Here is a 123,639-nt window from a genome sequence, read left to right on the forward strand (position 1 = left end):
CTCATTCCGTTAGCTCGAAAAATGATAAATGGTTAAAACAAGTAAGACCTGGATTTGTAGAGACACATACCAGCTCAACTGGTAGTACTGCTGCTTTATTTAACTAGGCAAGTCAGTTAAGAACAAATTCACAATGACAGCCTACACCGGCCAAACTCGGATGACACTGGACCAATTGTGCACCGCCCTATGGGATTCCCAATTGGTTATGATAAAGCCTGGATTCGAACCAGTGTGTCTGTAGTGACGCTTGTAGCACTGAGATACAGTGCCTTAGACTGCTGCACCACGTGGGAGCTACTACTAGCAATACTACACCTGCACCTGAAGACGATATAAGTTGTCTGCTTCCATGATAGCATCAGTAATTCTACATTTGTTGATAGCCCAGCTAGCATGGACACTGACAGTTCTGAATCTGATGCAGCCGAAAACCTACTTCCCCCTTACCCGGGAAAGCACCAAACAACAGACAGGGACGTGGGACCATCGAAGAGGCGCGAATACGATGAGAACTACATTAATTTGGGGTTCACTTATATTGGGAGTAGTGCCTTTCCTCAGCCACAGTTTGTTGTATGTGCAAAAGTACTCTCACAATGAAACTCCCAATGAAACCTTCACTCTTGTGCAGACAGATTGAAACAAAACATGCCAATTTGAAAAATAAGCCACAGTAGTTTTGAGTGAGAATTAAGACGACTTTCGAGTAGTAAGACGTATAAAACCAACAGATACTATTAATAAGACAGGGGTAGAAGCGTCTTACATGGTGAGCTACCGAGTGGCTAGGACAGGCAAGCCCCATACTATTGTGGGGGACTTAATTCTTCCTGCTGCCGCGGATATGGCTGGGGGAAAAGGCCAAAAAATGTATACAGACAAAGCCTTCATCAAACAACACTGTTTCACAACGCATCAGTGACATGGCAGGAGATGTTTTGAAACAGTTACTGCTTCGCATACAAGCCAGTGAATTCTATGCGTTACAGCTGGCTGAGTCAACAGATGTGGCGGACCTGGCACAGCTCCTGGTGTATGTCCGTTATGTTTAAGAAGGGTCAATTAAGGAAGACATCCTTTTCTGCAAACCACTGTAAACCAGGACAACAGGAGAGGATATTTTGGTGGTCAAGATGTGTTGGTATCTGTACTGATGCCGCAAAAGCCATGACAGGGAGACACAGTGGAGTGGAAACACGAGTGCAAGCATTTGCTCCCAACGCCACTTGGGTACACTGTAGCATCCACCGAGAGGCTCTTGCTGCCAAGGAAATGGCTGACAGCTTGAAAGACGTTTTGGACACTGCAGTGAAAATGGTTAACTTTGTTAAAGCAAGGCCCCTGAACTCTTGTGTATTTTCTGCATTATGCAATGATATGGGCAGCGACATAAAGAAAGGCGCTGGTTATCATGGGTTAAAGTATTGACATGTTTTTTGAATTGCGAGATGAGCTTAAAGTTTTCTTTACTGACCATAATCTTCACTTGTCTGACTGCTTGCATGATGATGAGTTTCTCCCACGACTAGCCTATCTGGTTGATGTTTTTTCCTGCCTGAACGTCTTGTCGTGTCCCATGTATATATCTTTTTTTTATTCGCATATATATTTTTTCAACTACAACATACTCTCCTGCAAACCACCTCACCCAAGGGTCTGCTATTTCTTTACCTCTGAACCGGAACCCTCAACATAAGCTAGCCAGCAAACTAGCTAGTAGCCAGCTAGAAACTGCTAGCGGTCATCAGCTACCATTAACCTAGACAACTCTCGCCAGTCTGCACAGCGCGACTCAAACCAGAGCAAATCTGACTTATTTTTCTTCTCCATATCTCCGGATTCCTACCACAAGCTCTGAACCTTTTCATCTGGATCATCGCAGCTAGCCAGCTGCTATCCGAGTTGCCACTCCTGGCTAACGTCTCTGTCCCGGAGCAAGAACCAATTAGCCTGGAGCATGCCTTACTAGGCCCACCTCTGGGCTAGTCGAAGAGGTCCATCAGCCACTCCTTGGGCTACAATACCTCTTTTGCCAATTGGCCTAGACCCCCGCCGACCCTTCACGACTGGACTACCGACGTATTTCGCCCGAGGGGGTTTATCAACTTGCTCCTAAGTCGCAACGTCCCCTCAATGCCCATCTGCTAGCCTGCTAGCCGTGGCCCGCTAGCTGTCTAGAGCATATCGGACTGTTAGCTTAAGAGACCCATCGGACAAATTCTTTGGCCACTATACCTATTCTGGCAATTGGCCTAGACCCCTTTTACCACACGAAGCCCTGCTGATCTACGACAACTGGTCTGCAGACATAACAAGCATGAAGGGGCTACAACAGACTTTCTTCCATCGCGACGTCCCTCTAAGGCCCTTCTGCTACCTTGCTAGCTCCGGCCCGCTAGCTGCGTGAATCGCCATGTCTCCGGCCCGAGCCACTCACTGTACCCCTATGATTACTCGGCTATGCATGCCTCTCCCTAATGTCAATATGCCTTGTTCATTGCTGTTTTGGTTAGTAATTATTGCCTTATTTCACTGTAGGGCCTCTAGCCTTGCTCAATACACCTTAGTTAACCCTTAAATTCCACCTCCCACACATGCGGTGACATCACCTGGTTTAAATTATGTTTCGAGAGACAATATCTCTCTAATCGCCACTCAGTGCATAGGTTTACCTCCACTGCATTAAAATCCTACCATACCTTTGTCTGTACATTATGCCTTGAATCTGTACATTATGCCTTGAACCTGCTCCTTTTACTCTCTGTTCCGAAAGTACTAGATGACCAGTTCTTATAGCCTTTAGCCGTACCCTTATCCTACTCCTCCTCTGTTCATCTGGTGATGTAGAGGTTAATCCAGGCCCTGTAGTGCCTAGCTCCACCCCATTTCCCAGGCGCTCTCATTTGTTGACTCCTGTAACCGTAAAAGCCTTGGTTTCATGCATGTTAACATTAGAAGCCTCCTTCCTAAGTTTGTTTTATTCACTGCCTTAGCACACTCTGCCAACCCGGATGTCCTAGCTGTCTGAATCCTGACTTAGGAAGACCACCAAAAACCCTGAAATTTCAATCCCTAACTATAATATTTTCCAACAAAATAAAACTGCCAAAGGGGGCGGAGTTGCAATCTACTGCAGATAAAGCCTGCAGAGTTCTGTCTTACTATCCAGGTCTGTGCCCAAACAATTTGAGCTCATACTTTTAAAAATCCACCTTTCCAGAAACAAGTCTCTACCCTCTGCCACTTGCTATAGACCACCTTCTGCCCCCAGCTGTGCCCTGGACACCATATGTGAACTGATTGCCCCCCATCTTTCTTCAGAGCTTGTGCTGTTAGGTGACCTAAACTGGGACACGCTTAACACCCCAGCCATCCTACAATCTAAGCTTGATGCCCTCAATCTCACACAAATTATCAATGAACCTTCCAGGTAAAACCCAAATCTGTAAACATGGGAACCCTCATAGATATCATCCTAACCAACCTGATCTCCGAATATACCTCTGCTGTCTTCAACCAGGATCTCAGCGATCACTACCTCATTGCCTGCATCCGTAACGGGTCTGCGGTCAAACGACCACCCCCGATCACTGTCATACGCTCCAAAAAAAACACTTCAGCGAGCAGGCCTTTCTAATCAACCTGGCCCGGGTATCCTATAAGGACATTGACCTCATCGCGTCAGTAGAGGATGCCTGGTTATTCTTTAAAAGTGCTTTCCTCACCATCTTAAATAAGCATGCCCCATTCAAAACATTTAGAACAAGGAACAGATATAGCCCTTGGTTCACTCCAGACCGGACTGCCCTTGACCACCACAAAAGCATTATGTGGCGTTCTGCATTAGCATCGAATAGCCCCCGCGATATGCAACTTTTCATGGAAGTTAGGAACCAATATACACAGGCAGTTAGGAAAGCAAAGGCTAGCTTTTTCAAAAAGAAATTTGCATCCTGTAGCACAAACTCAAAAAAGTTCAGGGACACTGTAAAGTCTATGGAGAATAAGAGCACCTCCTCCCAGCTGCCCACTGCACTGAGGCAAGGAAACACTGTCACCACCGATAATTCCGCAATATTTGAGAATTTCAACAAGCATTTTTCTATGGCTGGCCATGCTTTCCACCTGGCTACCCCTACCCCGGTCAACAGCCCTGCACACCACACAACAATTTGCCCAATCCTCCTTCACCCAAATCCAGATAGCTGATGTTCTGAAAGAGCTGCAAAATCTGGACCCCTTCAAATCAGCTGGGCAGGACAATCTGAACCCTCTCTAAAATTATCAGCCGAAATTGTTGCAATCCCTATTACTAGCCTGTTCAACCTCGTATAGTCTTAGATCCCCAAAGATTGGAAAGCTACCGCGGTCATCCCCCTCTTCAAAGTGGGAGACACTCTTGACCCAAACTGCTACAGACCTATATCTATCCTACCCTGCCTTTCTAAGGTCTTCGAAATCCAAGTTAAAAAACAGATCAGACCATTTCGAATCCCACCATACCTTTTCCGCTATGCAATCTGGTTTCCGAGCTGATCATGGGTGCACCTCAGCCACGCTCAAGGTCCTAAACGATATCTTAACCGCCATCTATAAGAGACAATACTGTGCAGCTGTATTCATCGACCTGGCCAAGGCTTTTGACTCTGTCAATCAACACATTCTTATCGGCAGACTCAAGAGCCTTGGTTTCTCAAATGACTGCCTCGCCTGGTTCACCAACTACTTCTCAGACAGAGTTCAGTGTGTCAAATCGGAGGGCCTGTTGTCCGGACCTCTGGCAGTCTCTATGGGGGTGCCACAGTGTTCAATCGTCGGGCCGAATCGTTTCTCTGTATACATAAATGATGTCGCTCTCGCTGCTGGTGACTCTGATCCACCTCTACGCGGACACCATTGAGTACTTCTGGCCCTTCTTTGGACACTGTGTTATCTAACCTCCAGACGAGCTTCAATGCCTCAACTCTCCTTCCGTGGCCTTCAACTGCTCTGAAATGCAAGTAAAACGAAATGCATGCTCTTCAACCGATCACTGCCCACACCTGCCCGCCCGCCCAGCATCACTACTCTGGACGGTTCTGACTTAGAATATGTGGACAATTACAAATACCTAGGTGTCTGGTTAGACTGTAAACTCTCCTTCCAGACTCACATTAAGCATCTCCAATTCTAAATGAAATCTAGTACCAGCTTTCTATTTCGCAACGAAGCATCCGTCACTCATGCTACCAAACATACCCTTGTAAAACTGACCATCCTACCGATCCTTGACTTCGGCGATGTCATTTATAAAATAGCCTCCAACACTCTACTCAGCAAATTGGATGCAGTCTATCACAGTGCCATCTGTTTTGTCACCAAAGCCCCATATACTACCCACCATTGCAACCTGTATGTTCTCGTTGGCTGGCCCTCGCTTCATATTCATCGCCAAACCCACTGGCTCCAGGTCATCTATAAGTCTTTGCTAGGTAAAGCCCCGTCTTATCTCAGCTCACTGGTTATCATAGCAGCACCCACCCGTAGCAAACGCTCCAGCAGGTATATTTCACTGGTCACCCCCAAAGCCATTTCCTCCTTCTGCCGCCTTTCCTTCCAGTTCTCTGCTGCCAATGACTGGAACGAACTGCAAAAATCACTGAAGCTGGAGACTCATATCTCCCTCACTAGCTTTAAGCACCAGCTGTCAGAGGAACTCATAGATCATTGCACCTGTAAATAGCCCACCTGTAAATAGCCCATTCAACTACCTCATCCCCATACTGTTATCTGTTTTATTTATTTTGCTCCTTTGCACCCCAGTATCTCTACTTGTACACTCATCTTCTGCACATCTATCATTCCAGTGTTTAATTGCTATTTGTACTCATTTTGCCACTATGGCCTATTTATTGCCTTACCTCCATTATCCTAACTCATTTGCACACACTGTATATAGACTTTTTCTATTGTATTATTGACTGTATGTTTGTTTATTCCATGTGTAACTCTGTTGTTGTTTGTGTCGAACTGCTTTGCTTTATCTTGGCCAGGTCGCAGTTGTAAATGCGAACTTGTTCTCAACTAGCCTACCTGGTTAAATAAAGGTGAAATAAAAAATAAAATGATCTGAATCTAGGGTTACATGGACTCTCCGCAACTATATTCAATGTGTGAACAACATTGAGGTTGGAGCTCTTGTGTCTGCATTAACAAGGAGAACGCACAGGTCTTTCCATCCCTGTATGATTTTTTTGTCTGCAAATGAACTCAAGCTTACAGACAATGTCAAATGTGATATAGCGAAGCACCTGGTTGACATGGGTACGCAATTAGGTACTTTCCTGAAATGGACGGCACAAACAACTGGATTCATTATTCCTTTCATACCCTGCCTCCAGTCTACTTACCGATATCTGAACAAGAGAGCCTCATCAAAATTGCAACAAGCGGTTCTGTGAAATTGTAATTTCATCAGAAGCCACTGACAGATTTCTGGATAGGGCTGCACTCAGAGTATCCTGCCTTGGAAAATTTTACTGTTAAGACACTGATGCCCTTTGCAACCATGTACAGTACCTATGTGAGAGTGGATTCTCGACCCTCGCTAGCATAAATACAGGCACATACTGTTTGGAAAATGATTTAAGACTCTCCAATACAACCCTACATTACAAAGTTATGTGCATCCTTTCAAGCACACTCTTCTCATTAACCTGTTGTGAGTTATAGACCATTTTTGATGAACAAATAAGGATTTATTTGTAAGATGGCTAAGTAAAGAGCAAAATCATTTATTATTATTATATGTGGCCTGGTCCTATAAGAGCTCTTTGTCACCTCCCACGAGCCAGGTTATGACAAAAACATACTCCTTCTTATGTTTAATAAATGTATCGTATAGTGTGTGTGGCAGGCTTACAATGGTGGCAAAAACAACATTTGAGAGTTCGCTGACCCTAGTGCTAGAGGGGGAACGCAGCTGGAGGTTGAATGTTTGAAGGGGTAGGGGACTATAAAAAGTTTGGGAACCACTGCTCTAGAGAAAGCATTTTCACAGCTCCGAGGTCCAATGGCAGTGAGCTTGACACCACTCCAGCCGACACTTGGCATTGCGTGAGGTGATATTAGGCTTGTGTGCCGCTGCTCGGCCATGGAAAGCCTTTTCATGAAGCTTCCAACGAACAGTTCTTGTGCTGACGTTGCTTAAGTTTGGAACTCGATTATGAGTGTTGCAACTATGACAGACAATTTTTACGCGCTACCCGCTTCAGCACTCAGCAGTCCCGTTCTGTGAGCTTGTGTGGCCTACCACTTCGCAGCTGAGCCGTTGTTGCACCTATATGTTTCCACTTCACAATAACAGCACTTACAGTTGACTGGTACAGATGTAGCAGGGCAGAAATTTGACGGACTGACTTGTTGGAAAAGTGGCATCCTACGATGGGGCCACATTGAAAGTCACTGAGCTCTTCAGTAAGGCCAATCTACTGCCAATGTTTGGCGGTGTGCTCGATTTTATACACATGTCACCAATGGGTGTGGCTGAAATAGCTGAATCCACTAATTTCAATCGGTGTCCACATACTTTTGCATATAAAGTGTATCATCAGAGAGAGGGGTCCCAAGTCAGACAGATGCTGGCCTGTTGTTGTATTTAACTTTGTTTTTCTAAAATAAAATAAATAATTTTGTCCCATCATTCTTGTTTGTTTGTAATGAGGCCTATGGGTATGTTTAATAACCAGTAGATGGTGGTACGGGCTTTCAAGGATGTAGTACACAGCCTATGAGAAGCCAGGAGTCTGCGAGTGGGGTGGAGACTAAACTGTCTCAACCAATGTCCACCCATTGTGCTATAGCTGCTGTGGCTTACTGAGGACATTTTTCTGTCAGCACAAACGTCAAAAAACACATTTCTCGGCTATTCCAGCAGAGGAACTTCCATTCATCAAAGGTCAGTGGTCTATTACATTTACAGATACAAATGTTTAGATCCATTATTACTGACCAATGTAGGACTGTTTGTTAATTTCTGTTAAAATGTTTGGTCTTCATTGAAAGATGTGCATAGTTTCCATCAAAGATGGATGATTGCATTCAACATTATTTTACATATAGCTTAGCCTACATACATGTATTGCATGAACAATTAATAGGTTGTCATTATTACAAAACGGCAATTTCAAATAGAAATATAATTATATTATTACATTTCCCCTATGACCCTAGCAATGAGAAGAGCAAAGCATGTTACGTAAGCTGTGCTGTGTGATTCTACTCATCATCCAGAGGGATACAGAAAGTAGGTTTCCAATTGATGTTATAAAATGTATACTATTGAGATAATGTTTTTGTCTCTTTTCTCTTATTGACACAAGGCAAGACAATAACACAATAACACAACCCGTCTCGTGGGAAGTGACAAAGAGCTCTTATAGGACCAGGCCACAAATAATAATATAATAATAATCAATAACTTTGCTCTTTATTTAGCCATCTTACATATAAAACCTATAAAAACTTTACATATAAAACCATCAACAACTCACCACAGGTTAACGAGAAATGTGTGCTTGAAAGGATGCACATAACTCTGCAATGTAGGGTTGTATTGGAGAGTCTCAGTCTTAAATCATTTTCCACACAGTCTGTGCCTGTATTTAGTTAATGATAGTGAGTGCCAAGAATACACTCACATAGGTACGTGGTTGCAAATGGCATAAGTGTCTTACCAGCGCCATTTGCCAAGGAAAGATACTCCGAGCACAGCCCTATCCAGAAATATGTCAGTGGCTTCTGATTAAATTCAATTTTCACAGAACCGCTTGTTGCAATTTCGATGAGGCTCTCTTGTTCAGATATCGGCAAGTGGACTGGAGGCAGGGCATGAAAGGGATAACGAATCCAGTTGTTTGTGCCGTCCGTTTCGACAAAATAACCTACGTAATTGCGCACAAAGCTCACTCAGGTGCTGTGTTCTCCTTGTTAATGCAGACAGAGAAGAGCTACAACTTCTGAATCATAGCCTCAATTTTGTCCCGCACATTGAATAGAGTTGTGGAGAGTCCTTGTGATAATAGATTCAGATCATTCAGGCGAGAAAACACATAACCCAGATAGGCCAGTTGTCTGAGACACTCGTCATCATGCAAGTGGGCAGACAAGTGAAAATTATGGTCAGTTAAGAAAACTTTAAGCTCGTCTCACAATTCAAAGAAATGTCAATACTTTGCCCCACTACACTATGTCTCCTTGTCATGGATTTTGCGCCATCAGTACAGATACCAACACATCCTGACCACGAAAGTCCATTTGATGTCACAAAGCTCTCCAGTGCATAAAAAATATCCTCTCCTGTTGTCCTGGTTTATAGTGGTTTGCAGAAGAGGATGTCTTCCTTAATTGACCCCCCATAAATGTAACAGACATATACCAGGAGCTGTGCCAGGCCCGCCACGTCTGTTGACTCATCCAACTGTAACGCATAGATTTCGCTGGCTTGTATGCAAAGCAGTAATTGTTTCAAAACATCTTCTGCCATGTCACTGATGCATCGGGAAGCAGTGCTGTTTGATGAAGGCATTGTCTGTATAGTCTTTTGGGGCCTTTTCCCCCAGCATTGTCCCAGCCACATCCACGGCAGCAGGAAGAATTAAGTCCTCCACAATAGCATGGAGCTTGCCTGTCCTAGCCACTCTTTACCTCACCATATAAGACGCTTCTAGCCCCTTCTTATTAATGTTATCTGTTGCTTTTATCCATGTCTTACTACCCGAAAGCCGTCTTAATTCTCACCCAAAGAACTCCTGTGGATTATTTTTCAAATTGGCATGTTTCTAAATGTCTACACAAGAGTGAAGGTTTCATCGAGTTGTGAGATAGGACTTTTGCACATATAACACACTGTGGCTGAGGAAAGGCACTACTCCCAATATAAGTGAACACCAAATGAATGTACAGTAGTTCTCATCGTATTTGTGCCTCTTCGATTATCCAACGTCCCTGTCTGTTGTTTGGTGCTTTCCCGGGTAAGGGGGAAGTAGCTTTTCGGCTGCATCAGATTCACAGCTGTCAGTGTCCATGTAGAATTACTAATGCTAGCATTATATGTGCTCGTGGAAGCAGAAAAACTTGTGTTGTCGACAGGTGCAGGTGTAGTACTGCGTATAGTCACTGGCGTAGCGGTCTAAGGCACTGCATCTCAGTGCTAGAGGTGTCACTACAGAACACCTGGTTTGAATCCAGGATGTAAAACAACTGACCGTGATTGGGAGTCCCATAGGGCGGCACACAATTGGCTCAGCATCGTCCGTGTTTGGCCGGTGTAGGCCTTCACTGTAAATAAGAATTTGTTCTTAACTGACATGCTTAGTTAAATAAAGGTGCAATTGAAAAAAATTAGAAAGTAACAGTACTACCAGTAGAGCTGGTATGTGTCTATGGATGCGGGCCTTACTTTTTTAACCATTTATCCATTTTCGATCTAGCGGAATGAGCAGCAGCTACGTTTGGCTACATACGTACCGTTAGCGGAATTACCGCAAGAGAGTAACGGTTAATGTGATTGGATGTTAATTATTTGACTAGGCTACCTGTATTTGATATTGTGTTGTTATTTCACTGAAAACTAGATGGTTTAATTTAAATTTTGGCAGTGAAACGAGGCTACTCAGTCGGGAAAAAACATCACCCAAATGTATAGCCCCGTTGGAAAATCTAAATGGACTGTTTGAAAATGTGAATCACATTTTTCTTTGGAATACCCCCTGAAGGTATTGTGCGTACCCCTGGGGCGTAGACTGAACCCAGGTCAGTATGTGCTTTAGCCATCTCCTCTGACTATGGCTGCCAAAATGGGAATAGGGTCAAATATTGAGCAATTGGCACATTTGTTTTTGCAATAGCCACATTTCAGCATTAATAGGATATCAAAGTTCATAGCACAGCTAAATACTAATAATGGTCTTGTCTGTGTGTTTATGTAACATCTCTGTTTATTAGAGTTCATAAACATCTATTCTACAGGAATTGGATTGTATTTTTGGCTTGTGTTTTCTCTTCAGGTACACGTGTGATTGGAGGATGGAGGACTGTGGTACAGGGGGAGGATGTGGACTTATCCTGCAGACTGATAGAGACAACCGAGGACCTCGAACAGATAACATGGCAGAAAAGTACTGCGGAAGAAACACAGAACCATAATTTGATGCTGATTTATCCCAATGGGGTTACTAAGTTTATTGCACCGAATGGATTGACAGATAGAGTCCAGTTTATTGGGAACCCATCAGAGAACCTTGGATCTATTCGAATAACAGCTGTCAGACTGTTGGATGAAGGCACCTTCACATGTATCTTCAGTGTTTTCCCCAGTGGAGCATACAATATAGAGATACTTCTGACTGTGCTAGGTAAGAACTCTTCCTTCACTCTTTGCAGCACTGTTTCTACTTTTGACAGTGTAGAATCACTGCATGTGAAAATCAATACTAGAAAGCCAAAAAGTTGGTAGTTTCATTCTTCAAGTGAAGCAAGATCAGAGCCCTCATCTACAGGTTTTGCTTTTTCCACACTTAGAAAAAGGGTGCCAAATGGGTTCTATCCAGAGGGATACGATTCGACCTATAACCTTTCTTTACCCTGAGATCCTTTTTTTGGAAGAAATTGTTATTTGATGATTATTTGAAAATCAAGAAGGTTTCTACATAGAAACTCTTCTGAAATTGAATAAGAATTTTATTGTAATTTTTTTCTTACTTTTAAATAATGCCTGAGCGTTAGTGTTAATCTAATTATTTAAACTTTAACATCAGGAGTCCCAGTAATCTGATAAATGTTTAAAGATGTTTTAAACTGTACCTACAGTGTAAGGGAATATTTGTGCATATGATTTGTGCAATGATTCCCTTAATCATTTAACAAATACAACTGACAGTTTATATTTTTGCCATGATTTTTGTGTTTCAAACTAGTATTTTCTTTCATTGTATTGAGCAGAGAGTGGGAGAATAGAAGGAAGTCTGAGTGAACCAGCAATGTATTTGTATGGTACACAGAATATTTTACAGTTTTACCGAGGATTGATTTTTCATTGTAACATGTCTAGTGTTGATTCAGGAGTTAATGTTGATTAAGGAGTTCAGGTGTTTATAACCAGAATTGAGTGTGATTATTTTATTTTGTGTAGAGCAGGGATGGCCAACTTTGTGAGGGTGGGGGTAGGGCTGTGGCAGTCATGACATTTTGTCACCTGGTTATTGTCAAGCAAAAACAGACTTCCGGTCTCACGGTAATTGACCGTTAAGTAACATAAACACGTTTAGCATCTCCAGGCCTCCAGCATACAAGCCGCTGATTTGCGCCTTTGGAACATCTACATAAAAAAGTGTAATAAATCAATTTAATATACACCATCACAAATCCATAATTTATTTTAGTCAGGTCTAAAGAAACATTATGATATGAAGAACATTTATTTCAGAAGATCAGAATATGAGTTGGCCTACTGTATGTTATCTGGCTATGCTCCGTGCCATTTAACTGACAAGATAAACTTATAAGTCCCGTGCCATTATTTTATTTTATATGATTTTATATTATGAAGAATATAATTGAACTTAGCTGAAAAAAATGTAAACAACATTTTTCTTGAAACAGGTCCTATGTGTTAGATTTAGAGTTTAGTTGTGGATGATACCAACCTTAAATATGTCTTAGAAATCAAAACATATATGGGCTGCATGGTGCGACTCTAGGCTGTTGATGATTTGAGAAAGAAGCAAAAAAAGCTTGCGCTCTGTTCCTTTTCTCGGGGTGCACAGCTGTTCTCTCACCAGGTGATTTTCACCCATCAGACTATTCTCAATTTAATCTTGTCTTTACTAATATGTAACATTTGTTTCAATTTAGAATGGCTCATTATCAAATGGGCAGCAACAGGGGCAGGGGAAAAATACATGTAACCTGTATGCACTGGAATAGGGAATGGAAGCGCCGAGCTTTCCCGCTGGTCTGTTTTGTAGGCTACTTGGGTTTTATAGCAGAGAATGTGCTTAATATGAGCAGCTGGGAAATAAATACAACACTTATTTCACTCCACGCATCAACCACTGTTTGAGGAGTATGCTCTCGCTGCCCGACAGGTGATCTCTTGGATATCCAAGATGGCGTGGCAGTCGGACTTGTGTTTTTGTCTTGTTTTTTCCGCGTATATATATTTCATATTTTAATATCACTTTCTATCTATGGACTGAATATACTCTCCCGCAACCCGCCTCACCCAATGTGGTACGGATCTGCTATTTTTATACTTAAGAACTTATCAACTCATCAAAAGCTAACTGGCTACCAGCCTACTGGCTACTAGTTAGCCACGGCCCGCTAGCTGTCTAAAGTACATTCGGTCTGTTAGCTTAAGAGGCCCATCGGACAAATTCTTTGGCCACTAAACCCATCATACGGAGCCCTGCTGATCCGTTGTCTGAACCGTCGCCTGAACCCCAACAGAGCTAGCCAGCTAACTAGTAGTCAGCTAGCCACTGCTAGCAGTCATCAGCCACCTCTAGCATGGACAACTCTCGCCAGTCTGCACAGTGCGACTCAAACCAGAGCAAATCTGACTTATTTTTCTCCATATCTCCGGATTCCTACCACAAGATCTGAACCTTTTTTTTCTTCACCTGGATCATTGCAGCTAGCTAGCTGCTATTCGAGTGGCCACTCCTGGCTAACGTCACTGTTCTGAAGCAAGAACCAATTAGCCTGGAGCTAGCCTTGCTAGGCCCATCTCCCGGCTAGCCAAAGAGGTCCATCAGCAACTCCTTGGGCTACAATACCTCTTTTTGCCAACTGGCTTGGACCTCTGCCGACTTATCACGACTGGACCACCGACGTGATTCGCCCGAAGGTCTTTTTCTCAACTGGCTCTTTTTCTCAACTGGGGACGAAGCGTCGGCGCTTCGTCCCATGAAATCCCATCCGCTAGCATACTAGCAACAACCTGCTAGCTGTCCAGAGCACATCGGACTGTTAGCTTAAGAGGCCCACCGGACAAATTCTTTGGCGACTATACCTATTCTGCCAATTGGCCTGGTTTACCACACGGAGCCGTCTGCCGACGTAACAGCACGAGGGAGTCACAACAGACTTTCTTCCGTTGCGACGTCCCTCCAAGGCCCTTCTGTTAGCTTGCTGGCCCCGGCCCGCAAGCTGCCTGAAGTCACTCACTGGACTCCTATGATCACTCAGCTACGCATGCCTCTCGCTAACATCAATATGCCTTGTCTATTGCTGTTTTGGTTAGTATTTATTGCCTTATTTCACTGTAGAGCCTCTAGCATTGCACAATACGCCTTATTTAACACTTTAGTTCCACCTACCACACATGCGGTGACATCACCTGGTTTAAATTATATTTCTAGGGACAATATCTCTTTCATCGTCACTCTATGCACAGGTTTACCCCCACTGTATCTACATCCTACCATACCTTTGTCTGTACATTATGCCTTGAATCTATTCTACCACGCCCAGAAATCTGCTCCTTTTACTCTCTGTTCTGAACGTACTAGACGACCAGTTGTTATAGCCTTTATCCTACTCCTCCTCTGTTCCTCTGGTGATGTGGAGGTTAATCCAGGCCCTGCAGTGACTAGCTCCACTCCCATTCCCCAGGCGCTATCATTTGTTGACTTCTGTAACCGTAAAAGCCTTGGTTTCATGCATGTTAACATTAGAAGCCTCCTCCCTAAGTTTGTTTAATTCACTGCCCTAGCACACTCTGCCAACCCGCATGTCCTAGCCATGTCTGAATCCTGTCTCAGGAAGACCACCAAAAACCCAGAAATTTCCATCCCTAACTGTAACTTTTTCCGACTAGATAGAACTGCCAAAGGGGGCGGTGTTGCAATCTACTGCAGAGATAGCCTGCAGAGTTCTGTCTTACTATCCAGGTCTGTACCCAAACAATTCAAGCTTCTACTTTCTGAGTCAAAGAGAATGTTTTGGGGTTTTCACCCTCCAGACATTATTTCCTAAAGAACTTAATGATGAAATGCCTATGTATGTTATGTTGTGAATTTGAACCTGAAATATGTGCCTATTTAAGATTACTCTGATGTTTCTCGTACGATGTACCCAATGACTAATGAAAACTTGCTATGTCCTCATTGTGATTTTACAGACATGTTTAATACTTCTTATTTATACACTTTTGTAATATTTATGAAATGCATATTGTTATATTTGGTAGCACTTATTTGTTTTTCCTTTGCCTCCACCCCCCTTCGATTTGTGGAATGGATGTGGGTGGGGCTAGGTCTACATAAGGGTGCAAATTTCAAAAAAATTCACAAAAGCTCTGACGAAGGCTGTGACGCCGATACGTAAGCTTATTAAATATCAGTGATACTATCAAGAGCAGTGTGCAGTTTCTGTTTTCCTTCATCTTGTTCAACTGTTGCCATGCACCTGCAAAAAAGATTGCTCAGATGTGCGAGTGCCTATTGAATTTTGAGCTTCTACTTTTAAAAATCCACCTTTCCAGAAACAAGTCTCTACCCTCTGCCACTTGCTATAGACCACCCTCTGCCACCAGCTGTGCCCTGGACACCATATGTGAACTGATTGCCCCCCATCTAGCTTCAGAGCTCATGCTGCTAGATGACCTAAACTGGGACATGCTTAACACCCCGGCCATCTTACAATCTAAGCTTGATGCCCTCAATCTCTCACAAATGATCAATGAACCCACCAGGTACAACCCCAAATCCGTAAACACGGGCACCCTCGTAGGTATCGTCCTAACCAACTTGCCCTACAAATATACCTCTGCTGTTTTCAAACCAAGATCTCAGCGATCATTGTCACATTGCCTGCATCTGTAACGGGTCTGCGGTCAAACGACCACCCCTCATCACTATCAAACAATCCCTAAAACAATTCAGTGAGCAGGCCTTCCTTATCGACCTGGCCCGGGTATCCTGGAAGGACATTGACCTCATCCCGTCAGTAGAGGATACCTGGTCATTCTATAAAAGGGCCTTCCTCACCATCTTAAATACGCATGCCCCTTTCAATTTTCTTTTTAACCAGGAACAGATATAACCCTTGGTTCTCTCCAGACCGGACTGCCCTTGACCAGCACAAAAACATCCTGTGGCGTTCTGCATTAGCATCGAATAGCCCCCGTGATATGCAACTTTTCAGGGAAGTTAGGAAAAAATATTCACAGGCAGTTAGGAAAGCTGAGGCTAACTTTTTCAAGCAGAAATTTGCATCCTGTAGCACAAACTCAAAAAAGTTCTGGGACACTGTAAAGTCCATGGAGAATAAGAGCACCTCCTCCCAGCTGCCCACTGCACTGAGGCTAGGAAACACTGTCACCACCGATAAATCCACAATAATTTAGAATTTCAATAAGCATTTTTCTACGGCTGGCCATGCTTTCCACCTGGCTACCCCTGCCCCGGTCAACAGCCCTGCACTCTATACTGCAACTCGCCCAAGACTCCCCCATTTCTCCTTCACCCAAATCCAGATAGCTGATGTTTTTAAAGAACTGCAAAACCTGGACCCCTATAAATCAGCCGGGCTAGACAATCGGAACCCTCTCTTTTTAAAATGATGTACCGAAATTTTTGCAACCTCTATTACTAGCCTGTTCAACCTCCCGTTCGTCTCGTCTGAGATTCCCAAAGATTTGAAAGATGCTGCGGTCATCCCCCTCTTCAAAGGGGGAGACACTCTAGACCTAAATTGCTACAGACCTATATCTATCCTACCCTGCCTTTCTAAGGTCTTCGAAAGCCAAGTGAACAAACAGATTACCGACCATTTCGAATCCCACCGTACCTTCGCCGCTATGCAATTTGGTTTCCGAGCTGGTCATGGGTGCACATCAGCCATGCTCAAGGTCCTAAACGATATCATAACCGCCATTGATAAGAGACATTACTGTGCAAACGTATTCATCAACCTGGCCAAAGCTTTCGACTCTGTCAATCACCACATTCTTATTGGCAGATTCAACAGCCTTGGTTTCTCAAATGATTGCCACGCCTGGTTCACCATTTACTTCTCTGATAGAGTTCAGTGTGTCAAATCGGAGGGCCTGTTGTTCGGACCCCTTAAAGTCTCTATGGGGTGCCACAGGGTTCAATTCTCGGGCCGACTGTCTTCTCTGTATACATCAATGATGTAGCTCTCACTGCTGGTGATTCTCAGATAAACCTCTACGCAGACAACACCATTCTGTATACTTCTGGCCCTTCTTTGGACACTGTGTTAACTAACCTCCAGACAAGATTCAATGCCATACAACTCTCCTTCCGTGGCCTTCAACTTCTCTTAAATGCAAGTAAAACTAAATGCATGCTCTTCAACCGATCACTGACCGCACCTGCCCGCCCGTCCAGCATCACTACTCTGGATGGTTCTGACTTAGAATATGTGGACAACTACAAATACCTCGGTGTATGTCTAGACTGTAAACTCTCCTTCCAGACTCGCATTAAGCATCTCCAATCCAAAATTAAATCTAGAATCAGCTTCCTATTTCGCAACAAAGCATCCATCACTCATGCTACCAAACATACCCTTGTAAAACTGACCATCCTACCGATCCTTGACTTCGGCGATGTCATTTATAAAATAGCCTCCAACACTCTACTCAGCAAATTGGATGCAGTCGATCACAGTGCCATCTGTTTTGTCACCAAAGCTCCATATACTACCCACCACTGCTACCTGTACGCTCTCGTTGGCTGTCAATCACCACACCCTGGCTCCAGGTATTTATAAGTCTCTGCTAGGTAAAGCCCCGCCTTATCTTAGCTCACTGGTCACCATAGCAGCACCCACCCGTAGCACGCGCTCCAGCAGGTATATCTCACCAGTCACCCCCAAAACCAATTCCTCCTTTGGCCGCCTTTCCTTCCAGTTGTTTGCTGCCAATGACTGGAACAAACTGCAAAAATCACTGAAGCTAGAGACCCATATCTCCCTCACTAGCTTTAAGCACCAGCTGTCAGAGCAGCTCACACATCACTGCACCTTTACATAGCCCATCTGTAAACAGCCCATCCAACTACCCCATCCCCATACTGTATTTATTTATCTTGTTCCTTTGCACCCCAGTATCTCTATTTGCACACTCATCTTCTGCACATCTACCATTCCAGTATATAATTGCTATATTGTAATTACTTTGCCACCATGGCCTATTTATTGCCTTACCTCCCTTATCTTACCTCATTTTCACTCACTGTATATAGATTTTTTTCCCCTACTGTATTATTGACTGTGTTTGTTTATTCCATGTTTAACTCGGTGTTGTTGTATGTGTCGAACTGCTGTGCTTTATCTTGGCTTTATCTTCGCAGTTGGGTGCTTTGCTACAGGAGGGACTGGTGCACTTCACAAAACAGTTGGCATCATGAGGAAGCAAAATTATGTGGATATACTGAAGCAACATCTCAAGACATCAGTCAGGAGTTTAAAGCTTGGTCTCAAGTGGTCTTTCAAATGGACAATGACCCCAAGCATACTTCCAAAGTTGTGGCAAAATTGCTTAAGGACAACAAAGTCAAGGTATTGGAGTAGCCATCACAAAGCCCTGACCTCAATCCCACAGAACATTTGTGGGCAGAACTGAAAAAGCGTGTGCAAGCAAGGAAGCCTACAAACCTGACTCAGTTGCACTAGCTCTGTCAGCAGGAATGGGCCAAAATTCACCTTAAGCTTGTGGAAAATACCCAATGGGTTTGACCCAAGTTAAGAAATTTAAAGGCAATAGTACCAAATACTAATTAAGTGTATGTAAACTTCTCACGCACTGGGAATGTGATGAAAAGAAATCAAAGCTGAATTAAATAATTCGCTCTACTATTATTCTGACATTTCACATTCTTAAAATAACATGGTGATCCTAACTGACCTAAGACAGGGAATCATTACTTGGATTAAATGTCAGGAATTGTGAAAAAATTCTGTTTAAATGTATTTGGCTAAGGTGTATGTAAACATCCAACTTCATCTGTATATACAGCAAAGCACCCCACAACATGATGCTGCCATCCTCGTGCTTCACTGTTGAGATGGTGTTCTTCAGCTTGCAAGCATCCCCCTTTTTCCTCCAAACAATTATATTTTTGTTTCATCAGACCAGAGGACATTTCTCCAAAAAGTACAATCTTTGTCCCCATGTGCAGGTGCAAACCATAGTCTGGCTTTTTTATGGCGGTTTTGGAGCAGTGGCTTCTTCCTTGCTGAGCAGCCTTTCAGATGATGTCGATATAGGTCTTGTTTTACTGTGGATATAGATACTTTTGTACCTGTTTCCTCCAGCATCTTCACAAGGTCCTTTGCTCTTGTTCTGGGATTGATTTGCACTTTTCGCACCAAGTACATTCATCTCTAGGAGACAGAATGCGTCTCCTTCCTGAGAGGTATGACGGCTGCGTGGTCCCATGGTGTTTATACTTGCATACTATTGTTTGTACAGATGAACGTGGTACCTTCAGGCGTTTGAACATTTTCTGGAATTTTCCAAACTATTTAAAGGCACAGTCAACTTAGTGTATGTAAACTTCTGACCCACTGGAAATCTGATACAGTGAGTTATAAGTGAATTAATCTGTCTATAAACAATTGTTGGAAAAATTACTTGTGTCATGCACAAAGTAGATGTCCTAACCGACTTGCAGAAACTATAGTTTCATAACAAGAAATTTGTGGAGTAGTTGAAAAACAAGTTTTCATGACTCCAACCTAAGTGTATGTAAACTTCCGACTTCAACTGTATATAGACTCAGCAAAAAAAGAAACATTCCTTTTTCAGGACCCTGTCTTTGAAAGATAATTCGTAAAAATTCAAATTACTTCACAGATCTTCATTGTAAAGGGTTTAAACACTGGTTCCTAGGCTTGGTCAATGAACCATAAACAATTTACGAACATGCACCTGTGGAACGGTCGTTAAGACACTAACAGCTTACATAAGGTGGGCAATTAAGGTCACAGTTATGAAAACTTAGGACACTAAAGAGGCCTTTCTGCTGACTCTGAAAAACAGCAAACGATAGATGCCCAGGGTCCCTGCTCATCTGCGTGAACATGCCTTAGGCATGCCGCAAGGAGGCAGATGTGGCCAGGCCAATAAATTGCAATGTCCTCGCAGTGGCAGACCACGTGTAACACCTGCACAGGATCGGTACATCCGAACATCACACCTGCGCGACAGGTACAGGATGGCAACAACTGTCCGAGTTACTCCAGGAACGCACAATCTCTCCATCAGTGCTCACATTGTCCGCAATAGGCTGAGAGAGGCTGGACTGAGGGCTTGTAGGCCTGTTGTAAAGCAGGTCCTCACCAAACATCACCGGCAACAACATTGCCTATGGGCACAAACCCACCTTCGCTGGACCAGACTGGACTGGCAAAAAGTGCTCTTCACTGATGAGTCGGGGTTTTGTCTCAACAGGGGTGATGGTCGGATTCACGTTTATCGTTGAAGGAATGAGCGTTACACCGAGGCCTGTACTCTGGAGCGGGATCAATTTGGAGGTTGAGGGTTTGTCATGGTCTGGGACAATATGTCACAGCATCATCGAACTGAGCTTGTTGTCATTGCAGGCAATCTGAACACTGTGCATTACAGGAAAAACATCCTCCTCCCTCATGTGGTACCCTTAATGCAGGCGCATCCCGACATGACCCTCTAGCATGACAATGCCACCAGCCATACTGCTCGTTCTGTGCGTGATTTCCTGCAAGACAGGAATATCAGTGTTCTGCCATGGCCAGCGAAGAGTCCGGATCTCAATCCCATTGAGCACGTCTGGGACCTGTTGGATCGGAGGGTGAGGGCTAGTGCCATTCCCCCCAGAAACGTCCGGGAACTTGCAGGTGCCTTGGTGGAAGAGTGGGGTAACATCTCACAGCAAGAACTGGCAAATCTGGTGCAGTCCATGAAGAGGAGTACACTGCAGTACTTAATGCAGCTGTTGGCCACACCAGATACTGACTGTTACTTTTGATTTTGACCCCCTTTTGTTCAAGGACAATTTATTCCATTTCCATATTTCATATGGAAAGACGTATGTTCAATAGGAAACCGATATTAGCAGGTGCGTTTTATCTTCATCGCGTGTGCATTCACAAATTTCCAAATTTCCATGGAATCAGTACGTAAAAAATCTCTTCCCAACTATTTTGCAATCTATATGGGACTGCTGTCAATCCTTTGGCCCTTAAATGAAACTGGTATACTCTTTTATTTATCACAATTCTCTTTATTGCAGGGCCGACAGACAAGTTCCTTACTTTATCCTCCTTCCACTTTCCTCTTCCATTTTTGTGGTAATGCTGATATTATTGAGTTGTAATTTTGGGTAGAACAGACATTTCTATATTTTTTGTCAGCTGCATTTGCGACAGAACTCCAACAGTCATGCCTACGATATAACTTACAAAGATTATACATATTAGTTTTTTAAAATCATTAAAAAATATATATATATTATATTGGAGTTTAAACACAATATTTGTTGCATTATTTTTTCTGTCGTTTCTGTACTCTTTATATAGATTGTTTTAATGTGAAATTAATGAGGTTGATTTTTAAGGTTATTGAAAAGTGCGGTGAATAGTGCCACTTTTTTAGGATGTCAATATAAATGAACGTATTTAATCTTCTTTGTAATTTTGTCTTGCCATTTCATCATTATAGGTGTTAGTGTTTTTACCATCGAGGACCACTTTGGAAACAAGCTTTTTAAATGATTCTATATGCTGTTTAAATAATTCAAGTCAATACATTTTGAATGCTTAGCAGAACAGGAAAATTGTGAAATTCACACACTTATCAAGAGAACACACGATCACACCTACTGCCTATATTCTGGCGGACTCACTAAACACAAATGCATCTTTTGTAAATAATGTCTGAGTGTTGGAGTTTGCCCCTGGATATCCGTACATTTTTCCGCACATTTTTAAACAAGAAAATGGCGCAGTCTGCTTTGCTTAATATAAGAAATGTGAAAATATTACATTTTTACTTTTGATACTTAAGTACATTTTAGCAATTCCATTTACTTTTGATTCTTAAGTATATTTTAAACCAAATAATTTTAGACTTTTACTAAAGTAGTATTTTACTTGGTAACTTTCACTTTTACTTGAGTAACTTTCTATTAAGATATCTATACTTTCACTCAAGTACGACCATTTGGTACTTTTTCCATCACTGATGATTTGAAAAAGTTGCAAAAAAAGGCAAGCTGTGTCTTGCCTTACTGCACAACCTGGGCATCATTCCTAATTGATAATACATCATTCACAAGTGATATGCTATTATTGTCCCCCATCAGACTGTTCTTAATTTAGTGTCATCTTTACATTTACTAAATAATATAAGTGTTAAATGAGTTTTTATTTAGAATGGACCATTATCATGCGCCAGTCTCGGGAACAGGGGCAATGGGGGAAAAATATGTAATGTATGTGCTTAAATAGCAAAGGGAGCAAGCTTTTCCTGTGGTTAATTTTCATGCCAGTCAGGTAGGCTATACTCCTGTACTAAATTGTCATACTTGAGTAAAAGTAAAGCTTCTTATGGCTGCAGTCCCGTTAACGGGATCGATATGACAACAGCCAGTCGAAGTGCAGGGCGCCAAATTCAAAAAACAGAAATCTCATAATTAAAATTCCTCAGACATTCATGTGTCTTATATCATTTTAAAGGTAATCTTGTCCGATTTCAAATAGGCTTTTCAGCGAAAGCACGACAAACGATTATGTTAGGTCACCACAAAACCACAATAAATCACAGCCATTTTTTCCAGCTAAAGATAGCTTCACAAAAACCAGAATAGAGATAAAATGAATCACTAACCTTCGATTATTTTCATCAGATGACACTCATTGGACTTCATGTTACATGCATGTTTTTTTATATTAAATTCATATTTATATAAAAAATTCTGAGTTTACATTGAGGCGACTAGATTCACTAGTGGCAAAAACATCAAGTGACTTTGCATAGCCACATCGTTTCAACAGAAATACTCATAAATATAGATGATAATACAAGTTATACACATGGAATTATAGATATACCTCTCCTTACTGCAACCGCTGTGTCAGATTACAAAAAAAGTTACGGAAAAAGAAACCCACGCTATAATCTGAGACGGCGCTCATAAGTAAAACACCACAGCCGCAAAGATGGCGTCAACATAAACAAGAAAATATATGATAAATATTCCCTTACCTTTGATGATCTACATCAGAAAGCACATCAGGAATCCCAGGTCCACAATAAATGTTTGTTTTGTTCGAAAAAAATCTGTTATTTATGTCCAAATACCTCCTTTTGTTAGCGCATCTGGTTTACATATCCAAACGCTAATTCTGGTCAGCGTTATATCGGACAAACTTCAAAAAGTGATATTACCGGTCAAAGAAACATTTCAAACTAAGTACAGAATCAATCATTAGGATGTTTTTAACATATAGCTTCAATAAAGTTCCAACCGGAGTATTCATTCTTGTCTTCGTGAGCAATGGAACGCAAGTGAGTACCATGAGGAAAAAGCATGATCAGAAAATGGCTGCTTGATGGACACGTGACTGATTCTGCTATCATTCTCTCCCACAACATCATAGAAGTCTCATTATAATTTCTATTGATGGTTGATATCTAGTGGAACCCCTAGGCAGTGCAACATCATTAATAGCTCAAGTGGATTTCTTTAGGGACTCTGGTGAATACACACAGGCTCAGATTTCTGACTTCCTGTTTAGATTTCAACTCAGGATTTTGCCTGCCAATATGAGTTCTGTTAATCTCACAGACATAATTCAAACAGTTTTAGAAACTTTAGAGTGTTTTCTATCCAATACTAATAATAATATGCAAATATTTGCAACTATGACTGAGGAGCAGGCCGTTTGATATGGGCACCTTTCATCCAAGCTACCCAATACTGCCCCTTCAGCCATAAGCTGTTAACAGAAAATGAATCAAGTAAAAGTGAAAGTTACACTACTTGAGTACAAGTCTAAAAGTATCTGGTTTTAAATATACTTAAAGTACAGTGGTAAAAAAAGTACTACGTTGTCATACTTGAGTAAAAGTACAAAGTAAATGTTATACATCAAATTCCTTATATTAATCAAACTGTGTTGTTATTATTTTTTATTAGGGACAGGCAGGGGCACACTCCAACACTCAGACTCCAACACAATTTTAGGGCTCCCATGTGGCGCAGTGGTCTAAAACACAATCTCAGTGCTAGAGGTGTCACTACAGACAACCTGGTTTGAATCCAGACTATCACAACCGGCTGTGATTGGGAGTCTCATAGGGTGGCGCACAATTCGCCCAGTGTCGTCCGAGTTTGGCCGGTGTAGGCCGTCATTGTAAATTAGAATTTGTTCTTAACTGACTTGCCTAGTTAAATAAAGATAAAATAAAAACAATTTAAAAGAATTATGTTCAGGACAACATGAAGTGGATGATCAATCATTATCAGGCTGATAACCATCTCTGGCTTCTCAGTGATGGTTAAAAATAAGGAAATGTACGTTTTTCTGTGTTTTAATTTTTTTAAACACATTAGTGATCATAGGCAGAAGGGATGATAAAGCATTATATTTTTAGCTGCCATAATTCTGTTCTGCTTGAGCATTCTAAATGTAACGAGTACTTTTAGCTGTCAGGGAAACAGTATGAAGGAAAATGTACATAATTTTCTTTAGGAATGTAGTGGAGTAAAAGTATAATAAGTTGTCAAAAATATTAATAGTAAAGTAAAGTACAGATACCCCAAAAATCTACTTTAGTTACACTTAAAAGTGTTTGTACTTAAGTACTTTACACCACTGGTCTAGCCTATAGAAAGCTGATGGGATCCTCCCTCTTTTTAATAGAGGCCACCAAAACTCTGTTATCTCATGCAATTGCTTAGCCTATAGAAATGCTTTGCAATAGGAGCTCATGGGCTTTCATTAAGTGTTTGATTAGATTTTTGATTACCTTTGCAATGATGTCAGAGGTATTAGAGGGACAATAGTGTGCAGAGTACAAAGTAGTATGCACGTTTGTTAGGCTACTAATGACCATCAGCAGCATCAGAGCTTGGAGAAACCTAATCCCCCCAATTCTACACGTTTTGCCATGGGGTGGAGAGACGATTTTAGAATTTTATAACTAGTTGCACATCCTGGTGTGATAGTTAAAGACTCAAACCACGCCCATTATTTTCTTATTTCCCAGCATGCTCTATTTTAGGTAGATTTGTTTGTTTCAATATGTGTTTTTGTATGCACATTGATTAGTTGATTAACCTTATGCTACACAAAGATAAATAGCATACAAGTTCTCAACTAATCCAATTGTTTACTGTGTTGGAATTGCACCCGTTACTGAGATAGTTTCGATGATTTAGGTAAATTACTTATCAATCTTTCTTAACCTGGAAGTCATTCTAAAATGTAGGTTGCAGGTGATTAAAATGTCAAATAGTTGGATATCCTCGCTATGGCTGAGCAAGGCACTTAACTGTCATGCTGTACATAAGGTTTGGAGACAGGCGCAGGAATACGTAATAGGGGGTTTATTTTCTCCACACAAACAAAGCACGCATATATATATATATATATATATATATATTAACACAGGGTTGAAACCCAAACAAAAGAGCGAGATGTAAACCTCAACATAATCACAGCATGAGACCCATAATACAAGAGCACATAGCACAAAAGGTACTCACAGAACCAACAGACATGGTAACAATAATCGACAAGGACAATGGGGAACAGAGGGCACATATGTAACATAATAATCAGGGGAAATGGGAATCAGGTGTGCGTAATGAGACAAGACAATCCGGTGTTGGTGGTAATAAATCCAATTCAATGATGGCTAGAAAGCCGGTCTACCGGGGTATCCGTGACATTAACCCTAATTTGCTCCAGCGGTGCTGTACTACTTTGCCTGACCCTGTAAAATAACACATTTCACTGCAATTATCTGGTGTATGTGACAATAAAACATTTTAAACTGTATAATATTATTTATAGAGGGTTCTAGGCAGAACCATTTACAGGGGGATCTATGAAGAACCCATAGAGATCCTATTCTAATTCCTAATTATTATTCTAGGTAGAACACTCTGCAAAGGGTTCTACCCAGCACCAAAAAGGGATCCTGTATGGGGACAAACCAAAGAACCCTATGTGGTTGTACTTAGCAACTTCCTTTCTAAGAGTGTATCCTCTTACTCAAGCTGTAACCAGGAGAGTACAGGCATCAATAGTTTCCCCAATGGTGGAACAGATGTTGGAATATACAGAATACACCACTATATCCTGCAATCCTTAATGGCATAATCACTGGGCTGTGAATGCTTTAGAGTGGAACTGGTGAAGCTGAAAAACAGATTTTGTGATGTGTGTGAAACTAAATACCTCAGGTGCAAGTACCTCTCAGCAGGATGATCTAAAACCTGTTAAAACTTGATTGCCCATACCGCCAATACAGTACATGTGTAGCTATTAATGATGTATATTGCAATTGGCCAGATAGAGAACATTAAAGGGTTTATTTAAAGTTTGTTGGTCATGTGACATGAGCATTTGGGTAAGTTTCACATGACGGGCTGTGTGTGTTCTGGTTGTTCTTTCATGTATAGTTCCACATTCATCTTGGCCAGGTCGCAGTTGTCAATGAGAACTTGTTCTCAACTGGCCTACCTGTTTAAATAAAGGTGAAATAAAATAAAATAAATAATAAGGAGTGACTTGTTCATGTTTTCTGTTCTCTGTTTGTTTGTTTTCTGGTCATAGTTCCTCCAGTAGTGAGTGTGACAGTTGATGTTCCTCCTGTCATTGGGGAGAATGAGGTTATCTTGGCAATCTGTGTGGCTGCTGGTGCCAAGCCACAGGCAGATGTAAAGTGGAAGACCGGTACATTTGGCAGTTTGTTGAAGATAGTGACTAACTCCACCCAGCACGCCAACGGCACCACCACAGTCCTCAGCCACCTGCTTGGGGTGCCAACCAGAGCAGCCAATCAGCAGCAGGTCCAGTGTGTGGTCAACCAGTCTGCCCTGGCAACAGAAAGGAGCTACAACTACAACTTAGACATCCACTGTAAGTATATACTCCACTACTACTTTCCTACACTATAGACAGACAATATAAATATATTCTACTACCACTCTCCTACACTATTGGCATCCACTGTAAATGTATACTCCACTATCACTGTCATAGACCATAGACATCCACTGTATGTATAGAGTGTCACTGTGTTCACTGGCTGTAGCCTAGTAGCCCCTCTAACCAGTCCATGTCTGTCTATACACTCTTCGAAAATAAGGTGCTATCCTAGAACCAAAAATGTTTTTTTGGCAGGCCCCATAGGAGAACCCTTTGAATAACCCCTATTAGTTCCAAGTAGAACCATTTAGGGTTCCATGTAAAATCCTTTCAACAGAAGAAAGCCTTTGATTTGGCCTGTAACAACTGTTGTTGTCTTAAGCTTAAACATAGTTCTGAGGCACAGAGTGATATGGACCTTGACAAGGCTTCCATTGTACTGCTCCTCTACTACAAGTAATCTATCAAACAGAAATGAAAGTAGACCAGGTTGACAAATAACAGAATTCTTTGAATTTTGCCTCCTATGTGGATGAAAGTTCCATCCCTTCCCACTGCTCAGAGACTGTACTGTCATTGTTATAGGTGTAATATATCTTTCTTGGTATGGGTGTGTGAGTGTAGGTCTATTTATATTCTATACCTGCAGTAACTGTAACCACCTCTCTCTCTCTTTCAATCGCTCTCACTCAATGTCTCTCTCTCTCTCTAATCAAATAGAATGTTGCTTATCACATGCGCCTATCACAACTGGTGTAGACTTTACAGTCAAATGCTTGCTTATGATCCTTTTCAACGATGCTGAGATAAAAAAAAAAGAAATAATAACTAACAAAAGAGGAATAAAATAAAATACACAATAATGGAGCTGTATACAAGGAGTACCAGTACCAGAACAATGTGCAGAGGTACGAGGTACAGGTAGATATGTACATGAAGGCAATGTCAAGTGACTAGGCATCCGGATGATAAATAATAATAAGAGTAAAATAAAGGATAGAGCAAAAAATCTAATCAAAGTCTATTTGTCATGTGCGCCGATACAATGTACGCACCTTACAGTGAAATGCTTACTTACGAGCCCCTAACCAACAGTGCAGTTTCAAAAATACAGGGGGGTGCCGATACAGAGTCAATGTGCGGGGGCACCAGTTAGTTGAGGTAGTATGTACATGTAGGTAGAGTTATTAAAGTGACTATGCATAGATGACAACAGAGAGTGGCAGTGGTGTTGACGGGGGAGGTGGGGCAAATAGTCTGTGTAGCCATTTGACTAGATGTTCAGGAGTATTATGGCTTGGGGGTAGAAGCTGTTTAGAAGCCTCTTGGACCTAGACTTGGCGCTCCGGTACCTCTTGCCGTGCGGTAGCAGAGAGAACAGTCTATGATTAGGGTGGCTGGAGTCTTTGACATTTTTTAGGGCCTTCCTCTGACACCACCTGGTGTAGAGGTCCTGGATGGGAGGCAGCTTAGCCCCAGTGATGTACTGGGCCGTACGCACTACCCTCTGTAGTGCCTTGCGGTCGGAGGCCGAGCAGTTGCCGTACCAGGCAGTGATGCAACCAGTCAGGATGCTCTCGATGGTGCATCTGTAGAACCTTTTGAGGATCTGAGGACCCATGCCAAATCTTTTTAGTTTCCTGAGGGGGGAATAGGCTTTGTGTTTCCCTCTTCACGACTGTCTTGGTGTGTTTGGACCATTCTAGTTTGTTGGTGATGTGGACACCAAAGAACTTGAAGCTCTCAACCTTCTCCACTGCAGCCCCATCGACGAGAATGGGGGCGTGCTCGGTCCTCCTTTTCCTGTAGTCATCAATCATCTCTTTTGTCTTGATTATGTTGAGGGATAGGTTGTTATTCTGGCACCACCCAGCCAGGTCTCTGACCTCCTCCCTATAGGCTGTCTCGTTGTTGTCGGTGATCAGGCCCACCACTGTTGTGTCATCTGCAAACTTAATGATGTTGTTGGAGTCATGCCTGGCCACACAGTCATGGGTGAACATGGAGTACAGGAGGGGACTGAGCACGCACCCCTGAGGGGCTCCAGTGTTGAGCAGCAGCAAATGATGTGTTGAAGTGTGTGTAAGTATGTTAGTGTGTGAGTGTCTGTGTGTGTTTGTGTGTTTGTGTTGTGTCAGTATGCATTTGTGTTATGTGTGTGTTTGTGTGCGTATGTAGTGTTTGAATGTGTGAGGGATTTGTGTGGGAGTGACAGTGTAGTGTGGGTGTGTGAGTGAGTGTGTATATGGTGTGAATATAAAGTCTAGTTAGTGTGGGCAGGGTCAGTGCAAGATGGAGTCAGTGCAGATAGTTTAGGTACCATAAATTATTATTTAGCAGTCTTATGGCTTATGGATAGAAGCTGTCTCTGAGCCTGTTGGCCCTAGAGCCGATGCTCCGGTACCGTTGTCCGGACGGTGGCAGAGTGAACAGTCTATGGTGTGGGTGGCTGGAGTCTTTGGCAATTTTTCGGGCCTTCTTCTGGCACCACTTGATATAGAGATCATAGGGAGCTCGGTCCCTGTGATGTACAGTACTGGGCTGACCGCACCATCCTATGCAGTGCTTTGCGGTCAAGGGCGGTGCAATTGCCATACCAAGCGGTGATGCAGTCAGTCAAGATGTTCTCGAGAGTGCAGCTGTATAATTCTTTGTGGATCTGAGGGCCCGTTCTCTTCAGGACTGTGCGAGTGAGAATGGACCATGTTACTTCCTTACTAATGTGGACGCCAAAGAACGGGAAGGTTTCGACCTGCTCCACAACAGCCCCGTCGATATGGAAGTTTGCTCTACGCTCTTTCTCCTATAGTCTACGAACAGCTCATTGGTTGTATTGACGTTGAGGGAGAGGTTGTACTGGCACCACACTGTTAAGTCACTGACTTCCTCCCTGTAGGCTGACACTCTCTCTCTCTCTCTCTCTCTCTCTCTCTCTCTCTCTCTCTCTCTCTCTCTCTCTCTCTCTCTCTCTCTCTCTCTCTCTCTCTCTCTCTCTCTCTCTCTCTCTCTCTCTCTCTCTCTCTCTCTCTCTCTCTCTCTCTCTCTCTCTCTCTCTCATAGATCCATCTCAGACAGTGAACGTTACACTTAGTGAGACCTCTAAAGCCACAGTCTTACTATGTGTAGCAGATGGTAACCCACAACCCAACTACACCTGGAGCAGGTACTCACTCCTATGTAAACTAGTTAAGTTCAGTTAAATGTAAATGTTATCTGCACTTGTTAAGACATGAGATCTAAATTAGCTTTAAGCTTCAGAATTTTCATATCTAAAGGACAGTTGTTGAATTATGCTGGCAGTCAAATCATGCCTTTGTCTTTCACACACGCACACACGCACACAATCACACACATACATTCAGCCCCTCTCCTCCGCTCTCTCTCTCCCCAGAGTGGCCCAGCCATGGCCTGGGTCTTCAGTGAGAGCAGAAGGAGACACACTGCACCTCCTCAGTCTCAGCTCTGAGCTGAATGGTCTCTATGTCTGTGAGGCCTCCAACCCCTACGGACGAGCAACTGGCTCCCTCTATGTCCACACATCCGCTGGTGAGAAGCACCTTAGACACACACACACACACACATGCATACATACTGGTTGCTTATACTGCTTTATAAATTGCTTCTAATTGTTATGTGATTTATTGATTGATTGGTTCGTTGATTGATTGCCTGATTTATTGAATAGTTTATTGTCCCATAGGGAAATTTGTCTGGTAACAATACAGCCATTCCTGTTATACACATAAAACACATATATGAGGTTATGAGAAGTGTGATGTAGCATGGATAAAAGTTGAGCCAGATGCTCACTTATATTTCACAGCATGTGTTAGTATCAGTGTTAGTATCGATGCATGTTTTAGTATCAGACTTATGGCCTCATTCCCCTTTCTAAAGGAAGTTACTGTATAACCACTAACTAAGATGGTCATGACACACACTTCTCTCTTACTGTATATGTAAATGCTTTTTAACCCAGTATTATCTCTTTGCTTTCTGCAGGAAAATGTTTGCATCAGCGCCACGATGGTTGTTATGGCAACAAAATCATATGTAATTGTAAATACAGACTGTTTCTTATTAACTGTATCCCCACTCCTCACAGAGACCTCTGCTGTCTGTTGGGTTCTACTTTTTGCCATTCCGTGTCTGATTGGTGCTGCTGCACTTGTATGGTACTGGTGCAAAAACAGACAATTTACTTGGTAATATCAACTACTGTAATATTATGAACAGAATTTTGCATTATGAAAAAAAAAAGAATCATGAGATGATCATATATTGATTTGGCTCAAATTAATATCATATTTTTTTCTGGACGAAATCCCAGGAATACAATCATTGCCAATCACCAGTTCCAGGCACCACCACAGGTATGTGACTATGTGTAATGATGTGCGCTGAGAGTCAGGAAGCAAGTTCAAGGAGTGAGTGTTTTAATAAATAAACAACATAAAACAAAACAAGAAACACGAACAACGCACAGACTTAACACTGAAACAGAAACAATAACGCCTGGGGAAGTAACCAAGGGGTGTGACATATATAGGGGAAGTTATCAGGGAGGTGATGGAGTCCAGGTGAGTCTGATAATGAGCAGGTGCTCGTAACGATGGTGACAGGTGTGCGCCCTAACGAGTAGCCTGGTGACCGAGAGCCCAGAGAGGGAGCACACGTGACACTATGTTAAAGTCCACCATTGTTGTGTGATCAACTTATCACATCAGCCACTTTTTGCAATGTAATAATACTGTTATAATGTCTGATGACAAGGTTGAGGAAGATGAACCTGGGACATCTGGGTTCTAACACTCCAAACCAGGATGGAGGAAGTATCATGATGTAAGGAACACACATTATGATCTAAAAATATATATATATACACTACCGTTCAAAAGTTTGGGGGCACTTAGAAATGTCCTTGTTTTTGATAGAAAAATATATAAATTGTCCATTAAAAAAATATAAAATTGATCAGAAATACAGTGTAGACATTGTTAATGTTACTATTACTATTGTAGCTGGAAACAGCCCCGGGGCCTCCCACTCCTCTTTCTATTCTGGTTAGAGCCAGTTTGCTCTGTTCTGTGAAGGGAGTAGTACACAACGTTGTACGAGATCTTCAGTTTCTTGGCAATTTCTCGCATGGAATATCCTTCATTCCTCAGAACAAGAATAGACTGACGAGTTTCAGAAGAAATGCTACAGTGACTCAACTAGTCTAAAGAAGGCCAGTTTTATTGCTTCTTTAATCAGAACAACAGTTTTCAGCTGTGCTAACATAATTGCAAAAGGGTTTTCTAATGATTAATTAGCCTTTTAAAATGATAAACTTGGATTAGCTAACACAACGTGCCATTGGACAAAGGAGTGATGGTTGATGATAATGGGCCTCTGTATGCCTATGTAGATATTCCATAAAAAAATCTGCCGTTTCCAGCTACAATAGTCATTTACAACATTAACAATGTCTACACTGTATTTCTGATCAATTTGATGTTATTTTAAGTGATTTTTTTTGTGTGCTTTTCTCTCAAAAACAAGGACATTTCTGTGACCCCAAACTTTTGAACAGTAGTGTATATTATAAAACATATATTTTATTTGAGCTATTGTCTATTCATGAGGTACAGTCATGTGAAAAAGTAAGTACACCCCCTAGAAAGTTGTAATTTGTTTTACATATTTGGACAGATGGATATGTAATCTTCACTTCAACACTATTGACAGATAAAGGTAACCTAATTTAACAAATGACACTGAAAGATTATAGTTTTGCAATAATTTATTCATCAAAAATCAACAGAAATGCAATTCCATAGCGCGGAAAAAATATGTACACCCCTAGCTTCAATAGCTTGTGTTGCCCTCTTTGGCTGAAATAACTTCATGTAGACGTTTCTTGTAACTGTCTATCAGTCTCTTACATAGACTGGTGAACATTTTTGCCCACTCTTCCTTACAGTACTGCTTCAACTGTGTCATGTTCGAGGGCTTTCTTGCATGCACGGCCCGCTTCAAGTCCCCCCACACCATTTTGATAGGATTGAGATCTGGGCTTTCACTCTGTCATTCCATAACCCTCCATTTATTTTTCTTGAGCCATTCTGTTGTAGCTTTGCTTTTGTGTTTTGGATCATTGTCATGTTGCAAGATCCATGTTCGGTTCAGCTTCAGCTTTTTGACAGATGGTCTCACATTCTCCTCAATAATTCTCTGGTACAATATAGAATTCATGGTTGACTCAATGATGGCAAGTTGTCCAGGCCCTGAGGCAGTTAAGCAGCCCCAAGCCATAATGCCACCGCCTCCATGCTTTACTGTTGGTAGAGGCTCTTCTGTTCAAAGGCCGTATTTTTTGCCAAATATGGTGTCTGGCATTGCGGCCAAACAACTCCACCTTTGACTCATCTGTCCAGAGCATATTGTTCCAGTAGTTTTGGTCTTTACCCAGGTGTTGACCCTCCTCAGTTTCTCTTTAATAATTTCCTAATAATTTGCACCTGTTTTGGTGTACCTGATTCTAATTTTAGCCATTTTATTTGATGGGAAAGTTAAGGGTGTACAATTTTTTTCCGCATAAGGAAAAAATGTATATTTTAATTGCATAAAATTTTTTAAAATAATAATTTTTTGTACCATTTGTTAAGTTGAGTTACCTTTATCAATGAATGTGGTGGGAATTTAGCTCAAATATCCATGTCCAAATATGTTTTAAAATAAGACCACTTTCCAAGGGGTGTACTTACTTTTTCACGACTGTATATTTATTGTGCTATTTTATAGAAATCACCGGACAGGCTGATAGCGGATGCCAGAAGGATCTCAGACATGCACTGGGTGTGGGAAGATTTCCAGTCTGCACATTCTCCAACCATCTAATGAACAGAGACCCTATTCAGTATTCACTGTGACATTAGAAACCTGGGCTCGGCCACTCCTCCACCACAGCTTTACACAGTGCTGGCCCTCGTTTCAGTTTTTTATCACCTCTCCTGGACTCCGCCTTGCCGTGGTGGAGGGGCGTTGTTACTTCAGCGGGAACAACAACTCTCCTGTATGTATGTATGTAGTATGTTGAAGCCAACTAAAGGGAGGCCAAGTATAATCTAAATAACATGTACAAATGGAGAATCTTGTCAGTAATGACTAGCCAAACCCTGGCTGGTGGTGGTACTCTTTAGAACAGGAGTACAGCCTACCTGGCTGGCATGAAAATGAACCACAGAAAAAGCGTCCCCCATTTGCTATTAAGCGCATAGATAACATGTTATTTTTCCCCCTGCCCGTTTCAAGACAGGTGCATGATAATGGTCCATTCTAAATCAAAACAAGTTTCATGATTGGGGAAGATCATTTTCACCCTAAAAATGCTCATCTTTATAATAAAAGCAACACATGCATAATCGCATTTGCTGTTGATAATAGTGTTTCCCGCTAATTGAACATCAGCGTTTATAGCCTACTGCCGTGTATACATTGCGTCGCTCATAATGTAAAGAAATAGCCTAATAGTTTATCAACATTTTAAGTTAAACATTCTGATCTGTTGCCTTAGCCTCATTGCGTAAACAAATTTTATTTTATGCTAGTGGTTGTATTATCGCATCCCACAACTGTTCCAGACTAAGTTTGGACTATTTATATCTCACGCAGACAAAAATAGGTCAACTTTTGTACTATGGGGATAGTATATTGACATAGGCTGGTGTTTTTGCTGTTCGTTAGGCATACTCATCTTGTTGGCTGACAAAAAAAGTAAATGTGGACAGTTCTTCCAATATCTTCAATATGCACCTCGGAATTGGATAAGGACTCGTGCAGTTGCGTCCCCGATGTGTCTGTCTTCATTTGTAGCCTGTGAGAAAAACCCGATCACGTGACGGGCATTGACTAATAAGAATTGAGCTATTTGAGAGAGCTATGTGAGTGAGAGGTGCTTAGGAGCATGCAGCATGCAGGGAGAATTTAATTACAATTATTATATTCAGCCTAAGGGCACAATGGCCAATGGCCGCAAAAGGCATAGATTTATTTAGAGGGCATTACGGCCACACAAAAGGGATACGATCGGGACATTTTTGGCATTATCAAGTGCTTGCCAAATTGTGAATGAGATACTGATGAAGTGTACAGCCTGTACAGTAAAACAAAGCAGAGCTCATGCCTTTCATGCGACTTAAAACAACTTATTATGGCTGCAAGCCCTATATCGGGATCAATATGACAACAGCCAGTCCAAGTGCAGGGCGCCAAATTCAAAAACCATAAATCTCATAATTAACATTCCTCAAACATACATGTGTCTTATATCATTTTAAAGGTAATCGTGTTGTTAATCCCACCAAACTGTCCGATTTCAAATAGGCTTTTCAGCGAAAGCACTACTGTTAGGTCACCACAAACTACAAATAATCATAGGCATTTTTTCCCAGCTAATGATAGCTTCACAAAAACCAGAATAGAGATAAAACGAATCACTAACCTTCGATTATTTTCATCAGATGACACTCATAGGACTTCATGTTACACAATACATGTGTGTTTTGTTTGATTCAATTCATATTTATATCAAAAAATCTGAGTTTACATTGAGGCTACAAGAATCACTAAATGCAAAAACATCAAGTGACTTTGCATAGTCACATCGTTTCAACAGAAATACTCATCATAAACATAGATGATAATACAAGTTATACACATTGAATTATATATATACCTCTCCTTAATGCAACCGCTATGTCAGATTCTTTTTAAACTTGAAGGAAAAATAACTGCACGCTATAATCTGAGCTGGCGCTCAAATTAGCATGTCACAGCTGCAAAGATAGCGTCACTATAAACAATAAAATATATTATAAATATTTCATTACCTTTGTTGGTTTTGATCAGAAAGAAAGCAAAGCAGGAACACCAGGTCCACAATAAATGTTTGTTTTGTTCTAAAAAATCCGTTATTTATGTCCAATTGTTAGCGCGTTTGGTAAACATATCCAAACGCTAATTCTGGTCAGCTTTATATCGGACAAAAACTTCAAAATGTGATATTACCGGTCGAAGAAACATTTCAAACTAAGTACTGAATCAATCATTAGGATGTTTTTAACATATAGCTTCAATAAAGTTCCAACCGGAGTATTCCTTCTTGTCTGCGTGAGCCATGGAACGCAAGTGACTTGCATGAAGAAAACGCATGGTCAGGACATGGGTGCTTGATGGACACCTGACTGATTCAGCTCTCATTCTCTCCCACAACACCATAGAAATCTCATTGGAATTTCTATTGATTGCTGATCTAGTGGAACCCCTAGGCAGTGCAACCCCAGTCCTACGTCATTTGGATTTCTTTAGGGACTCTGTTGAATACAGATAATCTCGGATTTCTGACTTCCGGTTTTGATTTCAACTCAGGATTTTGCCTGCCAATATAAATTCTGTTAATCTCAGAGAAATAATTCAAACAGTTTTAGAAACTTTGGAGTGTTTTCTATCCAATATGAATAATAATATGCAAATATTAGGAACTATGACTAAGGAGCAGGCCATTTGAAATGGGCACCTTTCATCCAAGCTACTCAAAACTGCCCCTGCAGCCATAAGATATATATAATTGGAGTCGCATCATGCCGTCTTAGAATGTATTAAAAATTATAACATATAGCCCAACGCTTCAATCATAACTACAGTGACATAAATAACTCTAAATTAAGCGTTTAGGAGTACCTGTTTCATTGTGAACCGCTCAACATAGAATAGCCGCATGTGCGCACTCCCTAAAATATCCTTTCCATTTTATTCAGGCTTGTTCGATTGTGTTCTTCATACTATAAAATAATGCCAAGAAATTCTATGCAAATCTTGTCTGCTAAATGAACTATATTAGCCCACAGCTTTATGGCCAGATCAGGACCTAACATAAGGACAACTCAGAGAATGCTATTCTGTTCTTCTGTAATATACTGCATTTTCTTCATATCATGTTTCTTTAGACCTTTCTAAAATAAATAATGGATTTATTGCGAAGGTGTAGGCGATTACATGGATTTATTAAATTTTTTAATATGTAGATGTTCCAAAGGTCTGCCTCAGTGGCTTGTAGACTATGTGTGGAAGCCAGGAGATGCTAAATGTGTTTATGTTAATTCATGTTAAATTACCATGAGACCAGCAGTTATTTGCTTGACAGTCACCGGCTGATGACTGCCGCAGCCCTATCAACACATTAACCCTATCACTGATAAACCCTCTGCTATTTGTTGTTTTAGCCTAGCATTAGTGTAGCATGGCATTTTGTCCACCAGTAGTTACTGTAGGTAGTTAATAGTTAGAATGCAGGTTAGAAAGAGACTGTTCAGTCATGTTTTGATCAATGTTTACTCAAGGCCTTGCCTGTAAAGCTGTAAAGTCCTTGTATTGACTAATCTGTGTCCACAGACATTGACTCTGTACCGGTACCCCCTATATATAGTCTCACTACTGTTACTTTACTGCTGCTCTTTAATTATTTGTTATTAGAATTTTTTACCTATCTATTTTTTACTTTACTTTAACTTTTTACTTATTTTTTTAAAACTGCATTGTTGGTTAAGGACTTGTAAGCAAGCATTTCAATGTTGTATTCGGCCCATGTGACAAATAAAATTTGATTTGATTTGATTTCAGCCTTCAGAACAAGGAACACACAGGGACAAGCTGTTGCCTGTGGGTTCTTTGTGGCTGTGCTCTGTCTGCTTGATTGATGATATGGTAGTGGCTCTTATAGACCACCATAGACCACCATCAACTGTCTTAGCCTCAACTTCCTCCCAACCCCATCTTCCAAAATACGTTAATTCTTATCAAGTTAAAACATTCCTAACGATTAACCTAGTCTCAACACCTGCCTTTTTATCCACAATGAGAGACAGGTGTGTGGGTTTAGGGGTGGTGGTGGTAGTGGTAGTGGTTGGTGTGTGTGTACAGTACTAGTGTACATTTCTTTGTGTTGGTTTTATTCAAACATACTGATTGGTTGGATGCTTATTAAACCTACGCTATACTGAGTGGGACACGCATTTCGTTCTTCAGTGAAATAACAAATAAATCAATATCTGTAGTAACCAGGCACTGTAGCAAACAGTAGTTGTTAGAACACTGTAGGGGAAGGAAGTCAGTGAAAACCACAGTTTGGAGAAAAATAATGACAGTTGGCTGTAAGATGGTCAGCAGTTGTTTCCTTCCTGATAATATATTTTTAACTACACTTTAGTTTCAGTGCTTTTGTTCACTGTTCAAAATCATGCAGAAGTTTGAATCTGTTATGGTGACCTAGTATTATTGTATTATTATCACTATTATTGTTGTTTTTATTATGTATTATTATCATTATTATGATTATTATTATATATTATTACTGTATTATTATCCTTATTATTAGTAGTAGTATTAATATTAATATTGTATTATTATATTAATAATACTAATTATTATATGTTTACGTTTTGTGTGCAGTAATAATATTTTAATTTAACCTTTATTTAACCAGGAAGTCTCATTGAGGCCAGAAAAGGGAGACCTGGCCAGAACGCCAGCAGGAAATATAAAAACCCCACATAGAATTCAACAATACAGTGCATACACAGCAAAAACATGACATCCTCACATGACTCCCCGAAGACGGGGAGTTTCCCTTAGGGATGTGAAACCAGTGGCAGAGGGGTGATACAGAGAGATTGATGATAAACAAAACAGAAAACAGTAAAAATAACTATCAAGAGATATCAGATAACGGCTATTGAAGCTGTCTTCTTTTTCTAAAAGAAGTCACTGTTTACAAGCCTCCGCCCTCTACACCAGATTCAGAACTGAATGATAGTAGTCAAGCCTCCAGGCAGGTTCCTAACTTGATTATTATGCTGTTACTCTGAGAACTGGACCCATGCAATCTAATATGGACTAGTGACTGTGATGGAAAGTCCCGTAACGTAATCACTATGGTAACGGCAGAGATCAGTAGATCATGGGAGTGCCTCTACCTCACTCACATGGCTTTATTTATGTGAAGCATTCAGCTGTGTCCTTCTGCTCACTACTTTCTTCATACACAAAGGAGAGAGAAGGCAAGAGCAGTTGTACCGCTGTAAATACTGTAAATAATGATACAATTTATGTTTTTATGAAATGGTGATCTATTTATCAAGTGCAGGAAATTATACGATTTTGTATTCGGACGTGTATTCAAAAACAACGTTTATTTAACAGTTTGACACATGCACAAACTCTTTCCCAGGCCTTTCTACCACTTTGTATTTCTCCCATCATTATGTAATGTGCATGTTTCTCTATATGTGTACACATTACTATAGTTGTCCTTCACTCATGTTGTTATTCATAATAGACATGATTTTCATGAGAACATTTTATTGTTGCTGTTATTATATAGATCTAGTTCCTACCAGGCCTTCTTATTGCTTTATGTCTACTTCAGGACCTGGATATATTTTTACTGGGTGGATACATTCTTTGAATGTTGTTCTGAATAGAAAAATAAAGCAGGGACGCCACTGCTATCTAGAAACAACGTGTGACTGTGATCCATAGATAAAATCCCATTGTCTTGTTGTTTTTCTGTAAACAAGCCTTAGATTTCCATCTTCCATGCAAATCCTAGCCCACAACAGGCCCGCCAGCACTTAACCATAAGCACCACCTTCTGGCTATAGAGTACAGAGGGATATCTGTCTCTCATGCTCTGGTACAAATCACATCCATATATTTCCATCACCTCAGCACTGTTGTTATCAGGTGGTCAATGCCTGAAATAGAAATGCTGAACATTCTCTCACCCAAACCTCCACCCCTCAGTCGCATTCTCTGTTCTCCTCCTGCTTCTCTGCCTCCTTTTCTCTGTGTTGTGGGTCCATATTAACAGTGTTGTGCAGCATCCGTTGCTAGACAGTTTTTATAAATCATTACATTCCTGCTGCGGCTCAGAAAACAACAAAAGTGAATGACATTATGGAGAGATAGAACATAAAAAGCAGACTGGGAGCAGACTGGGGAATTAATTTGTTATACTGTAGGACAGGGGTAAGAACACTCCCATTTGGCATATTGCATTTATCTGTCATATGTTCTTAGACCAAAGCAGAAGAATGGGAGAGGAAGCTACACAAATCCACTGAAATGGACCCCAGATCCTAGAATAGTTGATCCTAACCTGTGAGAATAGGACCTCTAGTGGACTCCATATGAACTACATGGTGGTGTCAGTACAGCAGTGGGACCCCTAGGTACGCAGGGGGTCCGGTATATATTTTTGTTCAATGTTTTTATGAATATTGCTAGCAAAAACAGAATAAACTTTTTTTTATGATATACCTACAGTAGAAAAGAGGAGAAAACATGTATTCTAATGATGTGAACTCACTGGAATATCTGACATACAGTGCCTTCATAAAGTATTTATACCCCTTGACTTATTCAACATTTTGTTGTGTCACAGCCTGAATTCAAAATGGCTTAAATCAAAAGAAATTCTCACCCATCTACATACAATACCCATAATTACAAAGGAAAACATCTGACAAATGTTTAGAAAATGAAATACATAAATATCTAAGGTACATAAGTATTCACACCCCTGAGTCAATCAGTGGTGGTCGGTGGTGTTTAAGATGAGGGAGAATGATCATTTTTTTTCAGACTTATTTGAATGATCATTTTTTTTCAGACTTATTTCTATTAAAGCATATTGGATGACTGCCATTCATATTCCATTCACCCAGTTAAATGTAACATTGATTGGTTTAGGCTACTACATGATACTCACATTTTCCCTATACCCATCATGAGGTTGGTACAACCTATCCTATGAATTAAAGCTTACAACGTAGATGCACACATGCTGAGAGAAAGATTTGAGGTGACACATAGTGACACATGGACAGACAGTGATACATTCAATACCTGCTTGAACACTCTTGCCTGCATCTAGCTGATCTAGGGTGTAATCATTAGTCCAACAATTGCAAACGAGAGTTTCTGTTGGACAAATGCAGGTATGCTTATTCCCGTTTTTTCCCCATTTTGCTTCCGTTTAAGAAACCTTTTGCAACAGAATTTACAGAATGAATACATTCATCCCTGAGAACACGCAAACTGTTCACTTTCATAGCCACATACAAACAGCTTGTTGTATTCCTTCTCACATCTACTCACACTCCTCCTCTAACCTTTTCTCTTCACTTGTGGACTTTCACAACACATCAGCTGCCTGTGACCAGACAAACCATATTTTTCAAAGCAAAACCATCATATCATAACCGCTACACACAGCCTACATCTTTGTCACCATATCAGCTAAAGTAACGTCATAGTCAACATAGCTAATAGAACTATCGCGTTAGTAAACCCGCTACAATCATGCAAAACAGTATACAGTCAGCAAGCAGTTTAGCAGTTACACCGGCGGGACATGTTGGCATAAAAAAATTGAAAACCAAAAGCTTCCTTGAGTTGGAAGAGTTCCGGTGTTGGATAGTCATAGCCAGCTAGCTAACATAGCATCCTCTGTTTGAGCCGGGTGTTTGAGTAGGCTAAACTACCTAGCTGCATTACATAGCTAAGTAAGGGAAAGTGAAAGTTAAGCTTCTTTTTAAATATATACTTAATGCTCTCTCCTCTCTCTCTCTCTCTCTCTCTCACTCTCTCTTGCTCCTCCTTAATTTTTGAAGAAAACTGTTAATCTATTGTCTTTTTCTCTCTTTGAGTTAACTACTAACCACATTTTATGCACTGCTGTGCTAGCTAGGCGTAGTTTATGCTTTCAGTACTAGGTTAATTATCTGATCATTTGATTGGGTGGACAACATGTCAGTTCAGGCTGCAAGATCTCTGATAGGTTGGAGGCTGTCATAATGACTGCTTGTCTATGGAAGTAGGTGAGAATCATGAGCCACCTAGGTTTTGTATTGAAGTCAAGGACGGAAGCTCGCTGTCCTCCGGCTACACCATGGTGCTACCCTACAGAGTGTTGTTGAGGCTACTGTAGATCTTCATTGCAAAACAATGTTTTTTAATCAATTATTTGGTGACGTGAATATATTTTGTATAGTTTTATCTAAAAAATATATATTTTAAATTTGTTCACTATTTTTATGAAATTCACTGAGGATTCTCCTCTGATGAGTCTCCACTGGAGTCAAAACATGTTAGAATCACCTTTGGATTCGATTACAGCTTCTAAATATTTCTGGGTAAGTCTCAAAGACGTTTGTACATCTGGATTGTACAATATTTTTCTTTTAAAAATGATTCAAGCTCTGTGAAGGCCACTACAGCTCTATATGTCTCCCTATTCTAGCATTGACCACTGTTAGTTTCATATTATTTTAATTTCCTTAATACATAAAACTTTTCACTATTTCTCTCCATCCATCCACACACACACACACACACACACACACACACACACACACACACACACACACACACACACACACACACACACACACACACACACACACACACACACACACACACACACACACACACACACACACACACACACACACACACACACACACACACACACACACACACAGTTACATAGGGTTCAAATATACTATATAAGTAGAGCAATGTCAACTTTTTGTGATTCAAATCAAATTCTCCACCTATGCATCATAGTTCTATCATCACATACAGATATTGGTTTTGACTCTAGCATCAAACATGTTTATGCTACATGTACATGCTTTAATGTTGGCTAACCACTAACTATCTGTACTACAGATCTCTATTACAGGAGAAAGAGGGGGAGAAAGAAAGGAGATTGAAAGGACGGAGAGAGAGAAATTGGGGAGGGGGGAGAGAAGGAGATGGAAAGGACAGAGAGAGAGAGAAATACACATACATTTGACTGGTTTAAAGTTATAAAACCCTTGCAAGGTGAAACCTTTCTATGTGTCTTTCAATATATAGTCAGTACCTGTGACTAAGGTTTGAATGTGTTGCTTAAGGAATCCTTTAGCAGCATAGAAATAGCCTTTAAGTTAATATATATACAGTTAAAGTTGGATGTTTACATACCTTAGCCAAATATATTTAAACTCAGTTTTTCACAAATCCTGACATTTAATCCTAGTAAAAAATCCCTTTTTTTAGGTCAGTTAGGATCACATCTTTATTTTAAGAATGTGAAATGTCAGAATAATTGTAGATAGAATGATTTATTTCAGCTTTTATTTCTTTCATCGCATTCCCAGTGGATCAGAAGTTTACATACACTCAATTAGTATTTGGTAGCATTGCCTTTAAATAGTTTAACTTGGGTCAAACATTTTGTGTAGCCTTTCACGAGCGTCCCACAATAAGTTGGGTGACATTTCTCCAAAAAGTATGATCTTGGTCCCCATGTGCAGTTGCAAACCGTAGTCTGGCTTTTTTATGGCGAGGTTTTGTTGCAGTGGTTTCTTCCTTGCTGAGCGGCCTTTCAGGTTATGTCGATATAGGACTCGTTTTACTGTGGATATAGATACTTTTGTACCTGTTTCCTCCAGCATCTTCACAAGGTCCTTTGCTGTTGTTCTGGGATTGATTTGCACTTTTCACACCAAAGTACGTTCATCTCTAGGTGACAGAACGTGTCTCCTTCCTGAGCGGTGTGACGGCTGCGTGGTCCCATGGTGTTTATACTTGCGTACTATTGTTTGTACAGATGAACGTGGTACTTTCAGGCATCTGGAAATTGCTCCCAAGGACAAACCAGACTTGTGGAGGTCTACACTTTTTTTTCTGAGGTCTTGGCTGATTTCTTTTGATTTTCCCATGATGTCAAGCAGAGGCAATAGTTTGAAGGTAGGCCTTGAAATACATCCACAGGTACATGTCCAATTGACTCAAATTATGTCAATTAGCCTATCAGAAGCCTATCATAAATCAAATGTATTTATATAGCCCTTCTTACATCAGCTGATATATCAAAGTGCTGTACAAAAACCATGCCTAAAACCCCAAACAGGGGTCAGGAGACACTGTTTCCCCATCTGATGATAACCCCGGACAGGGCCAAACAGGCAGGAAATAACCCCACCCACTTTGCCAAAGCACAGCCCCCACACCACTAGAGGGATATCTTTAACCACCAACTTACCATCCTGAGACAAGGCCGAGTATAGCCCACAAAGATCTCCGCCACGGCACAACCCAAGACAGGAAGACCACGTCAGTGAATCAACCCCTGTAATAGGGTTAGAGGCAGAGAATCCCAGTGGAGAGAGGGGAACCGGCCAGGCAGAGACAGCAAGGGCGGTTCGTTGCTCCAGAGCCTTTCCGTTCACCTTCACATTCCTGGGCCAGACTATACTCAATCATATGACCCACTGAAGAGATGAGTCTTCAGTAAAGACTTAAAGGTTGAGACCGAGTCTGCGTCTCTCACATGGGTAGGCAGACCATTCCATAAAAATGGAGCTCTATAGGAGAAAGCCCTGCCTCTAGCAGTTTGCTTAGAAATTCTAGGGACAATTAGGAGGCCTGCGTCTTGTGATCGTAGTGTACGTGTAGGTATGTACGGCAGGACCAAATCGGAAAGATCGGTAGGAGCAAGCCCATGTAATGCTTTGTAGGTTAGCAGTAAAACCTTGAAATCAGCCTTTGCCTTAACAGGAAGCCAGTGTAGGGAGGCTAGCACTGGAGTAATATATATATATATTTTTTTGTTCTAGTCAGGATTCTAGCAGCCGTATTAAATTAAGCACTATTAGTTTATTAGTGCTTTATCCGGGTAGCTGGAAAGTAGAGCATAGCAGTAGTCTAACCTAGAAGTAACAAAAGCATGGATTAATTTTTCGGCATAATTTTTGGACATTACATTTCTGATCTTTGCAATGTTACGTAAATGGAAAAATCTGTCCTTGAAACAGTCTTGATATGTTCGTCAAAAGAGAGATCAGGGTCCAGAGTAATGCCGAGGTCCTTCACAATTTTATTTGAGACGACTGTGCAACCATCAAGATTATTTGTCAGATTCAACAGAAGATCTCTTTGTTTCTTGGGACCTAGAACAAGCCTCTCTGTTTAAAAACGTAATAAAATGGTGGTCCGATAGTCCAGGACTATGAGGAAAAACATTAAGATCAACAACATTTATTCCATGGGACAAAACTAGCTCCAGAGTATGACTGTGGCAGTGAGTGGGTCCGGAGACATGTTGGACAAAACCCACTGAGTCGATGATGGCTCCGAAAGCCTTTTGGAGTGGGTCTGTGGACTTTTCCATGTGAATATTAAAGTCACCAAAAATGTGAATACTATCTGCTATGACTACAAGGTCCGATAGGAATTCAGGGAACTCAGTGAGGAACGCTGTATATGGCCCAGGAGGCCTGTAAACAGTAGCTATAAAAGGGATTGAGTAGGCTGCATAGATTTCATGACTAGAAGCTCAAAATACGAAAACATCGGGGGGTTTTATGTAAATTGAAATTTGCTATCGTAAATGTTAGCAACACCTCCGCGGGGGATATAGTCACTAGTGTAACCAGGAGGTGAGGCCTCATTTAACACAGTAAATTCATCAGGCTTAAGTCATGTTTAAGTCAGGCCATTCACATCAAGATTATGATCAGTGATTAGTTCATTGACTATAACTGCCTTAGAAGTGAGGGATCTAACATTAAATAGCCCTATTTTGAGATGTGAGGTATCACGCCATTAAAACATCTCACCTAGTAGCCATGAGCATAAAAGCCTGCAGGTGCTGTTGATAAATCCATTACACCGTTTTCTGGAATTTTCCAAGCCGTTTAAAGGCACAGTCAACTTAGTGTATGTTAACTTCTGACCCACTGGAATTGTGATACAGTGAATTATAAGTGAAATAATCTGTCTCTAAACAATTGTTGGAAAAATGACTTGTGTCATGCACAAAGTAGATGTCCTAACCGACTTGCCCAAACTATAGTTTGTTAGCAAGAAATTTGTGGAGTGTTGTAAAAAAAAATTTAATGACTCCATCCTAATTGTATGTAAACTTCAACTGTATATTGCTAATTATTGTGTACTTTACTCACCCTTTTTGGTTTTGAGGATTCCATGAACATTGAACTGTCTGAGGTCATCTCTACAAGGCTGGATTCCCCTTGATTCCCAAACCTGGTGAGATCTATCCTGTTATTTTTTGCAACTACTTTTTGGATACAAATACATTTGTGCATTTTGAAGAGGGACTGCACATTTTGTTTTGAGATTCACTTGTAAATGTATTTTTATTGACAGTAAGAGTAAGAGAGAAAGAGAGAGAAAGAGACAGATATGGAAAAGATGTGAGGAGAAAGAAACAGAGGGGAGGGACAGAGAGAGTCTTATTATAACCTCCCAGCAGAGGATGTTATAGAGGACATTGTCTTATTCTGATATGTGTGTGCATGTGTCACAGGAGGTTGGTGGCACCTTAATTGAGGGGAACGGGCTCGTGGTAATGACTGGAGAAAATCAGTGGAATGGTATCAAATATCTATGTAAGATGAACAGCTCTTGTTCACAATCTCCACCTTGTCTTAATATCCTTCATGTCCATGATCCTCCATAGTCCTGGTTGTGTATTCTTCAAATCCGGATTGTTTAGTCCACTGTTCTGCCAGTCTCATGAGCTTACTCTGTAAATTGGCCACCGTTGCTATGCAAACATTTGCTTAGTTCTTGAAGGTGCTGTCTGTGGAAGGCCACTGGCACTGGATGTTAGCTGACTAAAGTGTTTAGGGTCCAGAAGAGCCATGTCGGCATACAAAGTGCCATTACTCAGAAATCGCAGATGGATGCTATCTATAACTATATCCAGAATTTGATTGTGGACACCAATCCTGTATGCACTCTCTGCCCCAGTAAAAGTCTCATCTTGTGCCATCTCTCCAGGCATGGTTTTCTTCTTTCATTGGCAGAGTGATCTCTAACTCCAGCTCTGTTTCCTCATCTCGTTCCTGCCACTTCCTGTTGGCCCACTGAACAAATGTGTCTGCAGCTGCCTTGACTTTTTCAAAATCTCTTGCCGTTCCTTTCAGCTGCTCCTCTGTAGACACAACCACACAATGAGCAGACAGAATGTCCATTCTACTTGTTTGAAGATATTTTGAGACTGGTGAGGTTACCTGAAATATTCAGAGGAATATCTGAGCTGTAAGTATTGTTTCATACTTCAGCAACCCCTTAATGTATCCTTGTGCCCTGACCCGTGCAGTAGTGTTGATGTTTTTCTGATCTTATATGGTTGAAAGAGTGAGAAGGACATCAACATACAGACCCTCATCTGGATTTCCAAAAGCTCTAAAAGACCTTCTTTAAGGCACTGTCTTTAGCCCACCAGCGTGTCTCTCCAATTGGAGCAAGATGTCTGTGTCTTGGGTCCTTGCTCTCCTTCTCCCAAATGTTCATCCTCTGGTAGGATTCACGGAAGAACACAGCTATGTTGTTAATGAGAGAAAATAGTGACTCACTTTCTGTTGTGTCTGCCAAAACAAGGTTCAAAATGTGTGCATAGCACCACACATGCACTTGATTGGTGGACTTTGCAGAGAGCAGGGCAGAGAAGCATTTATGCTGGCCTTGCATGCCAGAGGCTCCATCAGTGGAATTGCCAATGCACTTGCTGATGTCAAGCTTCATGTTTTCCAGTACTTCCCTCAGTACCTGGACAAAGTATTGTCCAGTGGATGCCTCCCATTTCACCACAGCCACAAGCCTCTCATGGATGATGGTCGTCACATATCTGACTATGACAGAGAATTGATCTTGTGTTGTAGTGTCAATATGGACTGAAAACATACCACCCTCTTGACCCAGACTCATGCAGTTTTCGGCTTTTCTCTATGCAGGCAGTGAGATGTTCTTTCATACACATGTCATACTTTCTCAGCAGAATGATCATCTCTAAAAAGTTGTCATGGTCAATGCTGCTGTCATCTCACGTATAAGTTGCTTCAGACTGCAGGCCTCTGTAGCTCAGACCCCTCTTGCCTTTAACAACATCTATAATGCGCTCTAGCACTTGCCTTCTTCTGCGCACTTGCTCTCTACGAGCAGACATCTGACTGCCGCGGAACAGGCTCTCAGTGTTACCTTTGGAAGCCTTAGAAAGTAGGCCTCAGCATAACCTCTATGAATAATGCTCTTCCACTTTCTGATGGATATGCTTCCAGTCTGCCATTCCATTCATGAAAGGGCTGTTCTCTGTGGGCTTTGCAAATTCCATACAAAGGAAGCAGAATAAAGCATGGTTCTCTTCACTGTATGACAGACTCTTCCTGTTGGTCCCATCTTTACAAAAGAAAACCTTCTGCACCACAGAGTTTTCCCACTTGTGTTGGGGGTGGAAACTAAAAAACATATCTAGGTCCCCTCACTTCGGCCTCTTAAAATAATCACAAATTGGGGTGGCAGTGGCATCCTGGCTCTGACTCAATCTACATCTGTCCACTGCAGATGCACTATCCTCAATAAGTAATTAGTATAAATTAGTATAATAATATTATAATATTAAATAAAAAGTATAATGTTAGTTTAATATGAATATATGAATTATATAATGTCAGTATATTCCTATAATGTCATATAATAGTATACTATACACCACTAGTATAATATTAATTCCAATCGGACAATACAGCAGTTTAAGAAATACACAACCAACATTTATAATTTTTGTAAATTTTGTTCCCTCATTAAATCTTTGTGCAAGAAAAATGGTCTACATTGGTGGTTAGTCTCTAATTTGTTAATGCTAAGTACTAACTTGTCAATAATCATAACCATTCATGCATAACAATGAGTTCAACATTTTGAAAGTTTGCTGTAGCACGTCAACCTTTTTTTAACGTCCCACCCCATCCGGGGTGTGATTAATCGGTTCACGAAAAGTTACATTGACGAGCGCTTGTTTCAGCAAAAGGCACCCGATATAGCTAAATAGCCACCTAACAAAACCCAAACATTGCTTATCTTATCCCATATCGTCTTCTGTCTTACAGCTTCAGCTGCAAAACCTTGACTAACAGTTGAACTGGTTTTCTCAGGTGCAGCAAGAATACAATGAGGTGATTTATAAAAATTGCCTAGCAATTGATGCTGCACAGCACTGTGAGAAAAGGAGGCAGAGTAAACAGGAGGAGAACAGCGGTGGGTGAGAGAGTTAGGGGAGGCGCGGGGTGGAGGTGTGGGTGAGAGAATGTACAGCATTACTATTTCAGGCATTGACCACCTGATAACAACAGTGCGGAGGTGATGGAAATATATGGACGTCATTTGTACCAGAGCATGAGAGACAGATACAGCTCTGTAATATAGTCTGAAGGTGGTGCTTACGGTGAAGGGCTAAACTGAGCTCCACATCCCACTTGACAGAGTTTGAGAGGATCAGCAGAGAAGATTGGGAGAAACTCCCCATATACAGGTGTGCCAAGGTTGTAGCGTCATAGCCAATAAGACTCGAGGCCGTAATATCTGCCAAAGGTGCTTCAACAATGTACTGAGTAATTTAACCTTTATTTTTATCTAGGCAAATTAAGGGTTTGAATACTCATATTTTTATATTTAATTTTTTTCTTTTAAATTTCTAAAAACCTGTTTTTGATTTGTCACTATGGGGTATTGTGTTTAGATTGATGAGGTAGGGGGCTGAATACTTTCCAAATGCACTGTATAAGCTGGAAGGAGACGCCTAAGTATTGTTGTCCATTAGTTTACTCCAATTAGGGAGGGGTGGTAGGGTTAGGTGAAAATTCTAAAGAAGGAAAATATGCTAATAAATAAAGATATTTAAAACAATGCATATATTTACAATGTATAGGAGTTTGGAAATTAAACAAAATATTACATTGATACATTTTTTAAAATAATTGTTGCCAATAAAAAGCTAAGTCAAGCTGGAACCGTCAAGTCGCATACCCTCCTCAGCACCGCTATCTTCATTGTAGAAAGTTGTTGAAACGAAAACAAAGATTAACTAGAAGTTGACAGAACTTCCATGGCAGACCATGGTCAATTAAACCACCATTTCTTTCAAATAAAAAGCCTGAGATAAAATGCTGATTAAAAGCATCACTTATCTATTTTTTCTCAGTAATGATGTCAGTCTGACACGACTTGCTTAGGCAGGGAAGGAGAGCAATTCCCACGCTCCGGTGCATGAACTGTTTTCCAAAATGTATACCGATCACTAAAAGAGTCTGAGATAGACCTTAGAAAGCAGCTAGATTTAGCTGTCTTGATTGTATGAAGTATGAAATGTTTGTCTGTTTTTCATTACTTTGTCTAATATAGTAAGAAACACTTCTTTGAAGGGTTTGTATGACCTCTGACCTCTGTCATGATTTCCGTTGAGGTTTGATCACCCTCATTGGAAAGCCATTTGGATAATGAATTTAAGGTACTTTGTAACACTGATTTCAGGGAAATTTGAAATATTGATAATTATGATGAAGTTCCTGGTTCTTAGCCATATTTGTGATTTGGACCAATGTGAAGAAGGAAAGGGCGTTGCCTTTGACTAAAGGTAGGCTGCCTGAAGTCTGTTTTCCTATGACCATATGGGTACAATACTTTTTCTTTATGGAGTTCTTAATTAAGAGTAGTGATTTTTATTTGATTTTGTTATTTGAAATGTCGTTTTATTTTTTGACCAGTAGTAGTGTTTTCTTTTACAAATTACTCTCTTGGAGAGTTATGTGTTAAAAATGGGGGACGATTCAGTCCTTTGAGGTTTTGGATTGAAGTTTACATACCTTGAGGAGTGTATGGAGTGATATGTGAAGGAGTGTATTGTTGTGTTGTTTGTTCTGTTCTATTCCCGATGGGTTATAGGTCTATCTTCCTGATCCTGTGGCTCTGCGATGAAGTTGACAGTGTGATGGGGAGTATACACCAATTTGAAATAATAGTTTCAATAGAATGTGTTGTTATTCTCTTTGACATATGTTTAGACAATTGTATTAAGAATAATTGGTAAAAGTAATAATTTATCATATAGTTAATGAACTGAGCTAAACTGTTGTTCTTATCTCTCCCTTCGAGGTAATCATGAAAAGTGATATCAGACAGTATCTTAAACCTCTCACGAGTCACAAACCCGGATCCGGGATCCCCCCATCAAAAAAGCTGACTAGCATAGCCTAGCCTAAAGCCACAGGGATATCATATAATAAAATGTTCATGAAATCACAAGTCCAAGACACCAAATGAAAGATACACATCTTGTGAATCCAGCCATCATTTCTGATTTTTAAAATGTTTTACAGGGAAGACACAATATGTATTTCTATTAGCTAACCACCATAGCAAAAGACACAACTTTTTTTCCCCACCATTTTTTCCCTGCATAGGTAGCTATCACAAATTCGACCAAATAAAGATATAAATAGTCACTAACCAAGAAACAACTTCATCAGATGACAGTCTGATAACATATTTATTGTATAGCATATGTTTTGTTCGAAAAATGTGCATATTTCAGGTATAAATCATAGTTTTACATTGCAGCCACCATCACAACTCTCACCAAAGCAACTAGAATACCTACAGAGAGCAACGTGAATTACCTAAATACTCATCATAAAACATTTATGAAAAATACACAGCGTACAGCAAATGAAAGACAAAGATCTTGTGAATCCAGACAATGTTTCAGATTCTTTAAGTGTTTTACAGCGAAAACACAATTTAGCATTATATTAGCTTACTACAATAGCCAACCACACAGCAGCATTGATTCATGCACGTTAACGATAGCGAATAAACCAGCAAAAGATATTACATTTTTCACTAACCTTCTCAAAACTTCATCAGATGACAGTCCTATAACATCATATTACACAATACATATATTGTTTGTTCGAAAATGTGCATATTTAGCGGCACAAATCGTGGTTATACAATGAGAATAGTAGCCAAGCTGCCAACAAAATGTCGGGAGAAATCTTGGGAGAGGCACCTAATCTAATCAATAACTAATCATAAACTTGACAAAAAAATACAGGTTGGACAGCAAATGAAAGATACATTAGTTCTTAATGCAACCGCTGTGTTAGATTTTTTTAATTAACGTTACTACGACATACAGCGTGCGTTAAAGCGAGACCGCACCGAAATTAATGGCGGAATAGTAGTGTAACATTTTTCAACAGAACAACGAATTAACATCATAAATAGTTCTTACTTTTTGATGAGCTTCCATCAGAATCTTGTGCAAGTGGTCCTTTGTCCAGAATCATCGTTGCTCGGTTGTAGATTGTCGTCTTCAACTTAGGAATTAGCAGCAAACATTAGCTATGTGGCCCAGACGTGTCCAACTCTTCATAACGCAGCACAAAGAAATATCCAAAAATCGCAATATACTGATATAAACTGATATAACTCGGTTTAAAATAACTACATTATGATGTCTTTAACACCTATATCGAATAAAATCAGAGCCGGATATATCTAAGGCCTATAACGAGAGCTTTTCAGAATGCCATCCTGAGGTCTGTCTTGCGCCATGACGAACGTTGAAAAGAGTGCACCCCACGTTCCAAAAGCCTTTATATGGCCTCAGATCTGCCTAGCAACCCCATTCCAATTCTCACTGCTTACTGACATATAGGGGAAATCGTATGCAGTTCATGTCGACTCATAGATTACATGCAAATTAATAAACTGACCCAGGAACAGAGTGCCCGATTTCAGATTTCTCACTTCCTGACAGGAAGTTAGCTGCAACTTGAGTTCTGTTTTACTCACAGATATAATTCAAACGGTTTTTGAAACTAAAGAGTGTTTTCTATCCAATAGTAATAATAATATGCATAGTGTACGAGCAAGAATTGAGTACGAGGCAGTTAAATTTGGGAACGAAATTTTACAAAGTGAAAACAGCGCCCCCATATTGACAAGATTAATGCATGGAAGAGATAATTGGACCGAACAGTATGTGTACCTCAAACCCCCCCTAACTGGCTGAAGAAGAGTGAAAAAGGCGTTCAATACGGCCCTGTCCGCACCACTTCTACCGAGAAAAATGAGTCCGAGCCAGCAACCCGTCTACAGCATCCAATCTAAGCTACCAACTGCTTTTCTATCATGTTTTTCTCAGGAGTGTGAGAGGAGTCCACGTGGAGTGAGCATGGGGAGAAATCTGTTCTAAACGTCTCTTATATTGCTGTATACTGATTGACGAATGGACAAGACATAATGGGTGGTAAAGGTGATGGCGGCTCAGGTGAGACATTGAAATTTGGACATTATCATGGCCATCCACTTTGAACTGTAAGCTATCTGAAGAAGACGAAAAGGACGCCAGAAGAATCAGAGCCTGAGGAGGGGGTTGGTCAACTGTGCCCAAAATTGATTTTGACTTTTGGTGTATCATGTTGATTGTAGAGGTCTACACCACATACAAATATAGCAATTTAGATTAAGAATGCATTGAGATACTGATCTGTATTATAATCGTGATTAAAAAAAAGTTTATAGTAGAATTATGGGATAATTATACTGGATGTTAATATAAATGTACATTCTGCCAATGAAAATTTGTTTTTTTTTACTTTGAGTGATAGGACCAATTTGAATCACTGAGCAATGTAATTCTACATTTCGGTTGGATAATTAATTGGGTTTTTAGGATTTGGAATATGAATCATTTCCCTGACCTATTCCCTATTCCTGACTACATCCCTGGTGGTGGGGACCCCAATCCTGAGCGTGGGGACTCAGAGGGATGACTGTCCTATCTGTTGTGATAAGGCCTGTGTTTAGACACTGGTTCTCCTGTAACTTAGGGAGCATTTCTATGTTCAGTTTTTTTCTGTATTTTCCTCAACAACATATTATTCTGTATGATTAAACTTGTGCAAGTCTGTCTTGTGGAATAAAGGTTGTAAACTCAGTTTCCGAAGAGAGAAAGCTTACATGGAAATTGTCACACATGGAAATTGTCACAAATTGTCCTTTTTATGTCTCTATTTTGGTTTGGTCAGGGCGTGAGTTGGGGTGGGCATTCTATGTTTTGTTCTATGTTGGCCTTTTCTATGTGTTTGGCCTGGTATGGTTCCCAATCAGAGGCAGCTGTCAATCGTTGTCTCTGATTGAGAACCATACTTAGGTAGCCTGTTCCCACCTGTGTTTGTGGGTAGTTGTTTTCTGTTTAGTGTATTGCACCTTGCAGAACTGTTCGTTTGTCGCTTTGTTGTTTTTGTTCAAGTGTTCGTATTTATTAAAAGTATTATGAATACTTACCACGCTGCACTTTGGTCCTCTTCTCCTTCTCCCGACGACGTTCGTTACAGAAATAAGGTACTCGACATTGAAGGGATTTGATTCTCTATTTTCTTTTAAATTTGATTATGTATTTATTTTATTTTTAGAATTCATATACTCTGCAACTAATGCTAGTACGGTACCATGTTATTGTTCTGATTCTCCAGAAGGTACGGAGTCCCTTGAGAGGGGAATGTGGCGGAAGAATCTGAATTAGTTGGGTAACATAGATAATTAAGATGTCTTATCTGCATAATATGCTTATGTGATATACTTGTTATTAGAATGTATCCCTTCGGACTCTGGTGTTGGCAGTTGCACTTCCTCCCTCAGCTCGGGTTCAGTCACCTGGGGCCCAGAGAGGGGAGAGGTCAGGCTTGTCTTTCACATGTCCCTGGTGCTATGCAGAATATCAGAAAGGGAAGAGGACAGGAGGGAACTTTGTCTTCATATGTGAATGTGTCTTTACCTATTCTTAAACCATGTGAAGGGATGGCGTGATTAATGGGGAACCAATTACTTGTCTCCACAATGTCTGTGCGCCAGTCACTCCCTCCTTTGGCATTGGGGATGTGTGTGGTAGTGTCTGGAACCATTGTATGTCATCTCTGTTGCACTTATCCTGGGGTAGTGTATGACCTAGAGGCTCACTCCCCTCAGTGAGCTTGTCCAGGAGTGGGGTCAAGAAGGGGTTTTACTTGAGATGGGAGTATCTGGAGTTGACAATTCATTTATGCAATTAGTCGAGTTAATGTTTCTGTTCTATACCGTACCAGGGAGAGATGGTTCCAGTTTGGAGTCGGAGGACCAGACACTGGTCTATACAATGAAAACTGTTGACACAGCAGATACTGTCTGCTATGTATTATAGGTATCTTTCATACAAATCTTAACCTTGTGACCCATTCTATATATCTGTTGTTTGTCATGTAGGTTGAAAGGGGTGTATCTTGGTTATAAAAGACCTTTGTACTTTTGTTTCGCCGCTCTCAACGGATCATCAGAGATGGTGATTCGTCAACCAGCCATCGCTATTGCAAAGCTCTCACTATTTAAAGATTTAGTTTAAGTATAACTCTGACTTGTGTGATAAGTTTGTCTCTCCTCATTTGATAGTAAAGAAATGAACCACCACACGTCACTGTAGTTCTGCAGTTGATAACTAGAGGGTTTCCTGATAGCGGTTTAAGAACTAGGTAAAGTTTTATATTGGATGTTTGTTTTTTCTCTCATTAATAGCTATTGAAACAAGTATGCCATGACCAAGAACATTTTATATTCGGAATCAGAGGAGGATTGAGAAATCCACACTTCTATTTATTTTATGTAAAAAAGTAAGGTTTCAGATTTCAATCTTCAATAGCTCTTAAACCAAACAATCCATATCAAACATTTCAAAGAAATAAAAGGTGTGGATTGTTCTCCATCCTCCCCTGATTCAGAAGATAACATTTCATAGTGATGGCAAGCTTGGTTTAAGCTATTGACAAGAGAAACGAATATCCAATAAACTAACTATATCTTGGTTGCGTGAAGACAAAGATATGATTGACACAACATGTCCTCTTGGATGAAGGATTGTTCTCCTGGATTAAGGATAATTGCATGTCCTTGATTCAGAAATGGTCTGTGGTTGTGTCTGTTGGATGACTTTACAGCCAGGTTTGCTAGTGCTGCTTTTTCAACTGTAATACCAGTGATAGACTGGTGTATAGGGTCTACATCCTTATGTTTTACTAGTGAAATGGTGTTTCTTTCCATAGCAAGAGCTGACAGTGAGGACTGACAGCGTAATCAACAACCTATACATTATCAAAACAGTTACTTTGTGAGAAGGTGTTGAAGTTCACAGTTAGCCATTGTTATGTAAATGACAGCTGAAAGGTAGTGGCCTGTCTTTGGCCACAAGTGAGAGCATGTCTACAGGGAGCCATGGCCCAACTGGAAAAAAAAGTCTGAGCCTTTTGGGTCAAACACTAGGGAACATCTTGTATGGAAATGAGCCTTATCAGAACTGAATGGGTTACTCAATGGGATTGACAGTATTATAACAATGATGGTACCTACTGCAGCAATGACTAACCTTCCTGTGAATTCACTTACCTCATATAGACCTTACTTTATGGATGTAAATGAGGAGTATGGGTGTAAATCTACTCTCTCCTTTGGCCATGAAATTCACTCAAACTGACAATAAGATTAAACTAAGAATGAATTTAAAATAAACATCGTCTTTATTGTGATGCAATATACTGTACTTCCTTGCATTTAAACACTTTCACACATTGGTAGTGTTACATGTCAAGAAAGTGTAGAACAGTGTTATATTGTGTTGTATTAAGGGTTAATGATGAAACGCAAGTAGTCAGTCATCTCTCAACACAATTTGTTTATTATATAAGCAATAATTTAATATATTCTGCCCTTGTCAACAGTGGAGTGTATTTAATGCATGGGTTAAATATCATCAGAGAGAGAGGTCCCAATTCATACAGATTCTTGCCTGTTGTCTTTAATAAATGTTTTTTTCTTTAAAGAAAAGAAAGAACTTTGTCCCATCAGTTTGTTTTGAGACCTACGGGTTTCATCACCAGTAGATGGTGGTAGAGGCTCTAAATTAGGCAACACACAGCCGATGTTTGGTGCAGCATTTCTCAATGAAAAACTTTGCATGAAAACAAGTCGTCTCTCGTTGATTGACAACAAAGACTTTATTGACGAATCCCTACTGTTACCCAATCACCGACAAAGGTGTGTAGACTTTGGCTACCAACTCTGGCTTGCCTAAAGAAAAAATGTTGCGTGCCCGAACAGATTAGCGCTAGGGGTCAGATAAAAAAAAATTAATAACATTCCCAACGTAAACTGACATTTTCTCTTGCCCAGATCGTAGAATATGCATATAATTTACAGATTAGGATAGAAAACACTCAAGTTTCCAAAACTGTCAAAATATTGTCTGTGAGTATAACAATAGTTATTCAGCAGGCGAAAACCTGAGAAAATCTAACCCGGAAGTGATATTTAAAAAAAATCTGTGTTTCCTGGACCGTTTATCCTCCATTTAAAGAGGTATCAACCAGATTCCTTTTCCAATGGCTTCCTCAGGCTGTGACCAGGCTTTAGACATAGTTTCAGGCTTTTATTTTGAAAAATGAGCGAGATGTTTCGAAAGAGGTCAGGTGTCCTCTGAAAAGTTCCTGCGGGCGAGAGAGGGGCTCCCCATTTTCCTTTTCTCTCTTAAAGAATAGGTTATGGTCCGGTTGAAATATTATTGATTATGTTTGTTAAAAACAACCTGAGGATTGATTATAAAAAAAACATTTGACATGTTTCTACGACCATTACGGATACTTTTTGGAATTTGTCGAACGGAACAAGGCTTTGGTTTTCTCAACATAATGCGCAACCCAAATGGCGTTTTTTTGTGATAAAAGTAATATTTATCGAACAAAAATAACATTTGTTGTGTAACTGGGAGTCTCGTGAGTGGAAACATCCGAAGATTATCAAAGGTAAGCGATTAATTTTATTGCTTTTCTGACATTCGTGACCAAGCTAACCAAGCTAATATAAGGCTAACTGTTCTAGCATTGATCGCTACACTCACAAAAGCTTGGATTTCTTTCGCTGTGAAGTATATTTTCAAAATCTGACACGATTGTAACGACAGTCATATTCGTTCTCCTCCTCAGACGAGGAGGAGCATGGGTCGGACCAACACGCAGCGAGGTATGTAGACATAAATGATTTATTTAATGAAGACGAACACGAAAAAACACTTGCATAAACTACAAAACAACAAACGACGTTAAACAGACCTGAACTTGTGAACATAAAAAACAATGAACGCACGAACAGGAAAGAACGAACGAAATGAATGCATGAATGAATGAATGAAATGAACGAACTAGACGAGACAGTACCGTGTGGTGCAATAAACACAGACACAGCGACAATCACCCACAAACAAACAATGTGAAACCACCTACCTTAATATGGTTCTCAATCAGAGGAGATGAAAACCACCTGCCTCTAATTGAGAACCATATCAGGTCACCCATTTACCAACATAGAAACACATAACATAGAAATGCCCACCCACACTCACGCCCTGACCGACTAACACATACAAAACAACAGAAAACAGGTCAGGAACGTGACATAACCCCCCCCTCAAGGTGCGTACTCCGGACGCACTACCAAAAGTCTAGGGGAGGGTCTGGGTGGGCATCTGACCACGGTGGTGGCTCAGGCTCTGGACGAGGTCCCCACCCCACCATAGTCAATCCCAGCTTCCGTAGCCTCCTCAAAATGACCACCCTCCATATAACCCCCATCAGATTAAGGAGCAGCACCGGACTGAGGGGCAACACCGGACTGAGGGGCAACACAGGACTGAGGGGCGGATCCTGGCTGGCTGGCTCTGGCGGATCCTGGCTGGCTGGCTCTGGCGGATCCTGGCTGGCTGGCTCTGGCGGATCCTGGCTGGCTGGCTCTGGCGGATCCTGGCTGGCTGGCTCTGGCGGATCCTGGCTGGCTGGCTCTGGCGGATCCTGGCTGGCTGGCTCTGGCGGATCCTGGCTGGCTGGCTCTGGCGGATCCTGGCTGGCTGGCTCTGGCAGCTCCTGGCTGGACGGCTCTGGCTGGTCCTGGCTGGACGGCTCTGGCTGGTCCTGGCTGGACGGCTCTGGCTGGTCCTGGCTGGACGGCTCTGGCTGGTCCTGGCTGGACGGCTCTGGCTGGTCCTGGCTGGACGGCTCTGAAGGCTGGTCCTGGCTGGACGGCTCTGAAGGCTGGTCCTGGCTGGACGGCTCTGAAGGCTGGTCCTGGCTGGACGGCTCAGGACAGACGGACAGCGCTGGGCAGGCAGGCAGCTCAGACTGCGCTGGGAAGGCAGGCAGTTTAGACTGAGGCTGCGCTGGAGAGGAGGAAGGCTCTGACAGCGCTGGACAGGTGGGAGCAGCTGGAGAGAGAACCCGGAGAGACAGCCTGGTGCGGGGGGCTGCCACCGGAGGACTGGTACGTGGAGGTGGCACCGGGTACACCGGACCGTGAAGGAGGACACGCGCTCTTGAGCACCGAGCCTCCCCAACCTTACCAGGTTGAATGGTCCCCGTAGCCCTGCCAGTGCGGCGAGGTGGAATAGCCCGCACTGGGCTATGCAGGCGAACCGGGGACACCACCTGTAAGGCTGGTGCCATGTACGCCGGCCCGAGGAGACGTACTGGAGGCCAGATATATTGGGCCGGCTTCATGGCACCCGGCTCGATGCCCAACCTAGCCCTCCCAGTGCGGCAAGGTGGAATAGCCCGCACTGGGCTAAGCACGCGTACTGGGGACACCGTGCGCTCCACCGCATAACACGGTGTCTGACCAGTACGACGCCCTCTCACTCCACGGTAAGCACGGGGAGTTGGCTCAGGTATCCTACCCGGCTTTGCCACTCCCCTCGTGTGCCCCCCCCCCCCAAGAAATTTTTGGGTCTGACTCTCGGGCTCCCAACCGCGTCGCCGCGCTGCCTCCTCATACCAGCGCCTCTCTGCCTTCGCTGCCTCCAGCTCCGCCTTGGGACGTCGATATTCCCCTGGCTGAGTCCAGGGTCCTTTGCCGTCCAGGATCTCCTCCCAAGTCCAGGAGTCCTGGGATTTCTGCTGCAGCTGTCGCTGACCTCCTCTCCGCTGCTTGATCCTTTGTTGGTGGGTGATTCTGTAACGACAGTCATATTCGTTCTCCTCCTCAGACGAGGAGGAGCATGGGTCGGACCAACACGCAGCGAGGTATGTAGACATAAATGATTTATTTAATGAAGACGAACACGAAAAAACACTTGCATAAACTACAAAACAACAAACGACGTTAAACAGACCTGAACTTGTGAACATAAAAAACAATGAACGCACGAACAGGAAAGAACGAACGAAATGAATGCATGAATGAATGAATGAAATGAACGAACTAGACGAGACAGTACCGTGTGGTGCAATAAACACAGACACAGCGACAATCACCCACAAACAAACAATGTGAAACCACCTACCTTAATATGGTTCTCAATCAGAGGAGATGAAAACCACCTGCCTCTAATTGAGAACCATATCAGGTCACCCATTTACCAACATAGAAACACATAACATAGAAATGCCCACCCACACTCACGCCCTGACCGACTAACACATACAAAACAACAGAAAACAGGTCAGGAACGTGACAACGATAGGTGGATTAACAACAAGCTAAGCTGTGTTTTGGTATATTTCACTTGTGATTGCATGATTATAAATATTTTTAGTAATATCTTTTAATCTGATACGTTTGGGAATTTTCATCTTCCTTTCAGGACCGGAACGAGGCTGTGGTTTTCTCAGCATATCGCGCAACCCAAATGGCGTTTTTTTGTTATAAAAGTAATATTTATCGAACAAAAATAACATTTGTTGTGTAACTGGGAGTCTCGTGAGTGGAAACATATGAAGATTATCAAAGGTAAGCGATTAATTTTATTGCTTTTCTGACTTTCGTGACCATGCTAATTTGGGGCTAGCTGTTGTAGCATTGATTGATAGACTCACAAAAGCTTGGATTTCTTTCGCTGTAAAGTATATTTTCAAAATCTGACACGATAGGTGGATTAACAACAAGCTAAGCTGTGTTTTGGTATATTTCACTTGTGATTGCATGATTATAAATATTTTTAGTAATATTTATGCATTTGGCGCCCAGCAATTCTAGCGGTTGTTTAGGAAAGTGATCCCGTAAAAGGGATCCGTAGCGGAGAGAAGTTAAAGAAGAATGGTAGAAAGTGTAAGCAGAGTGAGCTGCACGCTGGCTCAAAGACAGGAGGAGAAATGGAAGTGAATGAGGGCGAAGTATCAGAGTTCGTAGGTGTGCTGAAGTTCTCAGAGCCTGAGGGTCAAGATAAAGAGTCTGTGACAGGAGTGACATTTTTGGAAAAAGTGGACCCTTTCCTTTTGGCTGATCCATTTGTGGTTTCAGGGAGGGTGATAACAAAGTTGGGTTCTGTGAAATCAGTGAAGGTAACCAGAAGTGGTCTTGTGATAATTGTTTGTGTTTCTGCTGGTCAGAGGGAGCAAGCACTCCGTGTTAAATGAATGGGGGCAAGAGATGTGAATCATTTTGCTCTCAAGAAAAGGGCACCATTGAAATGAGTGATTACTGGGGTAGTGCTAAATGTGAAAGTTGACCAACTGAAGGGGAAGATTTCCAGTGTTTGTGATGCTCATCATCTGCGACGCAATCGTTGTCTGTTATTTGGAGTTTTGATGGTGTCTTTGCCCGACAAAGTGATGTTAGAATATACAGTATAAGTTATTCTCAATAAGCTTTTGTGCCGAATACATTACATTGTTACAGGTGTCAAGCTTATGCGCATATGGCAGAAGTTTGTAGGAGGGAGGTTCCTAGGTATGAGAAGTGTGCAGAAGGGCATGAGACAAAGGAATGTGTAGCATTTGGGAAAGTAGTGGAATGTGTTAATTGTAGGGGTGCCCGTGGGGCTGGGGAGCAGAAATGTCCGGTGCGAGAGAGGCAGGTTGAGGTTTCCAGGGTAGTGCAGAAGTTGTTAGATGCTGAAGCAGTGAAAACGTAGTGGAAGATGGGTCAAGGGGTAGTGATCCTGAGAGGAGTGGTGTGAGTAGTATATCTGTACCAGTACAGAGGGAAAGGCCAACAAGTGATATATGTTTAAGTAAGATTGGATTTATGCTGCAGAGATGCAAGGTAAGTCGCAATGTATGTTGTGGCAGCTGCAGAGAGGTATTTGGGTGTGTGAGACTTGATGTCAGAAGAGCTACAGGGTGTGTTAAGTGGTGGTGTCCCATGCTTTCAGGCTGTTGGCTTGTGGTAGGACAAAATATTTTTTTAAAGTGGAGTATGCTGGTGTTTTTAATTAATTACATTTGTATTTAAGTGAGTGTAGGGTGAGATGGCAGGGTATTTGTCTATTTATATACATTTTTGTTCAAGCAAAGTATTAAGGAGTTATACTCCAGTCTAGTAGGTGGCGGTAATGCAACATTTATTGGATGCTTAAACCCTCATCAAAGAAGAACTGTTTCGCTGGAAAGAATGCTGAAGCCTGTACTGAAGTGTTTCCCTACAGTAACAGCAGGACATTATTCTGGCAGGACAAACGGCAAAATAAATAATGTCTCTGTTACTTCAACAGAGGAACTTACATTCATCAAAGGTTTGTGGCCTAACACATTTACAGATGCATCTGTTTTGTTCCATTATTACTGACCAATGTAGGACTGTTTTGTTTATTTTTGCAATAAGGTGTAGACTACTTTGCAAGATGTGCATAGTCTCCATCAAAGAGTAATGATTGCAGACCATTGCACAAATAATTTTCATTGCATTCAACATAATTTGACATTTGATATAGCTTAGCCTAGATAACTGTCATACTTTAACAGTTAAAGTTAATAGGTCCTCATTACGAAACGGCAATCTCAAAATGTAGTATAATGCTATTATTACATTTCCCCTATGACCCTAGCAATGAGAAGAGCAAAGCATGTTACGGAAGCCGTGCTGTGTGATTCTACTCATCATCCAGAGGGATACAGAAAGTAGGTTTCCAATTGTTTTATACTATTGAGCTCATGTTTTTTTGTTTTATTGACACAAGGCTAGGCAGTAACACCCACCTAACACACAATCCCACCATTAAATTGTAGTCCATGTCCTTTTAGGGTACATTAACACCAACATCAGCTGAGTATGTTTACTATGTTTTTAACTCAGTATGTTGACTATATTTTTAACTCGGTATGTTTACTATGTTTTTAACTCAGTATGTTTACTATGTTTTTAACCTGTTTGGGCTAGGGAGCAGCATTTTCACGTTTGGATGAAAAGCGTGCCCAGAGTAAACTGCCTGCTACTCAGTCCCAGTTGCTATTATATTCATATTATTAGTTGATTTGGATAGAAAACACTCTGAAGTTTCTAAAACTGGTTGAATGATGTCTGTGAGTACAACATAACTCATATGGCAGAAATCCAACCAGGAAGTGGGAAATCTGAGGTTGGTCGTTTTTCAACTCATTCCCTATTGAAGATACAGTGGGATATTGGTCATGTTGCACTTCCTAAGGCTTTCAACAGTCTTTAGAACCTTGTTTGATGCTTCTACTGTAAAGGAGGGGGGAATGAGAGGGTAATGAGTCAGAGGTCTGGCAGAGAGCCACGAGCTCGTGAAGCGCGTTCATGTGAAAGTTACCTCGCGTTCCAAAGGAATTCTCCGGTTGGAACATTATTGAAGATTTATGATAAAAACATCCTAAAGATTGATTCTATACATCGTTTGACATGTTTCTACGAACTGTAATATGACTTTTTGTCTGAACTTTTAACTGGACCTGCCCGCGCGTCGTGAGTTTAGATCGCGAACTGAACACGCGAACCAAAGGAGTTATTTTAACATAAATGATGGACTTATGGAACAAATCAAACATTTATTGTGGAACTGGGATTCCTGGGAGTGCATTCTTATGAAGATAATCAAAGGTAAGTGAATATTTATAATGCTATTTCTGACTTCTGTTGACTGCACAACATGGCGGATATATTTTTGGGTTGTGTTGGTCTCTGAGCGCCGTACTCAGATTATTGCATGGTTTGCTTTTTCCGTAAAGTTTTGTTGAAATCTGACACAGCGGTTGCATTAAGGAGAAGTATATCTATAATTCTGTGAATAACACTTGTATCTTTTATCAATGTTTATTATGAGTATTTCTGTAAATTGATGTGGCTCTGTGCAAATTCACGGGGTGTTTTGGAGGCAAAGCCAAATGTAAACAGAGGTTTTTGGATATAAATATGAACTTGATCGAACAAAACATACATGTATTGTGTAACATGTTGTCCCGGGAATGTGTTATCTGATGAAGAATATCAAAGGTTAGTGAATCATTTTATCTCTATTTCTGCTTTTTGTTACTCCTCTTTGGTTGGAAAATCGCTGAATGCTTTCTGTGACTAGTTGCTGACCTAAGATAATGATATGTTCTGCTTACGCCGAAAAGCTTTTTTGAAATCGGACACTGTGCTTGCATTAACCTGTTAGTGTGTAGGGGGCGCTATTTTCACTTTGGGAAAAAATCGTGCCCAATTTAAACGGCCTCGTACTCTATTCTAGATCGTACAATATGCATATTATTATTACTATTGGATAGAAAACACTCTCAAGTTTCTAAAACCGTTTGAATTATATCTGTGAGTAAAACAGAACTCATTTTGCAGCAAACTTCCTGACAGGAAGTGAAAAATCTGAAATCGAGGCTCTGTTCCAGGGCCTTCCTATTCAACTGCTTGAAATCTATGGATATACATGCACTTCATACGCCTTCCACTAGATGTCAACAGGCAGTGGAAGGTGGAATGGGGTGTCTAGCTTGATCTGAGGTCGAACAAGAGCTCTTGGAATGACGTGTCCACAATATCCTTTCTCTACCTAGGCGCGGGAAGGACATCAGCATTGGCTTCTGAAAAGCGTTCGGTATAGACGGCTAATATCTACGGCTTTGTTTTTATTTGATACATATTAGAAAAACATCATAAAGTAGGTTTTTTCAACCGAGTTTCATCAGTTTATTTAACGTTTAATGGGTCTTTTGGAGTTTTTCGTTCTATGCGTCGAGAGGAGATGGACATCTTCGCGCCACATGGCTAGCTAAGGTTGCTAATTCGACAGGAGAGAAGGACATTCTAAAACCAAACAACGATTTATTCTGGACAAAGGACTCCTTGTACAAGATTCTGATGGAAGCTCAGCAAAAGTAAGAACCATTTATGATGTTATTTCGTATTTCTGTGGAAAATGTTTAGTCCTATTCTCCGCACTTTTTGCGGGCGCTGTCTTGCTATAACGTAAGCTGTTTGTTATGGTAAAGTTAATTTACAAAATCTAACACGGCGGTTGCATTAAGAACTAGTGTATCTTTCATTTGCTATCCAACATGTATTTTTTAGTAAAGTTTATGATGAGTTATTTGGTCAGATTAGGTGAGTGTCAGAAATATATCCGGACATCCTGGGAAAAAGTTGCTACATTTTCACAATGTATAACCACGGTTTTCAGCTCAAAATGTGCACATTTTGTTCTGCTGACATAGGCTACATTTTCTTCATATCATGTTTCTTTAGACCTGTCTAAATTAAATAATGGATGTATTGTGATGGTGTGGGCTATATTAAATTGATGTATTAAAACCTCTTGTCAATAGGGGGGCGCTGTTTTCACTTTGGAAAAAATCGTGCCCAAATGAAACGGCCTCTACTCTTTTCTAGATCATACAATATGCATATTATTATTACTATTGGATAGAAAACACTCAGAAGTTTCTAAAACTGTTTGAATTATATCTGTGAGTAAAACAGAACTCATTTTGCAGCAAACTTCCATACAGGAAGTGAAAAGTGGCTTTTATTTATCGATATGCATGCACTTCATACGCCTTCCACTAGATGTCAACAGGCAGTGGACGGTGGAATGGGGTGTCTAGCTTGATCTGAGGCCGAACAAGAGCTTTTGGAGTGACAGGTCCGGAATTGTCTTTGTCTTCGAAGGCGCGCGGCGGAGCTCGACATTGTCTTCTGAAAAGCGTTCGGTTTACACAGCGAATATCTCCGGCTCTGATTTTATTTGATACATATGATAATAACATCAGAAAGTAGGTTTTTTCAACCGAGTTTTATCAGTTTATTCAACGTTTATTGGGACTTTTGGAGTTTTGCGTTCTTTGCGTCAAGAGAGGATGGGAATGTTAGCAACCTTGGCTAGCATTGTGGCGCGAATTCGACAGAAGAAATGGACATTCTAAAACCAAACAACGATTTATTCTGGACCAAGGACTCCTTGCACAACATTCTGATGGAAGCTCAGCAAAAGTAAGAAAACATTTATGATGTTATTTCGTATTTCTGTGTAAAATGTTGACTCCTATTCTCCGCTGTTTTGGTGAGCGCTGTCTCATGTATGTTATGGTAAAGTTATTTTTAAAAATCTAACACAGTGGTTGCATTAAGAACCAGTGTATCTTTCATTTGCCATACAACAAGTATTTTTATGTAAAGTTTATGATGAGTTCTTTGGTCAGATTAGGTGAGTGTCCAAAATATCTCCGGAGATTCTGGTGAATCGATGCTACGTATTCACAATGTATAACCAGGATTTGTAGCTATAAATATGCACATTTTCGAACAAAACATAATTGTATTGTATAACATGATGTTATAAGACTGTCATCTGATGAAGTTGGTCAAGGTTAGTGATTTATTTTATATTTATTGCTGGTTTTTGCGAATGCTATCTTTGCGGTGAATGAATGCGGTTGTGTGTTTGGCTATTGTGGTAAGCTAATATAATGCTATATTGTGTTTTCGCTGTAAAACACTTAAAAAATCAGAAATATTGGCTGGATTCACAAGATGTTTATCTTTCATTTGCTGTACACCATGTATTTTTCATAAATGTTTTATGATGAGTATTTAGGTATTTCACGTTGCTCTCTGTAATTAGTCTGGCTGCTTCGGTGCTATTTGTGATTGTAGCTGCAATGTAAAACTATGATTTATACCTCAAATATGCAAATTTTTCGAACAAAACATAAATGTATTGTGTAACATGTTATAAGACTGTCATCTGATGAAGTTGTTTCTTGGTTAGTGACTAATTATATCTATATTTTGTCGTTTTTTTGAAAGCTACCTATGCGGTGGATAAATAGCGTTGTGTGTTTGGCTATTGTGGTGAGCTAACATAAATATATATTCTGTTTTCGCTGTAAAACATTAAAAAAATCGGACATGTTGGCTGGATTCACAAGATGTTTATCTTTCATTTGCTGTATTGGACTTGTTAATGTGTGGAAGTTAAATATTTTATAAAAAATATTTTTTGAATTTCGCGCTCTGCGAAGGCAGCGGAATGTTGTGGGTGTTCCGCTAGCGGAACCCCGGGGCGAAAAAAGTTAACGAGAATTGAATCTTTAAAATGGTGTCTAATACTTGTATGTTTGAGAAATTTGAATTATAAGATTTCTGTTGATTGAATTTGGCGCCCTGCAATTTCATTGGCTGTTGGTGAGGGGTTCCGCTCAGTATGTGTCACGACTTCCACCGAAGGTGGCTCCTCTCCCTGTTCGGGCGGTGCTCGGCGGTCGTCGTCGCCGGCCTACGAGCTGCCACCGATCCATTTTTCCTTTTCGTTTGTGTCTGTCTGTATTGTTTACACCTGTGTCTTATTAGTTGATTTCTGTGGGTATATTTACCTCCGCTGCTTGCTAGTCTTTTTCGGGATTGTTTTCTGTGGTTACGGTATTAGGGCAGTTGGTATTGAGTTAGGAGTAGAGGTTTCTCCTCCATGTGTAGCGCTTTATTTCCCTGTGTTTGTGGCAACCTCGTTTGGCCGATTTTCCATCCCGTGTTGTAGTTGAGTTGGGTCTGCTCAATAAACTATTTCACCACTGGGATTTCCTTGCTCTCCTGCTCCTGATTCCTGCACCTCCCTCCGTTAGGAGGCATGTAACAGAATCCCGCACCACCCTATGGAATCAGCAGGAGCTGACACGCTCTCCACTTCTATGGAGGAGCGCGTGCAACACCCCACCACCGTTCTCCATCGTCTCGGGACCGCTATGGATCAAGTGATGGTGACGATGGAGAGATGGGAGAGAGGTAGCTGCCTGCCCCTCCACCGGCCACACTCCAACCAGCACCACCACCTTCTCCGTCGCCATCCGGCCCTAGCGGTATTCGGGCTCGCGCTCCCGAGGGAGTACGATGGGACGGCTGCCGGGTGCAAGAGTTTTTTGCTTTACCTGGCAACCATGCACCCAACTCCTTCGGGAGGTGAGAGCATGAACGCCCTCGTCTCCTGCCTGTCAGGCAAAGCTCTGGAGTGGGCCAACGTGGTCTGGGATGGACCAGACTCGGAGAGGGACCACTACCCAGAGTTCACTCGCCGCTTCCAGGCCGTGTTCGACCACCCACCCGAGGGTCGAGCGATGGGTGAGCTTCTGTTCCATCTACGGCAGGAGACGAGGAGCGCTCAAGACTTCGCGCTGGAGTTCAGGACCCTTGGCCGCAGGCGCAGGGTGGAACGACAGGGTGCAGCCTACGTGAGGATGTCCGCAGGGAGCTAGCATGTAGAGACGCTACCCTCACCCTGGACCAGCTAGTGGACATGTCCATCAGGTTGGACAACTTGCCTGCTACGCGCGGGCATCCGGATCGGGTCCTGTTGGTTCCACCCCCCAGCGCCTCTGCTCCAACCCCCATGGAGTTAGGGGGTGCTGCAGCGAGGGCGATCGGAGGAGGAGCCTCCTCCTGCACTGGGTGTGGTCGGAGAGGGCACACTGCCGACCGGTGCTGGAGGAGCTCGTCTGGGAGTCGAGACGGCAGGCCGAGTACTGTTCGAGCACCCCAGGTGAGTCAACACCAGGCTCACCCAGATCCCCCTGTTCGTCACATGTATGTGTTAATCTCTTTCCCTGAGTTTTTTCCCCATTCCCAGCATAAGGCGCTAGTAGATTCAGGCGCAGCAGGGAATTTCATGGACCGCGGTTTCGCCCATAGGTTAGGGATTCCCCTGGTTCAGATGGACAAACCATTCCATGTGCACTCCGTAGATAGTCGATCATTAGGGTCAGGGGTGGTCAGGGAGGCCACTGGACATGGCTACGCAGGGGGGTCACAAGGAAAGCATTAGTCTCTTCCTCATTGATTCACCTGCGTTTCCAGTGGTGCTGGGGATTCCCTGGTTGGCCTTTCACAACCCCATTATTTCGTGGCAACAGAGGGCTCTAAAGGGGTGGTCAGAGGAATGCTCAGGTAGGTGTGTGGGAGTTTCCATCGGTGCAACAACGGTGGAGAGTCCAGACCAAAGCTCCACCGTCCCCGAATATGCCGATTTGGCTATAGCCTTCTGTAAAAAGAGGGCGACCCAATTACCACCCCATCGACGAGGGGATTGTGCGATAAACCTCCAGGTAAACGCCGCACTTCCCAGGAGTCACGTGTATCCCCTGTCACAGGAGGAGACGGTGGCTATGGAAACATATGTCTCTGAGGCAGGGGTACATTCGGGTCTCCACGTCACCCGCCTCCTCAAGTTTATATTTTGTGAAGGAGGGAGGTCTGCGTCCGTACATTGACTATAGAGGTCTAAATTATATCACGGTGGGGTACAGTTACCCGCTACCTCTCATCGCTACGGCGACAGAGTCATTTCACGGATTACGGTTCTTCACAAAACTGGATCTCAGGAGCGCGTATAACTTGGTGCGTATCCGGGAGAGAGATGAGTGGAAGACAGCGTTTAGTACCACATCCGGCCATTGTGAGTACCTCGTCATGCCGTATGGGTTGAAGAATGCCCCAGCAATCTTCCAATCCTTCGTAGATGAGATTCTCAGGGACCTGCAGGGGCAGAGTGTGGTGGCGTATATCGATGACATTCTGATATATTCCGCCACACGCGCCGCGCATGTGTCTCTGGTATGCAGAGTACTTGGGTGTCTGTTGGAGCATGACCTGTACGTCAACGCTGAGAAATACGTGTACTCCCAACAGGCCGTCTCCTTCCTGGGTTATTGCATTTCCACATCAGGGTTGGTGATGGAGTGTGATCGCATTGCAGTCGTGCGTAATTGGCCGACCCCCACCACGGTAAAGGAGGTGCAGCGGTTTTTAGGATTTGCCAATTACTACCGGAGGTTTATCCGGGGGTTTGGGCAGGTGGTTGCTCCTATTACCTCACTGCTGAAGGGGGGACCGGTGCATCTGCGGTGGTCGGCTGAGGCTGGGATTGTCGCTTGAGGACTCTGTTTACCGGGGCTCCCGTGTTGACTCATCCAGATCCCTCTTTGCCATTCATAGTGGAGGTGGACGCATCCGAGGCTGGGATTGGAGCCTTGCTCTCACAGCTCTCGGGCGCGCCACTGAAGCTCCGCCTCTGCGCTTTCTTTTCGAGGAAGCTCAGCCCGGCGGAGCGAAACTATGACGTGGGGGACCGGGAGTTGCTGGCTGTCTTAACTTCTTCTGGCTGCAAGCCCGACGTCGGTACACTTATGACAACAGCCAGCTCAAGTGCAGGGCGCGAAATTCAAAATATATTTTTTAGAAATATTTAACTTTCACACATTAACAAGTCCAATACAGCATTTGAAAGATAAACATCTTGTGAATCCAGCCAACATGTCCGATTTTTTTAATGTTTTACAGCGAAAACACCACATATATTTATGTTAGCTCACCACCAAATACAAAAAAGGACAGACATTTTTTACAGCACAGGTAGCATGCACAAAACCAACCTAACTAACCAAGAACCAACCAAACTAACCAAGAAACAACTTCATCAGATGACAGTCTTACAACATGTTATTCAATAAATCTATGTTTTGTTCGAAAAATGTGCATATTTGAGCTATAAATCAGTTTTACATTGCAGCTACCATCACAGCTACCGTCAGAAAAAGCACCGAAGCAGCCAGAGTAATTACAGACACCAGCGTCAAATACCTAAATACTCATCATAAAACATTTCTGAAAAATATATGGTGTACAGCAAATGAAAGACAGGCATCTTGTGATTCCAGCCAATATTTCCGATTTCTTAAGTGTTTTACAGCGAAAACACAATATAGCATTATATTAGCTTACCACAATAGCCAGAAACACAAGCCATTTCCCAGCAGCAAAAGTTAGCGATCGTAACAAACCAGCAAAAGATATATAATTTTTGACTAACCTTGATAAGCTTCATCAGATGACAGTCCTATAACATCAGGTTATACATACACTTATGTTTTGTTCGAAAATGTGCATATTTAGAGCTGAAATCAGTGGTTATACATTGTGCTAACGTAGCATCTTTTTCCCACAACGTCCAGATATTTTTCTGACACTCACATATTCTGACCAAATAACTATTCATAAACATTGCTAAAAAAGACATGTTGTATAGGAAATGATAGATACACTAGTTCTTAATGCAATCGCCGTGTTAGAATTCTAAAAATAACTTCATTACGATATGCATGTCACGTTCCTGACCTGTTTTTCCTTTTTCTTGTATTTATTTGGTTGGTCAGGGCGTGAGTTGGGGTGGGTTGTCCATGTGTTATTTTTCTATGTCGGGTTGTTTGTGTTCGGCCGGGTATGATTCTCAATCAGAGGCAGCTGTAAATCGTTGTCCCTGATTGAGAATCATACTTAGGCAGCCGGGGTTCACGTGTGTGTTTGTGGGTGGTTGTATCTCGTGTCTGTATTCGTGCCGCACGGGACTGTTTGTCGGTTCGTTTCTCTTTTTTCATTTTGTTTCGTTAGTGTTCCGTTTATTTTGTTAATAAATAATCATGGACACAAACCACTCCGCATATTGGTCTTATCCTTCTCGCCTCTCCTCCTCGTCCGATGAAGAGGATTACGACGACCGTTACAGAACGACCCACCAATCTAGGACCAAGCGGAGTGTAAAGGGGCAGCGACAGCAGCAACAGAGGACACAGGACTCGTGGACTTGGGAAGAGATCCTGGACGGCAAAGGACCCTGGGTTCAGCCAGGAGAATATCGCCGTCCCAAGGCGGAGTTGGAGGCAGCGAAGGCAGAGAGGCGCTGGTATGAGGAGGCAGCGCGGCGACGCGGTTGGGAGCCCGAGAGTCAGACCCAAAAATTTATTGGGGGGGGGGGGCACACGCGGAGTGTGGCAAAGCCGGGTAGGAAACCTGAGCCAACTCCCCGTGCTTACCGTGGAGTGAGAGAGCGTCGTACTGGTCAGACACCGTGTTATGCGGTAAAGCGCACGGTGTCCCCAGTACGCGTGCTTAGACCAGTGCGGGCTATTCCACCTTGCCGCACTGGCCGGGCTAGGTTGGGCATCGAGCCGGGTGTCATGAAGCCGGCCCAACGCATCTGGCCTCCAGTGCGTCTCCTCGGGCCGGCGTACATGGCACCAGCCTTACAGATGGTGTCCCCGGTTCGCCAGCATAGCCCAGTGCGGGCTATTCCACCTCGCCGCACTGGCAGGGCTACGGGGACCATTCAACCTGGTAGGGTTGGGGAGGCTCGGTGCTCAAGAGCGCGTGTCCTCCTTCACGGTCCGGTATACCCGGTGCCACCTCCACGTACCAGTCCTCCGGTGGCAGCCCCCCGCACCAGGCTGTCTCTCCGGGTTCTCTCTCCAGCTGCTCCCACCTGTCCAGCGCTGTCAGAGCCTTCCTCCTCTCCAGCGCAGCCTGAGTCTGAACTGCCTGCCTTCCCAGCGCTGTCTGAACTGCCTGCCTTCCCAGCGCTGTCTGAACTGTCTGCCTGCCCAGCGCTGTCTGAACTGTCTGCCTGCCCAGCGCTGTCCGTCTGGCCAGAGCCGTCCAGCCAGGACCAGCCAGAGCCGTCCAGCCAGGACCAGCCAGAGCCGTCCAGCCAGGACCAGCCAGAGCCGTCCAGCCAGGACCAGCCAGAGCCGTCATCCAGCCATGACCAGCCAGAGCCGTCATCCAGCCATGACCAGCCAGAGCCGTCATCCAGCCATGACCAGCCAGAGCCGTCAGCCAGCCATGACCAGCCAGAGCCGTCAGCCAGCCATGACCAGCCAGAGCCGTCAGCCAGCCATGACCAGCCAGAGCCGTCAGCCAGCCATGAGCCAGCCAGCCATGACCAGCCAGAGCCGTCAGCCAGCCATGACCAGCCAGAGCCGTCAGCCAGCCATTACCAGCCAGAGCCGTCAGCCAGCCATGAGCCAGCCAGCCAGGATCTGCCAGAGCCAGCCAGCCAGGATCCGCCAGAGCCAGCCAGCCAGGATCCGCTAGAGCCAGCCAGCCAGGATCCGCCAGAGCCAGCCAGCCAGGATCCGCCAGAGCCAGCCAGCCAAGATCCGCCAGAGCCAGCCAGCCAGGATCCGCCAGAGCCAGCCAGCCAGGATCCGCAAGAGCCAGCCAGCCAGGATCCGCCAGAGCCAGCCAGCCAGGATCCACCAGAGCCAGCCAGCCAGGATCCGCCAGAGCCAGCCAGCCAGGATCTGCCAGAGCCAGCCAGCCAGGATCCGCCCCTCAGTCCGGTGCTGTCCCTCATTCTGGAGCTGTCCCTCATTCCGGTGTTGCCCCTCAGTCCGGTGTTGCCCCTCAGTCCGGTGTTGCCCCTCAGTCCGGTGCTGCCCCTTAGTCCGGTGCTGCCCCTTAATCTAGTGAGGTTGATTGGGAGGGTGGCCATTGGGAGGAGGCCAAGGAAGCGGGGTTTGACTATGGTGGGGTGGGGACCACGACCAGCGCCAGAGCCGCCACCGTGGACAGACGCCCACCCAGACCCTCCCCTAGACTTTATGCTGGTGCGCCCGGAGTTCGCACCTTAAGGGGGGGGTTATGTCACGTTCCTGACCTGTTTTTCCTTTTTCTTGTATTTATTTGGTTGGTCAGGGCGTGAGTTGGGGTGGGTTGTCCATGTGTTATTTTTCTATGTCGGGTTGTTTGTGTTCGGCCGGGTATGATTCTCAATCAGAGGCAGCTGTAAATCGTTGTCCCTGATTGAGAATCATACTTAGGCAGCCGGGGTTCACGTGTGTGTTTGTTGGTGGTTGTATCTCGTGTCTGTATTCGTGCCGCACGGGACTGTTTATCGGTTCGTTTCTCTTTTTTCATTTTGTTTCGTTAGTGTTCCGTTTATTTTGTTAATAAATAATCATGGACACAAACCACTCCGCATATTGGTCTGATCCTTCTCGCCTCTCCTCCTCGTCCGAGGAAGAGGATTACGACGACCGGTACAATGCAGTTTACGTTATGGTGAGAGCGTGCCCAAAATCTGTGCGCAAACTACTAGTTCACATGTTCGACAGATATATGAAATAGCATCATAAAATGGGTCCTACTTTTGATGACCTTCCATCAGAATGTTGTACAAGGGGTCCTTTGTCAAGAACAATTGTTGTTTGGATTTAGAATGTCCTCTTCTCCAGGCAATTAGCACGGAAAGCTAGCAAAGTGGCGCGAAGCTCTCCTTCCCGAATATACGCAGACAAAGCAACACGCCTAACGTCCCGAAAAAATGTCAATAATCTAATAAAACTATATTGAAAAAACATACTTTACGATGATATTGTCACGTATCAAATAAAATCTTATACATACACTTATGTTTTGTTCGAAAATGTGCATATTTAGAGCTGAAATCAGTGGTTATACATTGTGCTAACGTAGCATCTTTTTCCCACAACGTCCGGATATTTTTCTGACACTCACATATTCTGACCAAATAACTATTCATAAACGTTACTAAAAAATACATGTTGTATAGGAAATGATAGATACACTACTTCTTAATGCAATCGCCGTGTTAGAATTCTAAAAATAACTTCATTACGATATGCAGTTTACGTTATGGCGAGAGCGTGCCCAAAATCTGTGCGCAAACTACTAGTTCACATGTTCGACAGATATATGAAATAGCATCATAAAATGGGTCCTACTTTTGATGACCTTCCATCAGAATGTTGTACAAGGGGTCCTTTGTCAAGAACAATCGTTGTTTGGATTTAGAATGTCCTCTTCTCCAGTCAATTAGCACGGAAAGCTAGCAAAGTGGCGCGAAGCTCTCCTTCCTGAACATACGCAGACAAAGCAACACGCCTAACGTCCCGAAAAAAATTCAATAATCTAATAAAACTATATTGAAAAAAACATACTTTACGATGATATTGTCACATGTATCAAATAAAATCAAAGCCGGAGATATTAGTCGTCTATAACGACAGCTTTACAGAAGGCAATACCAGGTCCCTTCTCGCGCGTTCCAGGAAACAGGAAATTGGGGTCACGTCATGCCAAGAGCTTTTATTCGACCCCAGATGAAGTTATACACTCAATTTCTTCTCTCACTGCCTGTCGACATCTAGTGGAAGACGTATGAAGTGCATGTATACTATTAAATATCAAGGACATTTATAGGCAGGCCCTAGAACAGAGCATCGATTTCAGATTTTCCACTTCCTGTCAGGAAGTTTGCTGCAAAAAGAGTTCTGTTTTACTCACAGATATAATTCAAACGGTTTTAGAAACTAGAGAGTGTTTTCTATCCAATAGTAATAATAATATGCATATTATACGAGCAAGAATTGAGTACGAGGCCGTTTGAAATGGGCACCTTTATCCAAGTTACTCAATACTGCCCCTGCAGCCAGAAGAAGTTAAAAGCCCTGAAGGTGTGGAGAAATTTCCTCATTTGGACCGACCACCGTAATCTGGAGCACATCTGGGCGGCGAGGAGACTGAACCCTCGCCAGGCAAGGTGGGCCATGTTTTTCACCATTTAGATTTACGATATCGTATAGACCAGGTTCCCAGAACGCTAAGGCAGACGCACTGTTCCGTCTGTATGATATAGAGAAGAGGTCCATCGATCCCACCCCCATATTTCCGGCCTCTTGTCTGGTGGCGCCGGTGGTGTGGGAGGTGGACGCGGACATGGAGCGGGCATCTCGGTCAGAGCCTACTCCACCTCAGTGTCCAGCTAGACGGAGGTGCGTCCCGCTTGGTGTTCGTGATAGGTTGATTCGGTGGGGGCACACGTTACCCTCCTCTGGTCATCCGGGTTCCCACTTTAGCTAAGGACGTGAGGGTCTATGTCTCCTCCTGTTCAGTGTGTGCTCAGTGCAAGGCTCCTAGACACCTGCCCAGAGGGAAGTTACAACCCCTCCCCGTTCCACAGCGGCCTTGGTCACACCTGTCGGTAGACTTCCTGATCGATCCTCCTCCGTCCCAGGGTAACAGCACGATCCTGGTCGTCGTGGATTGGTTCTCTAAGTCCTGTCGTCTCCTCCCTTTGCCCGGTCTCCCTACGGCCCTACAGACTGCGGAGGCCCTGTTTACTCACGTCTTCCAGCACTACGGTGTGCCTGAGGACATAGTTTCTGATCGGGGTCCCCAGTTCACGTCCCAGGTTTGGAGGGCGTTCATGGAGCGTCTGGGGGTCTCGGTCAGCCTGACCTCTGGTTTTCACCCAGAGATTAATGGGCAGGAGGAGAGAGTAAACCAGGATGTGGGTAGGTTTCTGCGGTCGTAGTGCCAGGACCGGCCAGGGGAGTGGGCGAGGTACGTTCCATGGGCAGAGATGGCCCAGAACTCACTCCGTCACTCCTCAACTAACCTTTCGCCCTTTCAGTGCGTGTTGGGGTATCAGCCGGTCGTGGTACCGTGGCATCCGAGCCAGACCGAGACTCCTGTGGTGGAGGACTGGGTGAAGCGCTCAAAGGAAATCTGGGAGGCCGTCCACGGGAACCTGAGACGGGTCGAAGGGCGGCAGAAAGCGAGCGCTGACCGCCACCGCAGTGAGGCCCCGGTGTTTGCACCGGGGGACCGGGTCTGGCTCTCGACCCGAAACCTGCCCCTCCGCCTTCCCTGCCGTAAGCTGGGTCCACAGTTTGTGGGGCCATTTAAAGTCCTGAGGGGAATGAACGAGGTGTGCTATAGGTTACAGCTCCCCCTTATTACCGTATTAACCCCTCGTTTTATGTGTCTCTCCTCAGGCCGGTGGCAGCCGGTCCGCTTCAAGGAGCTGAGGTGCGGGAGGTCCCTCCGCCCCCCTGGACATTGAGGGGGCCCCGGCGTACACAGTGCGATCCATACTGGATTCCAGGCGTCGGTTGAGGGGCCTGCAGTACCTCGTGGATTGGGAAGGTACGGTACGGAGGAGAGATGCTGGGTGCCGGTGGAGGACGTCTTGGACCCATCTCTACTGAGTGAGTTTCACCGCCTCGTCCTCCGGGTCGTCCTCGAGGCAGGCGTCGGTGCGCTGCGGGAGCCGCACGTCAGGGGGTGGGTGTGGGTACTGTCACGACTTCCACCGAAGGTGGCTCCTCTCCCTGTTCGGGCGGTGCTCGGTTGTCGTCGTCGCCGGCCTACGAGCTGCCACCGATCCATTTTTCCTTTTCGTTTGTGTCTGTCTGTATTGTTTACACCTGTGTCTTGTTAGTTGATTTCAGTGGGTATATTTACCTCCGCTGCCTGCTAGTCTTTGTGTGGGATTGTTTTCTGTGGTTACGTTTTTAGGGGTGCGTGTCTGCACCACAGGGTTTCTTTTCTCACGGCAGTTGTGCCGTTTGGTATTGAGTTTAGGAGTAGAGGTTTCTACTCTGTGTGTAGAGCTTTATTTCCCTGGGCGTGTTTCAGTCCCATGTTGTAGTTGAGTTGGGACTGCTCAATAAACTATTTCGCCACTGGGATTTCCTTGCTCTCCTGCTCCTGATACCTGCACATCCCTCCGTTAGGAGGCACGTAAAAGTATGTTTACTATGTTTTTAACCTTTCTGAACCACCCATCCCGGTACCGGGATAATTGTCATCAGCAACGCTGAATAGCATAGCGCCACAGTCAAATAATATTACAAAAAATATTTATAATCATGCAATTACAAGTGAAATATACCAAACCACAGTTTAGCTTGTTGTTAATCTACCTATGGTGTCAGATTTTGAAAATATATTTTACAGCGAAAGAAATCCAAGCTTTTGTGAGTGTAGTTTTCAATGCTACATCAGCTAACCCCAAATTAGCATAGTCACGAAAGTGTGAAAAACAATAAAATTCATCGCTTACCTTAGATAATCTTCGGACGTTTCCACTCACGAGACTCCCAGTTACACAACAAATCTTATTTTTGTTCGATAAATATTACTTTTATCATAAAAAAAACGCCATTTGGGTTGTGCGTCATGATGAAAAAAAACGACAGCCTCGTTCCGGTCCTGAAAGGAAGACGGAAATTTCCAAACGTATCAGATTTAAAAATATTACTAAAAATATTTATAATCATGCAATTCACAAGTGAAATATACCAAAACACAGTTTAGGTTGTTGTTAATCCACCTATCGTGTCAGATTTTGAAAATATATTTTACAGCGAAAGAAATCCAAGCTTTTGTGAGTGTAGCTTTCTATGCTATAACAGTTTAGCCTTATATTAGCTTGGCTAGCTTGGTCACGAAAGTAAGAAAAGCAATCATATTAATCGCTTACCTTTGATAATCTTCGGGTGGTTCCACTCACGAGACTCCCAGTTACACAACAAATGTTCTTTTTGTTCGATAAATGTACTTTTATCACAAAACACCGCCATTTGGTTTGCGCAATATTTTGCGGAAACAAAAGCCGTGTTCCGTTCTACAAATCCCCAAAAGTATCCGAAATGGTCGTAGAAACATTCCAAATGTTTTTTTATAATCAAACCTCAGGTTGTCTTTAACAAACACAATCGATAATATTTCAAACGGAGCATAACCTATTCAATAAGAGAGAAAAAGAAAATGGAGAGCCCCTCTCTCGTGTGCAGGAATTATTCGGAGGACACCTGACCTCTTTTGAAACACCTCGCTCATTTTTCTAAATAAAAGCCTGAAACTATTTCTAAAGCCTGGTCACAGCCTGAGGAAGCCATTGGGAAAAAAATTCTGGTTGATACCCCTTTAAATGGAGGTTAGACAGGCCAGGAAGCAAAGTTAAAAAAAAATATATATCACTTTCGGGTTACTTTTTCTCACGATTTTGCTTGCAGAATAAATATTATTTTTCTCACAGACAACATTTTGACAGTTTTGGAAACTTTGCAGTGTTTTCTATCCTAATCTGTAAATTATATATATATTCTACGATCTGGGCCAGACAAAATATCCGTTTACGTTGGGTACGTATTTTGAAAAAATAAATAAAATCTGACCCCTAGTGCTAAGAGGTTTTAATTCAGTATGATTTGTGACATGCTGAGCGTGCGCAATCATCTAGGAATGTATTGAATATCTTACTCTTGAATAATTATTGCCCTTTGTGCTGTTGTCTGTGCCCAATAATGTTTGTGCGATGTTTTGTGCTGCGACCATGTTGTGTTGCTACCATGCTGTGTTGTCATGTGTTGCTGCCTTGCTATGTTGTTGTCTAAGGTCTCTCTTGTCATGATGTGTGTTTTGTCCTATATTTATATGTTTTTTTGTTTTCTTTGGAATCCCAGCCCTCGTCCCCACGGGAGGTCTTTTGCCTTTTGGTAGGCCGTCATTGTAAATAAGAATTTGTTAACTGACTTGCGTAGTTAAATAAAGGTTAAATAAAAGTAAATAAATAAGTGTAAGAATATGGTCAGGTCTTTTGGCTTATTATTCTAATAACATATTCATTAAGTAGTTTCAGACTAGACTGGTCAGTATGTGCTTTAGCCATCTCCTCTTACTATGGCTGCCCAAATGGGGTTAGGGTCAAAGATTGAGCAATTGCCGCTTTTTTGTTGTTTTTGCAATAGCCACATTTCAGCGTCAATAGGATATCATAGTTCATAATCACAGCTAAATACTAATAATGGTCTTATCTGTGTGTTTATTCTACAGGTATCTTTTGGACAGTTTTTTTGGCTTATGTTTTCTCTTCAGGTACACGTGTGATTGGAGGATGGAGGACTGTGGTACTGTGGACTTATCCTGCAGACTGATAGAGACAGACGAGGAGCTTGAACAGATAACCTGGCAGAAAAGTACTTTGGAAAAAACACAGAATCATAATTTTAGGCTGATTTATCCCAATGGGGTTACTAAGTTTATTGCAACAAGTGGATTGAACAAAATAGTCCAGTTTATTGGGAACCCATCAGTAAACCTTGGATCTATTCAAATAACAGCTGTCAGACTGTTGGATGAAGTCACCTTCACATGTATCTTCAGTGTTTTCCCCAGTGGAGCATACAATACAGAGATACCTCTGACTGTGCTTGGTAAAAACTCTTCCTTCACTCTTTGCAGCACTGTTTCTACTTTTGACAGTGTAAGAAGACTGCATATGATATCGGGAAGGGGTTGAGGGAGGATGGAACCACTAGACCCCGATCTTGACGTCCGCGAGTAGCCAGCATGTTGTCCAGCCGGATGGACAGGTCCACCAGCTAGTCGAAGGTGAGGGTGGTGTCTCTGCAGGCCAGCTCTTGATGGACGTCCTCGCATAGACTGCATTGGTAATGGTCGATCAGGGCCCTGTTGTTCCATCCTGCGCCGGCAGCCATGGTCCTAAACTCCAGAGCAAACTCCTGCACGCGCCTCGTCTACTGCCTCAGATGATAGAGACGCACACCCGCCGCTCTGCCCTCGGGTGGGTGGTCGAAAACTGCCCCGGAAACGGCAGGTGAACTACTCAAAATGGTCCAACGCCGCATCTTCCCCTCCACACACGGCGCTGGCCCACTCCAGTGCTTTCCTGGTGAGGCACGAGACGAGGGCAAAAACCTTCTCATGGTCCGGTGGAGTTGGTTGGACCGTGGCCAGATCAAGGTTTAATTGGAGGAGGAAACCCTGGCAGTTGGCAGCACTTCCGTCGTACCCCCGTGGCATGGATAGACGGATCCCACTGGGTTCAGGCGGGAGAGAGGCGCTCAGGATAGACCCCGGATGTGCTGGTGGAGGCACTGGAAGAACTCCCTGTCTCTCCCAGCGCTCCATATTCTGGACAACGCGATCCATGGCGACGCTCAGATGGTAAAGCCTCTCCGTATGCTCCTGGACGCGTTCCTCCACCTCCATGTCCGGGGTATTTTCTCCTGCTGAATTCATATAGGGTCAGAGATTCTGTCACGTCTTGTATGTAGGTGGCAGGGAAGTCAAGCGCAGGGGAATTAAACTTGGTATAAATGGAGTATTTTAATAACTTAAACTTGTTATGGCTGCAGGGGGCGTATTGAAAAACTGGAAAATATGTGCAAATTTTCAAACGGCCTCTTAATCAATTTTTGCTCTTACAATATGCATATTATTATTACTATTGAATAGAAAACAGTCTCTAGTTTCTAAAACCGTTTTAATTATTTCTCTAAGTGGAACAGAACTATTTTTACAGCCCATTTCCTATCCGGAAGTGAGATTTCCAAAATCGATGTCGCTCTTCAAGACCTTGTCTATAAAAGGGCATGTCACTTAGGACTGTAGAAACACGTCATACGCCTTCCTCTGGGTGTCATGCGGAAGTGAGAGCAGAAATGACTTGATTATCTCGTCCTGGGATTGAACACAACCTCTTGGAGTGAGGTGTGCGCACTTTATTTTTTTTTCTGGGCGCGAAGTAGGACCTGGACTCGGCTCCTGGAAAACACTCTTTAAAGGTGAATATGATCTCTGGCTTCGATTTTATTTGATACATGTCACAATATCATCCTAAAGTATGTTATTTCAATATAGTTTAATTATATTATTGAAATGTATTCTGGACTTTAGATGTGATGCGACGCAAGAATTTTTTCAAGATGGAGAGGTTAGCGTCGCACTGCCAGTGTGCTTGCTAATTCAAGAGGGAAATTGTTCGTTCTGGATCGAAATAAAGACGTTTCTGAACAAAGGACCCCTTGGAGAACATTCTGATGGAAGATCAACAAAGATAAGGACCCAATTTGGGATGCTTTTTCATATATCTGTCGAACTGTGCTATGCTACCGTTTGCCTTGAGTCAATGCTGTTGTGATGTTAGCTATTGTAGTAAGCTAATATGACGATATATTGTATTTTCGCTGTAAAACACTTCAAAAATCGGAAATATTGGCTCTATTCACAAGATCTTTCTCTTTCATTAGCTATCCACCATATATTTTTCTGAAATGTTTTATGATGTGTAATTAGTAGTTGACGTTGGTGTCTGTATTTTCTCTGGCTACTCCCGTGCGATTTCTGACTGTAGCTATGATGGTAGCAGTCATGTAAAACTGATTTATAGCTAAAATATGCACATTTTTTGAACAAAACATAGATTTATTGTGTAACATGTTATAGGACTGTCATCTGAGGTAGTTTTTTCTAGGTTATTTAGGTTGGTTCTAGGTTAATTAGGTTGGCTTGTGCATGCTACTTGCATCCTACTTGTGCTGTGAAAAATGTCTGTCCTCTTTTTTATTTGGTGGTGAGCTAACATAAATATATGTGGTGTTTTCTCTGTAAAACATTTAAAAAATCGGACATGTTGGCTGGATTGACAAGATGTTTATCTTTCAAATGCTGTATTGGACTTGTTAATGTGTGAAAGTTAAATATTTAAAAAAAAATTGATTTTGAATTTCGCGCCCTGCACTTGAGCTGGATGTTGTCATAGGTGTACCGGTGTCGGGCTGCAGCCATAACAGGTTAAATACACAACAATTAATGAATGGGGTTGGATCCAGGTGTGTAGAAAGACAAGCCAAAACCAATGGAAAATGAAACATAGATCAATGATGGCTAGAAGACCGGTGACATCGACCGCCGAGCACCGCCCGAACAAGGAGAGGCATCGACTTCGGCAGAAGTCGTGACAAGAATGCCCTTCTAGCCAATCAGAAACAAGTATTCAACAATGCTGTGGTATAATGCATTGTTCTGTCATGCCTTGTACAAAGTTAACGAAAGGCCTTGCTTTGGTTTAGTGCACTATAGATAGACGAAAGTCCTTGTACTTCAGCCTTGGAACTAGGAACGCACAGGGAAAAGCTCTTTGTGGTTATGCTCTGTCTGCCTGACTGATGTTATGGGAGGGGCTCTTATAGACCACATGGGGCTTTGATTGTAGATTGATTCCCTCCAGAACAGTTCCAGCCTCAACTTCCTCCTAACGTCCTCGCCCAAAATATATTAACTCTTATCAGGCTGAAACATGCTTAAAGATTAACCCTACTGCACGCCAGCCTATCAACAAGGAGAGGCAGCTGTGGCTGTGGCTGTGTGTACATTAGTTTCTATGGCTTATTATTTTCATTATTCCTAAAAAAATATATTATGCACATTTTTCTACCACTTTGACATTACAGAAAATTTGGTGGAGATCTTTGACCAAAAATGACAGCTAAACTAATCCCACTTTCTAACACAACAAAATGTGAAAAAAGTCAAGGGGTGTGAATACTTTCTGAAGGCACTGTATCTATAAGGTCCCTCAGTCAGGCAGTGAATTTTAAGCACAGATTAAACCACAAAGATCAGGGAGGTTTTCCAATGACTCGCAAAGAAGGGCACCTATTGGTGGACGGGTAAAAAAAGCAGACACTGAATATCCCTTTGAGCATGGTGAAGTTCTTAATTACACTTTGGATGGTGTATCAATACACCCAGTCACTACAAAGATACAGGAGTCTTTCCTAACTCAGTTGCCGGAGAGGAAGGAAACTGCTCAGGGATTTAACCATGAGGCCAATGGTAACTTTAAATCAGTTGCAGAGATTAATGACTGTGATAGGAAAAAAGTGAAGATGGATCAATAACATTGTAGTAACTCCACAATGCTAACCTAAATGACAGTGTGAAACAAAGGAAGCCTGTACAGAATAAAAATATTCCAAAATATGTATCCTGTTTGCAACAAGGCACTTAAAACTTCTTCAGGCTGCAAGCCCGACACCGGTACACTTATGACAACATCCAGCTCAAGTGCAGGACGCGAAATTCAAAATATACTTTTTAGAAATATTTAACTTTCACACTTTAACAAGTCCAATACAGCATTTGAAAGATAAACATCTTGTGAATCCAGCCAACATGTCCGATTTTTTAAATGTTTTACAGGGGAAACACCACGTATATTTATGTTAGCTCACCACCAAATACAAAAAAGGACAGACATTTTTCACAGCACAGGTAGCATGCACAAAGCCAACCTAACTAACCAAGATCCAACCAAACTAACCAAGAAACAACTTCATCAGATGACAGTCCTATAACATGTTACACAATAAATCTATGTTTTGTTCGAAAAATGTGCATATTTTAGGTATAAATCAGTTTTACATTGATGCTACCATCACAGCTACCGTCAGAAATAGCACCGAAGCAACCAGAGTAATTACAGACACCAACGTCAAATACCTAAATACTCATCATAAAACATTTCTGAAAAATATATGGTGTATAGCAAATGAAAGAGAAAGATCTTGTGAATACAGCCAATATTTCCGATTTTTTAAGTGTTTTACAGCGAAAACACAATATAGCATTATATTAGCTTAGCACAATAGCTAACACACAACAGCATTGATTCAAGGCAAACGGTAGCGATAGCACAGTTTGACAGATATATGAAATAGCATCCCAAAATGGGTCCTACTTTTGGTGGTCTTCCATCAGAATGTTGTACAAGGGGTCCTTTGTCCAGAACAGTCATTGTTTGGATTTAGAACGACCTCTTGCCTCTTGAATTAGCAAGCGCACTGGCCAAGTGGAGCAAAGCTCTCCTTCGTGAACAAAGTCAAACAACGCAACACGCCTAACGTCCCGAATAAATTTCAATAATCTAATAAAACTATATTGAAAAAACATACTTTACGATGATATTGTAACATGTATCAAATAAAATCAAAGCCGGAGATAGTATTCGCCTATAACGACAGCTTTCCAGAAGTCGATTCCAGGTTCAACTTCGCGCTTTCGAAAAGACAGGAAATGGCGGACACGTCATTCCAAGAGGATTTATTCCACTTCAGACCAAGATAATCCATTCATTTCTTCTCTCACTTCCTCTTGACATCTATGGGAAGGTGTATGACGTGTATGTATACCAATACGTATCATGCCCATTTATAGGCAAGCCCTTGAACAGAGACCTCGGATTTCAGAAATCTCACTTCCTGTCAGGAAGTGGGCTGCAGAATGAGTTCTGTTTCACTCAGAGAAATAATTCAAACGGTTTTAGAAACTAGAGAGTGTTTTCTATCCAATAGTAATAATAATATGCATATTGTACAAGCAAGAATTGAGTACGAGGCCGTTTGAAATGGGCACCTTTTTCCAAGTTACTCAATACTCCCCCTGCAGCCATAAGAAGTTAACCCTCTGTTTCCCCTCATGTACTTGTCAGAGATTGTTTATTGTGATGTTCATGTTTTTTGGATTGGTGTGCGAGGGGTTCTTGTACCCACATTTATTTTTATTATGGACTTTGGTTTTGGAGTGTATATTTTAAGTAAAACTGCAAAAAAAATGGCAAATTAATTAACTTTATGTCCTGAATACACAGCGTTATGTTTGGGGCACATCCAACACAGCACATCACTGAGTACCACTATTCATATTTTCAAGCATAGTGATGGATGCATCATTTTATGAGTATGCTTGTTATCGGTAAGGACAAGGGTATTTTTGGGGGGGGATAAAAATGAACAGAATAGAGCTAAGCACAGGCACAATACTTGAGGAAATCCTGGTAAAATCTGATTCCAACAGATACTGGGAGACAAATTCACCTTTCAGCATGAATAACCTAAAACTCAAGGCAAAATATATAACGGAGTTACTTACCAAGATGAAATGTAATGTTCCTGAGTGGCCTAGTTACATTTTTGACATACGCTGAGTGTACAAAAATCAGGAACACCTGCTCTTTCCATGACATAGACTGACAAGTTGAATCCAGGTGAAAGCTATATGATCCCTTATTGATGTCACTAAGGATCGGGCCCTTTTAAAAATGTTCCCTTAAAATGACATACCCAAATCTAACTGCCTGTAACTCAGGACCTGAAGCAAGGATATGTATATTCTTGATACCATTTGAAAGGAAACACTTTGAAGGTTGTGGAAATGTGAAATGCATGTAGGAGAATATAACACATTAGATCTGGTAAAAGATAATACAAAGAAAAAAACATGCATTTTATATATATATTTTTCATAATCTTTGATATGCAAGAGAAAGGTCACAATGCATTATTCCAGGTTAGGTGCAATTTCGATATTGGCTGCCAGATGGCAGCAGTGTATGTGCAAAGTTTTAGACTGATCCAATGAACCATTGCATTTCTGTTCAAAATGTTTTATCAAATACTGCCCAAATGTGCCTAATTGGTTTATTAATACATTTTCAAGTTCATAACTGTGCACTCTCCTCAAACAATAGCATGGTATTATTTCACTATAATAGCTACTGTAAATTGGACAGCGCAGTTAGATTAACAAGAATTTAAATTAGATTAACAAAAATTTAAGCTTTCGGCCCATATCAGATATGTCTATGTCCACGGAACTTTTTTTGTTACTTACAACCTCATGCTAATCACATTAGCGTACGTCAGCTCCACTGTCCTGCGGGGGACACACAGATCCTGTAGAGGTTTTAAATACACTTCAATAAGTGTAGATGAAGGGGAGGAGACAGGTTAAAGAAGGATTTAAGTGCTTTTGAACAGGGTATGGTAGTAGGTGCCAGGCGCACCGGTTTGAGTGTGTCAAGAACTTCAAAGCTGCTGGGGTTTTCATGCTCAACAGTTTCCCATGTGTATCAAGAATGATTCACCACCCAAAGGACATCCAACCAACTTGACACAACTGAGGGAAGCATTGGAGTCAACGTGGGCCAGCATCCCACTGGAATGCTTTCCACACCTTGTAGAGTCCATGCCCTGACAAATTGAGGCTGTTCTGAGGGCAAAAGTGGGTGCAAATCAATATTATGAAGGTGTTCCTAATGTTTTGTACACTCAATGTGCAAAACTATCAGCTAACTGCGCTGTGTGATGATGAGTTGTTGAAAAAATAACTCTGCCTCCCAATAGCCAATGTTGGCACATTAAACCGCTCTTTGCTGCCTGTCTGTCTTGCTTGTTGATATGCTGTGTATGCTACGTATAGCTTACCTAGAGTAAATAGCTGCATGTAGGCTAAATCCCCTCCTGAAAAAAGAACATGAAATCATTAGACTGCAAGTTATGTCGAAGTTATGTTTGCTTTGATTGCCGTTACACTAGACAAAGAATTAAGTTTGTTCAAACATTCGACAGCGGAGTCACAGAGTGAGTGCGCACTGAGTAGGAACTGAAAGGACTCGGAGGGGGAGGGCGCAGCAGATCCTGCACATGCGCAGACGTCTTTAGTCCAAATCTTCTGGGCTCCAGACATCCGTAACTGCAGCCACTCCATTTTTTACAGTAATCATTGGTACTGTTGTTTTACCCATGTTGTTTTACAGTACCTTACAGGTAAATGCACTGTTAAAAATGCCCTATAATTTTATGTTACACTACCGGCTACTGGGTGTTACTGTGTTTTTAGTGCTAAATCAAGGTGTTTTTGCTGTATGCTGCTGACTGTTGGCACAAATACACACATATTAGACCACAACCCCAAATATGCTAATGTTCCTCACCAGTACATTGTCCCTACCTACATTTCAGAGCACAGTGATGATTGTACCTTATATTCAAAATGTTGGATCGAACATTCTACCATGAAAATAGATTTTCCGCACAACCAGTTCCATGTGAGTTCTTATGTGTGTACCTTTGACCATTTTTGGCAACCCCGGCCAACAGCTCCGCACCCCCTGCAGCTACTTGCCCAAGCCTTACCAGCTTCTCCTTCACCCAAATCCAGATAGCAAAAACCTGGACCCGTATAAATAAGCTGGGCTAGACAATCTGGACCATCTCTTTCTAAAATTATCTGCCGCCATTGTTGCAACTCCTATTACCAGTCTGTTCAACCTCTCTTTCATATCGTCCGAGATTCCTAAAGATTGGAAAGCTGCCGCGGTCATCCCCCTCTTCAAAGAGGGTGACAACCTAGACCCAAACTGTTACAGACCTATATCCATCCTGCCGTGCCTTTCTAAAGTCTTCGAAAGAGGGTAGTGCGTACGGCCCAGTACATCACTGGGGCAAAGCTGCCTGCCATCCAGGACCTCTACACCAGGCGGTGTCAGAGGAAGGCCCTAAAAATTGTTAAAGACTCCAGCCACCCCAGTCATAGACTGTTCTCTCTACTACCGCATGGCAAGCGGTACCGGAGTGCCAAGTCCAGGACAAAACGGCTTCTCAACAGTTTTTACCCCCAAGCCATAAGACTCCTGAACAGGTAACCAAATGGTTACCCGGACTATTTGCATTTTGTGCCCCCCTCCCCAACCTCTTTTTTACGCTGCTGCTACTCTTTGTTTATCTTATGTGCATAGTCACTTTAACTATACATTCATGTACATACTACCTCAATTGGACTGACCAACCAGTGCTCCCGCACATTGGATAACCGGGCTATCTGCATTGTGTCACCCACCCGCCAACCCCTCTTTTTACGCTACTGCTACTCTCTGTTCATCATATATGCATTGTCACTTTAACCATACCTACATGTACATACTACCTCAATAAGCCTGACTAACCGGTGTCTGTAAGTAAGCATTTCACTGTTGTATTCGGCGCACGTGACAAATAAACTTTGATTTGATTTGTACTGGTATCCCCTGAATATAGCCACAAGCAGACCACCAACGTCCTTGTTTCCAAGAACATCAAGGTAACCTGCCTAAATGACTACCGACCCGTAGCACTCACATTTGTAGCCATGAAATGCTTGAAAGGCTGGTCATGGCTCACATCAACACCATTATATCAGAAGCCCTAGACCCACTCAATTTGCATACCGCCCCAAAAGATCCACAGATGATGCAATCTCTATTGCACTCAACACTGCCCTTTCTCACCTGGACAAAAGGAACATCTACAGGAGAATGCCATTCGTTGACTACAGCTCAGCGTTCAACACCATAGTGCCCTCAAAGCTCATCACTAAGCTAAGAACCCTGGGACTAAACATCTCCCTCTGCAACTGGATCCTGGACTTCCTGACCGGCCGCCCCCAGGTGGTAAGGGTAGGTAACAACACATCTGCCACGCTGATCCTCAACACTGGGCCCCTCAGGGGTGTGTGCTCAGTCCCCTCCTGTACTCCCTGTTCACCCATGAGTGCATGGCCAAGCACGACTCCAACACCATCATTAAGTTTGCAGACGACACAACAGTGGTAGGCCTGATCACCGACAACGATGAGACAGCCTATAGGGAGGTCAGAGAACTGGTAGTGTGCTGCCAGGATAACAGCCTCTCCCTCAACGTGATCAGGACAAAGTAGATGATTGTGGAATACAGGGGAAGGAGGACCAAGCACGCCCCCATTCTCATCGACGGGTCTGTAGTGGAGCAGGCTGCGAGCTTCAAGTTCCTTGGTGTCCTCATTACCAACAAACTATCCTTGGCCAAACACACCAAGACAGTCATGAAGGGGGCACGACAACACTTATTTGGCATGGGCAAAATGTTCTACAGCTGCACCATCGAGAGCATCCTGACTTGTTGCATCACTGCCTGGTATTGCAACTGCTCGGCCTTCGACCGCAAGGCACTACAGAGGGTAGTGCGTATGGCCCAGTACATCAATGGGGCCAAGCTTCCTGCCATCAAGGATCTCTTTACCAGGCGGTGTCAGAGGGAGGTCCTAAAATTGGCAAAGACTTATGCCACCCTAGTCATAGACTTTTCTTTCTGCTACCGCACGGCATAGTCACTTTACCACTACCTACATGTACATATTACCTAAATTACCTCGATTAACCTGTGCCCCTGCACATTGACTCTGTACCAGTTCCCCCTGTATATAACCTCTCTACTGTTATTTTATTGTTGCTCTTTAATTATTTGTTATTTTACAAATGTTCTTCTTTAAAGTTTATTTTAGAAAATATTTCTTAACACTTAATTTTCTTAAAACTGCATTGTTGGTTAAGGGCTTGTAAGTAAGCATTTCACTGTAAGGTCTACTACACCTGTGATTTGATTTGTTAAGTGGTGGCGTCCCATGCTTTCAGCCTGTTGGCCTGAGGTAGGACTAAATATATTTAAATAGTGGAGTAGGGTGGTGTTTTTATTTTTTATTTAAGTGAGTGTAGGGTTAGATGGTAGGCTATTTGTCTATTTATTTTTGTCTATTTTTTTAAGCAAAGTATAAAGGAGTTATACTCCAGTCTAGTAGGTGGCGGTAATGCAACATTTATTCGATGCCAACCGATGTTAAACCTCATTGAAGAAGAAGAAGAACCTTTTCGGTTGGAAACCTTTACTGAATAAGCGTTTTCCTACCGGAACGTTATTCCGGCTGCTTCAGCAGAAGAACTTACATTCATCAAAGGTTTGTGGCCTATTACATTTACAGTTGCATCTGTTTTGTTCCATTATTACTGACCAATGTAGGACTGTTTGTTTATTTTTGTAATAAGGTGTAGGCTACTTTGCAAGATGTGCATAGTCTCCATCAAAGAGTAATGATTGCAGACCATTGCTCGAATAATTAGCATTGTATTCAACATACTTTAGCATTCGATGTAGCTTAGCCTACATAACTGTCGTACATAAACAATTAACAGGTCCTCATTATTACAAAACGCCAATCTCAAAATGTAATATAATTATATTATTACATTTCCCCTATGACCCTAGCAATGAGAAGAGCATAGCATGTTACGGAAGCTGTGCTGTGTGATTCTACTCATCATCCAGCTGGATACAGGAAGTAGGTTTCCGATTGATGTCATAAAATGCCATACTTTTTGAGTGCATGTTTTTTTCTCTCTTTTAATGTTGACACAATGCAAGGACAATAACAACCACAAAGCCTCACCAATAAATTGCAGTCCTGGTACTTTTAGGGTACGATAAGGCACACACATTAGCTCAGTATGTTTACTATGTTTTTAACTCAGTATGTTTACTATGTTTTTAACTCAGTATGTTTTGAGATATGCTGAGCATGCACAAGTATCTAGGAATGTCTTGAATATCTTACTCTTGATTAAGTGTAAGAATAGAGCCGGGGCCTTTGGCTTATTATTCTAATAACATATTCACTAAGTAGTTTCAGCTGAGACTGGACCCAGATCAGTATGTGCTTTAGCCATCTCTGACTATGGCTGCCCAAATGGGGTTAGGGTCAAAGATTGAGCAGTTGGCACATTTGTTGTTGCAATAGCCACATTTCAGCATTAATGGGATATCATAGTTAATAAACACATCTAAATACTAATAATGGTCTTGTCTGTGTGTTTATGTAACATCTCTGTTTATTAGAGTTCATAAACATCTATTCTACAGGTATCTTTTGGACTTTATTTTTGGACTTTATTTTTGGGCTTTTGTTTTCTCTTCAGGTACACGGGTCATTGGTGAATGCAGGACTGTGGTACTGGGGGAGGATGTGGACTTATCCTGCAGACTGATAGAGACAACACAGGAGCTTAAACAGATAACATGGCTGAAAAGTACTAAGGATGAAAAACATAATTTGATGCATATTTATCCAAATGGGGTTACTGACTTTGTTGCACCAAATGGATTAAAAGGTAGAGTCCAGCTTATTGGCAACCCATCAGAAAACCTTGGATCTATTCGAATAACAGCTGTCAGACTGTTGGATGAAGGGACCTTCACATGTATCTTCAGTGTTTTCCCCAGTGGAGCATACAATACAGAGATATCTCTGACTGTGCTTGGTAAGAACTTTGAGTGTGTAGAAATACTGTGTGTATTGTCAATCTTATCTACACATTTGGCCTGGCAAAAAATGTACCTCTATCCTCTTAACACCGAGGTTGTAACAAGGAGAGCACACACGTCTCAATATATATTTCCCCTAATGGTCGAGTGTTAAATAACTTGGGAATATATTCACCACTTTTCCAGAAACATCCCTCTCCCATAATCACTGGGCTGTGAATCCTTTTTCATGTATAGTTCCACATTTATAATTAGTGGCGTGTTTTCTGTTTTACATTTTTCTGTTTGTTTTCTTGTCATAGTTCCTCCAGTGGTGAGTGTGACAGTCGATGTTACTCCTGTCATTGGGGAGAATGAGGTTATCCTGGCAACCTGTGTGGCTGCTGGTGCCAAGCCACAGGCAGATGTGAAGTGGAAGACAGGGACATTTGGCAGTTTGTTGAAGACAGTGACTAACTCCACCCATCACGCAAACGGAACCACCACAGTCCTCAGCCACCTGCTTGGGGTGCCAACCAGAGCAGCCAATCAGCAGCAGGTCCAGTGTGTGGTTAACCAGTCTGCCCTGGCAACAGAAAGGACCTACAACTACAACTTAGACATCCACTGTAAGTTTATTCTACTACCACTGTCCTACACTATAAACATCCACTGTAAGTATATTCTACTACCACTGTCCTAGACCATAGACATCCACTGTAAGTATATTCTACTACCACTGTCCTACACTATAAACATCCACTGTAAGTATATTCTACTACCACTGTCCTACACTATAGACATCCACTGTAAGTATATTCTACTACCACTGTCCTACATTATAGACATCCACTGTAAGTATATTCTACTACCACTGTCCTACACTATAAACATCCACTGTAAGTATATTCTACTACCACTGTCCTACACTATAGACATCCACTGTAAGTATATTCTACTACCACTGTCCTAGACCATAGACATCCACTGTAAGTATATTCTACTACCACTGTCCTACACTATAAACATCCACTGTAAGTATATTCTACTACCACTGTCCTACACTATGAACATCCACTGTAAGTATATTCTACTACCACTGTCCTACATTATAGACATCCACTGTAAGTATATTCTACTACCACTGTCCTACACTATAAACATCCACTGTAAGTATATTCTACTACCACTGTCCTACACTATGAACATCCACTGTAAGTATATTCTACTACCACTGTCCTACACTATAGACATCCACTGTAAGTATATTCTACTACCACTGTCCTACACTATGAACATCCACTGTAAGTATATTCTACTACCACTGTCCTACACTATGAACATCCACTGTAAGTATATTCTACTACCACTGTCCTACACTATAGACATCCACTGTAAGTATATTCTACTACCACTGTCCTACACTATGAACATCCACTGTAAGTATATTCTACTACCACTGTCCTAGACCATAGACATCCACTGTAAGTATATTCTACTACCACTGTCCTAGACCATAGACATCCACTGTAAGTATATTCTACTACCACTGTCCTACACTATAAACAGCCACTGTAAGTATATTCTACTACCACTGTCCTACACTATAAACATCCACTGTAAGTATATTCTACTACCACTGTCCTACACTATAAACAGCCACTGTAAGTATATTCTACTACCACTGTCCTACACTATAGACATCCACTGTAAGTATATTCTACTACCACTGTCCTACACTATAAACAGCCACTGTAAGTATATTCTACTACCACTGTCCTACATTATAGACATCCACTGTAAGTATATTCTACTACCACTGTCCTACACTATAAACATCCACTGTAAGTATATTCTACTACCACTGTCCTAGACCATAGACATCCACTGTAAGTATATTCTACTACCACTGTCCTATACCATAGACATCCACTGTAAGTATATTCTACTACCACTGTCCTATACCATAGACATCCACTGTAAGTGTATTCTACTACCACTGTCCTAGACCATAGACATCCACTGTAAGTATATTCTACTACCACTGTCCTATACCATAGACATCCACTGTAAGTGTATTCTACTACCACTGTCCTACACTATAGACATCCACTGTAAGTATATTCTACTACCACTGTTCTACACTATAGACTGAAAGTAATCTATCGAACTGAAAAGGAAGACCAGATTCACAAGCGACTGAATTCTTAGTGTTGCCTCATCTGTGGATGAAGGTTCCATCCCTGTCCACTGCTTAGAGACTGTAGTGTCACTGTCATGGGTGTCGTATACAGTATTTGTCTTGGTATGGATGTGTAGGTCTATTTACATTCTATAGCTACAGTAACTGTAACCACCTTGCGGACTCTCTCTCTCTCTCATAGATCCACCTCAGGCAGTGAACATTACTCTTAGTGAGACCTCTCAAACCTCAGTCCTATTTGTAGCAGACGGAAACCCTCAACCCAACTACGCCTTGAGCAGGTACTCACTCCTATGTAAACTACTTCAAGGGTAAATCCATTTGAATTCAATCACTTTGACAGTACCACTTTTGATTTGAGCAAAACCGTCCATACATACAGCATTTGCCCATTGTAGAAGTGGTCAGAAAGTTACTTTTTGGACCTGAATGCCAAAACATTCAGGAGATAAAGGTGATCAAAGTTGATCTATTTTGCTTACCCCACAATACCATGAGACATCCATCTCTTCATCACTGGAAAATATAAATAGTTGATATTGATATAATTTAAAAGCCTACAAACAGGGTTGTCAAACTATTTTAGAATTTCTCGAAAACCTTAAACGTCAATTATCTAAAAAAATATGTTGTAGCTTAGACCCTATTTTACATGATGTGAGATTTTTGTGTTGTGCCTGTCATCGGTTGAGACAACATGCTCTTGGATACATTCAGGTCCAAAAAGTCACTGTCTAACCACTTCTACCATGCACAAACATGTATGGAAAGTTTTGTTTGAATCAAAGGGATGCTGTCGAAAAGTGATTAATTTCAAACGTATTTCCCCTCAAGCCAGTTTAAACACAAATGTTAGCTGTACTTGTTAAGACATACAATATAAATGAGCTTGAAGCTTCAGTATGTTCATATCTGAAGAACAGTTGTTGAATTATGCTGCCCTATCATGCCTTTGCCTGTCTACTTAACTGGTTTCACAGGCCTTGTAGGTGTTAAAGTTAGAGGTAGTGGTATGAACACATCCATACACATGATCATTCATGGGCTCACGAGTGGCGCAGTGGTCTAAGACACTGCATCTCAGTGCTAAGGGTGTCACTACAGACAACCTGGTTCAAATCCAGACTGTATCACAACCGGCTGTGATTGGTAGTCCCATTTTGCGGTGCACAATTGGCCCAGAGTCATTTGGCTGGTGTGGTGTCAGCTGTCATTGTAAATAAGAATTTGTTCTTAACTGCCTTGCCAAGTTAAATAAAGGTTAACAAAAATAAACATACTGAACTCATGCAGAAACACACACACACTCTCATACATTGTCCTCCACTCCCTCCCCAGAGTGGGCCAGTCATGGCCTGGCTCTTCAGTGAGAGCAGAGGGAGGCACACTAATCCTCCTCAGTCTCAGCTCTGAGCTGAATGGTCTCTGTGTCTGTGAGGCCTCCAACCCCTATGGACGAGCAACTGGCTTCCTCTATGTACACACTTCCTCTGGTGAGAAGCACCTGACACATGCACCTTACACAAACATATTCACTGACGCACACACGTTGTTGCTTAACTGATTGCTTATAATAACTGTATTCCCTCTCTCCTCACAGAGACCTCTGCTGCCTGTTGGGTTCTACTTGTTGTCATTCTATGTTTGATTGTTGCTGCTCCTGCACTTTTATGGTACTGGTGCACATACAGTACATTTCCTTGGTAACTTCAGTTTCTAAAAATCTATTTTGCGTTCAAATCCATGTTTTCTTTTTCTGGACTATATCCCAGGAGTTCACCACTTCCAGGCATCATCACGGGTATGTGACTACATTATTGTTCACCGTTATTCTGTGACTAACCCATCTCAGATACTTTTTGCTATGTAATAATATGTTTATAATGTCTAATGACAAGGTTGAGGAAGATGAAGGGGGTGTATCAGCTATTTAACACTCCAAACCAAATCATCTTATTACATTTTGGGATGTTGGAGCTATTATCTAATAATAAGGTCTATTTATTGTGTTAGCTCGAAAAAACCGCCGGACGGGCTGAGGAGACGGGAGACATTGTGAAAGGCTAGGAGAGGTCAGCAGCTTAAAGCACCTGATCATTTTTCTAAATGGAGTGGCTGCCCGAACTGTGTTTGTCTCTCCCCAGGACACCTTTTCAGTGTTCTAAAAAGTCCTGACGTTAATTTACGCAATAAACACAGGTCGCGCAGCCTCTACCTTTTCTTAAACAAGTCACCATTGTCTCCTCTCCTCTCTTCACGTACCTCTACTCTCTTCATCTCTATTCTCTTCACCACTACTCTTTTCAACTCTTCTTTTGCCTCGCATTTTTTTGCTGCCCTTATCTTCTTCTTTACCTCCTCTCTATTATCACTGTTCTCTCCATTCTTCTCCACTCCTCTCTTCTCTCCCCTACAGGAGAGCAATGCCCAGTCTGATGGTCACACTGCCAGAAGAGAAAAACACCAGTGGAGTCAATACTTTGAAAGACTCAACTCAGGCTCTTGACAGTACTAATCACACAACGTAATCCAAAGCAGTTAGTATTTAACATGCCACAAGAGCCAAGTATTGTGAAAGATAGAAATATATCACCACATTTGATCCTTCACAAGATTAAACGTTATATATGCTGACACATGCACATTTGTGGCCTGCTGGAGGTCATTTTGCAGGGCTCTGGCAGTGCACCTCCTTGCACAAAGGCGGAGGTAGCGGTCCTACTGCTGGGTTGTTGCCCTCCTACGGCCTCCTCCACTCTGGAGGAGTGGACACTACGCGTAGTGACACTCTGGACACTACGCTGACAGACACAGCAAACCTTTTTGCCACAGCTCGCATTGATGTGCCATCCTGGATGAACTGCGCTACCTGAGCCACTTGTGTGGGTTGTAGACTCCGTCTCATGCTACCACTAGAGTGAGAGCACCGCCAGCATTCAAAAGTGACCAAAACATCAGCCAGGAAGCATAGGAACTGAGAAGTTGTCTGTGGTCACCACCTGCAGAATCACTCCTTTTTTGGGGTGTCTTGCTAATTGCCTATAATTTCCACCTTTTGTCTATTCCATTTGCACAACAGCATGTGAAATTTATTGTCAATCAGTGTTGCTTCCTAAGTGGACAGTTTGATTTCACAGAAGTGTGATTGACTTGGGAGTTACATTGTGTTGTTTAAGTGTTCCCTTTATTTTTTTGAGCAGTGTATTTACCTTCACTGTACATCTGTGGTTAATAACATAGGCCAGTGTTCAATTGTATAGTGGGTTTCGGGAAAGAGCTTTAAGATGTGAGTTTGATTTGCACAGCATGTCCTGGATAGAGGGAAATGATATGTCCTTGATTTAGAAATTTGTCTGTGGTTGTGTTCATTGGATGACTTCACAGCCAGGTTTGTTATTAGAACTGAACGAGTTACTCTGTGGGATTACCACTATTATAATAATAATACCTAGCAATGACTAACCTTCTTGTGAATTCACTTACCTCATATAGACCTTACTTTATCGATGTAAATGATGAGTATGGGTGTAAACCTACTCTCTCATCTCGCCATGGAATCAGACTCAAACTGACAATAAGAATAAAACAATAAAACAAAAACATAGTTGCATGCGGCCATTGTGGGGTTGAAGCCCTATGGCCCCACAGCACCACCATCAGGACAAAATTGACTCATTACCCTTGGATGAGCTATGTCTTTACTACTTAACATGCCTGCAAAATATCAAAACTCAAAATACAACAGATCACGCGCCGCTCCCATGTGGCGCAGTGGTGTAAGACACTGCATTTTAGTGCTAGACAACTTGGTTCGAATCCAGACTGAATCGGACGGCACACCATTGGCCCAGTGTCGTCCGAGTTTGGCCAGTGTAGGCTGTCAATGTAAATACGAATTTGTTCTTAATTGACTTGCTTAGTAAAAGAAAAAATTATGCTTGTACCAATTTTTTTTTACATTAAAAAAAATGTAAATGGGTTTCCGTTGTATTTTGAACTCTATTGATGGTTTTGTCACAACAAATGTGTCAAGTAGTAGCCAAGCACCAGAATAAGCATCAAGCTCATCCCCGTGCACTTTCACCACCCTGTGAAGTTAACATAACTTATTTAATCTGTAGCCTAATAAACATGCTTTCCTGAGTTGTAGTTGGAGGACCACACAAGGAATCATCATGTGACTCCAAGTTTACTTCAATATGATAGTTATTATATCAATATTTACTATTAAAGGTGTTTCCACTGACATTTCTTTCATAATTAATTTGACCGACACACAAATATACTTTGTTTTGTCAACATTTGAATAAATGTGCTGTTTAAATCTGGCCTGTCACAAAAAAAGGTTGGATCTGGCCTGCCTCAATAAAGAGGTTGGATGGAAACCTGGTTATTGTTGTTCTAATGATGCAATATACTTTAATGCATTTTAACACTGTTACACCCATGGGTGGTTGTGCATGTAAAGAGAGTGTAGAAACAGTGTTGCAGACAGTGCCCCCCGTGTTATATTGTGTTGTATTAATGATTAGAAGGAAGCGGTCCGTCATCTCTCAACACAACTTGTTGAATATATAAGCAATAGTTTCATATATTCTGCCCTTGTCAACAGTGGAGTGTATTTAATGCATTGGATTGGTATCATCAGCAAGAGGGGTCCCAAGTCATACATATTCTGGCCTGTTGTCTTTCACTTTGTTTTTCTTAAAGAAAATACTTTGTCCCCTCATTGTTATTTGTTTGTTTTGAGGCCTACAGGTTACATCACTAGTGGATTGCAGTGGAAGCTTTCAATGAGGCAGCACACAGCCTACGAAAGTTCCCACTTGACACAAATTGGTTGAATCAATGTTGTTTTAATGTAATTTTTCAACGTATTGTGAGGTGGAAAATACATTGGATTTGAAAAAAAGTAATCAACTGTTGTTTTGAGGGTGAAATTTCAACCACAGGAATATGTCATCATGGTAACCAAATTTCAACATAGACAAACCTTGTATAAAATATGTTGAATTTGCAGAGTTGTGGACTTGAGTCACATGACTTGGACTCGAGTCTGACCGGTCACAAATTTGATGACTTGAGACTTGACTTGGAGCCTCAAGAAACACTTAAGAGGCCTTTTTTTTATATATATAAATGTATTTTATTCATAATACAAAAATCTACTTACATTGCTACATCAAACACGTCTAGCAAATCGAACACAGGTATTAACAATGCTCAAACATACAAAAAATATAAATACAAATAAAATACAAAAAATAAACAATTTAAGTGCAATTATATTCACTCTGAAAATATCTTATAATGATTCATGAAGATGTTATTCTTGTTGTTATTCACTAGGGTTAGTGTTTTAATAAGATAATTAAATTCAATCAGAAAAAATTGTAATTTTGGTATAGAATTTGGGAATTTTTGTTTGTGTATAAAGTATTTAGCAACAAGAATAAAATAAATGAACAATAATTTCAGTGGTTTTGTTATCATTGCAATAGTAACATATTATATATTTTATGTTAAAATTATAGGCAGTGTTCATAATGTTAAATAAGTACTTTGCAAGGTTTTCCCAAAATTCTGACACAAATTTACATTCAAAGAACAAGTGAGACAGATTCTCACCTTTTTCACAGAAAACGCAGATATCATCAATAGCCACAAACTTGGAAATCATAGAATTACATGGATATATCTTATGTAAAATTTCGAAGTGCACTTCCTTAACTTTGTTTGGTATACAGTATTTGTAAGGCCTCAACCATGCATTTTTCCAGACAATGTCAGGAATAAGCATGTTCCAGAAAAACTTTCCTCTCGGGGGAAAGTTGGTTTTGTGAATGAAGAATTTGTCTTATATATTTATTACAACAAGATTTCTCAAGTAAGCCCACGCCTTCCAATCTGAGTTCTGGATAAACTTTGTGATCATTCCCAAAATTAAGATGACTTTTCATAAGTGTAGTTAGACCACTGGGAACGGCTTTGATCACAGAAATAAACTCTCTGAAAGGTATTGGAAACTCTTTCAATGTTCTAAATTGTTCATATGTGAGAATATTACGCTTGTTGTCGAAAATATCAAGAACAAAGTCAATATTCCTCTCATGCCAGCTGGGGTAGAACAATGACTTATTCCTTACAGTTATGTCTGAATTATTCCACAAAAGAGCTTTATGAGGGGGAAAACTGTGCAGGAAACATATTTTCCAGGCCAGTAAAGCTTGTTGGTGAAACCTAGCTAATTTAGCAGGTAATCTTTCAGGAATATAATTACATTTCAGTAAAAATTGAAGACCTCCCAATTTATTAAACACATTATTTGGAATGAAATACCATATTGAATCAGTATCGAGCAAACATTTTTTCAACCAGTTTATCTTGAAAGTGTTATTTATGTCAACGAAATCCAACACTTCTAGACCGCCTTCAGCTCTTTTGTTAGAAAGGACAGATTTTTTTTGTTTGTGAGACTTATTTTTCCAGATGAAGTCAAGAAAGGTCTTATTGATCTCTTTACAAGTAGCTGGATTTACACATAACAATAATGAGGGGTACACAAAACGAGACAGTCCCTCTGCCTTGGACAGAAGTACTCTCCCAAGTATAGAAAGATCTCTTTGTAGCCAATTATTAAATATATTTTTAGTTCTCTTAATTGTAGGAGAGAAATTCAAATGTTGTCTGACTAAGTGGTTTTTTGACAGATGTATTCCTAAGTATTTAACACAGTCCTTTACAGGAATATTTTCAATTTCTTTATCATCAGAGTCAAATAAACATAAGATTTCACATTTAGAAACATTCAGCATTAATCCTGATGCAATAGAAAATGCAGTTATAATTAAGGGCATGTGCGACCTGGTCTTTGTCTCTTAAGAAAAGAGTAGTATCATCAGCCAGTTGGGAAATGTTGATTTCTTTGTTAAAAATGGTTAAGCCATACAAATTTGCATCATTCAGAATATCTAGAGATAGAAGTTCCACAACCAAAATTAATAAAAATGGCGAAATTGGGCATCCCTGTCGTACACTTCTGTTGATACTAAATATTTTGGAAGTATTAAGGTTTAGTAGCACATAACTATTTATATCTTTGTAAAACATGCAAATTACTTTAATAAAATGTTCACCAAATCCAAAAAGTTTAAGAGACCTAAAGAGAAATTCATGTTAAATTGTGTTAAAGGCTTTACAGAAGTCCAGAAATAGGACAACCGCATCTGAGTCAATTGCATCTGAATAATCTATAAGGTCCAAGACTAATGTTAGAGCTTATGTGACGGCCCTTCATAAATCCTGTTTGAGTCTCAATTATAATGGTATCTATTCCTTTCTTTAATCTTTTGGCATAAACCAGAGCAATCAATTTGTAATCAACATTTAATAAAGTAATTGGTCTCCAATTGTTAATGAGAGAAGGGTCTTTATCAGGCTTCGGAATCAATGAAATAAGGCCCTGTTTCATAGTGGAGACCATTTCCCCATTTTTAATGCAATCTTGCAACATATTGAAAATCGGGTCTTCTAGCAACTCCCAAAACTGTCTATAGAATTCAACTGACAGGCCATCAGGGCCAGGTGATTTCCCTTTTTTCATTGAATTCAGAGCCTCTCTAATTTCTCCAATTGACACAGGTGAATCGCAAACTGAGTGGAAATCATCCTCAATTACCGGGACACAATTCTGAATGTGGCAAATGTAACTTTCACAACCATCTTCCTGAAAGTGAGAGCTGTAAAGGTTTTCATAAAAGGAATTGACAAATGATGATATTGTAATGGGATCTTTGCATAAAACATTGTTAATTTTGAATGCAGTTATAGATTTTCTTTTGTAGTTTCTCTTTTCAAGTGCAAAAAAGTAACTAGTGTTTCTTTCCCCCTCTTCAATCCATTTTGCTCTTGACCTTACAAAGGCTCCCTTTGCCAGATCCGTGTAAGTCTGTTCTAATTCTAGTTGTAAAGACCTGAACACAGACTCCTCTTCTTCAGATAGATTATCTTTCTTTAGAAAACTGTCAAGCTTGCTCATCATCTCCTTTTCTCTATGGTTCTTTAATTGCATCAGCTCTTTGGCGCGTTTAATGGCTACCACTCTGACTTTATATTTGAAAAATTCCCATCTACTTCCATGACCCAAGTCTTTTCTTTCAAAAATATATTTAGCTAATGATTTGATGTTTTCAATGAGATCAGTATCTTTAAGAAGTGTATTGTTTAATTTCCAATACCCTCGAGTGCCTTTTGATTTTTTAGTAGCTTGTAAATTCAGGGAAATCAAGTGATTATCAGAAAAGGGAGCCAACTGATGATCTACATCTATAACAAATTGTAACAAAAAAAGGGGAAATTAGGAATAAATCTATTCTAGATTTACGTGACATAGTTTTGTTGATCCAGGTATAACCCTTAGCATCCGGATTGAAATAACGCCAGGCATCCTCAACACAGAGATCCTTGCATAATGTAATGATAATGTTACTATTTTGAGGGTTTTGACTCGTTCTAGGAGGAAAACGATCAGCAGATGCATCAGGTGTTTCATTAAAATCGCCTGAAATAATTAGAAAAGCCTCTGAGTATTTGTTGTTTAAATCCTGTACTTTCCTGGTAAATTGGGTAAAAAGGGTCTTATTAGGAGCATGTGAGTTATGTCCGTATACATTACAGATGATGAAAATAGCGTTGTCAAGTTTAACAGTTACTATGACCCATCTGCCGTCTTGTGAAGATGTGGATTCTAGAATCTCACCTTTAAACTTGTGTATAAGTGTTAAAACACCAGCGGAATGATTTGATCCATGACTGAAATAGGCCATATCTCCCCATTGTGCTTTCCAAAATGTCAAATCACTTTCACCCGAATGAGTTTCCTGAAGAAGGACAAAATCTGCATCACTGCGTTTACAAACCCCTAGCATTCAGACTAACGATATTGAGTGAATTGAAAACGAACTCCTGCATTAAAAAAGAAAGCACACAAATTAGATAACAAGTATTAATGTGAACAATAAAACAAACAGTGAACCTTGAGAGGATTACTCGACGGAAAACTACGCTCAGCTGAGGTAGCGGTGGTTAACAGAATAACAAATCTATTTACTTCCTTTTCTTGGCAAGTGTTCATCAGTTGTAGTTCGAACGGTACATGTATAATTGGCAGTACATTAACTGTACTCATGGTAGTACTCACAGTTCCAATTTGGTTAATGTCAACAGAGTTACCCAGTAATCATTCTTCCTTCGATAAACGCGTGTGGGCCCTTGAATCCCGCCTTCTTTCCCTCTTGTCGCGCCTTCTGTATAAGCGGCCACAGTTTCTCTCTGGCAGCCTGATCCTGCGGTATCAAAGCTTCTTTGATGCAGAGTTTCTTCTCGTCCAGAAACTTGTTCCCCTTGGACATTTTCCATATGATGTCCCTGTAATGGCTCATAGTTAAGCGCAAGATGATATTGCGAGGGGGTCCATCAGATCTTCGTTTCCCAAGTCGATGTACCACATCAATCACGTCTCTTAGCCTATCTTTGATGCATGGTGCCACTTTTCCCAGGATATTAATGACTACTTCTCTAATATCCTCTCCCTCTTTTACACCTTGGATTTTCAGATTCCACCTGTGAGAGTACCTTTGAAGTTCAGCTACATTCTCACACAGCTCATTATTTTTGGATTGCATTTTCTTCAGCTCATTCTCTAGGAACGTTTTCTTATCCTTGTTCTCGCTCACAATTTTGTGTAGTTGATTGACAGTTTCTGACAAATTATCGATCTTCTTTGATGTTTCTTCTGTAGCCCGCTCTATGAGGGACACTTTGGAGAGTGTGGTGTCTTGTTTAGTAGACAGGGACTGGATTGCAGAGAAAAGTTCCGACATGGAAATGTCTTCTTTTACTTTTTTCACCGGTAGATTTTTACTTGGGGTCTGAGGTAAAGAGGTTGCAAGGATTTCATCCTGGTCAGTTTTGTTCTTTCTCTTGCTTGAGATCGCGGCTTCTTGTGTATCCATGCTGCTCTGGTCCTCGTTGTGGCTAGCTAGCATGTCAGCCGTCTTCTGTGAGACTTCGATATTTTGTCTACTTTTGTCTTTCTGTCGTGTTCTTCCCATTCAACTTGACAAAAACTAACTCTAAACTTATCCCATGTCCATAAAAAAAGTTATAGTTATTTTCTTTCAATATTAATAGCCAATATTTGACTGTTAACCACCTAACCCTCAATATTGCTTTGAAGAGCGTGAAAACACTCCCTCTCACAGCGACGCCATCTTTTAAGAGGCCATGTTTCGTGTAGGCTTACCCTGGCGTGACGTATTCATAACTGTGTAAATCTCTATTTGCCTGTATTTAACGCCCCCCCCCCCCCCCCCCTCTAATGCTAATTAGATACACATGTGGTTATCATACTACAAATGCCATGATGCTCTGGATGAAACTGACGAATCGAGTAGTAAAAGCATCAAGAAAAAAAATACATTGTACAAAATGTACATGTTCATATTTTCAAAAGACTAATTTCGTTTTTATAAATGTAGTACACCAATACACTAATAATTTGCTAATAAGTGCTAAATATTTCTTAGAGTGTACTATTGTACCATTATACCTGAGGCATACTAAAGAAGCAACAATGCCATTTTTGACATGTAGCTCATTTGTAAGTTACAAAATGAACGACAGCTAACTAGGCACATTAAATACAAAATCGTCAGATTTCACAACATACCTGCATGGAATGGATACAATTACAAGGCAAAAGTTAATGCTGCCATATGGACTCCATACAAGTATATTTGCCTGATAAAAGACAGTGCAGAAAACCCGTGAGAAAATAATTTTAAAAACTCAAGATGTCTGCACCTGAAAGAGACCCTCTCCCGCAACAAAGGTAACGGTACTTGGGCTAGCCTTGCAAAGCTGCACTCGAACATTATCCCCATTCACATTAATATATATTCCTATAAACAGTAATGCAACACTAAATCAGTGACGATATAACTTTTTCTTGTGAATTTGTGAACATGTGCATACATAACACCTACCTCCTCATAACGCTCTGAGGAAACTGAGGAGTAAAAGCATCCCTCCCGTTGATGACATCACAGCATTAACACCATTTTTAAAATAAATACAATAAAATAATTCACTCTTGAAAGTAATGTAAAACATCTTAAAATACCCTTAAAATAATACATAAAAATAAATATGAGTGCTTTTCGGTGAAATACATAGTCTTTTTTTACACCTGTTACACAGAGTTGAGTTGAGACCACCAGATTGCTAACGGGTAAGTCATACAATATTACTTATAGTAAAAAAAGATGTATTCAGTTAACTGTTCATTTCTTTCTGGTGTCGAATTACGTTAGTTAGCTAGCTAGCTAAGTTAGCTAGTTAAATTAGGTATTGAGGGGGATTAGCTAGCTAGTTTATGCCTCAGGTATGTTGCTAGCTTTTTCAAGCAGAAATGTGCTTCCTGCAACACAAATTCAAAAAAGTTCTGGGACACTGTAAAGTCCATGGAGAATAAGAACACCTCCTCCCAGCTTCCAACTGCTCTGAAGATAGGAAACACTGTCACCACCGACAAATCCACTATAATTGAGAATTTCAATAAGCATTTTTCTACGGCTGGCCATGCTTTCCACCTGGCTACCCCTACCCCGGACAACAGCACTGCCCTCCCCTCTGCTACTCGCCCAAGCCTTCCCCATTTCTCTTTCTCCCAAATACAGTCAGCTGATGTTCTAAAAGAGCTGCAAAATCTGGACCCTTACAAATCAGCCGGGCTAGATAATCTGGACCCTTTCTTTCTAAAACTATCTGCTGAAATTGTTGCCACCCCTATTACTAGCCTTTTCAACCTCTCTTTCGTGTCGTCTGAGATCCCCAAAGATTGGAAAGCAGCTGCGGTTATCCCCCTCTTCAAAGGGGGGGACACTCTTGACCCTAACAGCTACAGACCTATATCTATCCTACCCTGCCTTTCTAAGGTCTTCGAAAGCCAAGTCAACAAACAGATTACCGACCATTTCGAATCCCACCATACCTTCTCCGCTATGCAATCTGGTTTCAGAGCTGGTCATGGGTGCACCTCAGCCACGCTCAAGGTCATAAACGATATCTTAACCGCCATCGATAGGAAACAATACTGTGCAGCCGTATTCATTGACCTGGCCAAGGCTTTTGACTCTGTCAATCACCACATCCTCATCGGCAGACTCGACAGCCTTGGTTTCTCTAATGATTGCCTCGCCTGGTTCACCAACTACTTCTCTGATCGAGTTCAGTGTGTCAAATCGGAGGGTCTGTTGTCCGGGCCTCTGGCAGTCTCCATGGGGGTGCCACAGGGTTCAATTCTTGGACCGACTCTCTTCTCTGTATACATCAATGATGTCGCTCTTGCTGCTGGTGATTCTCTGATCCACCTCTACGCAGACGACACTATTCTGTATACTTCTGGCCTTTCTTTTGACACTGTGTTAACAACCCTCCAGGCGAGCTTCAATGCCATACAACTCTCCTTCCGTGGCCTCCAATTGCTCTTAAATACAAGTAAAACTAAATGCATGCTCTTCAACCGATCGCTGCCTGCACCTGCCCGCCTGTCCAACATCACTACTCTGGACGGCTCTGACTTAGAATATGTGGACAACTACAAATACCTAGGTGTCTGGTTAGACTGTAAACTCTCCTTCCAGACTCACATCAAACATCTCCAATCCAAAGTTAAATCTAGAATTGGCTTCCTATTCCGCAACAAAGCATCCTTCACTCATGCTGCCAAACATACCCTTGTAAAACTGACCATCCTACCAATCCTCGACTTCGGTGATGTCATTTACAAAATAGCCTCCAAAACCCTACTCAATAAATTGGATGCAGTCTATCACAGTGCCATCCGTTTTGTCACCAAAGCCCCATATACTACCCACCACTGCGACCTGTACACTCTCGTTGGCTGGCCCTCGCTTCATACTCGTCGCCAAACCCACTGGTTCCAGGTCATCTACAAGACCCTGCTAGGTAAAGTCCCCCCTTATCTCAGCTCGCTGGTCACCATAGCAACACCTACCTGTAGCACGCGCTCCAGCAGGTTTATCTCTCTGGTCACCCCCAAAACCAATTCTTCCTTTGGCCGCCTCTCCTTCCAGTTCTCTGCTGCCAATGACTGGAACGAACTACAAAAATCTCTGAAACTGGAAACACTTATCTCCCTCACTAGCTTTAAGCACCAGCTGTCAGAGCAGCTCATAGATTACTGCACCTGTACATAGCCCATCTATAATTTAGCCCAAACAACTACCTCTTTACCTACTGTATTTATTTATTTATTTTGCTCCTTTGCACCCCATTATTTCTGTCTCTACTTTGCGCTTTCTTCCACTGCAAACCAACCATTCCAGTGTTTTTAGTTTTTATTTTACTTGCTGTGTTGTATTTACTTCGCCACCATGGCCTTTTTATATTTTTATTTATTTATACATATATTTGTTTGCCTTCACCTCCCTTATCTCACCTCACTTGCTCACATTGTATATAGACTTATTTTTTTTCACTGTATCATTGACTATATGTTTGTTTTACTCCATGTGTAACTATGTGTTGTTGTATGTGTCGAACTGCTTTGCTTTATCTTGGCCAGGTCGCAATTGTAAATGAGAACGTGTTCTCAATTTGCCTACCTGGTTAAATAAAGGTTAAATAAATAAATAAATAAAAAAGGTTTCTCTGCATCATAGATAGTGTTAGCTAACTACAGTTAGGGTTATCGACCGAGGTAAATGCAGTTTCAAGTTGGACATTCACGCTTTCAAACCACTTGAGGCACAGACTCCAAATGAGTCTCATGATGTTGGAAAAATTGCGCACAACATTGCACAGGTCTTATTTTCACGATTTGGACATGAATTCGCTTTCCAACGCTAATAAATATGTGGAAATGTGAGCAGCATTTAATATTCCTAGTTGAATTAGTTAGGGAGCGTAAACAAAGTACAAACTTTTTTTACTTTCTAATTTCAATAGCTCCTTGGTTATGTGACCTAGTGACTTCAAACAAGGTTCCGAATGTCCACTGAGTGGGCCTACACATTGCACAAGCTTTAGTTTGTCCATTTTCATCTCACATTATTTTACATTTTATTATTCCGGATTCCAAATTGAGCAGCAGCTGCTGAAAAATGAGCTCCTACAAATATTGAAATATACATGGTTTTTAGAGTGAAGTACATTGGAAAAAAGCTAGAGAAAACTGCAAGACTGAATTGGAGAAAAAACAAGCAACAAACAAAGAAGATAGGCTTTGGAAAAAGTAACAATTTTTCATAAAATTGTACAGTTTTCCTAGCTAGCTGAATTGTTTACCAGTTGCTAAGCAGTTGCTAGGGACTCTCCTGGAAGAAGCTAGCTAGCTAACAAAGAATAACATAGAATATCTAGTTAACCAACACAAAAACATCCTGTGGCGTTAATCTATAAGTGTTTGCTAGGTAAAGCCTGGCCTTATCTCAGCTCACTGGTCCCATATCAGCACCCACCCGTAGCATGCGCTGAAGCAGATATATTTCACCCCCAAAGCCAAGTCCTCCTTTGGCCGCCTTTCCTTCCAGTTCTCTGCTGCCAATGACTGGAACGAATTGCAAAAATCACTGAAGCTGGAGACTCATATCTCCCTCGCTATCTTTAACTTCTCTAGGATAGGGGGCAGCATTTTCACTTTGGATGAATAGCGTGCCCAGAGTGAACTGCCTCCTACTCTGTCCCAGATGCTAATATATGCATATTATTATCACTATTGGATATAAAACACTCTGAAGTTTCTAAAACTGTTTGAATGATGTCTGTGAGTATAACACAACTCATATGGCAGGCAAAAACCCGAGAAAAAATCCAAACACGAAGTGAGAATTCTGAGGCTGGTCGATGTTAAACTCATCGCCTATTATAATCCCAGTAAGATATGGATCTGTTTACACTTCTTACACCTTCCACTAGATGCCAACAGTCTGTAGAACGTTGAATGAAGCCTCTACTGTGATGTGGGGCCGGATGGGAGGTGTTTGAGCCAGTGGTCTGGCAGAGTGCCAGTTCCTGGTCATGCGCATTCCACATGATATCGCCTTGCGCTCCATTACTTCTGTAGACACAAAGGAATTCTCCGGTTGGAATGTTATTGAATATTTATGATAACAACATCCTGAAGATTGATTCTATACTTAGTTTGACAAGTTTATTCGACCTGTAATATAACTTTTTGAAGTTTTCGTCCGACGTTCGCCTGGACCTGCACGAGCGTTTGGACATGTGTACTAAACGTGCTTGCAAAAGTAGCTACTTGGACATAATTAATGGACATTATCGAACAAAACAACAATTTATTGTGGAACTAGGATTCCTGGGAGTGCATTCTGATGAAGATCATCAAAGGTAAGGGAATATTTATGATGTAATTTCGTATTTCTGTTGACTCCAACATGGCAGAGAAATGTTGTTTATTGCATGGTTTGCTTTTTTAATTTTTTTTATCTGACACAGCGGTTGCATTAAGAACAAGTGTATCTTTAATTCTATGTAAAACATGTATCTTTCATCAAAGTTTATGATGAGTATTTCTGTTATTTGATGTGTCTCTGCAATTTCTCCGGATATTTTTGAGGCATTTCTGAACATGGCTCCAATGTAAACTGATATTTGTGGATATAAATATGCACATTATCGAACAAAACATACATGTATTGTGTAACATGATGTCCTATGAGTGTCATCTGATGAAGATCATCAAAGGTTAGTGATTAATTTTATCTATATTTCTGCTTTTTGTGACTCCTATCTTTGGCTGGGAAAATGGCTGTGTTTTTCTGTGGCTATGTACTGACCTAACATAATCGTTTCTTGTGCTTTCGCTGTAGATCCTTTTTGAAATCAGACATGTTGGCTGGATTCACAACATGTGTAGCTTTACTTTGCTGTCTTTCATATGTGATTTCATGAAAGATTGAATTTTATAGTAATTTATTTGAATTTGGCGAGCTGCATTTTTACTGGCTTTTGGCCAAGTGGGACGTTAGCGTCCCACATATCCCAGAGAAGTTAAGCATCAGCTATCAGAGCAGCTTACAGATCATTGCACCTGTACATAGCCCATCTATAAATAGCCCAAACAACTACCACTTCCCCTACTGTATTTATTTTATTTATTTTGCTCCTTTGCACCACAGAATCTCTACTTGCACATTCATCTTCTGCACATCTATCACTCCAGTGTTTAATTACTATATCATAATTATTTCACCACTATGGCCTTATTATTGCCTTATCCCTTATCCTACCTCATTTGCACACGCTGTATATATACTTTTTCTATTGTATTATTGACTCTATGGCTGTTTATTCCATGTGTATCTCTGTGTTGTTTGTGTCGCACTGCTTTGCATTATCTTTGCGAGGTTGCAGTTAAATGAGAACTTGTTCTCAGCTGGCCTACCTGGTTAAATAAAGGTTAAATAAATACAAAAATATTAAAAAAATTAGCCTGGGGCAAACCGAAACCAATGTTGAACCAAATTAATTCCCCAGTCTGCTCTTTATGTTCCATCTCTCCATAATGTCATTCACTTTTGTTGTTTTCTTAGGTACAGCAGGAATGTAATGATTTATGAAAACTGTCTAGCAACGGATGCTGTACAACACTGTCAGTATGGACCCACAACACTTAGAAAAGGAGGCAGAGAAACAGGAGGAGAACAGAGAGTATGACTGAGGGGTGGAGGTTTGGACAAGAGAATGTACACCATTTCTGTTTCAGGCATTGACCACCTGATAACAACAGTGCTGAGGTGATTTAAGTATATGGAATTCAATTGTACCAGAGCATGAGAGACAGATATCCCTCTGTACTCTATAGCCAGAAGGTGGTGCTTAGGGTTAAGTGCTGGCGGGCCTGTTGTGGGCTAGGATTTGCATGGAAGATGGAAATCTAAGGCTTGTTTACAGAAAAACAACAAGACAATGGGATTTTATCTATGGATCACAGTCACACGTTGTTTCTAGATAGCAGTGGCCTCCCTGCTTTATTTTTCTATTCAGAACAACATTCAAAGAATGTATCCACCCAGTAAAAATATATCCAGGTCCTGAAATAGACATAAATCAATAAGAAGCCTGGTAGGAACTAGATCTATATAATAACAGCAACAACAATATGCCCTCAAGAGAATCATGTCTATTATGAATAACAACATGAGTGAAGGACAACTATAGTAATGTGTACACATATAGAGAAACATGCACATTGCATAATGATGGGAGAAATACAAAGTGGTAGAAAGACCTGGGAAAGAGTTTGTGCATGTGTCAAACTGTTAAATAAACGTTGTTTTTGAATACATGTCCGAATACAAAATCGTATAATTTCCTGCACTTGATAAATAGATTACCATTCAATAAAAACATAAATGTTTTATCATTATTTACAGTATTTACAGCGGTACAACTGCTCTTGCCTTCTCTCTCCTTTGTGTACTTAGAAAGTAGTGAGCAGAGAGATACAGCTGAATGCTTTACAGCAATAAAGCCATGTGAGTGAGGTAGAGGCACTCCCATGATCTACTGATCTCTCCCATTACCATAGTGATTACGTTACGGGACTTTCCATCACAGTCACTAGTCCATATTAGATTGCATGGGTCCAGTTCTCAGAGTAACAGCATATCAATAAAGTTAGGAACTTGGCTGGAGGCTTAGCTACTATCATTCAGTTCTGAATCTGATGTAGAGGGCGGAGGCTTGTAAACAGTGACATCTTTGAGAGAAAGAAGACAGCTTCAATGTCCGTTATCTGATATCTCTTTCTCTTGATAGTTATTTTTACTGTTTTCTGTTTTGTTTATCATCAATCTCTCTGTATCACCCCTCTGTCACTGGTTACACATCGCTAAGGGAAACTCCCCGTCTTCGGGGAACAGAGTCATGTGAGGGAGACATGTTTTTGCTGTGTATGCACTGTATTGTTGAATTCTATGCGTTTTTTGTATGTACTGCTGGCGTTCTGGCCAGGTCTCCCTTTTCTGGCCTCAATAAGACTTCCTGGTTAAATAAAGGTTAAATAAAATATTATTACTGCATATAAAACGTAATCATATAATGATAATAATACAATATTAATAATAGTAATATATATTAATAATGACAATAATACAATATGAATAATAATATTAATATTCATGATAACAACAATAATAGTTAATACTTGGTCACCATAACATAATCAAACTTCTGTGTGATTTTGAACTTGATTGGAGTCCACCTGTGGTAAATTCAATTGATTGGACCTGATTTGGAAAGGCACACACCTGTCTAGATAAGGTCCCACAGATGACAGTGCATGTCAAAGAAAAAAACAAGCCATGATGTCGAAGGAATTGTCCATTGAGCTCAGAGACAGGATTGTGTCGAGGCACAAATCTGGGGAAGGGTACCAAAACATTTCTGCAGCATTGAAGGTCCCCAAGAACACAGTGGCCTCCATCATTATTAAATGGAAGAAGTTTGGAACCACCAATACTTTTCCTAGAGCTGGCCATCCGGCCAAACTGAGCAATCGGGGGAGAAGGACCGTGGTCAGGGAGGTGACCAAAAACACAATGGTCACTCTGACAGAGCTTCAGAGTTTCTCTGTGGAGATTGGAGAACCTTCCAGAAGGACATCCATTTATGTAGCACTCCAACAATAAGGCCTTTATGGTAGAGTGGCCAGACAGAAGCCACTCCTCAGTAAAAAGCACCTGCTTGGAGTTTGCCAAAAGGCACCTAAAGGACTCTCAGACCATGAGAAACAAGATTCTCTGGTCTGATGAAACCAAGATTGAACACTTTGGCCTGAATGCCAAGCGTCACGTCTGGAGTAAATCTGGCACCATCCCTACGGTGAAGCATGGTGGTAGCAGCGTCATGCTGTGGGGGTGTTTTTCAGTGGCAGGGACCTCAGGATCAATGGAAAGATGAATGGAGCAAAGTACAGAGAGATCCTTGATGAAAACCTGCTCCAAAGCACTCAGGACCGCAGACTGGGCCGATGGTTCACCTTCCAACAAGACAACAACCCTAAGCACACAGCCAAGGCAACACAGGAGTGGCTCTGGAGAGACCTGAAAATAACTATGCAGAGATGCTCCCCATCAAACCTGACAGAGCTTGAGAGGGTCTGCAGAGAAGAATGGGAGAAACTCCCCAAATACAGGTGTGCCAAGCTTGTAGCATCATACCCAATAACACTTGAGGCTGTAATCACTGCCAAAGGTGCTTCAACAAAGTACTGAGTAAAGGGGCTGAATACTTGTGCAAATTAGATATTTACGTTTTTTTGTATTTTGTATTTTTGCACAAAAACAAACTGTTTTTGCTTTGTCATTATGGGGTATTGTGTGTAGATTGATGAGAGGAAAAAACAAATGTAATCAATTTTAGAATAAGTCTGTAACATAACAAAATGTGGAAAAGTCAAGGGGTCTGAATACTTTCCGAATGCACTGTATATGTAACTATCATCTCACTTGTAGCACTGGCATACCTCCACCCTTATCTTGGTCTTCCCCTCTTTATCCCCCTCTCTCCCCTATCCTCCTCTTCCCCCTCACTCTCTCTCTATGTCTCTATCCCCTTCTTTCTTTCTACCCCCTCTTTCTCCTGTAACAGAAACCTGTACTAAACCTTGGCCAGGTTTACAACAGCAACCTGGCCAAGACAAAGCAAAGCAGTGCGAACCAAACAACAACACAGAGTTACACATGGAATTAACAAACGTACAGTGAATAACACAATAGAAAAAGTCTATATACAGTGTGTGCAAATGGCGTAAAGAGGTAAGGCAATAAATAGGCCATAGTAGTGAAGTAATTACAATTTAGCAAATTAACACTGGAGTGATAGATGTGCAGATGATGATGTGCAAGTAGATATACTGAGAGATATAAGTCTCCAACTTCAGCAATTTTTGCAATTTGTTTCAGTCATTGGCAGCAGAGAACTGTAAGGAAAGGCGGCCAAAGGGGGTGTTGGCTTTGGGGATGACCAGTGAGAAATACCTGCTGGAGCGTGTGCTACAGGTGGGTGTTGTTATTGTGACCAGTGAGCTGAGATAGAAGGGCTTTAGATAATACAACATTTAATATAATCTATTTCTATGGCTCAGACAGAGTGGCCAAGACAGGGCTCAAATCCCCGTTGCCAGGGGGATGTGTGGTATGGAGTGGGCAGCGCTACCACTAGGCCAGACTCCTGCACTCTCTTGGTGCATTTCCACTGAGGATTTACCCCAATGTTTTACCCAAAAGGCTCTGACTTTTCTGTTTCCATCTACGTGGGCCGGCACCCGTGTCTCACTGTGCCATGGCTTCGGCGGACCTGCTCAGACTTGGAGCCAAGGCAAGGTCTTGGGCACATTTCAGCTGGCATGTACATAGCAATGGCTAACTGTGAATTTTACCACCTTCTCACAAAGCAACAGTCTTGAATGATGCAGAGGTTGTTGATTCTGCTCGCCACAAGTATTTAGTGTCACACTCCTGATGGAACACAATAACACTAGAGCTAACATGAAAATTAAACACTGGTGACACCCTGGTGTGTGGGTAAGTCCAGGTGGCAGGTGGGGGACAGGGGAGAATATAGCTGCTTAGTGGCTATTCAGCAGCCTGATGGTCTAGGGGAAGAAGCTATTGGCCAATCTGACAGTTTTCGGGGACGGGATCATCGATGGGGAATGAGACTTTGGATATGAAATTGAGTTTGTCTGAAACATCACAGCCATTGAACTCCGAGACATCACATTATTGTGTGATGTGATGTAATAATGTGATGACAATAATGTGATGTCTTGGAGTTCAATGGCTGTGATGTTTCAGACAAACTCACTTCTGTGCTTCTCTCTCACACGACCACTTCCTCTGTTCTCCATCCTCCTCAGACTACCGAAATGTTCATGGCCCGCCCTCTCTGAGTGGTTCCTGGTTAGCTAGCTGTGATACTAATCTTAGACTCTGACGTTCCACTCCACTCTGTCCCTTTCTCTCTCTGTCAGTCAGCTACGTCCAATATCGTCATGGAAACTCTCGTGTCCTGGGACCTGGTGTCTGTGGTCATCATGCTGTTCCTTGTCTCTACAGGTAAGCTACAGTGGATGACCATAGTACAGTGTGTGTGTGTGTGTGTGTGTGTGTGTGTGTGCGTGTGTGCGTGCGTGCGTGCCTGCCTGCCTGCCTGTCTGTCTGTGTTCAGTTTGCATTCTTATTTCTTAAAAGGATCAAAACATTCGCACACTGTCCTTTAAAGTAAAGTACTTACAACATTGTCTTTGTTGTTTTCTGTCCCATAGAGTCAGCAGGTGACTCAACAAAATATCAGAAAAATAAATCAGCTTCTTTGGGAGAAATTGTTACTTTGGTTTGCAATAACTCAGAGACGAATGCATCATACATCTGGAAGAAGGACACAGTTCTCATTTTCTCTCATAGTGAGACACTGAATAAAACTGAAAGAAAATTCACCTCTGACAGGATGAGTGTTGATCCACCTACAAAGCTGACTATCTTTAATGTACAGCTAAATGACACCGGGAGCTACAGCTGTCAAATAACAGATGATCAAAGTGGTGTACGGACAATGGAGTGGAATATGACCATCACTAATAACCTCACAGGTAATGGAAGTAATGTTTGTTTATATTGTAACTGTATTCTGTAATGCCAGATATAAATATGCACATTTCTGAAGACGAATTTTGACGTGAAAAAAAAGTCAATTATTATGATAATTATTGCAAACAATCAATACTGAATATTATAATGTTATTATTTGGTTATTAACTCCTAATTATTTACTATATTGTTATAAAGCAAATAAATATAACACTTGTTTTAGACTTTTGAGACTTTCCTGAAAACCACAATTGTGTCTGAAGTTAAAACTTCTCTAGGATAGGGGGCAGCATTTTCACGTTTGGATGAAAAGCATACCCAAATTCAACTGCCAGCTACTCATCCCCAGAAGATAAGATATGCATATTATTAGTAAACACTCTGAAGTTTCTAAAACTGTTTGAATCATGTCTGTGAGTATAACAGAACTTATTTAGCAGGCGAAACCCCGAGGACAAACCATTCAGGTCACTCTCTTTTCAATGGTTTTTCATTGGGAATCCAGATTTCTAAGGGACCTTCTTGCAGTTCTTACCGCTTCCACTGGATGTCAACAGTCTTTAGAAATTGTTTGAGTTTTTTTCCTTTGTGTAATGAAGAAGTACGGCCATCCAGAACGAGGGTAACTTGAAGTGTACTGTTAGAGGCGCGTGACCAGAAAGCTAGCTACAGTTTTGTTTTCCTCCTGTATTGAACACAGATCATCCCGTCTTCAATTTTATCGATTATTTACGTTAAAAAATACCTATAGTTGTATTACAAAAGTACTTTGAAATGTTTTGGCAAAGTTTACAGGTAACTTTTGAGATATTTTGTAGTCACGTTGCACAGGTTGGAACCGGTGTTTTTCTGGATCAAACGCGCCAAATAAATGGACATTTTGGATATATATTGACGGAATTAATCGAACAAAAGGACCATTTGTGATGTTTATGGGACATATTGGAGTGCCAACAAAAGAAGCTCATCAAAGGTAAGGCATGAATTATATTTTTATTTCTGCGTTTTGTGTCGCGCCTGCAGGGTTGAAATATGCTTCTCTCTCTTTGTTTCCTATGGTGCTATCCTTAGATAATAGCATTGTTTGCTTTCGCCGAAAAGCCTATTTGAATTCTGACATGTTGGCTGGATTCACAACAAGTGTGCTTTAAATTGGTATCTTGCAACTGGTTTAATGAACGTTTTGATTTTTATAGTAATATATTTGAATTTGGCGCTCTGCAGTTTCACTGGCTTTTGGCCAAGTGGGACGGTAGCGTCCCGCCTATCCCAGAGAAGTTTTAACTTAAAATGTTGATAAACTATTAGGCTATTGTTAAAGGAATTTTAATTCCTGTTTATCAACCAATTCAATTAAAACACTCTGCCCATAAATAAGAATTTGTAAGATAATTATCAGCATTAAATGGACAGAAACTAGTCTTAAAATCAATCAATCAATAGCGTTTATTCTCGAGAGTACTGATCATAATACATTTTACATCAGGTTATATAATAAAGATGATGTCATAGGTTTTAATGTCCAACCTCCTCTCGGATACAATGGCAATACAGTTCGAGTTCTCATTACTGTCTGCCACCTGTTAAACTATCTACAACCAACCCAAGGTCTTTCCCCTCCCTGGGTAGAGACATCATTCTAGCCTGTCTGAAGATAAACCCATTCTTTCTAACAAGGAACACATAACATTCAACATTTATGAGTTATAATTCTAAGTCAAATGTATACATATTTTAGTCATTAAACACAAAATTCCCGTAACATATCCACCCTATGACTAAATATTATACCTTTAATCGTACTTCTAGTTTTATTAGAAATATTAAAAAGCACAATTCTATTTTTATTAGAAATATTTCTTGTTTTCCAAATACAACCTAAATCAACCACAACATATTACACTACATCAATATATGTATTGTATATTGTATATATTGTATATATATATACATCAGAATCATAACTATAATCTTCATCAAAGAAACAGTCTGACATAAAAAGCATCAACACAAGATGGGAACTAATATTTATAATGTCTCAAAGTAGCCGGATCCATCCTCGGTCTGGGAACCAGTATTCATCCTCCCACTGGTCAGAACTTGGAATCGGTTCATATGCTTATCATCAATATTGTCCTTGATTTCTCCAGAGTCCTGGAAATGAGACCTTTCACACCCAGAATCAAACAGCATTCACACATAATCAAAACACTCATACAGGTGAAATTGGCCCACGACACAGTGATTATGACAATTTTCCATTCCCCAAACATACTGTCACATCCATTTTTAAGAGAATTATCGACCCTAGAGTTTTCTGCCAATTCGTGAGCTAAGGTGGTTAAACCAATCAGGGCCTAGGTCACTGATCCGTCTGGAGCCGTGTTATTAGGGATAAATGTGCAACATTCTGCTCCAAATAAGACGCACACGCCACCCTTTTCTGCCGATAACATATCCAATACTATCCTATGTAAATACTATTGTCAAAAGATCCGGACGGATCACTCCTCCTCTCTCTTCTACCTGGTTCTAGGTCCTCGTTTTAGATAAGGGTGAAAAGCTTGTCTAAATAAATACTATCGGTCCAATTGGTAGGCAGGTCAGGCCACAACCTCATCCCTCCACATAACAACCAGACATCCACTCTGGACCTTTTTATCTTACTGAAATCCCCGGAAGTAAACCATCCAGTCAGGTCTTACTTCCCCTTCATCCCATCCGTTTGTAATGTGCCAGGCCCTATAATAATAGTGTCCTTCTGTAACTGTGAAAGGAGGAATGGAGGTAATGGGCACATGGGGATAAAGGTTATGCAAATCAAAGCAACTGTCATTGTCTGGCTTCCCTGCCTTCATGAACAGCTTTATCATACAGGCCATTCCCCTGAGTATATCAATTCCATCAAATGGAAAGGAGATGGTGGTCAGCTGTGGTTTGGCAGTAGCACAGACATTTTAACCAAAGTTGGAATCCCCAAACCCAGTCTCCACCTCTATCACTTCTTTAAGATAATTGTCTGAACTATTCGTACAGGTCCTTTACCCTGGATGTTTATACTAGGAATGTCCGTGGTGTTAGGGAGATGAATTGAACTCTGGCCGACCATAGTCTCCTTACCAGCTCTAACCTCTGCCACCTGGAATGGTACCATAGTATCAGTTGAAAACTGGTCGAAACCAACATACCATAACCCGAAATCCTGGGACTTTACCGTTTTAATGTTAATTCATACCTTTATACAATACTTCCTCTGCTCGGGAACACAGTCAGAAACTCCAACCCTTACTATACTCCATCTGTTCCTCAATTGGATGTATGGGTTTACATAGCTCTCTCTCTGTGTGTGAGCTATGACCTGTGTCCATGAACCACACGGAGACCTACACAGCCTATATTCTATACTGACTCTTAGTCCTAGACTGCCCAGGAGTCAGAGACCCCATTTTGTTACATAAAACTCCATTGAGACATCCTTCCCAACCTCCACTCTAACTTCCTGTCTATCCAGATCAAGGGATCTCTTATGCTTGATTAATACAAATTTCTCATCATCGAAACCATGGGTCAAGTTACCACCTTCTGCATACTCAGGTGGGGTGTGGTGTATTAGGAATATGGCTCCCACAATAAGACAGCTCAGACCAATCAGCGCCCCTGTAAAGCCCCACCCTCTCCCAGAGAACACATCAACCGCCAGAGGCCAAGCCACACCTTCACTTCTATGAACGCTCACAGCGGGGAAAGGTCGGGTATTAGGGAATCTTCAGTAAGAGTTGGCCCCCAGTACCCTGTTGGTTCTGGTTCTGCTCCTACCCCTGTGATTCTTCGACAGTGTCAGTGTGTCCTACCCTCCCACAAGTGTAAAATGCCCCCAGGTAGCTCTTTCAGTTATTCTCACTGTGAATGCAGTCACAAGGAGTGCTTGGTCTGGCCCCTCCCAATGGGGCTGCATTCCACCTATTCTCCTCAGGTGATTGGACCCAGATCCAGTCCCCTGGCCCAATCATGTCGGTAATCCCCTCCTGTAGTTCTCCTGTAGAGCATAAAATCTTGGACATACGGGTTTGATTAATTAACAGTTTTTTAATGTGTTCTGCTAGAACCTCTGTCATTCTATCTGTTCTATTTGATTAGCTAGAATGTCATCCATTATTATCCTAGGAACCCAACTCTAGGAAGAATATCTTTACCTAATTTTTTAGTTACCATACTCGTGTCCGCCAAGTAAGTTGGGAACGCTATATATATATATAAAAAAACATTTTTTGTTTATTATTATTATCTGATAGGCCACATCCTATCCTGGACCATAGTTTATTATCCAATAGGCCCCATCCTATCCTAGACCATCCCCCCTTTTATACTTGGCTCCGCCCTTGTATCAATTCTGGATCAACCTAACAATTCTCTGTTAAGTGTTTTATCTACTTTAAAAGTTATCAGTGCTGCACCTTAGTTCCTGAAACCAACTAAGTTTTTCATTCCCTCTGTCTCCCCTCAGTAACCGTGACCCAGTCTGTGCCACTCCTATCTCTCTGGTCTGCTCTGCTTGCACCCACCCTACTAAGTTCTGTGTAATGGTACGGCTTATCTCGGGACACATTTCACTGATTATACTGGGCCTTGAGTCCCTTCACTGCCTGTATCTTGGTCCCAAACATTAACTAAGTGCCTCGCTGTTATCTGAACCCATGGAATTACAAAACAAACAAAAAAATGTCTATGGTGGCAATTTCTAAAGTCCTTACATAGGTTAAATAAGGTTATCTCGATCCTGTCAATAATCCTGAATCACCACAGATAGCTCGCCACTTTATACTATTCACTCTATGATCAAATGAGGCCAAAACGAATGCCAACCATATCATAAGCTTTCTGTACTAATGAGATATCTCCTTCAGGAGCCCACTGTATTTTATCTAACCTTACATAAACCTCCATAAGTTGACCAATGGCGCCCTCTAGTGACTTTTCATCCTCCACCAATACCCACAATATCAACCTTGTACCACCTCAGAAGCCATCAGCCATAACACCACTTCAAAGAAGTGTTATTTATTATATTATACAAAATAAAGAACCCTTTATCTAAAACATTAACGTATTTATGAAAAATCAGAAAACAAAACTTCAAATATTCCATATGCGAGTGTGTCCCTTCAAGATATTTACACATGGAATTCCCCTCTAACCCAAACGTTTACTACAAACAAAACATCCTTTAACTTTTACTTGGTACTCATCCCGGATCCGGGAGCACCCTCATTAGTAAAAAAGCTGACTAGCATAGCCTAGCATAGCGCCACAAGTAAATACTAGCATCTAAATATCATGAAATCACAAGTCCAAGACACCAGATGAAAGATACACATCTTGTGAATCCAGCCATCATTTCTGATTTTTAAAATGTTTTACAGGGAAGACACAATATGTATTTCTATTAGCTAACCACGATAGCAAAAGACCCAACTTTTTTTTCTCCACCATTTTTTTACTGCATAGGTAGCTATCACAAATTCGACCAAATAAAGATATAAATAGTCACTAACCAAGAAACAACTTCATCAGATGACAGTCTGATAACATATTTATTGTATAGCATATGTTTTGTTCGAAAAATGTGCATATTTCAGGTATAAATCATAGTTTTACATTGCAGCCACCATCACAACTCTCACCAAAGCAACTAGAATAACTACAGAGAGCAACGTGAATTACCTAAATACTCATCATAAAACATTTATGAAAAATACACAGTGTACAGCAAATGAAAGACAAAGATCTTGTGAATCCAGCCAATATTTCAGATTTTTTAAGTGTTTTACAGCGAAAACACAATATAGCATTATATTAGCTTACTACAATAGCCAACCACACAGCAGCATTGATTCATGCACGTTAGCGATAGCGAATAAACCAGCAAAAGATATTACATTTTTCACTAACCTTCTCAAAACTTCATCAGATGACAGTCCTATAACATCATATTACACAATACATATATGGTTTGTTCGAAAATGTGCATATTTAGCGGCACAAATCGTGGTTATACAATGAGAATAGTAGTCAAGCTGCAAACAAAATGTCGGGAGAAATCTTGGGAGAGGCACCTAATCTAATCAATAACTAATCATAAACTTGACAAAAAAATACAGGTTGGACAGCAAATGAAAGATACATTAGTTCTTAATGCAACCGCTGTGTTAGATTTTTATAATTAACGTTACTACGACATACAGCGTGCGTTAAAGCGAGACCGCACCGAAATTAATGGCGGAATAATAGTTAACATTTTTCAACAGAACAACGAATTAACATCATAAATAGTTCTTACTATTTGATGAGCCTCCATCAGAATCTTGTGCAAGTTGTCCTTTGTCCAGAAGAATCGTTGCTCGGTTGTAGATTGTCGTCTTCAACTTTGGAATTAGCAGCAAACATTAGCCATGTGGCGAAGACGTGTCCAACTCACTATAACGCAGCACAAATGAAATACCGAAAATCGCAATATACTGATATAAACTGATATAACTCGGTTTAAAATAACTACATTATGATGTTTTTAACACCTATATCGAATAAAATCAGAGCCGGATATATCTAACACCTATAACGAGAGCTTTTCAGAATGCAATCCTGAGGTCTGTCTTGCGTCATGACGAACGTTGAAAAGACTGCACACCCGGTTCCAAGAGCTTTTATACGGCCTCAGATCTACCTAGACACACCATTCCAATTCTCACTGCTTACTGACATCTAGGGGAAGGCGTATGCAGTGCATGTAGACCCATAGATTACATGCAAATTAATAAACTGACCCTGGAACAGAGTGCCCGATTTCAGATTTCTCACTTCCTGACAGGAAGTTAGCTGCAAAATGAGTTCTGTTTTACTCACTGATATAATTCAAACGGTTTTAGAAACTAGAGAGTGTTTTCTATCCAATAGTAATAATAATATGCATATTGTACGAGCAAGAATTGAGTACGAGGCAGTTTAATTTGGGAACGAATTTTTACAAAGTGAAAACAGCGCCCCCCTATTGAGAAAATTAATTATGATAATACCCTCAAATCATTCATTTTAAATTTCCTCGATGTTTCATATAACTCATTCAGTCTTTCTCCAAATTGTCTCCCCAAAATACTTTATACCCTGCCATTACACTCACACAACTGTGATAAACGTGTACTATCCCTTTAAAATAAAACACTCCCAGCCATACCAGTTTGCGGGCCGTTCATTGTTCCCCATAATGAAAACAGATAATGTTTAGAATACGTTTACTTCTTGTTCGAATTCCCTGGTGTTAGCAAAAACCAATAACTTTTAGCCACTTTTGAAAAGTGACTCAAAGCTATAATGCACGCCTTTTCCCTCTAAATGACACAACCAATTTTCTCTGTCATAATTTGAGGAACGTTTGTGTGTGTTCAACGTAATGACGCAGCAAGTCCACCTGCCTCTTGTCAAAGATATATCCCCTATTCAGATTGAGTTCTGCTTTAAATTCTATCGAAAAAGTAAAACCAACCGAACTTCCCAACTTTCTATACCCCAAAATTTAAACGTACCATGTTCTTTGCTAAATTTATATCGCATGTCAGCCAATCCATAACAATAATAACATTAGTCTTTAAATTTAACCTAAACAAGTTATTAAAATGTTCAGTTCATATCTTGAACAAACACTAACAACCGTATCTTTCCGGGCAAAACCTATAAATATTTGAATTACCATCAGAATTAATTTTAGTCTATCGATGTCAGGGCTGAGATATGAACCCCAGTCTCCCATTCAACCAGGCTCCCCGTCGACTGGGAGCCCGTTGGGCGCGGCAATACTGCCCTCTTCTGTCCATTCTCTGTATAATTTATTACGGCCACACCCGTGGCGAAAGTACAAATTGTATCCCGTTCCTCCTATAATACCCAATGCTAAATTCAACGTTGTGGTTAAATATACGGATTTGCCAATCATTATCAAATGTTGAATATACAGGTTTAGTAATTTTATCAAATAGAT

General features: G+C 41.5%; 2 protein-coding genes across 10 annotated transcripts; both read left to right on the forward strand.

Moving 5' to 3' along the window:
* Nucleotides 1–7,828: 7,828 nt before the first annotated feature.
* Nucleotides 7,829–37,812, forward strand: LOC139546446 (nectin-3-like). 4 transcript variants are annotated; one of them, XR_011669232.1, is made up of 10 exons: nucleotides 7,829–7,939; nucleotides 8,215–8,287; nucleotides 11,049–11,396; nucleotides 26,842–27,147; nucleotides 30,217–30,319; nucleotides 30,548–30,702; nucleotides 31,159–31,361; nucleotides 31,487–31,529; nucleotides 31,930–31,998; nucleotides 33,943–37,812. XR_011669232.1 is itself a non-coding variant. In XM_071354822.1 (10 exons), the coding sequence occupies exons 2-9, from the start codon at nucleotides 8,233–8,235 to the stop codon at nucleotides 31,963–31,965; spliced, it is 1,146 nt and encodes a 381-aa protein (XP_071210923.1). In that variant the 5' UTR covers nucleotides 7,831–7,939; nucleotides 8,215–8,232; the 3' UTR covers nucleotides 31,966–31,998; nucleotides 33,943–37,812. The 4 variants fall into 4 exon arrangements, 1 of the variants encoding a protein (XP_071210923.1); XM_071354822.1 differs by having other exon boundaries at nucleotides 7,831–7,939; nucleotides 31,262–31,361; XR_011669231.1 differs by having other exon boundaries at nucleotides 31,487–31,998.
* A 25,129-nt stretch (nucleotides 37,813–62,941) lies between these two features.
* On the forward strand, nucleotides 62,942–98,636 carry LOC139546448 (nectin-3-like). Of its 6 annotated transcripts, XM_071354827.1 has the most exons (10): nucleotides 90,273–90,369; nucleotides 90,678–90,750; nucleotides 91,385–91,726; nucleotides 92,033–92,338; nucleotides 94,094–94,193; nucleotides 95,251–95,405; nucleotides 95,513–95,585; nucleotides 95,685–95,713; nucleotides 95,926–95,984; nucleotides 96,329–97,864. In XM_071354827.1, the coding sequence occupies exons 2-9, from the start codon at nucleotides 90,696–90,698 to the stop codon at nucleotides 95,949–95,951; spliced, it is 1,086 nt and encodes a 361-aa protein (XP_071210928.1). In that variant the 5' UTR covers nucleotides 90,273–90,369; nucleotides 90,678–90,695; the 3' UTR covers nucleotides 95,952–95,984; nucleotides 96,329–97,864. The 6 variants fall into 6 exon arrangements, with proteins under 6 accessions (XP_071210929.1, XP_071210933.1, XP_071210928.1 ...); XM_071354826.1 differs by having other exon boundaries at nucleotides 95,926–97,864; XM_071354829.1 differs by lacking the exon at nucleotides 95,926–95,984.
* Nucleotides 98,637–123,639: the final 25,003 nt, after the last annotated feature.

Source organism: Salvelinus alpinus, chromosome 20, assembly GCF_045679555.1.
Source record: "Salvelinus alpinus chromosome 20, SLU_Salpinus.1, whole genome shotgun sequence".
NCBI classification, from domain to species: Eukaryota; Metazoa; Chordata; class Actinopteri; order Salmoniformes; family Salmonidae; genus Salvelinus; species Salvelinus alpinus.

Bases quoted from the DNA above. Each gene is read 5' to 3' on its own strand.
- LOC139546446 (XM_071354822.1), top strand. From the start codon at position 8,233: ATGTTACGTAAGCTGTGCTGTGTGATTCTACTCATCATCCAGAGGGAT. The intron at 11,397-26,841 runs GTAAGAACTCTT...TTCTGGTCATAG, and splicing joins GATACTTCTGACTGTGCTAG to TTCCTCCAGTAGTGAGTGTG. The intron at 27,148-30,216 runs GTAAGTATATAC...TCTCTCTCATAG, and splicing joins CTACAACTTAGACATCCACT to ATCCATCTCAGACAGTGAAC.
- LOC139546448 (XM_071354828.1), top strand. From the start codon at position 62,963: ATGTTACGGAAGCCGTGCTGTGTGATTCTACTCATCATCCAGAGGGAT. The intron at 63,018-91,384 runs GTAGGTTTCCAA...TTTTCTCTTCAG, and splicing joins CATCCAGAGGGATACAGAAA to GTACACGGGTCATTGGTGAA. The intron at 95,406-95,512 runs GTGAGAAGCACC...CTCTCCTCACAG, and splicing joins CTATGTACACACTTCCTCTG to AGACCTCTGCTGCCTGTTGG.